This window comes from Sphaerodactylus townsendi, linkage group LG08, assembly GCF_021028975.2.
Source record: "Sphaerodactylus townsendi isolate TG3544 linkage group LG08, MPM_Stown_v2.3, whole genome shotgun sequence".
Classification (NCBI taxonomy): Eukaryota; Metazoa; Chordata; class Lepidosauria; order Squamata; family Sphaerodactylidae; genus Sphaerodactylus; species Sphaerodactylus townsendi.
Genome location: NC_059432.1, coordinates 79,838,397 through 79,979,023, shown reverse-complemented (window position 1 = coordinate 79,979,023; position 140,627 = coordinate 79,838,397). Strand labels below are relative to the sequence as shown.

Genomic DNA, 140,627 nt, shown 5'->3' with positions numbered 1-140,627 from the left:
TAACAACCTATTTAGTACTGTGGAGTGTTCAAGATGTGCTACATATATAAATTAAACAATCCTGGCATCTGAACAAGTGCTAGTGTGTATGGATAAGAGATGGTTGGTCATTTAAGGATGTCTAATGGACTGAATCTTGCCAGGTTCTTCTCTTGATCCCACCCAACCCCCCTCTTCATTGTAACCCATGTGGCTTTTGTCTACATGCCCCCAACAATCCCTGGCATATCCTGTTTCCTTCATAGTAACACTGAATGCCATAAGCTCACTGTGGGGGTGAGATCTGAATTAGATGCTTCTGGGTTTATTCTGATAAAGATTCTGCTTCCTCCTCCCATAACATGCATATCCAACTGCAGTCTTGACAAATACCAAAAAAGCCCTTTCTATCATTTCCAGTTACATGATCACTGACATAAACAAAGTTGCTGAGAAATTAAATGGCTATTCACATCTATCAATTTTTATTCCATTCTTCTTCCAAAAAGTTCACACAGACATACATGATCTTCACCTCCTCCACTTGATCCTCCCAGCCATCTTGTGAAGGAAACTAAACTGACAGGGAATAACTGGGGATTTGAACCCAGTTCCATCAGTTCAACACTCTAATCCCTACCACCTACTAGCTCTCAGTTATGTTTCCATTAGGCCAGAGTCCCAAACCATATTAAGCCAATAGACATTTTAGGAACCAAGAGAAAGGGTTGTTTGATATCGTCATAAAAATTGCCCCCATGGGAATGAGACTAACAATAAAATGGCTACTTGTGAGGGAGGGTGCTCTTGGTTTTGGGAATGAGAGGATTTCTGGTTTCAGTTTCCTAAGAAAAAGCAGGGTTTTCCCCCTATGCAGCCACTGAAAGTGTGTGCAAGGCCAGAGCCAAAAGAAAGTTAGTGTCTAAGGCCTAACCAAGGATGCACAGCCTGTCTGGGGTAAGATCAATGCTTTCCTAACCTGTCAATTGAGTATAACCTGAACTTTCCCCTTTTCTCCCTTGGCCTTCCCATCATTCCAAAACACCTGGGACTTAGATCAGGGGTGTCAAAACTCCATTCTTGTTACAAGGGCTCTTGGATTATTTAAGGGGACATAAATGTGTGCTACTTACTGGTCCCAGGATCTGATCCAGTGTGGGGTGGCTGCCATGGCTTGCGAGCCCCCAGATCAGCACTTTTGGGGGGAAGAGGTTTTGTGTGGCTGCCTCAGCTAGCAACCTCAAAGCAGGCTCACCAGCCCAGATCAGAACTCCTTGAGAGGATTTATCAGGCTTTCAAGCCAACTGAAGCAAACCCCTGCAGGCTCACTAGGCCAGTTCAGGAGGGGTGTGTCTGCCTCAGCTAGCCTGGAGGCCTGATAAGCCTGCCCAAGGGACTGGATCAGTTCCCCAGGTTGCATGTTTGACACTCCAGCTGTAGATTTTACCATCATGACTCAAAAAGCAAGTGGGACCCAGGAAATAACTTGATAGGTGTCATGGAGTCGCATCTTTCAATCCACATCTTTAGCACTGATGTCTGCCAGTTATCAAGCATCAGGTTTTTACTTAAAAGGTTAGTCATCAAGGATGTAACAATAAGATGGCAGTAGGAACAAATTCCCGTTCATGCCTGGAGTGAAATAGAATCTTCCCACACAAAGCACCATTTGATGTTTATCCCTGTATGCCTATCTTCAGGTATTAAAATAATACAGGGTTTTGGACCAGCCATGGCAATGAGCTAAACAACTGTTGATAGGAACCAGGTTTCAAAGCTAGAGATAGTTTTATCTAGATACCTTAAAAGTTAGCCCAGACTCTGGGCAAGGGAAGGAACAGTGTGCGAGGGTCTGGCTATGGTCGAAAATATTTAAACAATATTGAACTGGGTTAGGGCTTGATAGATCTTGGTACTTGGGCCTGTTTGTATGAGGATTTCTACAGACCTTTTTGTATATAGTCTTCCAATTGTATTAAATTGCACTAATTTTCTGTGATGGCAAGCACTGATTTTAGTAACTAAAAATGCATAATATTATATTTGTATAAGCAGAAGAATGTCAGTTATCCTTGTGATTAGAAATCATTGCTCAAATTAGCATGCAAATTAACCAGCAACCTGGGCTTCAGGTTTCTGAGAATTCATATTTTACTGGTGTTTGGTCTTTCACCTTCTTTTTTACAGTTAATATATACAATGTGTCACGCTAAAAAAGAAAGAAAAGAAAAGCCCAAATCAGACAGCTGCAAAACCAACATCCCACTGGGATATGTGTTTCTTTTTATTTCAGTAACAATCTGGCAGAGAAGATTATTGTCCTTAAAAAATGCAAGATTCTTATAAGCTTGATTTTTTAAAAAAACCCTAATTTGTCTACAGATATTCCCTTTTCATTCAAAATATATATTTGTCCCATATCCTCATATTTACAGTTCAAGGTTAAAAATATTTAAGAGATGAATCTCATATTTCATATATTCTTATAATCATTCTTTGCAGAATTCATTAGGCATCAAAGTTATTTTTGCCGGAAATGATCTATTTACTTTCTGTTGCTTAATTATTTCATGCTCAAATACATGATTATTTATTTCATGCTCAAATACATAAACATGAGGCAGGAGTAAGAACTGGCTAATTATGATTAAAGCTAGAGTATCTGTCTTAATCATGAACAGAATTTGCAGTAGGAAAAATGACATCTCACAGCATATACAGTGTGGCAGTTGAAATTAAAGTAACACTTTGCACCTGTTAGGTTTGAAAAGAATTTCCCAAATTGTGGATGCACCCTGTAATCTTTAGGTCTCTGGACAGAGAGAAAGTGCATTTACACACAATTTTTAATGATTGCATCATGTAAAGAAACTAAAGCAGTTAATTATGTTTAGGGACAACAAAAGAAGACAAATTTGAAAAACAGGTGACATTTCAAGCCTCATGCACCTGCTATGGACATCCGTTCATTGTAATGGTTCAGAATCCCTTTATTTTACTTGCATTATATCAAACCATTGATACATTTCCCCATGTTTTTATGGAGCTTTATGGGTATGATTGCCAATCCATAAATCAACTGTACATTGAGTAGGCATTTATGCGCAACTAGCTTTGGATCTACATGCCTTACAAAGGAGTTGCTATTCAGATGCATGCCAACCAAAACACTCAATGTGCATTGTAAATACACACAATTATGGGCATGACTGCAGTACCTATACCTGGATTGTCAGAAATATCAGTCCCAGGACCCCCTGTATGGCACCATTCATGATTGAAGAAGGCACAGGCTGTGAAAACCCAGGGAAACGTTCTGAGACTCTCTACAAACTCTCTCTGCATACAAGTACTATTTGTGAAATATTTGGTCTCCAATAGGATAGTTCTACTGTTATTTGCATTATCAAGTGATCAAAACTTACACCACCAGTATTTTTAAAAAATGTTTAGCCTACTTGTCTTGGGTAGAACCATATTAATTAATAAGGTACATTAATGTAATAACTGCTGTTTGAAGATTATTAATTTCTGCAGTTTTACCACTAGAGGGCATTCCTTTCAAATGTTAGATGCAGCATGTTTACAGAAAATCCAAGATTTTTTTAAAGTTACAGTTACAATGGAAGATATCATTTTCCTGATGTAATTTTAAATTCTGTTTATCAGATCATAGGAGAATCTTAATTTTCTCATGCACCATGTTTTCTGGTCTCAAATTCCAAAAAGATTGGACTTTGATACTTTTAATTGGTAGACCGTCTAACTTTAATACTTAGGTAAAGATTTTGATTTTAAACTTCTGAAGGATTTAAGATGCTGTTGCAATAATCTAAAACCATACTTATTTGCAAATTTCTGTTGAATGCCCTAAATTTCAGTTAATATTCTAGAATTCATTAGGATCTTTGGTGCTGATTGGTTAGCAGTGCAATCCAACACAGACTTATGGCCTTCTCAGACCATTGATTTCAGTCGAGTTAGGAGAGACCAACTCTGGTTAGAAATGCATTGTAAACCATAGACAAAAGATCAATTAACTTAAAAGACATGCCTCTCATTTGGAGGTCACTAGCTCTCATTAGCTTAGTTTAGATTCCCAACTCCACACCATGAAAAAGGGAGACAAATCCTTTTTCCCACTATTCTTTAACTACTTTTGTGGTAGGTGTAAGTTAAAATGCATTGAAAGGAAACTGCTCCTTATTGAATCACTGGGCATCCTGCTCACAATAGCTCTCATTTTATGTGATACTAAACAGACAATATTTCAATGTCATTTAGTAAATAAAAAGAAGGTTGACACTGAGAAGGCAGCCATGAAGGAGCTAGAAAAGATGCTTAAGGCTGTGTCACAAGTGAATTTTAATAATTTGATATACTAATACAAAATGGTCATTGATATATGATTACTAGTATTAGTTTCTGACCATCATTCTTACAAGCTGTATATTATAATATCAAATTTTAACCCATAATATTCTAGTTCTGCAGCATGCACTTATATTTTTTAAATCTCTTCAACCTTTCTTACTTGTTGATCTTGTTTTTAAGAATAATATGAAAAGTGCATTTTCCATTTCTCTTGGAATTCCTAATTTGGTCTGCTATTTTCAAAGTCTGTTAACTTAGCAATTGTTCCATATTCTTTTGTTTTTCCAGATCTCGAGGTTAAGACATCCCTCTGCCTTCCTCTTTGTTGTGAACACCAGTTTCACCACTGTCATCCAATGTCTGAACAGTTCTTTCAAAGTTCTTAAAATGTTCTTTGGTAATATGTCTAACAGCATTGTCTTGGTGTCCATTACAAATTTAACTTTTATGATATTTTGTTTTTCTGCATGTGTGTCTTACCATTTTTTTAACTTTTCTGCACTACCATCCATACTAAAAACGATCCATTCACTACTTTACGTTTCTACCATTTCCCTTTGTAACTCTTATTAATCTTTTCAGTGCCCCTTGGAGCAGTGGCATAACTAGGCAAACTGTAGCCCTGGGCAAAACCTGAGTTTGATGCCCCCCCAGGCGCGTGCCCAATGCAACGCGCACCCTCCCTTGTAGCTACGCCCAGTGGCATATCTAGGCAAACTGGAGTTTGGCGCCCCCCATGGGCAGCCACCCTCCCCCACTGTGACCAAGCAATGATTTTTTACACCAGGTTGTTTCAAAGTCACCATCACATTATAGAACATGCCCCAATTCACAAATCTGAGCACAGCAATAAGCCATGTCACACAACAGAAATAATTTTTTGAAAACATTTTCAAAATGCTTTCAAAATGTTTTATTACTGCTGTGAAAACATTTTATGGTGTTGTATCCAGTACCCCCAATTGGGGGAAACAGCATCACTTTCAATGTTTCAAAGGAGAATCTGGGCTCCCTAGTTTAAACAAGTGATGCTGGAATCCAACTCCAAACAGCATCATTTTCAATGGTGTTTAAACTAGGGAGCTCAGATTCTCCTTTTAAATCCACCTTAAAGGGAGAATCTGGAGTTCCCAGTTTAAACAACATTGGAAGTTTTGGGGTTGATTCTCCCCCACCCTGAAACAGCATCACTTGCAATGTTTAAACTGGGAACCTCAGAGGGCCTTTCCCCACTTTCGTCCTTCCCCTCTATGCCGCGCGCTGCTCTCAGCGGCTAGGCATCTCAGGCGCGCGCTTCCCCTGTCCTCATCATCTCAGCTCTTCCAAGTGCCAAGTTACTCAAAAGGCGCCATTGAGAAGAGCGCCTGGGATGCTGCGCGCTGAGGGGCGCGACATCAGCAGCTGAGGGGCGGCTGCGCTGTCGCCGCCACTCTCAGTGGGGAGTGCCGAGGAACCCCGCGCTACTCTCCTCGAGTAGTGCGGGGCTTAAGGGAAGTGGGGAAAGGCCCAGATTCTCCCTTTTAAATCCATGTCAAAGGCGGGGGGATTTAAAAGGAAAACCTGGGGAAATTTGGGAGGTGCCTGTTGGAAGGGGTGCAATTGTTAAGCTAGCAGCATCAAACTTTCAGGGTATCTTTAGGAGACTCCCCTAATGATACCACCCAGGTTTGGTGAAGTTTGGTTCAGGGGGTCCAAAGTTATGGACCCTCAAAGGTGTAGCCCCCAGCTTCTGTTAGCTCCCATTGGAAACAATGGATGATGGGGCAACCCCTTTGGGAGTCCATAGCTTTGGACCCCCTGGACCAAACTTCATAAAACCTGGGTGGTATCAGTAAAAGATTCTCCTGATGATACCTCCCAGGTTTGGTGAAGTTTGGTCCAGGGGGTCCAAAGTTATCGACCCTCAAAGGTGTAGCCTCATCTCCTATTAGCTCCCATTGGAAATAATGGGGGATGGGGCACCCCTGTTGGGAGTCCATAACTTTGGACTCCCTGAACCAAACCTCACCAAACCTGGGTGATAGCATCAGGAGAGTCTCCCAAAACATCCCTGAAATTCTGGTGCTGCTAGCCTAAAAACTGCGCCCTCTGCAGGCCAAAAATGGATAAACACTAAAAATACAAAAAATCTCACAAACAAACCTGTGCCCCCCACAGGGCTGCACCCAGGGCAACTGCCCACTTTGCCCAATGGGAGGAACGCCTCTGCCTTGGAGAAATGTAGTAATGACAAAAAACTTATACCACTTTTCTGTCAATGTTTGGCAGGCCAAGAATTTTATACTTTTCATCCATAAAGATTTCCATTGTGGAAGGATATTGTCTCTTCAAAATTTTGCATCCACTTGACCATGCATGTTTTCACTTGTTCAGTTTCAGTGTCAATTGCCAGCACCATGTTGGGTTTTGTTCTCTCTCACTCTACTTTCCCAGTGAATTTTTGAAAAACCCTTTTCTCCCTGGCACATAGACTTCTATGTGTGTGACTCCATCTCCTATGGCAGACATTTTAAGGTTTCGCCCACCACCCTGTGTTAGAATCCCACAGTAGCCCACATGCTCAAAAAGGCTGGAGATCTCTGCAGTAGAGTATCACAACATGGAGGAACAAAACAGCAACCCTCCCCCCCCACCCCAATATAGAGACTGTGAGGCTTTTGCCACATGTATTACTTGCCCTGTGTTTGGTACTGTTTAGAAGCAAGTATTTTCCACACAGCATTGTGATGGTACATGGGCAGCCCAATCCACAGAGGTATGGCAGCTGGGGGTATGCTGCTTCTGTGCCATTGCTCTGCCTCCAGAGGACTTGTGGTAGTTACTCACTCTCTCACACACTCACCCTTCTCCCCCAATGCTCAATAATTATAGTCACAGTACTGTCAGCAGCTGCCTGAGGAGGAGCAGGCACAGGCTTCGGCCACTCCCCATGGGAGGGTCATGACCGCTGGTGGCAGCAACTGTGCCGTTAACTGTTGCGTGACAATACAGGTGTCTGGGAACAGGAGAAGGAGGAGGGAGCTGGTGATGTGGGGCCAAGAGAGGATGTAAGGTAGGAGGGGATGTCTTCTCTCCACAAGTTTCTTGTGGGTTAATATATCTCATTCTCATCATAGCCAAATCTATGGATATTTGAATCCATAGAGGGGAGCCATGGACAGCCCAGACATCTTTCTGCAAAGCTGAACAAAACCCCAAATTTGCTGACAAACCTGAAATTTGAAAAAAATATACCGGGGGGGGGGGGGCGCGTTACCCCTAAAGTAACAGAAGCAGTGCTTGTAGCTTTAAGAAACTCAGTGGTTATTGTGGCCATTATTAGGCAACCACAACAAACTTTTCAGACTTCAAGCCTTGGTTTCTGTAGCAAAACACAGAAGTAGGAGAACAGTCCTTTTCTTGCTTTGAAAACCCCACTTGGGTTGCCATAAGTCAGATGTGACTTGGTGACAAAAAATGTCACTTTGTTACAGAAGACATTAATCTTCGTGTTGGATGTCAGAGCCCAGGTCTCCTGAAAAAGAATTAAATCAAATTGATTAAGATCACAACAAAAACCCATAATTCTTGACCTTGTTCCTCCACCCTGCTATATTCCATGGAATTATTTTAAAATCAGAGAGTGTTAGAGGGAAGTCCGAGTCATTCAGATTGATTTATACGTTTGATTTCTTACTGATCTACTTACTAAAGATATATTGTGGTAGGACATTTCTGTGAACTATCGCCCACTTCCTCGAATATAAGAAGTGTGTCCTATATTGGTACACATATGAATGTACATGCAAATATAAAATTACAAAATTAGATATGCAGTTTAAATCAGGGTCATGTGGGTGGCAGGTAGAATTTTTGTCTGGGGGTCCATGGTGGCTTTCAGCTGTCCTGCCCAGGCTGTTGTTTGGCAGCAGCCAACCCATGAAAGGCATTTGGGTATACCAGGTAGAGTGTCAGACTAGGATCTGGGATGCCCAAGTTTAATAATTACTCTGCTATGGAAGATCACAGAGTGACTTTGGCAAACCACATATCCTCAGCCGAAGTTACTTTCCAGGGCTGCTGTGAAGATAAAATGGAGAAGCTAAAGATGTGAGATGCTTCGGGTCCTCATTGCGGAGAAAGGTGGGGTTATAAATAAAATAAATAAATAACACAGCTGGAGATTGTGGACGGGGGCTGATAAACGGTAGGTTTGAATTTCCCAACCTGGAGTTGTCAACCGTAGTGCTGACCTACCTCCAGAAATGTTATCATACCTCTGAATTACCCTGGCATATCTTGTATAGGGCTTGACTGGTATCCTCAGTCCTTCAAATACAGGGTTTAGGATTGCTCTATTAATTATTCAAAGTGATTAGCACTTCATATAGCCCTATTACATGGAATTTTCTACAAATAGCCTCCCTGCTCACCCACTTCTGATTAACCATATATTCTAGTGACATACATGACTAGACCATAGCTCTAATACATTTTCTTGTATGGGTGTGTCCTACATAAACAGCCTTTAACTGAAACATTGCAGTGGGAATCAAGTGGCAAGTAAGTCCTTCAGCGGGACATTATTCTGTGGCACATTACGATAGTCTAGTTGTTTATATGCAGCTATCCTATCTTGGCAAACTGACCTCGTCATTATGAGCAAAAGAAAAAGTGGTGCCATAGACATACCTACCATTAGAAGCTTTGCAATGTGCTGGCAAATGCCATTGTGAATTCTGCAATGAGGAGTGGTCCAACCTGTTCTGGGTTGCCTATATTGCCCAAGAATTTATAGGTGTGTTAGAGAAATATCCACTCACTGTTTTCATATTTATACAGGACTCGTGCTTACAAACGAAGTTCTTGACTGCCCCCTCCTGCTTCAAGCCAGGAAATCTCCTTTTGGCCTTTGCTGTTTTGTTCATCCTTGGTATTTCACCATACCATATGCCCATATATGAGTCTGTTCCTCAGTTCCAATAGAGTATTCATTTCCCCCAGAACATGGCCCCTGATGACAGAACAGGCTGGTGGCTGTGCTCTAATTTGGCCCAAGAATGGCATGAGGCTGCTGCTGTAGTTGAGCTGAATGCTTATGCAGTGAGAGAGACTGTCATGAAACAGAAACATCTGTGAAGGGAAATCATGGCGGTTACTATGCTAATACCCAGCTCCACCCCTGTGTTTCAATGTTACATGGTTTCTCTGGCTAGACTTGTTTCAAAAATGTGTCACAGTATAATGCAATAATTACAGCCACCTTGTAATCTCGTGTTTCCTTACAAGGTATACCAAATGGCAGCAAGCCACCAGGAATTGTTTGCAATGTGTTGGACACCTGGTAGAACAAGATCTAGTAGAACATGATGGAAGCTGTTTTTCTCCACCCTGGCTTGGTTCATCCTGAGTCAATGAAACCAGGACAAGATGTACCAATAGAAATGATGGACTCAGTCCAGGACATAAAGAGAAAGTGTGCCATCATCCTGTAAATTCAGAACTGAGCCCCACTGAATTCAATAACTCAGGTACCCATAGCTTTAAACATTCTGAAACTTTTTTTATAGACAGGATTGTACCTTCATCCACACATGAGAACTCCACATTGTATCTTTTTTTTTTTAACCATTAGGATATATCAAGACAATGAACAATATATAGTTTCTTCTCTAGGACATGTTGAGATGCTGAATACCTATGTATGCAGTAACGCATTTAGTATTTTCTCCAGGATAACTGATTTCTGTAATCTAGAGAGAAGTTGTAATTTTGGGTGATGCCCAGCCCCCACCTAGTTCCCTTGGAGGAAATGGCTGATCAGAAGAGTGGAGTTTATGGCATTATGCCCAGTGGTGGGATTCAAATAATTTAACAACTGATTGTTTACAAGCACCATTTTAACAATCGGTTCTGCCAAAGTGGTGTGAACCCGCTGAATCCCACTACTGATTATACCTCTCTGAGGTCTGTCCTCTCCTCAAACCCCATCCCTAGGCTCCCCCCCACACACACACCCAATCTCAAGGCATTTCCTAACCACATCTCCTTCCCGCCCAACCTACCTCTTTATCTGCTCCTTTGTCATCAGTTTTCCTTTTCAACCCCATTCCACCCCCATCCTCAGCAGCCTGTAGCTAAGAAAACTGTGGTCCACTTGCATTGAAAGAACCCTCAATAACTAATGGGATGGCACCTCACTTTCCCCTGCACCCCCCCCCCCAACTCTATTTCCTCTTTCCACCCTTCTGGCAACTGCCATCTTCTCTCCCTTTTCCCTGTCTCTTTCTGTCCCTGACAGCCATCTGCATCCCATATTCAGCTATATTTATTATTTATTTACTTCAATTATACCCCAGCTTTCTCCACAGTGAAGGCCAAGGTGTCTTACATTATTCTCCTCTCCTCCTTTTCTTTATTTATGTGTTGCTTTACTATGTATGCTGCCTTGAGCTTGTGAAAATGCAGGATGAAATACTTCAAACAAATAAAGGATGAAGAAATATGTGTGACTGAACATTATGCAGACAAGGCCGGAGCTGAACCGGTACCTGTCTACTTGGCCAATGGGTAATGCCTCCCACACTCATTTTATGTGTCTCATGCTGACTTGTTTACTTGGCAACAGAGAGAAAGGGAAGAAAATGGGTCTTCTCCCTATGCTGAGCTTCTTAAACTCTGTTGAGAGTATTTAGTTGGGGGATAGAGGACAATCACTCAACCAATTTTGGGCTGCTCTCCATGATCATTCTATAAGGTTTTCAGCTCCAGATTGGGAAATTCCTGGAGATTTGGAGATGAAGCCTGGGAAGGGGAAGGACCTCAGTAGGGTATAATGCCATAGAGTCCTCCTTCCGAAGCAGCCATTTTCTCCTGGCTGGTGTCTTTGGTCTGGAGATCAGCTTTAATCCAGGCACATATCCAGATCTCACCTGGAAGTTGGCAGTAGTACCATTCCTTGGGTTTTGGGCTCACTATCTTCTTCTCTGCTGTATACCTGCTCTGCAGACAATATAGACATTCCTTTCATTCCCTCACGTCCCATATTGTTTATATTTACAGCAAATATTGCATTGTAGGCTGCCTCATCTGTGAATTACAACCTCCAGTTTCCATTCAACTCTCCAGCCCTGTTTGAGGTGATTTTGCATGTTTTTTTAGAAATGAAAGAAGAGTATTGCGACTTCTTAAAGCCTCACCTATGTGTTATAGCATAAGCTTTTCTGGGTTTAAGTTCCCTTTGTTAGACACAGTGAAGACAACATTGGCCATATTGGGAAAATCCTGATGATTTTAGAGTAGAGTCTGGGAAGGAGAGAGTTTGGAGAAGGAAGGGAATGATAGGGATGTAATGTCATAGACTTCCCCATCCAAAGCTGTCATTTTCTCCACAGAATTTATCTCTGTCACCCAGTGAAGCTGAAATTCCTGGAGACCTCCAGGCCCTACCAGAGGTTGCTAGCCCAGTGAAGATAACAGATTTGAGGGTGAAGCTACATGGAAACTGTAATTCACCCTAGACACTGTAATGCTCATTGCCTGACCTCTTGAGTCCAGGCTAAGGAAAACGGAGCAAAGGATGCTTGAGAAATGCTCTAAATAAGTACATGGATACATTAAGAGTGTTTAATACAAGTAGTTCATGTGCATCCTTGGACTCAAACAATTAGCAGGAACATATGCTTGGAATCATTTATGTGTAATGGTCAGACTTCGTTTGCAAACAATTAAGTAGTCATGTCAGCCTAATGAATGTTATTATTGGTCAGTCACTGATATATACACATCTAGTATTGCAAGTTTGAAGTCCTCTTTTTCATGCAAAACCGTACACAGTTGTGGTTAGAGTACTGGGCTAGGATCCAGGAGTTCCACATTTGAATCCTCACTTTGCCTCAGAAGGCTGTTAGGTAACCTTGGCCCAGTCAGTTCCTTTCAACCTCACCTACTGCACTGAGTCAATATGAGGATATAATGGAAGACAGGAGATATAATGGAAGACAGGTTGTAAGCCATTTTGGGGGGGTGAGATAACAGATTCCTGGCATTTTAAATCTGCATGAATTCATCAAATAAATCATTATATTTAAATGTTATTTGTTCTTGTTGACGTCTCTTACTAGTCAAAGTTATTTGTTCTTGTTGACTTCTCTTACTAGTCAGCTTCATAAGCAATTAGCTACGCTGGCTTTGACCGTAGGGAATAAAAATGTGCTGCCCAGAAATTACTATTAGAAAAATATATTCCTTTTTTGATGTAATGTGTTGTTCTTTCAAATGTTTTGGTATTCCAAAGCTTTTTATATGTTTCGTTCTCCATTAACAACATGAAAAAAACCTTGTATATTTGACTCACTACAATAAATACCTTTATTATAAGACTCACTATTGAATTTTTTTAATAAGAAAAATTGCAGTATAACAAATTGAAAACAAAAGCTTACAATAGTCAACAGGATTTTCAGTTGCCTAGAGAAAAACTGTCCTATTCCTTTAATAGGGTCTTCATAGGATTTTATTCACCAGATGATGTTATTTATATCCCCACCATGAAAAGTTTCAGCATCCCATTAAAGGAACAGGATTCCCACCCTCCAGGCAGCAGACAACCCCTTAGCTATTGAACCCTTTTTACAGTCTCATATCCTTTTAATTGACAAAACTGCATTTTTAAAACATGGATTCTTAGTATCTATGGCTATATTCAGATGTTGTGATAAATCATTAAGCAGAGGCGTAATGCCCATTGGGCAAGGTGGGCACCTGCCCAGGGCACGACCTTGTGGGGGGCATCAAAATGCAGGGTTGGTTTTTGGGTATTTTAGTGGTTTTCCATTTTTGGCCTGCAGGGGGTGCAGTTTTTAGGCTAGCAGCACCAAAATTTCAGAGTATCATCAGGAGACTGTCCTTATGCTACCCCCCAAGTTTGGTGAGGTTTGGTTTAGGGAGTCCAAAGTTATGGACTCCCAAAGGGGGTGCCCCCATCCCCCCATTGTTTCCAATGGGAGCTAATAGGAGATGTGGGCTACAGTTTTGAGGGTCTATAACTTTGGCCCCCCTGAACCAAACTGCACCAAACCTGGGGGGCATCATGGGGGGCATCCAACTCAGGTTTTGCCCAGGGCTACAGTTTGCCTCATTACGCCCCTGTCATTAAGGTCTGACCAATAAGCATAAGTAACAAATCCTGGCTTGCTCGTAGACTAGATTTGAGCATGGGAGTTTGTTCCATTTTTTTGTTACTACTTTCAAAAGGGACTGTTTCCTAATTAGGTTGTTTCATAGGGTTCTGTTTCATTTTCATAATTCTACTTTATTATTTTGCATTGAGTTAAATGAAAACAGCTTCCCCTTTCCTTGTGTCTCTACTTTCACAATTTCCCATCCAAATTGGAGAAAATTCAGGAGGTTTGTAGTATTTTCTAAGAACACAAAGTTCAGAGAAATAGAATAAAGGGTTCCCTTTTTTTGAAATAATGAAAACCAGTGTTTAATACTAAAGTATGTGGGACAAGTGATAGGAACAGCAGCCTGAGGAAGAGGCAGACTGATAAAGGACAGGCATTTGGTGGCCCAACGGGAGTAAGAGCAACAGGAGGATCTTAGTTCATTTTCATATTAATTACTATGATGATCAAACACTTCATTTTTGAAACTATTACAATTAACAGTAAAAAAAAGTCTGCCTCCCAGTTTGTTTGTTTCTCTCCTCTTTTCTGCCTCTAGAGTTGCCAACTGAAGGGAAAAAATGTCCTGTACCTAAGATTCTTTAAAGGCACAGGACATTTTCCCTCTATATTGCCGAGAACCCTACCCGCCTCCCAAGATAGAGGCCATCCTGCAGTATCTGTGATCAAGCAACTGTGAGGGTGGCCCTTCTCAATAACCTGTGGTTAAACGGGCTGAAAACCTAGTTTGAACACCTAGTTTATAGCCATCCAACAAATCCCAGTTTATCTGTCTCCTCATCTGTCTTCAGACATCACAATTAATTAAGGTTTCATCAAGCCATGGTTTATTGTTACATGTGCTTATGTTTCAACCTTCATACTGACCCAAAGAATATGATATTCTGCTAGGTGATATATACAACGCCAGGCAGTTCCGCAGCTGTTTCTCAATATCACACTCCCACACACAAAGTACCCAACTCCCTACTGACAGAATGCCAACAGCTACATCATATAGGCTGCAATCCTGGGAGCTGGCCCCATCAAATAAAATGGAACTTGCTTCTGAGTAGTCTAGCTTTGCCTTGTTCCCTTTGAAAACATTTTTTCAGAGCCTTCTCTCACCATTTCTAAGCCCTCTAATCCCATTCTCCAGTATTTGAAGAAATAATGCTATTGACTTTAATACATTTTCACATTACAAAACCCATTCACAATTTGAAGTCTCTACGGAGATTTCAGTAAGAATATTATAGCTCCCCGAGAACTACTGTCACCTATTTAAACCTGACAATTTATGAACACTTCATGTGCTTTCCACCAATACCACCTTCCCGTAGACTAGCACACAGAAACCAATTATTGCCTTATCCTTACAATCTCAGTATAAAAATATTCTGCAGAGTAAGAAAATAGAAGTTCATATATTTTGTTAGTACCTATATGTGGTATCTGTTTATATTGCTGAAATTTAGTGTTATATGATATATATAATACATAAGCTGGACCTCTATAAGAAAGTAGTTATTCTGTGGGTGTTACAAGTCAGAAAACACAGAAATCTTCAAGAGAATTTTTTTCATCAAGGATGTTTAATTTTTTCTTTATTATTTTTGCAGTTTCTTTCCTAACTCTTCCTCCAATAATGCCAGGAAAGGATAGTGCTTCTTCCCGATTCCCATTTTATCCTCAGAACCATCTTGTGAGTGGAGTTGCCAACAAACTGAAGGAAAAATGTCCTGTCCGTTTAAGTGTAGAAATCAGCAGTTGAAACTTTTCATGGCCCCAAACAATGATACCGGACAAATAACAACCCATTGCTACTCCATTGCCCTGAGCTTGGATGGCCCAGCCTAGCCTTGGTGCCTTGGAACTAGAAGCTGGGTCTATCCTATTACTAGTTTTCAGTAGTAGAAAAAATCACAATAGTCCAAACTAGATTTGATGATAAGGGTCTGTAATCCGTACAACCCAGAGAATAAGTGTTAACTCCTACTTCCCAAGTCCTGAAGCCCTGACCCTCGCAGCTGCTTTTTTTGCAACTAAATTGCAATCAGAGAAGCTAATCGTGGATCCCCAACATCTCATATTGTTCGTTCCATAGACAGAAGGTCTAACTAAAAACAGGGCCCAAATAAGGGCACGGCTACAACACTGTGTCCTTCATGTTTCCCTTTGGTGACATCTCATCCAAGAAATATAAAATATTTAATCCTCACAACAACTCTGGAAGGCATGTCAGGATGAGTACATAGTTAGCCCAATACCACCCAGTGAACTTCCATGCAAAAATGGGGATGAAAACCTGGGTTTCTCAAATCCAACTCAGAAACTTTACTAGAACACACTGGCTTCTGTGGGTTGCCTGCTGTCCCCATCTGAGCTTTTTATTCACAAAGAATATCACTCTTGGGCACCACCATGGTCTTCCTTTAGGGAGAGAATTTCGTGTCCCCCTTGAAAAAGGGTGGGTGGGTCTATTGTGCTTTGCTCTGAGAGCCAAGAAGAAATTGGGTTTTCAGGCAAAACTGCCCCCCCCCCCCCGCGGGGAAATTCCTTGGCATTCTTTCTTGGCAAGCAAACCAGTTTAGGGTCAAGGTGTAAAATAGGATTTGGGGTACCTAAAAGTGCAATCAAAGCATGTGCAGGGGGCTCTCACTGTGGGAGAACAAAGTGGGCAGAGGCGGGGAAAGCAGCTGCAGCCAGCCTTGTGTGCAGGAAGGGGGACTACTTTTTACAAAGTGGAAGCATGCTACTTCCTGCCACATCCCTACCACCACACTGTCATCTTTATATAGATGACCCTGAGCAGGTTCTTTGGAGAGGTGAGACATTTTTCAATAAATAAACATGTAAGCAAGCCAAACTAAAAACCTGCATTATCAGTTTGCTGTATTCATTTTGAAAATAAAGAAAACAGCCATGGGATGGAAGGAAACATGTTTAATTTAAAAAAAATCTTTAAAAAGTTTCATCCTTTGCAGTTGCAAATACAATCTTGAAAGTCTACCCCTGACATTCTAAGCACAGTTACACCCTTTAAGCTCATTGACTACAATGGATGTAGAAGAGTGTAACTCTTAGACAGTTCCATAACTAATCAAACAACAATCCCACACACATTTCATCTTCAATTTTTTGACTTTTGTATTTCTATTCAATTGTGTTATGGAGATATTTTATATACAGGGAATCTATTATCATGGACACATGGCATTCACAGTATTTGGAGCTTAGTCATGTAGATGGGCTGGAAGACTAAACTTGTTTGCCACCATAAAAGTTGCCCTCCTGTAGTGCATGTGTAGAACAAGTTATTCAGGCTTGTAAATATGATCACATATTATAGATAAGATCACTTAATTATAGATGAGATCATAAATACTGATCAATATAAATCCCCTTTAGTTAAACAGGCCTTGCTTCCTATATCTAATTCTGAAGTAGGTCATGCATGATACAATCACTAACCCTGCAGAATGGAGCTAAGGATAGGTGGAATTTCTCTACAAACTTAAATGAAGCGTTAGATTTGCAGAAAAATCTGAAATCTAACACACATGAAAATCCTTCTCTTAAATAATAAAAACAAAACTTGGAACTTGAAGAAAACAATGCCTACTGAGCTTTCAGTGGAAGGCTGTTCGGCAACCACAACAACATTGCCAAACCTTCAAAGTCTTGGTTTCCATAAAACAAAGCAGCCGGGGGGGGGGGCGGCTGCAGAACTGGACTGGGAGGTCAAAATGATCCTGTTTCTCTCTCCTATTCTGTCCTTTGATACCTATGGTACAATTTTTGCAACTTGGTCAGACTACTCCTCGAGTGAGAGCCTGCCAGAAAGACACAGGAAAGGAAACTTGAAAGGGGGAGGACAGGTAAAGGTAGGTTGGCTGGTGGTGGGGGAAAATGGAAGCAGAAAAAGGGAATAGACTGTGGGACTGGTGGGGAAGGGAAAGAAGACATGGTAGAAGAAGGAATTCAAAGGAAAATGAGATGCTTTTTGTGCATCCCCCACAGGTCTTATGTATTTTATTTCATTTATACCCCATCTTTCTTTGCGGTGGAGGCCCAAAAGAGCTACTGTGTTTCTCCGAAAATAAGAAAGTATCTTATATTAATTTTTGCTCCCAAATATGCGCTATGTCTTATTTTCAGGGGATGTCTTATTTTTCCGCTCCACAGCTGCATGGTCTGGTGTTCTGTTCAATGGGCATGCTTCCAAACAAAAACTTTGCTACGTCTTACTTTCGGGGGATGTTATATATTTAGCACTTCAGCAAAACCTCTACTATGTCTTATTCTCAGGGGATGTCTTATTTTCGGAGAAACAGGGTACATAGTTGACCTGTCCTCAATTTTATCTACACAACAACCTTATGAGGTATGATAGACTGACATTATGAGGCGAACCTAATGTCACCCAGGAAACTTTTATGGCACACACTGGCTATTGGATGTCCCAGCTGCTACTATCTTAACTGAGTGTCTAGATAGGGAGAAGGCAGTCCTTCCGAGTATCCTTGCCCCAAGCCATTTAATGATAAGAACCCTATCTGATCACTAGTCTGCATCATGCCACTGATGATGTATTAATTAATCTTTAAGTTCTGAGTAGGTTGCACAAAAACACCTTTCTTGATCGCCTCTTTTAAAATCTTGATGGCCTTGATCAGATCATGGCTATAAATTCCAGAACATTTCTTATAGAACAGCAGTTCTAACTTTTTGTTATTTAAAAACTCTCATTTCCTCCTTTTAATTTCCTAATAACTGTTTGGGGAATCCACTTTCAATTATGGAGAGACTGTATTTCCAATCTGATGTGGAGCTACTTGTGTGTGTGGCTTACTTTTTGCCGATGGCCAAAGATCTGTGATCTTCATTGTATCTGTTTTGACTTACAAGTATCATTACTCAGGACAGAATGTTGTGCCTCTAATGGTTAATGCGGAATAGGAGGGGTCAAACAGAATTGTTGAGGTGATAGGGCTCTGCACTGGTATATTTGCCCTCCCAGGGGCACTTACCCCGGCAGAGGATAAATCCGCCAGCAGAAGGCTGCCATGGCCCTCCATAACGACACCTCTGCCAGCTCTGCTAGCGTACCGGGGTGTTCCAAAGGTGCAGCTGGGGTGGAGTCAGTTAGTTGGTTTCCACTTTGGCTTTGCCTCCTGAAACTCCAGTGCTCAGACTTACACCACCCATTGAGCCCAATGGAGGGCTTTTCAGTGACGGCGGGGTGTGTGTGTTATTTTGCTACCCTGCACCACCGAAAAACCCTCTGGAGGCCGTAGGCTGGTGCTGTAGTGGTGCTGTCCCTGGCCGCCCCAGGTCTCTATATTGGGCAGTCTGTTTAAAATTACACACATATTTTTTAAAGAACTGGTTCTCATTCTAGAGTGAATTGAATTTTAAAAATAAGGGAGAGTCCAAATGGGCTCCAAACACCATCGAAGTTAGAGAAAGAGTTTCTGCTCCATCCCCCCCCCCCGACATTTCTAGTGCTGAAAATAACTCTGAGAGAAATTATTTCCTTATTTATACTGTTCCACTGCACAGAATAATCCACATGAAGCAGCAAAAATGGGAAAATAGCTTTGCCCAACACTGTTTTGACATGGGAAAATATATTGGGAGTGGGTCGTAAGAGACCTTTCTCCACTAAGATGGTATTTCCAGCCCATTTGGTCTTTTTGCTGTGTGGTGCCCAGGCCCCACGCTCTCAAAAACTTGAATGTGTAGTTTTGTCCTAAAAACGTTACTCCTACGCATAGAGATTATGCTGTGAAAGCACAAAGTAGTGGCTCTTCTTTGACAGACTGGAAAACATCCTGGCTCCTGTATGTTTACATTCTTGCCAGGAGTCCAGAACTTCTGGAAAGCCATGGTCACAATAGGATAGCAAATTTTGTTATTTACAAAGTGTCCTTCCTTATTAGTTATACTCCCATTTGAGTGACTGTATGTAGCCTCTTACAACAAAGGGATTGCCTTGAGCTGTATCCTCATTTCTCAAGCATGCATCACCAGCAGCACTTTGAAAACAAGTTTCAAAACTTATCAATCCTTGGAATGATTCTCTCAAAATGCACAATCAATTGATATATGATTTACAGTACAATCTTGTGCGTTTACTCAGCTCTAAACCTATTAATTTCAATGGAGTTAAATTGGAGTAATTGTGCATAAGATTAAGCTATTAATGTGCCAGAAATGGTCCCTCGGAAATTACAGGTTCTTTAATATAAAGAAATCTCTATTCCTGATGACGTTGGGTTCTCTCCCATTGTTTTGTGTATGTGATTGCATTCTCGCAATGATGCTTAATAGTAGCTATACTTCCAATCCTTTTTTACCCAAGGATCAATCACTTTCAGCTTGATTTAGCTCACAGGGTGGTTGTGAGGATTAATTAATGGAAATAATAGAATTGTATATCCAGTCCTTTGAAGAAGGAACAGGGTATAAAATTGAACTACAAATGTATTGTCGAAGGCTTTCATGGCTGGAATCAACTGACTGTTGTGGGTTTTCCAGGCTGCACGGCCATAATCTGGTAGTTTTTGCTCCTAATGTTTCGCCAGCATTCATGACTGGCATGTTTAGAGGTATGTCATAGCAAGATGTGTTTCTAGACATGGCATCTTCCCACCCCTGAAGACACCTGACATATGTTAGAAGCAAAAGCAACCACAGCCACAAAACCCACAACAGTTAGTGAAGTAAAGATGTTTACCCTGTAAACTTTCAGAGATACCGTATCAGTCTGTAGTAACCCTGGCCGCTCTGGTTGTTAAATCCATGTTCTTAACTTCTGTTTACACCCAAAGAACATTTTCAGTCCAGGTCAATATCTCGAAAATTTGCCTTTGGTAGAAAAGTATTAATCTATTTCACAAATACCTACCCAGCGAGGACCCAAAGTACCTCCACATCATTTTCTTTCCTCCCTTTTATCCTCACAACCTGTGAGATAGGTTAATCTGGGTTCTAAGTGGCTCAAGTTCATCAAGCAAACTTCCGGGTCTCCATTCTGGTCCTAGCCTCGGAGAAAACACTAACACGCCTCTTCCAATTATCTGAACACACCCCGAAAGGCGACTCAAAAAACCTCATTTAAGCAGCGCCTTTTATGCTGCCTCTTTAGTTTAGTTTGTGTGTTTCTAAACTTCTGGCCCAATGGATATCTAAACATGTGAACATCCCGACAAGTGTCAACCCAACGCGAGTTCTACTGAAAACGAACTCCGCGCGACCAGCCAACGAACGACTAAGTCGCTCCGCCTACTTGTGTCACGTGTCCACAAATCCCTCTCGCGGCTCTGAAGCCAGTTCCCCGCCCTCGCACCCTCTCCTGGGAGGGTCAACTGAAAGAAAGAAAACACTCCGCCCGCCCCTCCTCGTCTCGGAAAAGTTCTCGCGAGATTTTCTGGGGCGCCCCCTCCCCTCCCGCGTTTTCACTCCCCCTCACCCCTCCTCCCTGCCGGCGGCGCTCCTCCCCTTTCCTCTTCCCTCCCCCTCTCTGTTTCTCGTCGCCGCCCCCGCCGGATCCGTCTGTGAGGGGAGGGGGGGGCTGCTCGGCCCTGCGCACTGAGCGATGTTTGGCCGCCATCGCGGCGGCGGAGGAGGAGGAGGAGGCGAAGGAGGCTGAGGGAACCGCCGCCGAGACTGAGACGCGAGACCGCCGCCTCCTGGGCCTGCCTCGCCTCTTCCGAGTGAAGGTCGCCGTCGTCGTCGCCGCCGCCTCGAGGGGGGCTTCTCCCCGACCCCGTTCCCTTCCCCCTCCCCCGCCCCTCAGGAAGGGGCTCCTCTCTCGCCGGGCCCGAAGATGTCGAACCTGAGCAAGGGGACGGGCAGCCGGAAGGACACCAAGATGCGGATCCGCGCTTTCCCGGTGAGTGCGAGGGAGGAGAGCGGGCGTCGCGGTGCTTGGCCCGGCCTGCAGGAGACGAGGCCCCGCGCCCGCCTCGGCCTGGCCTATCCTGGCAGACTGCTTTCCTGTCTCCTCGACCTGGCCTGTCAGGAGGCGGCTGGCACACCGACGTTGGGCCGCCATCGTCCAGAGGGAGACTGTCACCGCTGCCGACGAGGAGGGAGAGCTCAGGCTCCGGTCCCAGGAAGGGGAGAGGGGGGCTGGAGGGGCCGCCATCTGCCCCCCTTCCCGCAGGGCGGCTCTGGGGAGAACTGGGCTTCTCCCAGGCCCTTGACAATGAATGGCCCGGCTGCTGTTGCTGCTGCTTCCCTGTTTGTTTTCGTGCTGGAAAGTCTTCAGCTGCGTTTGGAAACCCTCTAAGTGGGGGGGGGGGGTGTCCCAAGGCCTTGTATATGTTGCCTTTCAGTCAGCCTACTGAGCAAAGCTGGCTTACCTTTTGGAACTTTTATGTTTCGTTTGGGATCCCTAGTGTCAAAAAATGTAAAGTGAATATTGCATGGGGTTTTCAACCCCCCTACGCTACAGCAACAACAGATACTGTTTTTTCCCATCAGCCCTTGGGTTTAATGCTCACTATCTCGTTAAGAGTCATTGAGAGGAATTTTCCTAATTATTTATATTTTAATTTGCTTTGTATCTCTCCTGAACTGTAACAGTTGATTCAGCTGGAGTTTAAAAGCAAATGGACAGAAAGACAATCCTCAGCAGGTTAACTTGCAATATGTAAAGTTTTTTTCCCTAGGTATTTGAATCTGTCATTGATAACCAAAATACTTGACTATATATATGTCTCAGTGTTTATGTCTGAGAGGAGATACTTAGTTGCACTCCTGGTTTAGGCCTCAGTCGAAGTATTTTGTTATGTTTGATCAAGGAAACTAGTGGCAAGTAATTACTGCCTTCACAAAGAAACTTGCTATACCTGTTTACGTGAATGAACTGTCGCTGTCAGCGTTTGATCAACCTACAGTTCTACCTTTCAAAGAAAAAATTCATTTTAAACTGAAAAGTGTTAGATTTTGGTCAATAATTGTTTAATCAGAATTAGCCCCATGTAATGTTTATTTCCAAGCAAACATCGCTGAGATTCAGCTGGAGGATTTCCACAATGTCAGTTCGTGAGACTCGGCTTCCAAAGCACAGTTGCACTAAAGTAGTTGAATGTTTACTTTCAAGACAAGTATTATTAATAATTGCAGATCCTGAGTATTTAAATATACTAGTTTGGTTCATTTTGAATGATGACAATCAGCAATGACCAAATTAGTCACTGTATCTGAAATGATTTCATTGCAAGAAAAACTGACGCTGAAAGCATTTTTTTAAACGTTTGGCAAGTGAGGCATATGTACCAGACTCTTCAGTATTCATGAGAATTATACTTTATGAGATAAATAAACTTAATAGGTGGGATAAACATTTTTCATTCTGCATTTTTTCTGGCACTTGGGCATATAAAATGTTAGTGGGTGAAGAATGTTCAAACATCCTTCACAGAACAGAGCATTATTGTTTGTCTCTATGAAACTGGTTCTTGTTGGCAGTTGTCATAATGATTTTCCTTTTTATATTGTTTAAGAAATAAATACTTGATTAAAATTCTTCATGTATACGTCCTTAGAGGTGAGAATAATACAGAGTTAAGGTGAGGATCACCAAAATAGCCATTATAACCTAGGGCTGTTGTCTGTGGAAAGCGGTTACTCTTTTCTCCACTGAAGAATTTGGCTACAGTTTTACACACATGTTGTCAAAAAATTATTTCACCATCTGTCAAAGTTGGTTACTCTCAGGCCACATGTGACCATGGTACGGTTCACTCACTAGTTCCAAGCAAACAGTGTTTGGAAACATGGCTGCTAGGCTAAAAACTGCATGCAGATATGATTGCTGACCTAGCAAGTGATACTGTTTGAGCACTGTTTTGTTTTGTTTGAGGTGCCTTCATTCTTGGGTTGTGACTCAGCTTCTGAGAGAATATCCTGGTAGTACACTTTAGCTCTCAAGCACTTCAGTTGCAGAAGTTCTGTATCCTGGGTTAAAATTTCCAGTAGTGGGTCTACATGTCAAATCAGTGGTCAGCGTGCATGTAGTTGGTTGAACTGTGTATATCAAGAATAACTTGAACACTAGGGCAACACTAAAAAAAAAACCAAAGGTTGTATTGACATGTAGCTGCTATAGATATTCACAGTTCAGAAGTGACCTACAAGTATAAGTAATCAGTGATCCACACTTCATCACAAAAACTTATATGCAATGTAGAAGACTATAAACAAGTGCAAAGCCCATGCTGAAGTTTGACTTTTTAAACTTATTGACTTCCCAGTGTTTTCTATCTGGCTTCATCATCAAGGCCCACAGTTCATTGGTTGAAAATGCATTTTTACCCATGAGCCCCCAGGATTAACCATCAGCTCTTTAATATATTAATGACATCAGGCAGAGACAATTTGAAAGCAGTTTTTGACATTATATGAGGTCACTGTACTTATAAATCTATTTAAATTCTAGATTGTACAATTTGAGTACACAGTTACTATGTTGAATGTAAATATCTGCAAAATAAATGGCCAGATCCTTTGCAGAGTTAGGTGAGCATACTTTGCATTGGGGTAATCTGTAAGACATTACATTGATACAGGTAGAACTAAGCCAGTGTCTGCTTACAAATTTAGTGCCTATTATAATATCTTAATGCCTGTTATTGGAAAAAAGTTGTTAGTATTATCTACTATTGTGGCATTTTGCAGCTCTGACAAGACCTGGACAGAGACCAGTTGTTTTGCATGCTTCCAATCTGTTCAATGCAGTACGGCTTTATGGTGAAAGTGACTTGAGCTTTTGCACAGTTAGCATTAGTTGGGAAGAAAGTAAAAAAATCAAGTTTTGTTCCCATGAAGAATAATTCTGTATTCCATGGAAGCTCCTACCCGTTTCCACCAAAAGATCTAAGCTCAGTTGTGAATTAATCCACCTCTATTTCCTGGAGCTTCTTTGTAGTGGAATGCTCCACGGTGGTCCTGGTGCCTATCTTGTTTTAGTTCACTCTCCCCCTTTTGAATGTTTATGACCATTCACAAATTGTTTTTAAAGACAGCCTTTGTCAAAACCATCATTCTGTGCACTGTTGAACATTTTACTTTGATAAGAGAGCATTTATATTGCCCTGAATGACTATTGGCAAAACTTGCTTTGTCCTGTAGTAGTGCCTGCCATTTTCTACCAGGTTCAGGTACCTCTGTTCTGTGAGTTTCTTCTGCATGCAACTTGTCTGAGGGCCATTTCATTCTAAAAGGTTGATTAATAAAGTTTGTTTATCCTGATAATCCCATGCACGTGTGGTTTTTTTCTCTTTGTTTTGCGGGAGATGTCTTCATAGCTTCACAGAGTGTTTATTAGAATAGGGCTACTTGCTAGTGAAAATAATGGGTAGACCTGGCCTCTATGGAGACCGGATCTACCCAGCACTTCATAATGGGAGGTAGACCAGTTCTCCAAGCATGCTATTCTAATATATAAATATTATGTGAAGCTACAAAGACATATCCCTTAAAACAAAAAGAAAAAACCACACGTGTGCAGGATCACCAGGATAAACAAACATTATTAATCAATTTTCTAGAGTGAAATGGCCACCAGATGAGCTACATGCAGAGGAAAGTCCTGGGGACAGTCTTAAAATGGCCGCGGCAGCATAGAGACTCCTGAACCTGGCAGCAAATGGCGGGCACTCCTACAGACCAAGTCAAGTTTCTCCAGGAGTCATTCAGGGAATGTAAATGCTCCCTTGTAGGGAATTAATGTCTGTTTTTGCAGTTCTGTTAATAAATAGATATTCTTTCTCCCCTCTCATGAATAGCCATTTAAGTTTGTTTAATTAATCGGTTTTGTGTGCTGCCCTTACCTTGCTGGGCTCAGGGGGCTTCTTATTTAACAGCAGTGGCGTAGGTGGTTAAGAGCTTGTGTATCTAATCTGGAGGAACTGGGTTTGATTCCCAGCTCTGCCGCCTGAGCTGTGGAGGCTTATTTGGGGAATTCAGATTAGCCTGTACACTCCCACACATGCCAGCTGGGTGACCTTGGGCTAGTCACAGCTTCTCGGAGCTCTCTCAGCCCCACCCACCTCACAGGGTGTTTGTTGTGAGTGGGGAAGGGCAAGGAGATTGTAAGCCCCTTTGAGTCTCCTGCAGGAGAGAAAGGGGGGATATAAATCCAAACTCTTCTCCCTGGTGGTAGCAGGCCATCTGGTTGGGTTGTTCGCTGCCCTGCGGCGAGTAGGCTGGAAAAGGCTCTTTGGTGACTTCCTGTCAGGTGTCCGTGGTGGTGCCTCCCCAGTATCTTCCTGCCTCGGTCAGAGTAGGCAGCACTATCCACAGGCTCCTAGGCTGGATTTCACAAAGCTACCTTTTCTTCCTTGTGTTGTTGTTTTTTGTGATTCCCTTGTGTGCAGTGTACGTTTGATCGTTTTTCCACTCCTTCTGTCTGCGTGCTGACTGAGCTCTCCCCTTCCCTTGTGTTCCCGCCTTTTTCTTGGCTTGAGGAAGGAAGAGCTATGGCGTCGGCGCCATTTTCTCCACCAAGGGAGTCCTTCTACCAATCGCGGTAGAAACCACTAGGTCCAGGTCATCTTGGACCCGACAATCTCCCACACACAGCCGCTGGGCTGATAGTGAGGAGACTCTTCAGGAGCTGCGCAACAGCCGTGGGGCTGGGCGGTGGGCTCGCTCGCGCTTCCCAGGCCCGCGCGCGGGAAGACGCGCGCACTCCGAGGACCCTTCACAAGGACGGGGAAGCGCGGGCCGGATCGACCGCGACCGCGGACAGGAGACGGATCGTCGCGGCGACCGTTCAGGCGGCGCCCAGGGCATCGCCCTGCCTCCGCCGCCTTTGATGTCTGCTGCTTCACGAGCCTTTTCCCCACCCCCGCTCTTGTTAGAGCGTCTGAGGGAACTTCGCTGCAGGTCAGTCATGCGGGTGCCATGACGGGGGAGGCGGCCTTGGGAGTATCTCTGCCTTCAGACTGGAGCGCCTTCTCCTCGCAGCAACTGGTCTCCTTACTACAGGGCTCCATAGACCAGTCGGCTAGTAGACATTTAAATGCTCGTGCCTCCCCTCAGACAAGCAGACACAGATCTCCTTCCAGGTCCTGCAGGAGAATCAGATTGCTTGATTATGATGCAAGTACTTGAGTGAAGGGGAGGTAGACCTGGACTCAGACGCCTTTCTGAGGGAGAGTCTTCACTACCAGTTCAGGCAGACCAGAGCCACAGATTAATTAAGGTGGAACAATTATCCACTCTTTTAGCCAAAACAATGTCGGCTTTGGAACTGAGGGTCTCTGAGGAGGCGGGCGATCCCAATGCTCCTGCCACGTCCAAGCCCACTAAGGGCTGCCCTAAAGGGATCTCCTACATCTTTCCTTAGAGGATCAGGCTTCTCATTTTTTTCCCACTCCCAGAGTCTTTTGCCCACAGTTCAGAAAAGAATGGGTCACCCCCGCTTCAAACAGAGGGTTTCCTCCAGTCTACAAGTAGCTTTACCTAGCTCCGGACTAATTTTTGAGAATGATTAGAACCCCTCTAGTTGACGGTCCCATCTCCTCACTGCATTCAGGGGGTCTGGTATCCCGGGACGGAGAGGGTGATGTTAAAGACCCCATTGATCGTAAGGCGGAACATGGTCTCCGCAGAGTTCATGATGGTGCGACCATGGCAGCAAAAAAAAAAACAAAAAAAACCAAACAAAAAAATCCTGGTTCCAGCAGCCACCGTCCCCACAGCTCCCATTCTTTGGCTCCAACGCCTTCAGAGCATCATTCCACCCGAGTGCCAAGGCATTAGAGAGGGGGTGGAGAGGGTAGTCATGGCCACCTCCTTCCCAGCTGATGCCACCCTAGATGTACTCCTAGTCTCCTCTAGACCCATGTCTTCGGCATCAGTCTCACGTAGATTGCTCTGGCTTAAGCCCTGGCAGGCTGACACCCTATCTAAGACAGCGGTGGCTAGGTTTGATTTTGAGGGAGGGACCCTATTTGGGTCAGAGTTAAATAAGACCCTGGTGGAGACCAAGGACCATAAATAAGCTATGCCACGGTCTGTCAGAGACAGGCCCAGGTTTTCTGCAAAACCTGCCCTCAAATCATTTCGTGGCCCCTTCCACCAATCATGGGAATAAAAGCAGACTAGCTGGCAGCCTCAGTCGTCCTTCTGTAAGACACACGATTTTCGCAGCTCCAACTAGAGCGGCAACCCATTTCGAACCGACGCCTCTGACAATAACAACAAGGCGGGACTACGCCAGGGTTCCAGTCGGCGCTCGGCTCCTTTCCTTCATCCCCGATTGGCAAGGAAGACGAAGCCAACAGACTAAAGCTGGCTGTCAAACAGCTACTTACCATCAGAGCCATAGAACCGGTACCAAAATATCAACAAGGGATGGGAGTGTGCTCCCACTTTTTCACTGTCCCCAAAAAGAATGGGGACGTCAGGGCGATCCTCAGCTAAGACATGTCAATCGTCATCTGCGCAAATTCAGGTTTCACATGGAAACCATCAGATCCACGGTTGCGGCCATCAGGAGAGGGGACATGATCACCTCCTTGGTTCTGATGGAGGCATACCTCCATGTACCCATACACCTGGCTCATCATCGCTTCTCGGTCCGCGATAGCAGACCTCCATTTTCAGTACATAGCTCTGCCGGTCGATTGGCGACATCTCCCTGAGTTTTCACGAAAGTCTTGATTGCACCCATTTCCCTGCTCCGCAGTCAAGGGATGCATATCTATTCGTATCTCGACAACCTTCTCATCAGATCTTGATCGGAAATACAGGCTGTCAGAGACGTGGAAAGGGTCCAACTGGTCTTATCGGATTTGTCATCACGTGAGCAAGAGTTCCTTGGCCCCTTCCCAACAGATGGAACACACTTAGGGGCATTGATAGACACGTCCATTTGTACTCCCTTTGTACCTTCGGGTAAAAGTCCCGAAAATCCAAGAGACCAGTCTTCGCACCTTGCGGGCAAAATCTTCCAACTTACTACAACTTGCCAGCTTGCTGGGCCCTTTGCTGTCCACAATGGACCTCATACAGTGGGGTCAAGCCCACGCCAGGCCTCTACAGGCCCTTCTACGGCCTTATGCAAAGCAAATCATTCTGAAGACAGATCGATCATTGAGCCTCCCCACAGCAGTCCGTCTCAGTCTAAAATGGTGGACCATCCACCACAACCTCCTACAAGGTAAGTTTTTCGCCCCTTCGCAACAGATCCATATCCTTGTGGATGCCAGTCTGTCCGGCTGGGGTGCCAAACTGAGCCACCACCTGGCTCAGGGCTTTTGATCCGAAGCGCAGGCTCAGCTTCCGATCAACATTCTAGTAGGTCAGAGCAATATGATGGGCCCTGTAATCATTCAAGCAACTTATTCTGCAGAAGCACGTAGTGCTTCACGCCGACAACATCTCGGCGAAGTGCCATGTCAATCATCAGGGAGGCTCCAGGTCGCCTGCCCTACACAGAGAAGCATTGCGTGTGATCTCATGGGCGGAACAGAATCTTGCATCCCTGCGAGCCGAACACATTCGAGGCTCACTAAACACGGAAGCCGACTGGCTCAGCCGGACCACGTTCTCCAGCTCCAAGTGGAAGCTGAACCCAGCAGTTTTCCAGACCATCCAGGAACGACCCGGGATGGCGACGATCGACCTCTTTGCATCACTCCTCAATGCTCAGATCAGCATATTTTTCACCAGATACCACCATTCACAGGCGACAGCAACCGATGCGCTCTCAGCTCCCTGGCCGCAGGGGCTCCTCTATGTTTTCCCCCCGATCCAAGTTTTTCACAGACTACTCCACCGTGTGCAGTCGTAACGGAGGGAAATCATACTGGGGGCTCTGAACTGGCCCAGGAGGTCCTGGTACTCAGTACTAAAACAGCTATCTGTCACACCACCGTTGGTTCTACCACAACTGCCAGACCTGCTCTCTCAGGGCCCCCTACTACATCCCGGCCCAGGCTGGCTCAGACTAGCCGCCTGGCGCTTGAGCGGAGACTGTTAAGAAAACGGGGTTATCCTAAAAGGGTCATAAAGGCTATTTTAGCTGCTAGAAGAAAGTCCAATCAGAATTTATGACTCCTCCTGGAAGGCTTATGTGCGGTGGTGCCGTAGAAAAAGAAGGGTCCCTGAGTTAGCTTCCCTGCCGTACATATTGGAATTTCTGCAGAACGGGTTTGAGTCAGGGTTGAGAAGTTCCACCCTAAGGCGTCAGGTAGCTGCCATTGCAACGGTTCTACCTGGGACGAAGGGGATGCCTATCACCAGGCACCCAGACACCTTAAAATTCTCAAAGGGGTTTCTCAGTCCCAACCGCCAGTACAGCATCGCTTCCCTACCTAGCGTCTCCATGGGGTGCTAGACGCACCTACCAAACCCTCCTTTGAACCTGTTCGACACATACATTTAAAATGGCTTAGGATGAAGCTTTTGTTCCTGGTAGCCATAACCTCCGCTGGAAGGGTATTAGAGATTAGAGCCATGTCAACTAATCCAAATTTATGCTTTTTTCCCTGCTTTAGACCTAAAGTGGCATCTAAATTCCATTTGCAGCAGGAGGTGGTTCTGACAAAAAAAAAAAAAATTTGTCCGAATCCCATACACTTCAGAGAGCGCCGTTGGCATCACCTGGATGTGAGGCGTTCTCTCAAGACCTTTCTGATACGTACTAAACAAACTCCGCAAATCGGAGGCTCTGCTTGCTAACATCAGCCCGCCCAGATTGGGCGAACCTATGGCGGCTGCTTCTATCAGCTCTACTATTAAGGCCTGCATCCTTGAGGCCCATAAGGCCAGGGGATTCCCCATGCCGACCGGAGTTACAGCCCACTCCAATTCAGAGCATCGGCCGCCAATGCGCTCTCCTTAAACGTGCATTCCCCTTGAACAGATTTTGTAGGGCAGCCACTTAGGGCCATTCCGCACCCTCTTCATCTTGCTAAACATTATAGACTGGCATCCATCCAAATGATGCCGTGCAGGCTTTCTTTGGAAGGCTCCATTCTGGAGCACATACTATCGGGAGTAACCTAACCTCCCTTTTTTTCTCAGGGCACTGCTTGGGAAAGCCTTTCAACCAGATGGCCTTGCTACCACCAGGGAGAACGGCCCATTGGATACCTTACACCGCGAAGGGGTCTTCCTCGCATCTTGGTGGTCGTGAGGCCATCTGGGCCCAATCCCGGTTTTTTGCTGACCGATAATGTGTTCTCTAAATATCCAGCTTTTACAGTTTTTTTTATCAGCTTACAGTTCGTAGCCTGTTCTTTGCTTGGGCTCTTTGGTCCCTTTCTTTAAATAGGATTATTCGCTTCCTTCATGGTATGTTGGGCCGCGGGGTTGTATATTGTACTTTTGTTACGTTTGCCGTGTACTGTTACTCTCGGCTAGTCAGATACTGGGGCGGCACCACCACGGACACCTGACAGGAAGTCACCAAAGAGCCTTTTCCTGCCTACTCGCCGCAGGGCAGCGAACAACCCAACCAGATGGCCTGCAACCACCAAGGAGAAGACCCCTTCACGGTGAGTATCCAATGGGTCGTTCTTCTCTTATCAAAGTAAAATGTTCAGTAGTGCACAGAATGATGGTTTTGATGAAGGCTGTGCTTTAAAACAATTCTTTAATGCTAATAGCAAATTGGAACTATTTTCAACAGTGAAAAGACACTCCTGTCACTTCTGCCACACCATGCATGATCGCACACCGATCTTTTGGTGGAAAAGGGTATGCCAGCAGTGATTCCTAGCTGTGCTGCCTTCTACTTTCCATTATTGTCTGCACTGGATTAGGTGCCGATAGGAATGGAGTTCATTAATGGCTGTGGTGTGTAGTAAACAATGGTCCATTCTCTTGTCCTTCTAACCTCAAGGATCACATTCTTTTGGATTGCCCTCTCACAATGAGAAGAGACCAAACCCATCATAAGAGGAGTCATAATAACCCACGTTATTGCACATCCGGGTAGTTTAAGGTAGCCAAAATGTGGCGGGGACATGTTGCTTATATAAGATCAAGGAACATTCCTGGATGAGGCAGATGGTTTCCATCCATTCCATTCTGCCGCTAGGCCTGGTTATGTGAGTGAAACAGCCTTCATCGCCCTGGTGGATGACTTGTGCCAGGAGATGAGCAGAGGGAATGTGACTGTTGATTCTTCTAGTCCTTTTATTGATAATATTGAAAACCAATTATGGTATTCTTTTCGACTACCTACCTGTTCTGGGATTGGGAGGCACAGTTTTGTGATGGTTCTGGTACTACCAAAGGGAATGAGAAAGTTACTTGGCCAGCTCAGACTAACCTCAGTTGCTAGACCCCGACAAAGCTTCTCTTCATCCACTTGAAAAAGACAACCCTAATAATAGTACGACCCTAACAAGGTTTGACCAAGCTACATTACAGAAGAATTCTAACTGCAAGCACAGTCAAGGTTTCAGGATTACTGTGCTGTTTAGATGTGTAAGAAACCATCAATTTTAAAAGTTCCACTGTGGTGCTATGGAAATCAGGTAGTGTTTAACAAGTGAGTTCCTCTCAACATCTTCATTCCCTGCTATTTGTTAACGTTGAATATACAAGTCACATTTATCAGAATATGGAGTATTTCATGGGTGACAAAACTAGACATGATAGGGGCAGCCACAGTTTTTGTTGTATGTTGGATTCACATTGGAGTAGAGAATACATGTGCTGCTTTTTTCTGCACGCAGATTCCTCTGTGCTCTGAGATTTCATGCAGTCCAGCTCATTTTTGGTAGTAGAGCCAGGTTTGGAGAAAAGAGTGGGGGGGGGGGGTGAAGTACAAGAGGGAGGAAGTTTTGCCCTTACTTGCATTCTACTCTTGGTGTAGGAAGCATTATGATTGGTATTTGGGACAGGGGTACATTTTAACCTGGGAAAATAAATTCAAGGGTTGGCTCTAAGTTTGTCTTTAACAGCTTGCTTTAAGTTCTTTTGCTTCTCTTGATTTTTTTCATTTATTAGGATTATAGAAAAGGCCTGAATAACTTGTCGGCTTTGTATTTGCTCTCTGTGGGTTTAATCGTTCTAGGGATTTTGTTTTCCTACTATGGAGTGTGGTGAGGGGGAGAGGTGTGGCTGTGTAAATGGGAAAATCTTGAGAAAAGTTGAGCAAAGATTAGTGAAAAGAACATATTCTGCATCAGATTCTAAAAGTTGGAAGGACATTGTGAGCCGGTCAGCTTTAACTTTTTGGAGATTCTGACTTAGAAGGCAGTCTCAGCTCTTTAAGTGTTCTAGAGGTAGGGTAGATACACATTTTTTCTCCCCAAAACAAGTGTCTCCTCACTGTAGTGAAAGTGTGCTCAGACCATTTCTACCACTTTTATAATACTCTAAGCCCATTGAAACTGCACTATTAAAATGTTACATTGATTTGCATCCAGAAAAACAATGACATATATTCAGTTTTTTTAAAGTATAGGAATACAGATGGTTGAATTCAAAATACACTCTTGTACAAGTGGAAGGCAGTTGTATTCACCCAAGTAAGAGGGTCTGTGGTATCCAGGATTTTCCACTTGAACTGATGCCCTTCTCAACAGCTCCCCATGCTTTTTCAAGGATTCTGTAACCCTCAGGAATACCTTTTGGGATTATGAGGAAGGTTGCAGAAAACAAAGGCAGGAAAAATCAGTTCCTTTCCATTCTTTGGCTCCAGCCCCCTTGAGTTATTGAAAATATTAGTATGTCTTTTGGAAAGAAAGCCTCCTTGTTTTTAAAAAAACCCCAGTTTTGAGCAAAAATACAACAAAGCTATTAGAAAAGAAATCAGTAAAGTAAAAGCAAAGAGCAAAAACAGCAGCCAGATTAAAAAGCAACAGACATTTTTAATGAGCCCAGCTGTTCCTTCGAGAGGACTATTTTGACCTGATATTAATAAGCCATCACAGAAAACACAGATTTTTCTGTGGAAAGTATTCTACATGTATTAAAAAGTCCCTGTCCCCATGTGGTCCCCCGACAGGCTTCCACTTTTCCTTTACAAACTGCATCAATGTAAGAAGAATGGGAAATAATACAGAAACAAAGTGACTTGTTAGTATTATTTTGATCACCTACTATCTTAATTGTAGGTTGCTTAAAGCAAGTCTCTGAAGAGACAGTGTGGGAAAATGAACAAATATTTAATAACATAAAATGAAAAATATGATTTTTAACCCATCAGTTGATAAGTCTAAATTGATCGATTCAGCACAAATATGTTGAGACAAATAGAAAAACAAAAGTACAAGACCACAGTCTACACATCACGTGGCATACCTTTTCTGGCCCGTCCGTTTGTTTGTTTGTTTGTTTGTTTGTTTGTTTGTTTGTTTGTTTGTTTGTTTGTTTATGAGATTAATAAGCCGCCTCACCCCCGAAGGGCTCGAGGCGGCTCACAAAATGGCTGTACTTTTAAAACAGCAAATCAACAATCATTTCAAAATTACAAGAATGCAACTTAATTCGTTAAAAACTTAAAAGCTTAAACAGCGACTACAAAGTTACATACAGTTTAAAACAACAGAGCGCCCAATCTAAAGGCCAGCGGAGGGAGGGGGTAGGTGGACCCAAGATGGAGATCAGGGCCCAACCAGGTGGAAAGCAGGCAGCCTCAGTGGGGGGCGGTAGAACTGCAGCCAGCCCCCCCAAAGGTCCAGTGGAATAGCTCAGTCTTACAGGCCCTGCGGAACTCACCAAGGTCCCGCAGGGCCCAGACAGCTGGAGGTAGAGCATTCCACCAGACTGGAGCCAGGGCTGTAAAGGCCCTGGCCCGGGTCGAGACCAGCCGCATAGTCGCAGGGCCAGGGGTCTCCAGCAGCTCTGCCACCGCCGAACGCAGCGGCCTATGTGGGACATAAGGGGTGATGCGGTCTTGTAGGTATGAGGGCCCCATGTCGCGTAAGGCCTTAAAAGTCAGTACCAACACCTTGAAAACAATCCGGAACTCCACTGGGAGCCAGTGGTTTTTAGGGGTGGTTATCATACAGTTCTTTCCCATTTGATGAAGGGTTTCCATGCTAGCTCCAGTTGTTCCTTACTGTGGTAGGTTCTGCTACTGTCAACTACTTAACTGTTGGATCAGTCATACTGCATGCTGCAAAAGTGGCATAGAAAAACTGCCATGTTGAGGGAATTGCCAACCTGCTTTTTATGAAAAAAGAAAAAGCTACACCAGCTCCAGGAAGTAACTAAAGAGTCAAAAACCTGAATTTGATTTTAACACTAACAATAACTTGGAGTAGATTGAGTCTCAAGAAGAAGGAAAACAAAAGTTGTAAACCTGGGTATAAAAGGAGCTCTTCTAAGAGTTCTTGGACATTCAAAAGAGGCAATAGTGTGGTGTAGTAGACTCTAGTCTGGAGAACTTAGTTTGATCCTCCAGCATGAGTGGTGGACTCCAATGTGGTGAATCTTCTAAGTCTGTTACCTTGAGCCAGTCACAGTTCTCTCTGATCTCTCCCAGCCCCACCTGCCTCACAAGTTGCCTGTGGTAGGAGTGGGGAGAAGGCAATTGTAAGCCACTTTGAGACTTCTTTCAGGAGAGAAAAGCTGGGTATAAACACCAGCTCTTCTCCTCCTTGAGTCCAGGTGTCATCTCTTCATTGGTTTCCATTCTTTTCTGTATCATTCACAATCTCCTTGTCATTACCTTGGAAAGTCTCTAAGAGGTATTATTTTGATCTTTGCATCCTTTGACATCCCTTCTCTACCTTTACTCCTCCAGTTCTACTACTCACTGCTGTGTGATGTTATCTTGTTCTCAAATGTGACCCTTCCCACTCTTTCTTGCTGCCATCTCTGCATGGAACTCCTTCCTTAAACATACAACAGATTCTCCAGTGTTTCATAATTGAAAATAGGGATTTGGTTGCAAGCCATCCACCAGTTACATGTTGCTTCACTTGTTGAAGACTCTACCTGTTTAATTCTGTGTTCGTTGCCTCTGCAGTGGTCTGCTTAAAAAGCCTTTTGGCTACGATAAAGGAACACACACACTGGATAGGGGAAACGCTGTTGAGTAACTGTGTGTGTGAACCAGATCTTGAGGTACGGGTGGATAGTAAGTTAAATATGAGCAGCCACTGTGATGCAGAAAGGCTAATGCGATCTTGGAGTGTATCTATAATGGCATAACATCCAAATTACAAGATATCACAGTCCTGCTGTACCCTGTATTGGTCAGGTTTCTCTTGGACTATACAGTTCTGGAGGCCTCACTTCAAAAATAATGTGGACAGAATGAAGCAGGTGCAGAGGAGAGTGATGAGGATGATCAAGAGTCTGGAGACCAAACCCTGCAAGAAAAGACTGAGGGCCTTGGAAATGCTTAGCCTGAAGAAGAGGAGATGGGGGGGGGGGGGCATAGTTGCTCTCTTTTAAGTATTTGAAGAGCTGTCACTAGAGGAGGGCAGAGAGCTATTCCTGTTGACAGCAGAGGGTAAGACTTGCAATATTGGATCTAAATTACAGGTAGAAAGGTTTTGACTGGATATTAGGGGGAAAATTGCAGCAAGTGTTCTGCAACAGTGGAATCAGCTGCCTAGGTGTGATGAGCTGCCCCTTCCTGGTAGTCTTTAAGCAGCAGCCGGACAAGCACTTGTCTGGGATGGTCTGGGCTGATCCTTAATTGATCAGGGAATTGGACTAGATGTCCGGTATGACCCCTTTCAGCTGTGTGATTCTAAGATCAGGTGTAGTATCTGAACTCTCACAAGGTGTCTTGTGTGGAAGGGAAGGAGTTTGTAAGCCCCGTTCCTCTACCCTTGTGGTGGAGAAAAATGGGGTATAAAACCAACTCTTATTCTAAGAGTGCAATCCTATACATGGTTATTCAGTGAGCCACTTTGTACTTCTCAGTAAGTAAGCATATAATTGTAGCTGGAAGAGTACATTGTGCCTTTTTAAAAGGCTAGAGAGAGGCTTAAAAATTCTAAAGTTATTTCAGTTTTTTTAGAAAATACATTAGGGCAGATAACAACAACTCAGGAAAATTGTTTATCTTAACCTAGTTTTAATTGGTAAGAGATGGGAGAAATCCAGTTGATATCTTGACTCCCTCAAGGTTTTGGTTCTATATGCCATATTCATAGTAGAGCAAATACCCAATTTATTCATAAGACACCTTTAAAGTGCTAATTAATTGGAAAGGGCAGGAGCTGGTTATTCTGCCATCTGTAGTTCAAAATTTTGATTAATGTTCTACATGTAGCAGTAAACACAATAATACCCAGCACCTGGTTTACCAGCATGCTGAACTGTAGCCTGCTGTGTCCTCTCGAGTGAGAGTGGGCAGTGAAAAAGTGGGCTCAAGATCCCATCAATGGGCAACATAGACTTGGGCTGCTGCCAAGTCCTTGGCCTGGAGCCAGATGAGCAGTACTCCCTGGTGCTCAACTGCTTTCCCTTGCTTGAGAGCTGGTGGAGGTTCAGCAGGGAGTGTTTCTCAGCCATGGGCACTGTCTGCTCGACAGCTGCATGAATGAGTGGCACCCGTGGTTGAAAGCTAGCTGAGAAGTACTCCCTGCTGCTTACCGTCACATGAAAACAGATGGAGGAGGAGTAGGGAGTGCTTGGTGTGTCTGTGGGTGCTGCTTGCCTGTGCTTCTGCAAATCCAGTGTCGCCTACTCTTCCATGGACCACACATGTGAGAAATGGCAGTAGAGGAATAGGCAGCGTGTTCCTGCCTGATCCAAGCCATGACTGCTTCAGTGGCGCTGTGTGTCCTGACTGGGTCCATCCATGGCTACTGCCTACTTAGTGCTGCTGAGTTGTAAAAACTTTGTTAACTGGCAGTGCCAGTTCTGCCTGAATGCTGGTTAAGAAAGCCTTTACTTCAATACCAAATATGGATGATACTAGACTGTAAGCATAACATGGATACTCCAGACTATAGATCTTTTTTTTAAAAGTCAGACTAGAGATGGAAACAAAGTTTATTAAGGAAAAATGTGGAGTAATTTTCTGATGGATGCAAAGCTAAGAGCTTATCTGAGATTGGTTAACATGGCTGAGAGTATTTTAAGAGAAATTAAGCCTAAAGGTCGTTAATAAAACCTCATCATAAATAGTGATTGTTGTGGTGCTTTATGCAGATCAATAATTCTTTGAGTACTTAAAGCTTAACGCTGACAAGAATTCTTATAGACCACTGTAACATCTGTGAGCTTCACCTTTCATGGCCATTATGATGGGGTTTCTGGCAGGTAGCAGGCTGGAGAAGTTTTGATTTAGATTAGTAAAATTTTGTAACAGCAGTGGAATCTGTAGAAGGGAATGCACGTACAGCCCTCTCACAGTTGGCCAAGTTTGCCAAGACAAGTAACATTTATGTCTGATCAAATTATTGGTATATTTTAAGGCCATCCTGTAACATACACTGTTAATTTTTTGTATGTAGATGCAAGGCCCCGCAAAAGAAACAAAAACTGCCACAACATTATTTGGTAGAAACCTATATACATTTAAACAAATTAGAAAATGACTTGGAAACCATGCATTCTCTGTTTCATTCATTGTTGAGGCACAAGTTCTCCAGCTATATGGTAGAGTGTTACATTGTATTAATTCATTTTATTCAATTCTCTATTAGCCTCAAAGCATTAAAATTTATGATGAAACTATATCCTCTTTGGATATACTTGCACTGAGAAGTTGGAGAAATCTTTGTGTGTGGATATAAGTGTAAAATGCTGTCAAGATTCAACTGATTTATGTTTTCCCAGTAGGGCTTTCAAGACAAGAGACTAACAGAGGTGGTTTGCCATTACCTTCTCCTGCACAGCGACCCTCTGATTCTACAGACTGTTAATTGAAATTCTTTTGGATCATTCCAAGTGCAGCAATTTGTAAATATTAATTCTAATAATGACCAAATGAGGATTAGCTACTTAGCCAGTCAAATATTGCTCAGTGGTCAAGTGTTTAAATTGTTAATTTGAGTAAACTAACTAAAGTTAGCTATTGCTAAAAAGTAAAGTTGAGAAATAATGATTGGAATACATTGTTATATATAGCAAACTAATGTTTTCCAAGTAAATGTATGTAGAAGCCAAGAGTGAACAGTTCTAGGCATTTTTCCCAAAAGCCAAAGCAATTAGGAAATTGAAAAAAAAAAGTTAAAAAGCAGCTATAAGTTGAAACAGCTTTCTAACTCTGAGAGCTCCATTCAAAGTGGACCCAAAAGGCTTGTGGGAGTGGTGCACCCTAGGGCACTTACCGCTGGCAGCCACTGGCCTCCCCTGGCTCTGGGACACTGTGCCAGTGTCCCAGGGCCCCTGCCACCGGTGCAGCAGGAATGGTCCGGGGTGAAGCCAACATTACTCGGCTTCCGCTCAACCATTTGCCGGGTTATGGGAAACCTTTTGGGTTGCATAAGTCTATTCAGTCCCCTAGAGGCTTCTTGGCGTTAAAAAAACTGTTTTGTTTTCAAGCCTCTGCACACCCCTGAGAAGCCTTTCTGGGAGTGACAGGGCAGCACAGTTGGGGTGCTGTGGCTACCCACCTCGCCGCTTGAATGGGGCTGCCCGTCTTTATGGCTTTGTCATAGCACAAAAGCTTATTCTATTACATATTAAGTCTTTTGAGTTGATACAAGTTATCTTGTTTTTGCTGCACTAGGCCAGTGTTGTTACTCTTCAGAAATAAAAAATAGTTCAAGTTTAATATTAAGTTTGGTCATAATGCACAGCTCGGGTACCTACTCATAAACGAGGTGTGTATCTGGAGAGCAGTGTACTCACTGATAGCAGTGGTCTCATAATACAATTAAAGAGGCTGGCTATTAACAGCAGAAGATCATTCTTTCTACCAGAATGTGGGTTCTATCTTGAGCATCCAGCAGATCCCAGGGAGTGCTGCAGAAATTTTAAATGAGGGCCTGGGGGCAGTTTTGAGATGTATGAGATCTAACAAGCTGAAACATAATTCTAACAAAATGGAGTTGCTCCTCGTGGCACAGGAACTGTGATGTCTCCTGTTCTGGATGTGGCTGCACTCCCTGCAACAGCTTGAGGTTTTCTTCTGAAAAGAAAAAAGTTGGCAACAATGCCAGGGATGCCTTTCACGAGCACCAGCTCTTTGTGGGCATTAAAGCCCTAGTAACAACTAGAATAAATTACTGTGAGGGGTTGCCTTTGAAGACTGTCCAAAGCTTCACTTGGTACAGAATTCTACAGCCAGAATGTTGACTGGAGTGGGATGCAGGCCCATATTGCTCAAGTCTTGTCCCATCTACACTGGCTGCTAATTGACTTCTGAGCCCAGGTTAAGGTGCTGATATTGACCTTTAGAGCTCTGTATGACCTGGGGTCAGCGTATCTTCAGGACCATTTACTTCCATGTGAACCTTCCCAAACACTCTTGTCATCTCCAAAGGCTTTGCTATGACTACTCCCATCATATGAGAGCAGAATGGTAAATAAGTTTAGCTTAATATCCAGACATGTTGCGATCTGACCTGATGTGGCTCACAGAGACTGTCTGTTCAAATCATACATTTTCTTTTGTATGTTCTCTCTCTGCGGTGGAGGGCATCTTCACAGATGGGTTAGTCCTGCCAATTCCTCTGGGAGGCAGAACTAATTCTAAACTTCCTGTGGTTGGCCCACTATTAGCCCCAGAAACTCAGTTTAGTTGTTGCCTCGCATGGAAGAGCAGCTTAGAGAGACTGTCTTCTATTTTGGATCCTTCCATGTGAACGCCAACAAGAACTGAACCTTCCTTCCTTCTCCCCCAGCCATTCTCACCCATGTGGAAAGAGGTGGCACACTCTAGATCTTCAGTGGGTTCTGTTGATTTATCTGAGGCATGCACAGGCTATTTGGAGAACAGACTCTCCATCTCCATTACTCTTCCCAACAGGGGGAAGATGTCTAATGCTGCCATCAGCAATACCCTCAAATAGTCCTAAACAACTTATGCCTCCCGACGGGATAACCACACACCCATCCCTATCTCAATGACCTCTTCATCAGGTCACCCACTCACAGCCAAGCACTTCGAGCCGTGGAGGAGGTTCAACGTGTGTTGGCCGAACGTGTGTTGACCCACGGCTTTATGATCATCTTCGAGAAAAGCAAGCTGGTTCCCTCCCAAAGGATAGAACATTTGGAAGCCATCATCGTCTCTTCCCAAGACGCTCTCTTCATCCCACAGGACAAAATCCTTAGGATACAACGTCTCATCTGCACAGTCATCACAGCCAAAAGAGCAACTCTTCTCCAACTGTCCAGCCTTCATATCGGTGATAGATCAGATTCAATAGGGAAGATTGCACGCGCGCCCACTGCAACAGTTCCTATGCAACAGACATCACTCTAAAATGGAACAGGAACCTCTCGATTCCAACCCGACTGCAGAACAGTCTCCAGTGGTGGACTTTCCGGAACCACCTGGAACAGGGCAAGATTTACATGCACTTCTCTTGACCTCAACTATTTACAGACACGAGTCTTCAGGGATGGGGGGCGGGGGTCACTCTGGGCAATTGGTGCATCCAGGGCCTGTGGTCCTATGAGAAGTCCAAACTTCAGATCAATCTTCTGGAAACACAGACTGAGTTGCTGGTACTTCAACACTTCCAACACACTCTGCACCAGCAACATGTCATCCTCCAGACAGACAGTATATCCACAAAAACGTACATAAACAACCAGGGAGGATCCTGATCCTCCAGACTCCATCGGGAGGCATCTTGCATTCTCCATTGGGCAGAAGACCACCTCCACTCCCTAGAAGCTGTCCACATTCAGGGAGTGCTGAACCTCCAGGCAGACTGGGAATGGAAGCTCAACCCAACCATCTTTCAGCTGATCTGTCAGAGTTTTGGAACACTGTCCCTGGACCTGGCGCCTCGCCAGAAAACTCCCACTTTTCATGTCCAGACACCATCATTGTCAGCGTATGGGACAAACGCCTTGACAGTGGAGTGGCCGAATCAACTGTTGTACGCCTTTGCCCCCTTCCCAGTCATTCCCCACCTTCTGTGAAGAATTTGTGGGGAGGGAGCCACGGTAATTCTGGTGGCCCTATGCTGGCCGAGGTGCCCCTGGTACTACACCATCCAGGAGATCCCAACCTCCCCAGGGCTCCTATCCCAGGGACCCATTTGGCACCCGAACCCTAGCTGGCTCAACCTGAATGCATGATGCTTGAAAGGCAGCAGCTAAGACATAAGGGCTACTCAGAGAAGGTCAATCTACCATGCTGGCATCCAGGAAAAAGTCCATAGTCAACATCTATAACTCCTCATGGAAGACATTTGTGACATGGAGTAGAAAAAATAACATAAATCCAACTATCTGAGACATTCTGGAATTCCTTCAGCAGGGATTCAAAAAGGGCTTCCATAGCTCCACTTTATGACATCAGGTCGTAGGCCTTTCCACCATATGGTCCTCGATCCGAGGGGTACCAATCTCGAGACATCCTGACATCATGCAATTCCTAAGGTGGGGTACTGATCTCTCAGCACTCGGTCATACACAGATTCCCTTCTTGGTGACTCCATTTGGTCCTAACATATCTAACTAAATCCCCTTTCGAACCCATGCAGACGATCCCTCTGAAATGGCTCAAGATGAAGGTCCTGTTCCTGGTAGCCGTCACGTCAGCAAGAAGGGTTTCAGAACTACAAGCATTGTCTGTCAATGCTAATGGCTGTGGATAGGATCGTCCTAAGAACCAATCCAACCTTTCTTCCTAAAATCACCACAAACTTCCATCTCAGACAGGAAATCGTTGTTCCAAATTTTTTCACAAATCCAGTTCATCCCAAAGAAAAACTTTGGCACAATTTGGATGTCAGAAGATCCCTCAAGGCTTTCATCATTAGGTCCGAGTCCATCTGAAAAACTGAGAGCTTGTTCATTAACATTTCTCCCCCCAACTTAGGAAGACAAATGTCCAAAGTGGCAATAAGCTGTACACTAAAGTCCTGCATCGTCGAGGCTCATAAAACCATTGGCCTCACCATTCCTCAGCATCACTGCCCACTCCATTAGGTGTACAGCAACCAATGCAGCATTTAAAAGACACACTTCAGTTGACGACATCTGTAGGGCAGCCACATGATCTTCACCATCTTCCTTTGTCCGACACTACAAGATCCAATCTTTCTCCTCTGCTGAAACAGTCTTCAGCAGAAGGTTAGAACACATATTCGGGGACTAGTGTGAACCAACCCGTATTTGCGGAACAATGCTTGTGGAGGTCTCATGCAAGATGTCCTCCGCCTCCAGGAGAACTGTTCATTGGTTACTCACCGTGAAGGGCCATTCTCCTACCAGGCTAGGAGGACATCTTGGCCCTCGTTTAACACTAGTTTCCCTTCTGATATACGTTTAGCTTCACACATAAGCTTTCACAGCTATGGGGTATACTCGTTCTGTTACATGTTTTTCTTGTTCTACCTAGCCTAGTTCCTGTGGTTACTTCCTGTTTTTGACATATATATTTGATGTTAATACTGCTTTGTCGGGGTTTACTGGCAAGAAGATGGCCAACAGGCTCCTAGAGAAAGTGACTTGAAATCTTTTCCTGCCTCTCTCACTGAAGGACGGAGAAACATCCCATCCAAGATGTCTTCCTAGCCTGCCAGGAGAAGGGCCCTTCACGGTGAGTAACCAATGGACCGTTCAGCGCTCAATAAATTCCATGGTGTTTAGAAATCTCAATGATGCCTTTTTTCTAACTAGTGATTTCTAACTAGCATTTTTTCCATGATGTGTAAAGAGTTGGATTCCTAAGCAGTTTTTTCACCAGTGAGAGAGGGAGCTCCACCAAAGTATTTTGGATTATGGGACCTGCAGGAATAAAGTCCACATGAAAAGGGAGCTGTAGTAAGGTGGAGAATTGCCTGAAGCTGAGCAAAAAACCTCCCCAAACCTTGCATATTTTGCACCAACAGGTTTTGTTGTATGATATAAAAAATATAAGTTCATGAAGACCTTGTCATTGCTTTGTTTGCATGTCAACTTGACACCTTCGAATGGTGATGGAAGAATTAATCCTTCACTATTTGGTTTCTATATTGATTCCAATATTCAATTGAATGAAACTTTTTAAATCAGTGATGAAATTGTGAAATCAGGGAGAAGCTAGGTGAAGGCTAGGGGTTAAGTTTTTGTTATGGTGACAGCAAAGATTGCCACATATTTATTATATACTATGACACTTTAGTCATAGCTTTAATACATTTATGAACATTGTAATGAGTTTAATTTTAGGTTTTGTGATAGCAATAACTAGAAAATACAGCTCAAAATATGAAACCCTGAAAGTGGAAAAATGTCCTGAATTTTGAACTGTCTCTTAAACCAGGCCTTGATACATTTTGTGGGGGTCTGATAGGTAAGCATACTTTATTGGTGCATTGGGCTGCAGCCCATCTCTGCATTTGATCTTCGAATTTACTCAGGGACTGTTATGGGTTTCAAAGGAAAATATAGAATGGGATATTTTCACTTCTCATATCAGTTTAAGCCTTTTAAAATAAATAAGTGTGACTGTAGATGTTAGTGGAATAAAACTGGGCTTCTAAAGTATAGAGCTTCTAAAGTATAGAGCTTGCCTAGTCAGCATCTAATAATTACTTCTTGTGTTATGACCCCACCTGACTCTTCTCACAGCTTATAAATCTTAGATCCTTCTGGCAGGGCTCTGTTACAAACGAAAACTTTCCTATCTGTTCTGCCGAAAGTTCGTGCAATTGGGGCAGATTATTTGGCTTGTAAAATAGAATGTGTTGAACTTTCATGAGCTTATAGTCCAGTTAAGCAATATGGTTTAGTTCATATTTTGAACAGTGTAAATTAATGTAGTGGATGAGAAACTCACAAGAGCTAATGTAATAAGGAGAGTATAGTGGGGAGAACAATGTACACTGACCAAGCTCCTTCGAAGGAGGAAGGATAAAACCTTCCCAGCTGCCTTGGTAAAAGGCAGGACAAAATGTTATGTTAAAAGTAGTAGCATTTGGAACATAATTACCTTTCAGAGTGTGAAGGCTTGTATCACAGCTGTATAGATGCATTATTAAACAGAACCTGAAGATCTGGGCGTGGATCCTTGCAGTAGTACATCCTGCAAATATGCATTTGTATGTGTGTGCATGCTTGACTGAGAGCCAGGCTGGCTATAGATGTTTGTTTTTTTAACTTTCAGCTTAACAAGGTTATGTTCTGTGTGAGACATCCATTAGATTGCATGAACATGATGGCACAAGTGCTAGAAGAAGACTCCCTAACCTTTTTTAGCCTGTGAGCTCATTTGAAATTCTGACACAACTTGGTGGGCATAGCAGCAAAATGGCTGGCTGCAAAATGACTGTCACAGGAGTTGGAGCAAGCCACAAAATGATTGGCATAGCTTAGTTTCATAACATAGTGTAGCTCTTTGTTCTGTAGCCAATCAGAAGTGTTTCTGGGCAAAAGCCCTATCCAATCCCACACACTTCCTAGAAACATTTGGTGGGTGCCAGAAAAGGTGTTGGTGGGTACCATGGTGCCCATGGGCAACACATTGGTGACCCCTTTTCTAGCTCCTTTGTTAGTCACATTGTTTCATATAGTATCAGATTCTTAAAGTACATTCTTTTTAGTCTTCTGGAAATATAGCCATGAAGTGCTTTAGTATTTATGAACACTTTGAAAGATGACTGAAATTGATCTTTTTGATCTGGAATACAGCTGATTTGTAATCACTTCAATCATAAGAGGAACCCTACTGAATCAGACCAGTGGACCATCCCGTTCAGCCTTCAGTTTCACACAGTGGCCAACAAACAGGGCACTTGAGGATACAGCCTTTCCTTGATGCTGCAATCCCAGCTGTCTCCCTTACTAAGCAGGTTCAAATTCAACCCAAACCTGTCAACACATAAGTAATATGGTCTGTCCAAGAATACAAAGTCCAAAATGTTGTCCAAGGTCAGGCTGAAAGTTCTACTCACAAGCAGTAGAATCATATTTCTTTTGTTCCTGCTGTCTGTCAATAAAATCCTTGAAAACTATCAAGTAGTTTGTTGTCTGATCCGGGGAGTTGACATTAAGACGATTCTGCATTATTTTATGTTTCCCACTTCATGCCTTGGCCATCTGAGGTCATGAACACTTCTCAGGCGACCATGCAGGTATCTGGAGGTGTGCCAGCAAGTACCTTGTCTGGGGAAGGGGCAATTCCCACCCTAGAGGATTATATAACGAAATATGTTGCAGTCCGTCCTGACATGGAGGCCACTGCGGCGGAATTGGAACGGCTCCACTTCAGTGAAGTAGTGGGGTAGGTTGATAGCAAGGAGAGCCGTGGGTCAGAGGCTGATTCCGCCGCTACTACTACTACAAACCTCCTTTTACTGGATTGGAGACGCAAGAACCTTGCACATAGAAATGCTCAGGGCCTTGCTTTACATGGGAAATGCTGTAGAGAGGAGCAAGCTTTGGTTTAGCAGGTGCTGTGCTATCTAACAGTCTGGCCTTGGGAGTCTACTGCTGGGATGGACGTCAAGTCTGGGCCTTTCTGTGTTTTCTCTGTTCTCTCATTGAGATGCATTAGGGGTTGACTGTATATGTATGTCTTTCATCTAGCTGCTTCTTGTTTCTGCATAATGTAAAAATTACTGAAATGCTGATGCCATGAGGGAAATTGGGGGGGGGGGGGGGGGGTAAAAACCAACATTTTGGAAAAATCCAAAAAAAATAGGCAGTATTTCACTTTCCTATCAAACCTAAAAAGTTTGTCTACTTTAATAACATAAATGCATCATTTATAAATTAACATTTACAACATTTTTATTTGGCATATCTATTGAATTTAAATCTATTAACACCAATATTAAAGTGTGAGAGCTGCTAACTGCTGTACTTTATACTATCTTAGCAAATTTCACGCATTCCAGGAGAAAAATATTTTTTCAGTGCTCCCCAAATTTCTGAGTTTATCCAATGGAAAAATGAGGGGGAGCCCTTTATATATATATTCCTTCAAATCTCCCCATGCCACATTTTGTTCAGCAGGATCTCGCTGCTCTCAGTGTTGGCTTTTCCAGCATATGGGGAACAGTGGTGAAATGTGAATGTGTGGAAGACCTTTTTACAGAAGCTTTTGCCTTTTGCAGAAGTTAAGAATCATCTCAAAGTCTGTAGAGTGTGAGCATGCTGTTTTGGTTTGCTATTAGATATCTACTTTGACTACCTCTATATAGAAGATTCTGTGTAGAAGATGTTCTTCACTTATGCTGGTTCTTTAATATGCAAAAATGCAAAAGGATACATTTTAGTCACATGGCAGAAGTTATATTAACTGCTGTGCTTTACAATTTACCTAAGCAAACATGAATCAGCTATCCTATTAAAAGTAATAGAACATATATAATTAAACATTAGAACAGTCAGTGGCATATCAGAGAATTGTAGGTGACATCAACAATTTGAAGTATGATAATATTTGAGTACTTTTACTTTAACAAGTCTATATTCTAGCAGGGAGAAAACATTTATTATGGAAAATGCTTTCACACACTCAGAAATTACAACCTAAACACCAAATACAGTACTTTTTAATGCATTCTTTTAAAATCCCTTAATTTACTAAAGTTAGTTGCCAGTCTAAATTTAAACAAAAACAATTTGCTGTTAACTGAAACATGATTCTTGCAATACAAAACATATATACAAGTTCTGATGATATTGTCTAGATGTAAAGGTTATAATCTTGTTTAGGGGGGGACTATGTATTTGTATTGTTCTTCATATAAAAATTGGAAGTACAATTTTGAATGGGAAATAAGAATTGCTTTCTGGTGACTATGCTGTCATTTGAAATTTAAAGGATAGCCTTTGACATAACAACTTGGAATAATTTGGAAGAAAAGAAACCCACATTGTGTTAATGTGAGCAGGTTTTGAAATAGACAGTTGCTTCGATTCAAATGAAATTGGTGATTTCCACCAATTCCTCCTTCCCCCTGCATACTCTCTCGTCATTCTTTTGGGTCTCTTCTCTGAAGGAGAAGCATTGTGTGGAGATCAACAGTCTATGGTGGGAGGGCTAGGAATGAAAGCTCTATTGTGCTATTGGAAAATTTAGTTTGGATCCAACCTGTAGACTCCTTGAATAATTACTTGGACATTCCATGTTACTATCCAGAGATATCAAACTTTGCTATCCTGCTATTACAAACAGTTGTAGATTGTGCTCTTTGGAACCCTTAATAATTCTAATTTCTTCTTTATGGGATTATACAAATATAATGACAAAAGTGGGGCAAGGGGTCAGCATGGTTTGAAAGGTAGGACGCTGAGCTGGCAGTATAGTCTACACATTGACAGCTGATATCCCGATTGGTGTTTGCATTGAATACAAGCTGTTTGAGAATAGGAGTAGCTTTTAAAGCTGAAATTACTTTACAAGCTAAAAATACTTTAAAGCTTTCACAGTTTAGATGGGAGGCAGATGCAAAGTTGAAGATCATTATGTTCTTTTCATTTTTAATACAATCCAAGTCTATTTTCTGTCTATTTTATATTCCAGTTTAGCCTCCGTGTCATTACATTCATATTGTGTATTCATAATGTGAAAATTATGTGTTGATTTTGGCAAAGTTGCTAGGAAAGAATGCTTGTAAAATAGAAGTAGGTACAGATTTGCTAAGCAAAATTTTCAGTATTATGATCAAACTCGAAAAAAGTCTCAAAGGTTATCAAAATAGTGCCTTAGTGGGCATCATTTTAAGAGAAACCATTGGTCCATCTTTCACTGGAAAAGCCAGGAATGGAAAAAGGGTCATTTCCTTCACAAAAGCCAAATATTCTGCCAGTAAAGTGTGGCACAGCATAGTTGTGGGAAATAGCAGCAGTGTTTGGTTGTCTTTACACTTTTTAATTTACTTGATACTCCTTATTGAGTAGCTGCTTTGTTTTTTTAATTTTTGTTTATTCATTTATAACATATTGTCCAAAGAACCTGCACAAGGCATTTGAAATGCATTAGAAACGTCACATACTATTAAAGCTGGTAGCAGTTAAAAGCACTTTAAAAATGTAACCACAGTATATAACATTGAGCAGCTTAATATGAGTCTTAAAACTGTTCAGACTATACCTTATTCAGGAATAAAGATAGGAAATTTTTGAATTAATCTGCCATTCCTGGACCATCTTTGTTCTAGAATTCTCCGCTTGGGTACTAGTACCTACCTAGTTCTGTCCCCAAGGCACTGGGACCCAAACGAAGCATTCTAGAACAAAGATGGTCCAGGAAATGGCGAATGATTTCACAAATCTCCCGTCATCTTTATCCTAAACAAAAGTATAGGAGCAGACTGTAAAACAGGTAAAAGATCAACCCCTTAACTATAAGACATGATAAAGGAGCTCTTCTACAAGAAGCATTTTGGTTTCCTCTGGTATTGTATACTAATTGGGAACTTTCCCATGGGTCCTAAAAATTAGGTTTGTGTTAGTCGCATGAAGGATGTTACAGAAAATAAGTTTTACTTCCTTAGACTTCCTACAGTCAGGTAATGTAGCCTGGACTGAGAAGCCAAAGCTTTTTCATAGGCCAGATCGCTTGACGAGCTTCATGACTGAGTGGCGTGGTAAGCTGGAATGTCCACATCTAAAACCTGAAACGATACCCACTGTGGTCCACTGACACACTGGGGATGAGAGGAAGCCTTGTGATGGAAGCTGGTACAGCAGGCAGCCATGAGAAAAGTTTTAATGTGAGAGATATCAACATTCTGATGACATCACAGACTATTCTTGGGGCCCCTTTGTTACCATATTAGAACTTTGAAATTGTATATAAGTGAAGAACACATGTTGAATGAAGCAGTTTTGGTAAAATGATTCACAATACTTCAAATAATTCCTCTCTAAGGATTTAAAGAAATCGTTGTAAAGAAAGCAATTAGATCTTATACTATGTATAAGAACTTATATGATTTCATTCAACTGTAAAGATTATACTGATTAATTTTATGTGATAGTTTTGTACTTCAATAAAATTTATAGAGGATTTTTTTAAAAAAGGAGGCAAATAGAGATAACAGGATGGGGAGAGGGGTTGCACATCATTTACTTCAAAAGGAAGGACTGTGTTGAATGCAAAACAATAAACAACCCAAGTCACCAGTAATGTGTTCAATGGAATGATGCATTTTACAACCTGAGCTTTCTGTTGCTCATAGTGTAAGGTTGCCAACCTGCAGGTGGAACCTGGAGATCCCCCATAATTACAATTGAATTATAGACTACAGAGATCTATCCCTCTGTAGAAAATGATTGCTTTGGTGGGTGGACTGTATTGCATTAAACCTTCTGAGGTTGCTTCCCTCCCCAAGCCTCACCCTACCAAGGCCCCATCCCCATATCTCCAGAAATTTCCCAACCTAAAGCTGGCAACCCTAAAGGGAACTCATCTCTGTTGTTGGGAGATCTGTTGCCCTTCTGGGAGAGCCTTCTGCCATGCTGCTTCTATGGGAAGGGGAGAGGAAGCAGATGGGAAGCCGGGAGGATGATGGAGGTTGACAGAGAGTGATGGGGTGGAGGGGCAGAAAGTGGCAGGCATGGGGAAGAGAGAGAGAATAAGAGAAGGGGTGGTAGGAAGGAGAAAGAGTGGGTTACTAAGAGAAGCAGAGGGAGAGGGAAGGAAGCAGAGGTTGGGGGAAATGGAATAGCTATTCTTGCAAGTGCCTTGCAGTATCAATTACTGAATTAGGTATTGTTTTGCCTTTCCAGATGACCATGGATGAAAAATATGTTAACAGCATTTGGGATCTCCTGAAAAATGCTATCCAAGAGATTCAACGTAAGAACAACAGTGGTCTCAGTTTTGAGGAACTGTATAGGAATGCATATACCATGGTATTACACAAACATGGAGAGAAACTCTACACTGGACTACGAGAAGTGGTTACAGAGCATCTCATAAACAAGGTATTTGAAGCAAAATTGAAAGCACAGCACTAATTACTTTAGAAGAAATAGAGGCCTACTTTTGGCATGTGTTTGCCCATGAATATTTATATGGCTAGTCTTGGTTAGTGTGAATTCCAGTGCTTTTGATGTTGTAAATCGGTACTCCCATTATGATGTGGCGTAGGAGGTTAAGAGCTTGTGTATCTAATCTGGAGGAACCGGGTTTGATTCCCAGCTCTGCCACCTGAGCTGTGGAGGCTTATCTGGGGAATTCAGATTAGCCTGTGCACTCCCACACACGCCAGCTGGGTGACCTTGGGCTAGTCACAGCTTCTCGGAGCTCTCTCAGCCCCACCTACCTCACAGGGTGTTTGTTGTGAGGGGGGAAGGGCAAGGAGATTGTAAGCCCCTTTGAGTCTCCTGCAGGAGAGAAAGGGGGGATATAAATCCAAACTCTTCTTCTTCTTCTTTATATATGGCAAAACTGCATTTTACAGCTCTTTATAAGGTGTTTAGACAGACAGACAGACAGTCAGTCACTCAGTCAGTAAATCAGTCTTTGTGGTATTAAAAGTTATTAACAGTGACAACAAAGAAAGCTGATAATTTTTAGGCAAATTAATATATAGAAATTAATCTATAAGCTTCACATTCAGACTATATTCTAAACTTACTTACCCTTGTGATGCTAATTTTATTATTAGTAAGCACAGAATGAATGAGCAACACTATAAGTCTTATAGCTGGATCATAGACCCTCACAAGCTTTTGTTCATGCTAGGAACATGACCCAGGATGTTATATTGATTCATATATTTGAGAGTGTAATGAAGAATGAGAGTTCAGATGACACTCCACTGCTGCTGTCTCCAAGCTATGGCCCTTTCCGCACAGCACAGGGAGAGCGGGTTGCAGGTGGGATGAAGGAACCCGCTCTCCCTCTTGCCCTGTTTGCATGCCTCTGGGCAGGCAGCGACCGGAGCCTGTGGAGGCAATGTGGGCTGCCTTCGCACAGAGGCACGCCTTTTTTTTAAAGAGACTCACCTTTTTAAGAAGCCCAAATACTGAAGGTGATGTGATGAGTCAACAATATCTCTCAAATTAACTGGCATATGATAATTATGGAAAGGTGAGTCTCTAGACCTTTAAAAACCCAGAAGCGTGGTCAAAGTAAAGCGCTTCCCGGGGCAGTCGTTCACTCATGAGTAGCTGCAAAACACAGTAAAACAAAAGAATTGTGAATAGCGCGATTCTCAAATAACCCATGGGGGGGGGGGATGCAGGGCAGCGTCGCTTTGGGGGCGGGAACCATGCAAAAGTGCCCCGCAGAAATGGGTTTGTTACCAGTATTATCCCGGGTTAATTGGCCCATGCAGAAAGGGCCAGACATGGTCAATTTGTAACTGAATATAATGCTTGCCTGCTTTGCCACCATCTTGTTTTTGAAAAGAAATACAGTGTCTATCTATGTGTTCCAGTTTTCTGAAGGATTTTGCTGTCTGCTGCTGAAAGGCTCATACTCAAGGAGTTTATGGCTGACTGTGGCTATTTTAGGGAGCAGCGTAGTGGATTAAAACTGTGAACAGGCATAAAGTGTCAAACTAAGTATTTGCCCCATTGAGATGGGAGAGGTCAGCCATGTATTTAACAATACCAGAGATAAATTTCATATAGTGCAAAAGGTAAAAAGTCAATGGAAGCCAAGTTGCACAGAATTTGCAATAGTATTGATAGTTAATTTATTGTATGCAATTTGAGAGCGCTTAAGCCTTTTTATTGGAATGGTGATGCTGAATGGTTCTTTTCTATCAACTAGTCATTTAAACATATTATCTCCATGGGATCATAAAGATGTATAAAGTTGGCTTTTACTTTTCACATATTCTAAAGGGCACTAACAATATACACAGTCTGGCACAGGCTTAAACATAAGAATCAATCTTTAAGAAAGGATCTAGGGGGGACCCGGGAAATTACAGGCCAGTCAGTTTGACATCTGTTCCTGGTAAATTAGTAGAATCTGTCATTAAAGATAAAATTATAAAATGATGGGATAAAAGCAAAACCTGGGTTGAGAAAGAGTCAGTAATGTATTTTGCAGAGGCAAATCCTGTCTCTACAAACTTACTAGAGTTCTTTGAGGGGATGTAAATAGGGTACGCGGATAAGGGGAACCAGAGGGACATTGTCTACTTGGATTTCCAAAAGGCTTTTGACAAAGTTCCTCACCAGAGACTATTGAGAAAACTCAGCAATGAAGGAATAAGAGGGGAAGTCCTCCTATGGATTAAAAACTGGTTGAGAAACAGGAAGCAAAGAGCGGGTGTAAATGGGAAATTCTCACAATGGAGAGATGTGGGGAGTGGTGTCCCCCAAGGATCCGTATTGGGACCAGTGCTCTTTAACCTATTCATAAATGACCTGGAAGTAGGGTAGCTATGGTGCTAAGCTCAGTAGGATGATACCAAATTATAGTGGTGAGGAACCACAAGGATTGCGAGGAGGTCCAAGCTGAACCTTGATAAATTAGGGTGGGAAGTGGCCTAGAAATATAAAATGCAGATCAATGTAGCAGTCTCAAAAGTGATGCACATAGGGCAAAAAATCCAAACTTCACATACATCAGCTGCAGGGGGGTCAGTGCTATCAGTCACAGACCAGGAAAGGGATTTAAGGCCTTTAACATAGTTCCATGGGAATGTCAACCTAACAGGTGGTAGCTGTAAACCCATGTTGTGATAATCAGGAAAGGAATTGATAATAAAACTGCAAAGATTGTCATGCCTCTATATAAAGCTGTGGTGCTAACTACACTTGGAGTACTGTGGTTCAGTTCTGGTCACCACATCTCAAAAGGATATATTGAAGAGATAGAAAAAGTGCAGAGAAGGGAACCTGAGGATGGTTGAGGGACTGGAGCACCTTCCCATGAGGAAAGGCCGCAGCGCTTGGGGACTCCTTTTTTTTAGTTTGGAGAGAGGACGCCTGAGGGGGGATATGATTGAAGTCTACAAATTATGCATAGAAAATGTTGACAGAGAGAAATTTTTTTCTCTCACAATACTCAGAACTAGGCATCTACTGAAAATGCTGGGGAAGAATTAGAACAAAGTTTAAAGGAAACACTTCTTCACGAACGCAGGATTGGTTTGAATATGGCTGCCACAGGAGGTGGTGATGGCCACCAACCTGGATAGCTTTGTAAAAAGGCAATGGACAGATTTCTATGGAGGGAGAAGTCAATTCTATGGCTACCAATCTTGATCCCTCTTTGGATCTGAGATTGTAAATAGCCTTAACAGTCCAGGGTGCCTCGGGAGCAACAGCCAGAGAAGGCCATTGCTTCTACATCCCATATGTGAACTCCCAAAGGCACCTTGGTGGGCTACCTCTAAGTAGGTAGCAGAGAGCTGGACTAGATGGACTCCAGTCTGATCCAGCTGGTTTGTTCTTATGTTCTTATGTTCTTAATCTGGCAAGGGTATTAAACAGTTACACACTAATTTTTGTGTAGAATTTTAGATCATGGCATTAATCTTTAGAATATGAAGCTGATATTGCTTTGGGTTTTTATACTGTGGCAAAAGTAAGAAATATTGCTATTCAGTAATGCTTCAGAGTTTGTTGAATATCTTAACAAACTTTAAGAAGATATTTATGCAATACAATAAAAAAGCAGACTTGCCAACAAGCTGTTCTTCTTCAAGCTGATTAGTTGTAATTACATTCATTCATAATTTTGCTTGTCAATTAGTCAGTGTCAATTGTAAGCAGTGGATTAAAAAATACAAGGACTAAATTGAAGTGTATGCATGTTCTGCAGAGGTAAAGTGCTGAAGTGCATTTTATTATCATTTGTAGTCTACTTTAGACTGAACAGCTGACTGACTGATGTGTAGAGTACCTTCTGCTGTTTGTTTCTGAAAATTGACCTTGCCTTGAGAAGAGTAGGTGGAAATGTGGTATATCATATACATGGAAGAGCTTTGTGTAAAGTACCATGTTGCATACATTGTACTTCCTTGCATAGGACAAGTAAAACCTTCATCTTTCTATGGCAGGGGTCTACAGCCTGCGGCTCTCCAGATGTTCATGGACTACAATTCCCATCAGCCCCTGCCACCATGGCCTGTTCTATGGCAAGAGGCTGACATTGGGGGTCAAACACAGTCAGCAGTAGCTACATCAGTTGCCATTTTTTCTTGTGTATAATTACTGCATATATAAAAGTAAAGAAACAGAGGCTGTGTGTGTGGCTGACTTTGTCTATTAACTTTTTGTTCCAAAAGTACTCTTGGTGTGAGGCTCTGTGCATTTAGGAGCTAAAAAACACACACTCTTGACTGATCTTTTTGATCAGCCCATTCACCCAAGAGGAGTAATATTGTGAAGTCTTGGTTTCACGCATAACCACTGGAGAGATAACTCATATTTCTTCCTTAAGAAAATTCCTATTTTTACCATAGTGACTATGGCTACCAGCACATTGGGAAATAGAAGTACTCTTGGATATCACCATTTGATGCCTACTGGAAATATTGCAGAAGTGTTCATTTGTTCAAAGCAGTGAAAGTGCCTGAATTTTGAAGTTGGTGGAGATTGAGGGGTGGGAGGGGTGGTTGCCTTCCCTTCCCTTCTCTTTATGTAAATATTCATGAATAAGCCTGACACCTGGTTGGAACCACTGTGCAACTAGTGTGTTGATTCAGAGCTTCAGCAGTGAGATAGGAAGTTTGAATCTGGTTTTGAGAGGGAGAAACACATTACTGCTTTTTGGTCCTTAGTGTGTTTTATATTCAGGATATTACTCTTGAACACATATAGATATGTATGCATTTAGTGACTAACTGTGGGATCTGGGATGTTCCAGCTTCTAGAAGTACTTCAGTCATCCACTGGATGATCTTCATGATCTTAGTGTTTCTTGGTCTGATTTCTTCTGTGTGCCGGCTTCTTTTCTTTTAGTGCTGGGTAATCCTGAAGAGCCTTTGTGTTTTGGTGATCTGGGAATAGAGTTCACACATGAGCGAGAGAATAGCAGATGCTTCCTCTTTGCAAATTAAAACAAACAAAACAGCAGTCTATCCAAACTACAATATTCTGTATTACTTTCCAGTTTCATGTTGCAACCAAATATCCATTTCCCAATGGGGAGGGTTTGTTTCTAGTGCAAATACAGGCAGGTTCTATCCAACAAGAGAGAAGGCACAGTCCTAAGTGGGGCAGAGATATCTTACCCAATATAGAATTTAAAAAATAAAAGGATAGGCACAAAAAATGAAAAACAGGCAGATTTCAAGAAACAGCTAAGAAAATATACTGTTTAGCAATCTGCCTCTGCTTGTGGGCAAGGGCTGTAGAGAACTGGCCCCTGTAGATAGAGTTTACGCCTCAACCTTTTGTTTTTTTGAAATCACAACGCCAATGCATTGAGGGGCAAGTTAGTAGGATTGTTTCAGGCGTATGGCAATATGAACTTGTGCAAAAGGTTCAAAGCAATTCACCGAATTTGAGGAGCCCCAGCACTGAAAACATATTTCAGCTTCACCAGTGAAACTGCATCCATAGAAATAAGTTGTCCAGTTTGTTTATTTAGCTTGTTTGTAGCCCGTCTTTCCCACTGAGACTCAAAACAGCTTACAGAGGGAAAGAATATAGTTTGAGACATTGAATGAATAATGTAATAGGGAAAAAAAACCAAATTGAACCGAGAGTGAGCAGCCATTTGACCATACAGTATAAGAAACATAGTAAACAATTAAATTGTTTTTAATACTGGAAATACAAAATGAAATGAGAATGAGAACAGCAAACTACCCAGGCCAGATGAGCAGGGCATAAAAGGCAATTCTTGCAGATATGTGGGTCTTAGGCCATGAAGGACCTTGTTTGTGAACTCGCTTATTTCTTCCTCTCCTTCACCGCTTAAGTATGAGAGAAGTTAGAAGAAGATCTAGTTTAGTGACAGCTTCTTTGATTTCATTTTGTTGGTGTCAGATGAGCAGAACCATTCAGTTCATAGTGGAGCCGCTGCCCCACCATCAGCAGGGGCTTCTTATGGGTCACTTTCCCCTTTCACGTTAATTGTGTTTTAGCTGTCCAAGTCATGGATTCAAGGCAGGGAGAATCTTTGCAGTGCCTCTTATGTGGGTATGTGCATATGTCTGGGTTTCCTGAAAGGCTGCTCTGACATCTTCCTGTGGGATAGGATAGAGGTTGTCTGAGCTCAAACATAATTCCATGGGGCCTGATAGGATAGAGGTTGTCTGAGCTCAAACATAACATTCCATGGGGCTTGAGATACTCCAGAGCTTTTCTAGTAAATGCCATACTTGTTAAAATGAATTTCACTAAAGCTATACATAGTTTTAACCAATACATCTTGTTTCACTACTAGGAGCAGATATGTGCAGGGTGCAGCCTGGTAGAGCGCTTTCACAGATTAGAGAAGTACTTACCTATTCTTTTATTAAGCATCTCCACACTAGAGCTGATCCAAAACTGCAGTCACTACCTCCCCTTTCCAATGGAAAGAAAACATCTCCACAGCCAATGTTGGCAAAAAGTTTATTTTTTAAAATTTATATCCTGCCCATTCTCAACCAAAATCAAGCTCAAGGTGGCTTGCAACATTTTAAAGCGTTAAATAATACAATAATGCTTTGCAATAAAACTAATAATTCCAAAACCTAGACTTATGTCTACAGATGGTGAGCAATAAAGTAACAGCACCCAAGCCTACAATATATATCTCCCTGTCTTGACATTCTTCTTTTACAAGACTTTGTCAGAGAATGGGGGAGAATGAAAAAGGAAAATTGCAAAAGAGAAGGGGGGAAAGGGGGGGAGTGCACAGTCAGGCGTGTGTGTTGGTAATTGGGAGGCCAGCAAGATGGAACAAGTGGACAGGGAGTGCCCTCAACCGAAAGCCCGGTGGAACATCTCCATCTTGAAGGCTTTGAGGAAGTGATTAAGAACCCACAGGGCCCTGGTGTCAACTGACAGAGAGTTCCACCAGGCTGAAGCCAGGGCCAAAAAAGTCCAGCTCTGGTTGAAGCTAATCTAGCTTCCTTGGGGCAAGGAACCACCAGAAGATTACTGATAGAGAACTGAAGTGTCATCCATGGGCAACATGGGGAGATGCAAGGCCCCAGACTGCTCAAGACCTTAAAGGTCAGAACTAAAATCTTGAAAATGATTCAACTGGTAACCAGTGCAGCTGGCATAGCAAAGGTCTTACAAAAATGTGCCCTCACCATAGTTTCTAGGCATTTTGTCATGCCATACTGCATCTTTTGGAATTCTAGTTTCTTAACTTCTGATCAGTCTCAAGGGGCAGGCTCTGTGCGGCCAGGGTTAGGAGGAATCCAACCAAAAAGTGATAGTTGCGTGGACCACTGTGTCTAGGTTCAAGTGGGATAGGTAGGGGGCCAACTGGGCCTTTCAGTGATGGAAAAAGGTCACCCTCTCCATGTGTGTTACCTGGGCCTCCATAGATACAAGAGAGAAAGCATTCCTGGGCATACACACCAGGCTTTTGATGGATGAGGAGCAGTGCTATGTGCTTCATGCCATCAAATTCATGGCAGTTGAAAAACCCTCCACTGCTCTCCTGCAAGACCTCTCCCAGACTTCTGACTCAGCCAGAGGACTTCCATCTTTGATGGATTCAACCTCAGTCTACTCTTTCTCAATCATCCAGCCATGGCCTCCAGATATTGTGCCAAAGCATTTGGGGTGGCAGCCAGCTGGCCCTCCCATCAACAGAAAAACTGGGTGTCATCTGCATATTGATGACAACCCAGTCCATAGCTCTGGACACTCTGAGCCAGGGGCCTCCCAAAGATATTAAAGAACTTTGGATAAAGGTTACCCCACTGTGGCACTCTATGAACCAGTGGATGTCCTTGAGATGTAACCCCCTCCCCCCCGGGTGTCACTCACTTGTCCCTATCCCAAGGAAACGAGGTCAGCTCCATTCTTGGCTGTACCTCACAAATCCCAGCATCAGCTAGGGTGTGGTGGCTCAAGAGGTCATGATTAACCATGTCAAAAACTGCAGTGAAGTCTAACATTAACAGTGCTTGGTGCAGCTGTAAATGGAGTTTGTCCATAATGGTGACCAGGATGTTCTTCATCCCGATGGCCAGGACTAAAGCTAAACTGGAAGGGATCCAGAACCAATGAGTCCTCCAGAAATGCCTGCAGCTGTTCCACAGCTGTTCTCTCAACTACCTTTCCCAGAAATGACAAATTTGAAACTGGGCATTTATTGGCCAGATCCATAGGATCTAAAATGGCCTTCTTCCCAGAGGCAAGTGCACCTAACTGGGTTTCTACTCCTCTACCCTGGGAAAATTCCCTGTTCAAGGGAATGGTTAACAGTATCCAGCAGCATCTTCAGCAACCGTGAGGGGCAAAGATCAAGAGGACAAGTGGTAGGTCTTATTACTTACAAGTATTCTGTCAACATCAGACTGGGAGAGCAGAGTAAAATGGTCCAAAAAAGGACCACAAGACAGTCAAGTTGTCTCCAGTTCCCTTACTATCTCAGCTGTTGCTGGGAGGTTATGACAGAGCAAGAAGACTTTATACGCAAAGAAATTCACAAAAGCCTCACAGCTAATGGCCAAATCACTACTTTCATATCCCATAGGTAGAAGTCTGTTTTTTCCCCTTTATATTACACTTTTCCCCCATTGGACATCCAGAGTGGTCATTTGACATTCTCACCTCCTCCATTTTATCCTTAGAACAACTCTTTGAAGTATATTAGACTGTGTCTGACCCAAAGTCACCCAGCAAGTGTCCATATTGTGTGTGTGGTGGGGGGGGGGGGATGAGGATCCAAACCTGGTCCTCCCATAACCTGGTCCTACATTCTAAGTACTACGCCACACTGGCAAATAGTTTGGCCCTCCCTTCCCAGAGAATACTTCCTCCGTGGAAAAAAGCAAATTTGAGCAAATTCAGTGTGACACACCTCATACCCATGGCAGGATGTGAGATCCAGGGAATGCATCCTGATAGCTAATTTATGTGGCTATGTTAATGTGGATATCAATAAACTCTGCAAACAGTCTCTTTAACCATAGTTAAAACTGTAGCATAGAAATATGTATGAAGAAGAAACTGAAAAGTGCACTAGTCTCTTTTAATAATCTATAATGTATGGGGGTGAGTGGAGTGCTGATCGGGGATTGTATTACTTACAGCCATCTGAATCTATTTATTGGTATTGTTTTAATATTTGTATATTTATATTGTATTGTATTTTTAATGATTGTATCAATTGTTTATTTTATGTTGTAACCCGCCCTGAGCCCTACAGGGATAGGGCAGGATGTAAATTTAACAAAAATAAATTAAAAATATATATTGAGAAGTTAACTTGAAGCCTTTTTGTTCTGTTGCAGGTGCGAGAAGATGTGTTAAACTCATTAAATAACAACTTTCTCCAAACATTAAACCAAGCATGGAATGATCATCAGACAGCTATGGTGATGATTAGAGACATTCTGATGTATATGGTAGGTAATATCTGGTATTGTAAATTATTCCAAAGCTAGAACTATTCCATCTCACCGAAGAGCTCAGACTCCTTCATGTTGACAGAATATTAAATGTGAGATGTTGAATTTTCTTAATTTTGTACACCGTGTTCCATATTGGTATTTCTGCCTTCATCTTCCTTTGTCCATTCCACTGGTTAAAGAAGTGCCATTGAAAAGTTAACGTGGAAGATAAATTAATAACTTAAGGGAAACAATCATGCATATCAGATACTTCATGGCACCCCAGCATACTATATTACATTAGGCATGTAAGAGCTCCCTTTTCCTGTGTTATTTTCACAATGTAATACTAGGTTGTGTGACTGGGTAACAGTCAACCCAGTAACATTCATTGAAGAGTGAGGATATGCCCACAGAATCTGCTGTCCATAAGTTTAGGTGGGTTTGTGTGTAATCCTGTCAGTTGGGTAAGGAACATTACAAGTGAGATCCCATCTGTTGGTGAGTCATTCAGTAGTTAAGAGCACTGGAGACTCACATTTGTCCATCTGCCCTTCTGATTAAAGGTACACATATTCCACCCAGATTAATTATTCAGCTCTTTTGAAAATTTGCTAGATTATGCAAAGTATTTTGATTCATCATCTAATAAACTGGATTACTAAATATAGGGAAACAAAGTTAACATCTAGTTTCTTTCTGCTTAGTACAGATGGTACCCAATATTTATTTTACATTTTTACCTGTCTACCAAGGAGCTCAGGGTGCTACCATTCTTTTTTGGTCATTCACAACAGCTCTGTGAGGTAGGCATGACTATGGTTAACTGATTTGAACTCCAGATGTTCCAGAACTAACCCTTTCCTATCAGTTTTTCTGTCAGCATGGCCAATTGGCCATGCTGGTAGGGGCTGATGGGAATTGTAGTTCCTGAACATCTGGAGAGCCGCAGGTTCCCTACCCCTGGGCTAAACCAAATGAGACATTGGGAGTTCCCAATTGTGTGTTTTGTTTTTCTGAATAACAGTGCATGGAACTCAAGTTCAGAGTGGGAATGTACGAGAAAGAGGTGTTCGATCCTTTACCTCATACGCTGTTTTTGCGACCTGAAATGGTCCTTTGAATCTACCTGTATCAGGTCATATATGTTTACCCAGTCAGAGCAAATGCCAGTTTTGCATGACCATTCCACATCAGGAAAACAGCATGGAAGGAAAGAAACCTCTTTTCTTAATGCCACAGTCCCAACTCAAATTAGTGTTCATCCTCCATGTCAGTTATTTAAAAGAAAACATATTTGGGATTCTCAGCATGGCATGCGGAGGTTCCCTCATCGATTGCTGCCCTCGGTGCCCAACCCTGAAGAAATGAGCGCAGCCACTGTAGGCTCACCCACCAATTCTGGCATCAGAAAGGCGATTGGTCAAGAGGTCATGATCGATCAAGATGAATGCTGCTGTCAGATTCAGTAATAGCAGCAGCGCTGACCTGCCTTGGTCCAGGTGTCTCTGGAGATGATCTGCAAGGGTTAGCAGAGTTGTCTCCATCCCTAGCCAGCATGAAAAATGGATGAGATTTCCTCCAGAAAAGCTTGAGGCTGCTCTGCCACTGCTCTCTCAAATACCGTACCCTGAATAGAAAGATGTGATACTGGGCAGTAGTTGGAAAGATCCAACAGATCCAAAAATGTTTTTTAAAGACCGACCTCACCATTAACCAGAAGATCCACATGACTAGTATATGTCCTGGATCCCACATCACCAAATACACACCTGCAGTAATATAAAATATAATTATTAATATTCGATATATAAATATACCCTTCTTAATTAATTATTTCTGAGTATGTATGATCCCCCCCCCCCAATTGAACTTTAGCCAGCCCTTGAGTATCTGGAGTGAGAGGAAAGGCTTTCCCACCTACTTTCTTCCTCTTTTCAGAATGGGGGACAAGATGGCTGGAGCCCAACAAGCTGGCGATGGAGGAGTGGGAGTAAAACTATTGCTTTTTTCCTGGGTGGTTGCTATAGTAGTGGTTGTATGATCTCTTCCTGGGTCCCATGTTTAGAGTTTGCAGAGAAAGGTCAGGGCTGTTGGAGAGGATGGTCCCTTTACCTCCATCCTCTGTGTGAGACCCACAGCTTGTCTGTCTTCAGTTCTCTGTGGTAGCAACTGTTTTAAGGCAGGAAGTACCTGCCAGGCACAACCACTACTGGATAATGGCCTTGCTAACTTTCTGAAAACATGGACTGTATGCCACAATGGAGGGAATAGTGCTCTGAAGAGCCGTAGACAGCACATCAGAGCGCCATAGTCCAAGCCTCTGAGCACCACCGTTTCAGACAATCTTAGAAACTGTGCGGTTGTATGAAATGTAAATTTGTTTGTATTTTCTCTTTAATGTTAGGACCGTGTATATGTACAACAAAATAATGTGGAAAATGTCTACAATTTGGGATTAATTATATTTCGAGATCAAGTTGTACGTTATGGGTGTATTAGGGATCATCTACGACAGACATTGTTGGATATGATTGCACGGGAGCGGAAAGGTGAAGTTGTAGACAGGTAGGACAACAAAGTGATTCTTGAATTTCTGCTGTTGCTTTGTGTTTATTGATCTTGTACTGCTTCATCTACATCCTGAGCCATTACAAATTTTTAAATTTTGAGATTTCCTTGTTGTTGACTATTTTCAGACCAAATTAAAGCTTTATTTTCTTTGGCTACAGTTTGCCCGTTTTTAAAATTTTGAAGCTAAGATTGTATGCCATTCTCTCCATCCAGGGGCACTAGACTTTCCCCCAGTCCACAATTCATCCATACTGCAAATTTGCAGGGAATTGCTATTTAATTTTTTAAAATGTGTATTTTCTATTTTGTGCAAAGTGGCTTCTGACAGTAACAACATTCAAAATAAATCTGAACAGTAAAGCATAATGAAAAGTACACTACTTCAAGAATAGCAACCACTTAAACAGCCAAATACATTAAAACTCCCTGGCAAAACTAGTGAACAAAAGTGTTATTGTGCAAGGTCAGTAAGTGGTAGTAATTGTTAATATTTTGTCACATATTAAAAATTGTTTTTAAAACGTTGCATTCTCAGTCATCTTAGAATTTCTCTGATTCCTTCTATAATGAGCGATACTTTTTAAAAAATTTATCTAGATGTTAGATGAGAAAAATCTTATAAAGCACTTGGCAGTGCTAACAAACTAGCGGTTGTCCAAAACAAAAACTTTAAAAGTAGGTCTTAGGTTAAGACACAGCACTGGCCATTCTTTTTGCTCTTAGTGAGCCTGTGTAAATCGTACCCCTTGTTGACCGTCTTTGCAAATTCTGTTTCTGCTAAAAGAAATGTAACCTTTAAATCTTTTTTTTTAATGTTTTGACAGAGGAGCAATAAGAAATGCTTGCCAGATGTTAATGATTTTAGGTCTTGAAGGACGATCAGTCTATGAAGAAGATTTTGAAGCTCCTTTCTTAGAGATGTCTGCCGAATTCTTTCAGGTACATTACATTTTGCAAGGATTTCTATATGTTTCAAACATCTTTGCAATTAATGATTGCTTGGTCAGGATAGTTTATTGAAGTTCATTTGTCTGAAATAATTGCATCCAATCTTACCCCCCAAATGGTTCAGTAAGAATTCAGATTGTACTGGTACATCCAGACGTTAAATATCTTATTGCTTAACGCTTCATGGGTCTCAGGCCAGGGTTTGTAAAAGGAGATGTGGTACCTAAAATACAACAATATGAATCATATGACATTAATAGGATAAAAGTGTAATAAATGGAGAAAAACTACCTTATATGTGTATATTTCATTACAGATGGAAAGCCAGAAATTTTTAGCAGAAAATAGTGCTTCAGTTTATATAAAGAAAGTAGAAGCTAGAATTAATGAAGAAATAGAACGTGTGATGCACTGCCTTGATAAATCAACTGAAGAGCCAATTGTAAAAGTTGTTGAGAGGGAGCTTATTTCCAAGCATATGAAAACAATAGTAGAAATGGAGAACTCTGGGCTGGTTCACATGCTGAAAAATGGAAAAACTGAAGGTAAGTTTGGATGATGCCTCTGCAGTGTTAATGATGCATCATTGAGCAGCTTGGTTCTGAAGGAAGGGCAGAGATAGAAAGCGTGTGGCACTTGGCATTTTCTCTTCCCTCACCCTCTACATTCTCTCCAAAGCTGTCAAGAAAGTCTAATTATTTGTGACTAATTGGGTTTCAGATATCTCCTGCAAGTTCAGTACAGTGTGAGGAATGCCAGTTGACTGAACAAAGCGATTGTTTCCTCTCACTGGCTCATTCCGCACATGCAGAATAATGCACTTTCAAACTGCTTTCAGTGCTCTTTGAAGCTGTGCGGAATAGCAAAATCCACTTGCAAACAGTTGTGAAAGTGGTTTGAAAACGCATTATTTTGCGTGTGCGGAATGGGCCACTGTTTTGTTCACCAATATCAACTTTTGTGGAACTTTTCACCAGTTGCTGTAGATCAGCAGAAATTCTGTCTAATTTCGACATGTAAAATGCATCACCCCTCCAAAAATATGAAAATTAATGCTGTATCCTGCTTCTTTAAGATGTCATACTGTAGATAGTATATGTATTTCATCAAAGCCATGTTCTTCAGAACAATCCCATGAGCCATTTGGCCTCAAGGAGTTGGACTCAGTCAGTTCATATGCAGATGCAAACCACCTTACAGACTGGTATAAAAATTGTGAAGACAGTGTGTATGAAGCCCTTTGAGAGTTTTACATGCAGCATGGAAATGCTAAGTGGTGGTGTAATGAAGAGTTCATCTGTCTGATAGTTCAGTTGAACTGAAAGCTCAGTTTCATCTTACTCCATCCATTCCATAAAAAAAAATGTACATCTCCCAAACTTAAACAATAAATGTTTGCCTGGACCCTGACTAAAATTTCCACAGATGAAAGGGATTTTATCCTCAGAACATGAATTACTTGCATCTGCCCTCCCCCTGGTGCCAAAAATGCCCCTGAAATACTACTGCTTGGGGTCAGGGTACCTCCAGGAGCAGCTGGGAGGATGATCAAAAAGTCTGCTGTGAGGAGCAGAATTGGAAAAAAAATGTCTTCCCTTCTTTCTGGGGAAATTTTAGCCAGGGGCTAGCCTGTTAGCTTCATGTTTAGCCAGATTTTACTTAAAGATTCAAATTATACCAATGTTGATTTATAAAATTCATCACTTAGTATTGGTGATAATTGGAGATGTTATTCTCAGTTTAGCTGTTAATAAATTTATGGCATTTGATCTTTGATAAGACAGTTCAGCATATACTCTAGCCTTTTCTCAATGTAAGCCACAAAGCTGTACATATTAATAGAACTAGATTCTAATATCTTAAAATATCATATGCCCTTGTTTAAAAACTAGTAAAGGAAAAAATTACAGAAGTTTATGGTCAAAAATAGAAGGATGTACAATCTGTGTGAGAAAAAGATGTTAGTCGGGTGTTATATTCCTCCACCACAGAACTCAGCATGCCAGACCTTCTTTGTTGTAGTATGCTCCTCCTAGTCCCTAGTGCCTTTCTAGCCCTTCTCCCTCTCATCCATTTGAAAGTAAAAATACAATTAACTATAAATGCTCTTGTATCAAAGTTGCATGTTCAATAATACACAAAATAATGGTCTTGCCAAAAGCAGTGCATAAACATGAATGATAATTCTCATATTCGTTCGGGACTATATTCTAATGTGGAAGCATACAATTGCCTCAACTGCTGCACCTCATCTGACGGTATTAACATCTTTTTCTGAGACAGAGTGTAGAATCTCACATTGTGTTCCACATTGTGGTGGGAATCAGGAGTCTGACAAATCTGGTATTCTTATGACAGTGCATGTTAATAGTAGATTTCTTTTTCTGTTACAGATCTTGCTTGTATGTATAAGTTGTTCAGCCGAGTGCCGAATGGTTTAAAGACAATGTGCGAGTGTATGAGCTCTTACCTGAGGGAACAAGGTAAAGCGCTTGTATCTGAAGAGGGTGAAGGAAAGAACCCAGTTGACTACATCCAGGTAGCTAAAAGTTTCTTAGTTTCCCCCATTATGCCAAAAACTTAATTGTCTAAGGGAGCTTCCAGTGCTGTAGTAGTAGCTTTTCATATCAGAAGCAAACAAGAACAACATTTTGGGTATCTTGTGTTCCTGCAGTGTTTAAAAATAGTCAGGTTTTCAAAAAGTTTGATCACTCATGTACCAGTTTATCATTTTAATGGACACATTCAGAACAACCTGAATTTTCAGTAAAATAATTACTTGTTCATTGTTTAACAGTTAGTAGAAACTTATCTAATGACAAATGAAAGCTTATAACGCATTAGTTTTTAATTTGGGATCCCATATCAAAGGTGAGTTGATATTACAATCTCTGTACAAACTATTGGGTTGTTTAATTGTTTGTTTGCTTGCTTGCTCAAGGGTTTACTGGATTTGAAGAGTCGGTTTGACCGTTTCCTTCAAGAATCTTTCAACAATGATAGACTTTTCAAACAAACTATTGCAGGAGACTTTGAGTATTTCCTGAACCTTAACTCTAGGTCTCCGGAATATCTCTCACTATTTATAGATGACAAGTTGAAAAAAGGTGTCAAAGGAGTAAGTATAATTTCAGTTCAAACTGTTAATTGGGGGAGGGGAGATTCTTTAAACTTTCTAATCTATATTGTCTAACTTGCAAATATACTTTCTCTTACTATCCTAAATTTTCTGCCCATAAACTATTAGAAGAAAAGTTTTCTGTTTTAAGTTTCTGTATACTGTGCATAATTGTTAGTGTGGAAAAAAACAGATAGAACATTTTCTCCCACACAAGTAATGTTAGAATTTGGGAGCCTCCAATAAAATTGATGGGTGGTGGATTTCTCAGAGCACAAGTTGGTGTTGCATGAAGTATGGAGCTGCTCTCTGTTCTTAGTGTGGCACTGGTAATTGGGCTTTACATCACTAATTTGGAATACAGTTGCTTCCTTTGTTTTTGTTTACAGTTAACAGAACAAGAGGTAGAGACTATATTGGATAAGGCAATGGTTCTGTTTCGGTTCATGCAAGAAAAAGATGTATTTGAACGATACTACAAGCAGCATTTGGCAAGGAGGCTTCTAACGAACAAAAGTGTTTCAGATGATTCTGAGAAAAATATGATATCTAAATTGAAGGTAATGCCAGCTCCTCATTTTTGTCTGTTCCATAGTTCTTGGCTTATTTTTTTCCCTTCATACCAACATCCAGCCAGCACTGTTGTGACTGCAATATGATGTAGCAGTTTAATTTGTTACATATCATTAATTCTTCTGAAATTCTGAGCTAACCATTTTTCTAAACCCTCCGGGACGGGTACTCAATATTTTGTTCTTTGCAACTGAGAATTGTTTGACGACAATCTTCCCAAACCATTTTGAAACCTTCATGTTACAGTGCTTTGGAGTAGCAGTTTGATTTCCCACCATTCGTGTGAGCTGTTCTAGGAAAAGGGGTGGAAGGCAGTGATGTAGGCAGTCGTCCTACTTCACCACTCAAAGGATTCTCTGTAAATTCCTCTATTGGTGGAGAGGAAAAGCTACCTCCTTCACCTTTCCTCCAGATGCACTTCTTCTCTTCCCCCTCTCAGTAAAGTAAATTAAATACCTTTTCACTGCTGGAGAGTATTTTGCAAGAAGTGGATGAGATGTGCATGTCCATAACCCAGTTGGCCCTCAAAAGGTAACCTTGTGGAGAGAGAGGCACCTTGTCTCCAAAGCTCTTCTCTTTCTCCTCTCCAGACTTCATAGTATATGATTGTTCAGATAGCAGCTGAATACGAAATGGGATTTCAAGGATGCTGAATGCTCTAAATAAAACTGTCTGAGGATACACGGGGGAAAGATCGTCAGGGATAATATTTCCAGTATTTCTCTTTTATCGAGCCAGTGTGGTAGAGGATAGAATGGTGGACTGGGACTGAGACCAAGGTGCAAATCACCACCAAACTATGAATCTCATCACTTGATCTGGGGCCAGTGGCACACCCTCGGCCTCACCTCTCTCATGGGTGTCTAGAGTAAAAAAAGGGTGGGGGGGACAACCTTGGGTGCTGTCTTTTTTGTCTGTGAAGGAAAGTCAGGATAAAAATGTACTCATTTCTCTATTAAAATGTGGAATGGGAATTAATAAGATTGAGAGAAAAGAATGTGGTACTCACTTTCAATACAGTAGTTGATGCAGTTAATTGGTATGTTACAATCATGGCATATCTGCATTATTAACTAGGGATTTTGAGATTATTACTGATCTCTAAAACTAAGAATTCTGTTTGTGCAATCTGTGCTTATCCTTTCTTTGTAACCTGGACCATTTGAAGGAAAAAATTGAAAGACTTTTGCAGTTCTTAATGCTTTGATTCTTAGATACCTGGCTGGAATAATTTGTATGTAATAATGGAGCAATATAAATGTCTTTTTGCAGACTGAATGTGGATGTCAATTCACATCTAAACTGGAAGGAATGTTTAGAGATATGAGCATCTCAAATACAACAATGGATGAATTTAGGCAACATCTACAGGCTACAGGGGTAAGAAAGGAATAGATGGTTTTCTTTTGATTTGAAAGGTGTATCTTCCACGGAAGACAGAATCGTATGACACTTTAATTGTAGCTTTTACTCAGCTATTCTAATGTTTATTTCAAATATTAAACTTCTATTGTAGTAATAAGCTCAATCTTCTAAGCAATCACATTATCATATACAAAAAGTATTTAACACATAGGCAATACCCAGAGGCGGAGCTACCAGGAGCAGGTGGGGGGGTGTACATTGCACCAGGCATTCACCTGGGGGTGAAAACTTGCCCCTCCCGCCCGCCCCCGCGGCACCTCCCCCCCACACTTACCTTAATGAAACAGTTCAGGCTGGAGAAGCGGCCTGTTCCCTTCAGGCTGAAAATGGCCTGGTGGGAACTACACTTCCCAGGAGACTTTGCAAGCCCCAGGGTCTCATGGGAAATGTAGTTCCCACCAGGCCGTTTTCAGCCTGAAGGGAACAGGCCGCTTTTCTAGGCTGAACTAAGATAAGGGGGGCGGGGTGCACCAGGCGCACTCTGTCCCAACTACACCTCTGGCAGTACCAAAACGAGCAATGAATTATGTTTGCTATCTGTCTAGGATGAGTTGACGATGTGGTGTTAGAAGAGAGACAGTGGCTGGGGAGATGTTAACCAAAGTCTAGTGGGGATGTATTCAGGAGACATGTTTTTAGGCATGGACAATATTGAAGAGGGAGTGGGAAAGCTCTCAGGAGATGGCAGGTATGACTTTGGACATCAAATATATGAAGGGACACTGAGGATTCCTAGAGTTGCCACAGATCATGGCAGATGAAAAGGAATGGAAAACAAAAGTGTAAGGACAAAATCATCCAGTTGTTTTGTCCTACTTCAGATGTACAGAATTGCAAGTTAGGATGGTGTACTGGAGGGAAAAATGACTACACTGGGAGTGTGAGTTGAAGGTGAAAGTTGCCGGGTCTATATAAAAACTAACAACAAAACACTATACTAAAGGCTTCTCCTTAAAGCAAAAGGAAGCTTAATCACTCTGCTATTTTTCGTAATCAAAGAACCATTCAGAGGTCCTTCTCTTTCCCTCTAACTCAGATCTTGAAACCTCCGACTCTGGAGGGGAAAAGGAGTCCTAAAACTCATTGTGTAGTGCTGATAACAGCTATATCTCAAGACTCACTTGTTTGTTTCTGGGCTCCAGGACAGAGGGCATGGGGAAGACTTGAATTCTGCTTTAGGAATTAGTTGAGAGTAGACCTTAACAAGTAGAGCAAAAAGTGGTTAAGTGACCCAGATGGATTACATGCAGTTACTTCAGTATTTTATGGGGGAAATCCTTTAAAATATAGCATTCAAGATGGAGTAGATTGGTGGCCATTGGGTCTCATTGTAGATTTTGTAGTATCATTGGTTTGGGTAAGATTTGAAGGCGTCTAAACTAAATATACTAGCTGAACTATTTCACCACCAGATGGCACACACCTGCTTTTTGTGAGGCAGTCTAAATAATTGACTATTTGGCAGCATCTCAGGTGATCTGATGTTCCATTTAAAAGAGATGTTTTTCCTCTGTTGTAGGCTCTTAGCTTGTAGTTTGTGCATTTAAAAGACCCCTTCCAAGATCAACCGAGTTGCTCATGCATCACAGACTTATACAAAAGCATTATGGATTGAGAAACTCATAAAATATCTGCTGTCACTGCCATAAGCTCACCTGGCTATGGAGGATGGCCAAATTCTCTTGTCCTGGTTATCAGTAAAATTGTGCAGAGAGCAGTTAACATTGGCTAGCTTAAAGAGATGCACTCTAGGCAGATTAGGGTGGTTAAAATAATGTATTTATTGTTAAGCAGGGGGTGGAAAGAGAGAATATTAGAATATTAAAAAAATGTTTCTAAAGAAGGCTAAAACACCATATTAGTTCCTGCTTGTTGAAAATATGCGGTGCTGTTGCATACCTAGCGTTCTAGGAATCAAAGGCCATTTTCCAAAACTTGTCATAGGCCAGGAGGTAGGCTCACCTCAGTGTTTGCTTGGAATCCATGTCCATCCTGTATGTTAGGTACAGAAAAACGAACTCTAGTCAATTACAAGACAACACAATGCCTGTTTCCTTTGTTCCTGTAGGTCTCATTAGGTGGTGTTGATCTGACAGTGCGGGTTCTCACAACAGGCTACTGGCCTACTCAGTCAGCCACACCAAAGTGCAACATCCCCCCAGCCCCCAGACATGCTTTTGAAATATTTAGAAGGTAAGGAATGGTTTCTATGTATGGTTAGTGGCTTTAAAACATGCCACATGTGCTCCATGTCCAAAGATTCTCATCAAACACTACTCATGCAGACTCTCAGAATAATAGTTTGTCCTTTCTTTGGGGTGCCCCTGGGAGGACTTCTGAAATCCGAATGCAGAAACTCCTCCCAACCAGTGTTCCTACATTTTGCACTTAGCATGGAATTTTTTAAGATATTGAGAACTGAAATGCTCTCAACACTGGTGGAAAAATCGGTGGACCCCAAAACTGTCTGTGATCATTAACAGGGCATTCCTTAAGGTGGTGTGTACACAAGCCCAACCTTTGCTGCTTAGATAAACTAACAGTTCTGCTTTGTTTGTAATGTTAGCTTTATCACAAACTGATTATACTTTTTATGTGGATGTGTAAAAAGCTATTCTATGCACGTTTTAAAATATGAAGGATCAAATGGCCTTTCAATATCTTGGAATTGTTTTAGATTTTATTTAGCCAAACACAGTGGACGACAGCTGACACTCCAGCATCATATGGGATCAGCAGACCTCAATGCCACCTTCTATGGTCCTGTTAAAAAGGTAAATGATGTGTTCTTCGGCCGTTATGCAGAAGCAACTCGATTGCAAATATGTTTCCGTTCTGTGTGTACAAGTTAGTTGCATTTGTCATTTGTTCACTAAATTATTGAAGGGGTTGTATTTTAGGAGAGTTTTTATCATTATACAATGTCAGCCTGACCTACCTCACAGCGCTGTTAGGATATAAAGTATGGAAGAACGTTGTAAGCCGCTTTGGATTCCTTCCTCCCCGAGGGAGAACATTGGAGTATAAATAACATGAATAGAAATGGGCAGTATTGTAAAGTAAACCTTGTATCAAGCTGTAGGAGCCTCCGTTTGAACATTTACCTTTTGGAGTTCAGGCCCACGTGCATTTTTCAAAGCCCCCACCCCCAGTACCATTGTAGTGGCATAGGAGGTTAAGAGCAGCAGTGGCGTAGGAGGTTAAGAGCTCGTGTATCTAATCTGGAGGAACCGGGTTTGATTCCCCACTCAGCCGCCTGAGCTGTGGAGGCTTATCTGGGGAATTCAAATTAGCCTGTGCACTCCCACACACGCCAGCTGGGTGACCTTGGGCTAGTCACAGCTTCTCGGAGCTCTCTCAGCCCCACCTACCTCACAGGGTGTTTGTTGTGAGTGGGGAAGGGCAAGGAGATTGTAAGCCCCTTTGAGTCTCCTGCAGGAGAGAAAGGGGGGATATAAATCCAAACTCTTCTTCTTCTTCTAGTGTACTGTCTACAAAAACTGGGATCTCTGTAGGGCATTTGCTTCCTGCATCTATGTTCTGCTATGTTCTGCAGCTTTCACATTTGTACCATTAGTGGTAGTTCGAAATATGCCTCTTGGCTAATGTTGAAAGGGTAAATACTTGTGCCTCCTGTCTTTATCAGGATCTTTGTATCCTTGGGTCTTAGCAGAAACCTGCTTCATCTTGGGTACCCTCTGTTATAACAGAAGATTTTGTTATCACATGCTTATGGTTTGACTTTTTTTTTTCTGTGTTGAGACCAATTTATTTGATGCAGTCTTACTCGAAATTCTGTCATTTGTATCTTCATAGAATAATTTTTCAGATGGGTCATTAAAACAAGTAGGAACATGCTTGCCTTTAAAGCCAAAGGTAAATATAAAACTTTGGGAGAAGAAAATTGAGATTTCATAATTTAAAACAGATATAATTGTGTGCAGCCCCACCACAGCAGATTAGTCAGGCAACAATTTATGTTTTATGATAAGTACATAGGCAGTCTTAATCGGAGAGCAAAATATAATGTTCCCTGAATCATATTTGACTTTTTTCAAATTGAAACAGGAAGATGGCTCAGAGGTTGGTGTAGGAGGTGCCCAAGTAACTGGCTCCAACACACGGAAGCACATATTGCAAGTCTCCACTTTCCAGATGACAATACTAATGCTCTTTAACAACAGAGAAAAATATACTTTTGAGGTATGAATTGTAGCTTTCTGAGGTAACTGTGAAAATGCATCTTATATCTTGAATCTCTTCCCCATCTAATGGGGAATAATCAAACAGGACATTTCTTAACTTGGCAAACAGATTGATAATGCTTTGAGCATCCATGAATGTTATGGCCCCTCATTCAGGTCTATCAGTCCTTGCCAGTGAAAGTCTTGAGTGTCCAGAATTCACTGAATACTTAAAAGTATCTTGGGTTTTTTTGTCTGAGAATATTTTGCGTGTTGCAGATCTTTTTTTAAGGCAACAGATTTTTAGCCCTTTTTGTTTAACATGCTGAGAGCTCTGTTTTTCTTTTTAATACTTTGTAATATCTTCTGTGTGTTGTGTATTCATTTTTCCCTATAATTCTGCATTTGCTATGTAAATGAATGGAATGGAAAATAGATGCTTAGTTGTCAGAATAATTTGTGGGATGCTGTACTATTAAAGAGTAGCTTACATATGAGAAGTTACCTTATACCGAGACAGACCATTCATCTAGCAAGGCTGATGTTGTCTACTCTGACTGGCAGCAGTTGTCAGTAGTAGAGGTCGCTCACATCACCTACTGCCTGGTTCTTCTAACTGGAGATCTTGGGGAATAAGTCTTTTGCATTCCAAGCAGATGCCCTGACACTGACCCTTTATGGATATTTAATCCATTTGCTATTTCCAGTTACCATACTTGATTACTGTTGCATGTATCTGTTAATAAGGCATGTTGGCCGCAATTGCTTAAACAGTTGAAGAAACTTCACATTATGTTAACTAATCATGAAGAACATAGAGTCCTGCTGGATAAGGCTAATGGGACTCTTCTTGTGTTGGCTGGAGGGCCAACAAACAGGGCATCTAGGCCACTGCCTTCTCCCTCTGAGCATTGCTATTCAGAGGGTTGCCACTCTGTATATGAAGGCTCCCTTGGCAAGTAGCAATTGATGGATGTACTTTCCATTAAATCTGCCTTATCCTCTTTTAAAGGCATCTCTGTTCATGGACATCACTGTGTCCATTGGCAGTGAATTCCACTATTTATGTGCATAGGTATTTTCATTTGTATGATCTGGGTGTCCTTGAGTACTAGTGTTATGGAAGAGCGAGAAAAAGCTCCCTCTATCTCATTCTTTCACCCTGTATATAATGTTATCAATCTCTATCATGTCCCCTTCCCAGTTGGCCTACTCCCAGATTTCCCTACCTTTCCTCATGCAACCTCTTAATCACCTCGGTTGCCCTCGTCTGTGTTTCTTCTGGTTTTTCAATAACTTTTTTGTGATATGGTGACCAGAGCTGCACCCAGTATTCCAAACGAGGCTGCACCGCATACAAGGGCATTGCAATATTGATTGTTTTATTTTAAGTACATTAAACAATGAAACGTACCGCACTCAATGCCTGCAGTGAAGCATCTTTGTTTTTAATCTGATCATACAGTGCATTTCATAATTGCTTCAGGGTTATTTTATGAGTGAAATTATTTATCTATTAGGGCATGTATGGAATGAAGCATTCTGAAATATAAGGGATACCAAACTGACTATTTTCTTTTTATAACCAGTTTTCCACATTTTAAAAAAATAGATGATTTTCAGGTTTGAGAAGAAGAGAATTTCACTGCCCCCTTCTAATGTGAGAAGTATTTTCAAAACAAGCTTAGGAGATTCTCATCAAAGGGACATCAGTAACATATAAAGACTTCTTAACATCCTTTGGGTGTTTTTTCACTGTTTATCATTTGAAGATTCTGCTTTCAAAACTCTAGAAAGGTTACCATGTTTACTTACCTTTTCCTTGTTCTGTATCTAACCTTGCAACCATGTTGATTTGAAATAAAACACCTTTGTACATGTTTCCAAGCATCTGTCATAAGTTTACATCTTCTTCCAAGAGTTTTCTGAACTTCTGAAATGTCAAAAAATAAACTGGTTTGAGTGGAGAGGAAATAAACTGTTCAGATTTTGGTGAACCTTTTTTTCGGCCACATAAACAAGTGTCCTGTCTTTAATGTAGGAAATACAACAGGAGACAGATATCCCCGAAAGAGAGCTTGTACGAGCGTTACAGTCCCTTGCATGTGGAAAACCAACACAGCGGGTTCTCACAAAAGAACCCAAATCAAAAGAAATAGAAAACGGACATATATTTACAGTGAATGACCAATTCACGTCCAAACTGCACAGAGTCAAGATTCAGACAGGTATGTTTTCATCCGAAGTCATTGTTCCCAGGTTATGCATTTAACCTTCTAAAATGCTGAGTTTGCACCATAGCTGATGTCTCATCTGGCCACCACCCATTCTTAGGGTTGTCTGCATGGAATATGACTTTCCAGATGACTTTGCCTCCTTTTTAGCTAGCTGACATCCGGAAGTTTCACCTTCCTTTTGTAATCGTGAGAAGGAGAATGGGTATAGCGACCTATGGAAATATGGTGCATTCGCTTTTAACCCCTGTCCATGCAACTGTTTTATCTTAATCCCTACAGCCTTGATTAAATTCAGCTTTGAAAAATAAACAGCTAAATCAATTATCAATGATATATAAGTTTTCACAAAATAAAAAGTTTCAGTGGATTAAATGGATTAAGAGTGAGCTGTGTAGATAAATGGTAATTAAGCAAAAGAGGCAGTTACGGAACAGATACATGCAACTACAAAAAACAGTTGGTGGCCAAAAATGCTATGATTTTAGGCTTCTGTGGACCTGGTTTTTGTGAGTTGCCTGTTTAAGCGTGTGAAACCCTTGTTTTAATTCTTCCAGTTCTACTTTATCATACCATAATGAATGAGTGAATATGAACAGCCCTATATTAAACAAATCTGGAGTTTTGTACGGAAGCAGCCTCTAAATCTTCTTTACTCCATTCCAAAGCAATAAGCCCTACAAGAAACAGAAGCCTATTAAAAATCCTAAATTAAAATTACTATATTACTAAATGTTCCAAATCTTTATTTATTTTATCTGTGCTTCTTGCTGTAGCCACTTCTAAGAAAAAAAGTTTCTAACTTATTTTCAGGTAACGAAAAGATAAATAAAAAGATTTTTCTGATTTCAGTTGCTGCCAAACAAGGAGAATCAGATCCAGAAAGAAAAGAAACAAGACAGAAAGTAGATGACGACAGAAAACATGAGATAGAGGCTGCTATAGTGCGGATAATGAAATCTAGGAAGAAGATGCAGCATAATGTGCTAGTAGCAGAGGTAAATATGCTAACTGGATAGCAGGAGAGAGCAGAGTATCTGTTTGCATGGGATTTCTTTGAATTTTTTGTTTTACACTCTTAATTGGGATTTCTGGGAGCATAATGCTGTGAGGGAAGAGTCTTGAACAGAATTCTTTACACATTTAGCAGAATGTGGTTCTTAGGATTCTTTGTGGGACTTAAGGAGAATTTAGCTGAAATAAAGTCAGTATATGGTTTTTGTCATGTGTTTATAACAAAAAAAAAGGACCACCTCAGTGTCACTAGAACCTTAAAGAAAGGGGAGTTTGGAGAGAGGCTAAATGTATTAACTATTCTATATCAGGAGCCTAACATGAACCTAAGCTATGCTTCTAAAAATGCAGTGAAAACAAACCGATGATTTATTTTTTGTGTGATTCTTTCTTACCCAATATAAAGTTTTTTAAGAAGTAAAAAAAATACCGCAGCATTAATTCACACTATGCAATATAACAACTAACATAAAGTCATATACATTCCAACTAATATAGGGTCTTAGCACATAATTTCATATTGTACCGTATATACTCGTGTATAAGTCGACCCGCATATAAGTTGAGGCACCTAATTTTACCACAAAAAAACTGGGAAAACTTATTGACTCGTGTATAAGTCGAGGGTGGGAAATGCATCAGCTACTGGTAAATTTCAAAAATAAAAATAGATACCAATAAAATTACATTAATTGAGGCATCAGTAGGTTAAATATTTTTGAATATTTATTTCAAAGAAAAACAGTAAACTAGCTCTGTAAGTGAAAAAGAGGGTCAACAAGAACAATATGGTATCAACAATAACTTAAAAAGTACAAAAACCTTAGCTTTTTTGTAAGGGAGGGTTTTAAGCAATGGATCTTACAATAAAAAGAAGAAGAAGAGGAAGAGTTTGGATTTACATCCCCCCCTTTCTCTCCTGTAGGAGACTCAAAGGGGCTTACAATCTCCTTGCCCTTCCCCCCTCACAACAAACACCCTGTGAGGTGGGTGGGGCTGAGAGAGCTCCGAAAAGCTGTGACTAGCCCAAGGTCACCCAGCTGGCGTGTGTGGGAGTGCTCAGGCTAATCTGAATTCTCCAGATAAGCCTCCACAGCTCAAGCGGCAGAGCTGGGAATCAAACCCGGTTCCTCCAGATCAGAGTGCACCTGGAATGAACATGCCTGTTCACTGTGACTCAAAACTATCCTGCTTTTTAAAAGAATAGTTCCTTATTTTTAGTGTACATATTTTTAAAATTGCACATGGCAGGTGTCATTTTAGAAGGGACATTCACACAACCTGTCAGAGGAGGAATGTTTATGTTAGCAGTACCAACATTTCAGAGTATTTTTAGGAGACCCTCCTGATGATACCACCCAAGTTTGGTGAAATTTGGTTCAAGTGGTCCAAAGTTATGGACCCTCAAAATCAGTAATGGCGAACCTTTGGCACTCCAGATGTTATGGACTACAATTCCCATCAGTCCCTGCCAGCATGGACCAAACCAAACTTTACCAAACTTTACCAAACTTGGCTGGTATCATCAGGAGTGTCACCTGATGATATGCTGAAATTTTGGTGCCGCTACACTAAAAACTGCGCCCCTTGGCGGCCGACAAAGTAAAAACCCTAAAATATTTTTTTAAATACAGCTGACTCGTGTATTAGTCGAGGGTGGCTTTTTCAGCACAAAAAATGTGCTGAAAAACTCGACTTATACACGAATGTATACGGTATATTTCATACATAACCATAACAAATTATAATCAATGGAACTCCTTTTTGTATAGATTGTCTCTTGAATTATACCAGCATAAATGTCATAGTAGAGAGTCCTTGTAGATTCAAGTAGAATATCCTTATTAAATTCACCATAGATGAAATCAGCTCAGAAAAATGCCATGAATTATGAGGGTGCTTTCTTCTTAAGGATGTGTAAGTTATGAGATAAGGCTTCTGGGCTTTCAAGGCTATTAATGAAAGCTTGCTTCCATTTAATGAGGTAAAATGCTGAAAAAGCCACAGAGCTCATTCTGACAGTCTTACGCTGAAGTAACTCTGTAGCCGTGTGCAAGCCGAAAGATTTCATCTTTTAGACTAGCGAACAAGGAAGTGGGTTTGCAAGAAACAAGATTCTGGAAAATCCAGTTTCATTCAACTCTTCATCAGTCTTGATATCTACAAAATAATTACAATGAATATAACGATATATAAATCTTGCTCAAAATTAGGCTTGTCAGAAAAGGAAGCAAAAATTTACCATAGTAAAAAGTAGTATATAAAGAGTTCAAGATGTCTGCTAAAATAGTACATAGAACACTCTCAATCACAATAGCATAACTCAGGCGAATTAGTTCTTATGCTGCATAGCATGAATTAATACTTCTGTATTTTTGTTCATTCTTTAAAAACTTTATATTATATTGAGTAAGAATCATATATAAAAGAAATTGTTGGTTTATTTTCATTGCATTTTTAGAAGCAGCTTAGACTTACTTTAGGCTCCCAATATAGAACAGCTAACGTGTTTTAACCAACATTTCTCAGAACTTCCTTAATGGTACATCAAAATCTCTGCAAAATAGAAGTTACGTTTTTATTTTAAAAATGTGTATTTTACTTGTCTCCTCAAAAGGGACCCAAATTATATTCTAATTTTAGGCTAGTCCTGGCGACAGTGGCTGGCTCATGTGAAGGCAAAGGCTGCAAGCCATGGAATAAGAGTTCATGCCCTTGGCCATGCCCAGCACTTACACCCACTGACGAGGAGAGAAAAAAAAATACAGCTGAGATGGTATACAGCTGGCAAGATGGTTCCCAATAACTGTTCTCCCTGCCCTGCCTCCAGAAGCCTCTTTATATAGAGAGAAGAATTTGATAAAGCCACTCTGTCTCCCAGTGTTCATAATTTCTGTAATTCTTCAGAGGACACAGCTCTACAAACTACAGTTCTTTGTCACTTCAATTTATCATTCATACAAGATATAAGCTGCAGTTCTTTTGTATGTGAAGCTTTCAAATCTCAGCAGTAACCACATGTCTCATTCAGCAGTAACCTCATGCTGCTCACGGAATGTGATTAATCTGTCAGTCCCATAACACTTGTTGAAGTGTTAATTCACCACATAACCATTTTGCCGAACAGAGATGATGGCTTGCCAAATCCAACCTGAGCACGCTTTGGTGGTTTTGAGTCTTCTTTGTGTGCTCTTGAAAAGTAGATCACATCCTGTCAGAACATGAAAACCCTAGTTCTTATATTAATAACAATTTGTCACAGTTGAGGACTCTGTCTGAAACAAGAGTGAAGGGACCAGACATTTGTGAGCTAGACTTGCCATCAGGGAGTATTTGCTCCATGTTCATGTCAGTTAATCACCTGAATCATCTCAAAGAACCAGAGAACCAAGTTAACAGGATTGTTTTTAAAACAGTTTCAGTTATGTCATGGAAGTTAATTGACTGCTGCTAAACTTGGAGGACAGGGGAGGGAAGGCTGCATGGTATAGCCTGATCTCATCAGAGCTTGAAAACTAACCATGGTCAGTACTTGGAAGGGAGACCACCAAGGAAGACTCGGCAGAGGGAGGCAATGGCAAACCACCCCTGCTTGCCACTTGCCTTGAAAGCTTCTTGCTGGGGTTGCCAAAAGTTGGCTGTGACTTCATGCACACATGCAAACTTGGAGGGTGCCATTTGTACATCATGTTTTTGATGCATCTATGGCTTGGAAGGCATACTAGTACTGTTCACTTTCATTTTGCTTGAATAGAAAAACTTCAAAGTTTAGTCAGCTGTGTATTTTGCTACTGACTTTACCATTTTTCTTATGTTCCAGGTAACTCAGCAACTGAAGGCACGATTCCTACCAAGTCCAGTTGTTATTAAAAAACGTATTGAAGGACTTATTGAGCGAGAATATTTGGCACGAACACCTGAGGACCGCAAAGTATACACTTACGTAGCATAAAATGTGTTCCACAGATATGATTTATTCTTGGACTATATTCTTCGCATGAACTGGGAAGTTCTTTTAAATCATTAAATATTAAGACGACCATCTCTTCTATTAAATTACAATACATGTTCTAGACCATTCAGATCAAGCTTTTGCTCCTTTGGAGAGTTTTCAACATCAGATTGATTGAGCTTCAAGCTTCTCAGCGTTTATCCTTATAGAGATCATCCTTACAGTTCCTCGGGAAAATGTGAATGTGCCGCGTTTTTGTTTTCAATACTGTATGAAAACAGGGAAAAAAAATAAAAACAAATTTAGAAAATACAGCTCATTAAAAATAAAATTGTTGGAATTTCATTTCCCCAGATCTTCAGTGTTGATGTAAATGTGTTTTCTGTAGTGTTGCTTAGCACTTTGTGCATTGTATACGTTGGGTTACAAAAGAAACACAGCTGGTAAGACCGAATTCCCAGTACTACTGCTCTGCTTTGGACATTTCTTTAGAGACATGTTTAGTTTAAACATTTGACAAATTTATCAAGACCTGAGAACATGGTTTTAGCATGCTTTACTTCTTCACCTGCACTCTCACCCATATTCCAGCGAATACTATGATCAGGAATCTTTTTTGGGCACAGTTATGGGCTGTAACATTTGGCCTTCCCTCTTGTAAGTTTAAGTTTTCCAAATTAAGTTATACATGGATTAGGTTTGCTCTGGTTCCTTCATAGAAGAAATGGAAAAAAAATCAGTTGTGTATAAACTGTATGATACTTTTTGCTGTTGTACTCACTGCTCATAGTGGATTGTACAGAGCGATGTTTTTATTTCACTCAATGTAGACAACAAATTTAAAATAAATGGATTTAGTGAACACAGAGCATTAATTCCAATGTGTTCGAGCACAGGGATGGCAGTTGGTTAAATTAAAGACTGTCCCTTGGAGAAGTGCATCAGCCTACTACACTCTATTCCTGAGGTACAGGGGGTTTGTGGCTTTTTTGATTTCCCACTTTTGAGAAGGTTCAAGTGAAGCCATTGTGCACTATTAATTTACTGTTTTAAAATGAAATCTTAAAAATGCAATAAATATTGTTAACTTTGATCTTAATGACATCTCCAGTTCTTACAGCAAATGTGTTTTTCCCTCTCAGGGTGGTTCATCAGGAAGCTGCAAAATCTGATTGCTCAAATGCTTTCCAGACAAGAATTATTCCATAGTGAAGAATATGCATTGTACTAGCTTTATTATACTGTATATACCAAAATAAAACAGCATTTATGTAGTCCGTGAGCTACAAAACTAATTACTTTTTTTTTCCACCAGGGAATTCAGGTTAGATTTTGTTTTTCATCGGACTCCTCCAATAATAATTGTGATTTGACTACAGATATTGTAAATAGTGGTGGTGCCGCTGGCAGAATAACTTCAACATAACTTGAGAAAGGATCACCTTAGAATTTTCTTATGCAGCAGGGTATATCTAACTGTTTCTTTTGTGGCACTTATAACTTATTTAAAGCCCTTATATAAAGCAGTGGTGCGACCGCACTTGGAGTACTGTGTTCAGTTCTGGTCGCCACATCTCAAAAAGGATATCGAAGAGATAGAAAAAGTGCAGAGAAGGGCAACGAGGATGATTGAGGGACTGGAGCACCTTCCTTATGAGGAGAGGCTGCAGCGTTTGGGACTCTTTAGTTTGGAGAGGAGACGTCTGAGGGGGGATATGATTGAAGTCTATAAAATTATGTATGGGGTAGAAAATGTTGACAGAAATTTTTCTCTCTTTCTCACAATACTAGAACCAGGGGGCATCCATTGAAAATGCTGGGGGGAAGAATTAGGACTAATAAAAGGAAACACTTCTTCACGCAACGTGTGATTGGTGTTTGGAATATGCTGCCACAGGAGGTGGTGATGGCCACTAACCTGGATAGCTTTAAAAGGGGCTTGGACAGATTTATGGAGAAGTCAATTTATGGCTACCAATCTTGATCCTCTTTGATCTGAGATTGCAAATGCCTTAACAGTCCAGGTGCTCGGGAGCAACAGCCGCAGAAGGCCATTGCTTTCACATCCTGCATGTGATCTCCCAATGGCACCTGGTGGGCCACTGCGAGTAGCAGAGAGCTGGACTAGATGGACTCTGGTCTGATCCAGCTGGCTTGTTCTTATGTTCTTATTTATAACTATATTTAAATTTGTCATTTCCAGTTGGTTTGAAGCATAAAGGATTTCTGATTTTGTAGGGAATCGAGATTTAAATCCTCCTGTGCCTAATATTTGTTTGACTGCTGTAAAAAGTCTGCTACTTTGAAACATTCTTGAGCATATCTAGCAGTGCACATCACTGTTTGAATGTTCTGTTCAGTTCCGGTACAGGAGAAACAAGGTAAATAACATGTCCATTCAGGAACATGTCACAGGTAGTTGCTGCAATATATTTGTATGTATGCATTCATGAATATGTAAAAATGTCTGGTTAGTACAACAATATTATTGGGGGGGGGGGCGTGTTCTTCTCTAACCGAAATCAGTACTGTTGTGTCTGAAGGATTTATTGTGGCTTAAGTTTTCATGAGATCTTGTAACCCACACTCAAGCAAGTAAGTTATCAAACTGCAAAAAAGAATACCAACATTGCAATGATCATAAAACAGTACACATTCTAAACATGAACTCTCAGCAGTAAAAAAAGTAGTAACTAAAATCTAAGTATGAATAATATATAAAACAACATTATTTAAAAATTACAGTATAAAATCTATAATAACCACAACTTTGTGCTGTCACACACTTGGGTCGAAACACTGCATATTCTGCATGGGGAGAATAACTGGGGGGGGGGGTCCAATATCAAGGGACCATAATAAAGGCAACTCCATTCTTTGGGGTCATTTCCCTCACTTCATAAGATAGGGGTGGTACAGAACAAAGATTCTGATTGCATATGCTCACATGGCAATCCATTAGGTACTATGTTCTTACGATGTTCAGTGCTTTAAAGGTAATAGCCAGCACTTTGACTTAAGCACAGAAAATCAGTGGCAAGCGCGGCTCAAGTATGGAGGCCCAAGTCACAAATGAGTTCAGGCTGGCATTTTTCCATCTACGCCAGGTCAGGCAATTGGCACCCTATCTGTCTCACCCTGACCTAGCCACAGTGACCCTGCAATGGTCACCTCTAGGTTGGATTACTGTAACTCGCTCTACACAGGGCTACCCTTGGGCCTGATCCGAAAACTCCAGCTGGTGCAAAATGTGGCAGAATGGGTCCAGTGCTGTACTAGCTGCATTGGCTCCAGGTGAAGTACCAGGTCAGGTTCGAGGTTGTAGTACTGACATTTAAAGCTCTAAATGGTCTAAGATTGCCTTTAGATATTCCCCTTCCCCCAAAGAGTACTACACTCTATGAATGACAACTTACTTGATCATACTTACTTGTGATTTCCTACTCCAAAAAGCATGCAGCTGTTCTCAACTAGGGCCATAGCCTTCTTGGTTCTGGCCCCAGCCTGGTGGAACACTTTGTCCAATGAGACCGGGGCTGTGCAGGACCTATTTCAATTCTGCAGGGCCTGTAAGAGAGGGCTGTTTTGCCAGACTTATAGTTGTGGGCAACAGTGGGGTCTCTTCCATTTTGGCTGGCCTCCTTTCCCCTCTGTTTTGTAGTGTGGATTAGGGTAGCCGAGAGGGATGATTTTACTTTACTTCATTTTAATTACCCCACTCTGTTTGGATCTTTTAAGGCATCATTATATTGTAAATGTTTATATTGTATATGTTTTTACTGAAATGAATGGAAGTAGCATTTTCTCCTGACGTTTCACCTGCCTCTGTGGCTGGCATCTTCAGAAGAAGAGTTAGGTTGTGCGTGTCTGACTTAATTAATGGCCTCCAAAATGTTCTGACCTATTATTAACAGCCTTGCTCAGGTCTTGTAAACTGTGGGCCGTGGCTTCCTTTATTAAGTCATCTAATAGATTAGTATCTCTTTAGTCTTTGAAAAGAAAGATGAGCATAAAAGACCAAATCTAGTAAGGGGGATGGTGGAAGAAACTAGAGTACTTCGTAAATTGATTATTCTAGGTTACAGTTATTGGTTAAAATATCTCTTCATTCTAAAACTACTGCCTACAGAAAGCTTGAACTGATCAGATTCCAACAGGGAAAAAAAGTAAAACTTAAGCTTTAAGATTTACTCATAGACTGCCTGAAGTCTTTTTGACAAAACTGGATGAAAAATTCAGTCAAGAAAGGCTGCATAATTCTAAACACTCTTAACTTGGAACTAAGTGGCATTGAATTTGGCAGGGTTTACATTCAGATAAATATATAAAGATCAGCTTGCATGATTTACAGTTGTTTACATTTGAGGTAGAAACGGAATTTATTTTTTTAATTAAATGTTTGTCTTAAAGGGCTTCATGTCTGGTCTACAGAAGCAAACACCATACTTGCTGGTGAATAAAAACTCTGAGATAGCCACATCTTCCAAATTGTAGAGGAAGTGGTAATCCTATCACTGGGCTGGACCACTCCAGACACCACTCCATGGAGGAAGGAGAAACATTTCTAAAGCAAAAACAAAGATGTTGAGGACAAGACTAAGTGAAGCCTTTCTGATGACAAGTTTTTGTGTACCGAGAGCTTTTTTTGTGGAGAAGCATTCAGTCATGAGAACCAACCTGTGTGGTGAGAAGGTGCTACTTGCTTCACAACCTAAGAAGTTGGGTACAGTTGATACTGCTATTAATGTAGCTATTTTAAATCAGGTTGTTTGGTCATTAGCTTTGCCAATTAACATACATTGTATTTGCTAGCATACTATGGTTTCATTTTTTCTGGCAGGAGACAGGGACCTACTTTAGAGGGCTGAATTTCTACTGTATGGTAGGGAATCAAGAAGAAGAGTTTGGATTTATACCCCACCTTTCTCACCTGTAAAGAGACTCAAGGTGGCTTTCAAACTCTTTTCCCTTCCTCTCCACACAACAGACACCTTGTGAGGTAGGTGGGGCTGAGAGACAGTGACTAGCCCAAGGTCACCCTGCAGGAATGCAGAAACATCTGGTTCACCAGATAAGCTTCTGCCATTCGGTTGGAGGAGTGGGGAATCAAACCCAGTTCTCCAAATTAAAATCCACCTGCTCTTAATCACTACACCACGCTCTGAAGTGGAGGACATCTTGATTGGGTGATTCCCACCATCCATTCGGGGAGACAGGAACAATTTTTTCTTCTTCCTACGTCCAGTGGGAGTCACCCTTTTCCTCAGTCCTTTTCCTGCCCCCAAGGGGAGAGCTGCTTAGGCATACTCTGCACTACACTAAGTATCAAAATTCTATTTAAACTCTATTTAAATTCTTAAATCATTCCTAAACCTAACCTACCTATACTAAACTCCATACTTACCGAATCTATTCTCCAATTCACGCTCTCCCCCATACTCACTGCTGCCCTGTTCTCATTGGAGATCACCACATTGGAGTGAAGGGACACTAACTAGCCAGGTGAGCCTGTATTGGCCATACACGCTATAGAAAGAGAACATGCTGATGGATTCCTGTCTTAATTGAAGATTGCTTCTCCAGTTGCAACAGGAGCAGGTGAATTGCAAATCCCCGGTGGCAAGTGCTTTACTAGGGCTGACCAGCTGAAAAAACAGCGCCACCAATGAAGGCCTCTGAAAAGCGCACCAAAAACAAGGCATGGCACCGACAGCAAACTTCTGAGGAGCAGCACAAGTGAGCTACCCTGATGAAGCGGTGCGCAGAGAAACATGTGGCTCTGTCCAAGCAAAGCATGTCCAAGCGATAGCCAATGTGGAAGCAGACTGGGTCAGCAGACAAGTCCTACATCCAGGGGACTGGTCCCTCAAGAGGAAGCTCTTCAACATGATCACATATCTCTTTGGAACTCCTCTTGTGGACATCAACCATCAGATGGCCATGATGAGGTACCGACATCCCAAAGCAGAGGGGACATATGCACTGACATCACATCAGTTCAACAACCTCCTTTATGCCTTTCCTCCAATCCCTATCTTACCCAAAGTGATAAGGAAGAGTTCAGAATCACAGATCTGTGTATGAATGCAGCATTTCAAGGATATCAGTATCAAGTGGACTCTTGCAGTTAAGAAAGGTAAGACTGGGTGCTAATTTTTGTGTTTCTAGTTTTGATACAGTTATATATATGGTTCTGGAGAGTTGGCTACTGAATCAGTATCCCCAGTTATAAAACTGAAAATGAGAGTGTTGAGAGCCAGCATGGTGTAGTGGTAAAAGTGGTAAACTCTAGTCTGGAGAACCAGGTTTGATTCCCCATTCCTCCACATGAGCAGCAGACTTGTATGTGGTGAACTCGATATATTTCCCCCTGCTATGCATGAAACCTGCTGGATGGCCTTGGACTAGTCACAGTTCTTTGGAACTCTCTCAGCCCCACCTACCTCACAAGGTGTCTGTTGTGGGGAGAGGAAAGGAAAGGAGTTTGTAAGCCTCTTTGAGATTCCTCACAGGAGAGAAAGGCAGAGTATAAATCCAAACTCCTCCTCTTTTGGGGGGACGGGGGGAGCACGATTACTGTGTTTGGAGCCAACATCAGATTAGAAATTATGCTACTACAGAAAAGCGGCTTTGTATATGGACGTATCCAGATATAAATCCCTGAAAACTTTGGCTGAATTAGATATCTTTAGTACAATAATTAGAATAAGAGCTGTGCAAAATGCAGATACATACTTATTTCCTTTGCATTATTATATATTTCTTCAGCTTTGCTGCTGGCAGCACATTCAAAGCCTTGTAGCATTGTCAGAAGGAGGACTATTGAAGGTTAAATGCAATGGCTGTGTGGGGAATGTCATTGCCCTAAAGCCACATGTGACCCTAGACAAAACTAATATTTAGAATATTCCCCTTGTCTGGGTTTGTGTGATTTAACATATGTAGTTGTCTGTTTTGTTTCCAGACAGACTTAGATGACTGCTAATTTAGCTGAGCCCAGGATTCCATAATCAATATATTTTGTTCAAATGGTAGCTGCAAAGTGAAAGCACCCTTATTTGGCCTTTTCCACTTGTTCACATTCCTAGTGAGGTTAACAGTAACTGTTCTTCCTCCTGCTGCTTGGCAATATTTCTCCATCCAGAGCAAGGGCAGGAATCAATGCAAGACATGGCTTCATGGTGAGGTCATTTCTTTCTCACTCTGACACTTTACAGCAGGAAAGAGTGCCATTGCTGCCGCTGCCTTTTGAAATGGGTGAACACACTGCCCCTGTTTGTATCCCTCCCAAATCTTTTCAATCCCATAAACAAGGTGATGAAGCTGGGTGCAATGCTTGTGTTCTGTCCCTAGGTGTCACTTACACAACAGAAGCAGAACGTTACAGTTTTCTTGTTAGCTCTCAAAGAGCACAGTTTGTCATCATGGATGAAGGATTGCCTAAAACTGATAATCTGATAATCTGTAGGGTTGTGAGTCCAAACTTCTTCAGGTCCATGAGCAGAGGTGGGATCCAGCAGATTCTCACAGGTTCCCGAGAGTAGGTTACTAATTATTTGTGTGTGCCGAGAGGGGGTTACTAATTGGTGATTTTGCCACGTGATTTTTGCCTTAGTTACGCCCCTCCTCTCAGCAGTAGCGCGCAGAACTTGAAGCAGTCTAGCAGGAGGTGCGCCGGCGTGCATGGCAGCCTGCGCCTGCATGCATTCATTTCCCACCCAAGGACCGGCGCAGCAGCTGCGTCCTTGCCACAGCCCCGCCCAGGAATGCCCCGCCCCCAGAATGCCCGGCCACGCCCCCGTCGTGCCCCGCCCATCCCCATTGGCACTACGCCACAGTTTGAATCCCACCACCATGGGAACCTGTTACTAAAATTTTTGGATCCCACCACTGTCCATGAGGCTATACTTGCTCCATACATTAGCTAGAGAAAAGTGAAAACATTCAGCTAGAGGGCATTAGTTCATAGAAAAACTGTAAATCACATGAGTTTCAATACAGCATATACTAATGTGGGCTACAGGTAATGTTAGCTCTACAAGAAGACAGAATTGTTACAGTAAGTAGCACCTTATTAATTCCTCTTTGTTTTCTCTATGTGTTTTTAATTAGCAGCATATTTTATCATTCTTACAAACTGCTAATCCTTTACAAGACTACTCAATTTTGTCTTGGAATTGTTGCGCTATTTCCCCTTGATGGCATCTGTGTGCAGCGGCAACTGTAAGAGAGTGATTGACAGGTTCTCCTTGAAACAGGAACGGTTTAGATAAAAGTAAGGCACCTCTCCACAGAATTCACATTCCTATAAAGTTACCTGAGGTGATACTTGAGGCAGTGAAATGACAGAACCACCTTTTCACATCATAATATTATGACAAGAACATGCTAACCTATTATGACAGAGGCAGATTTATTGGAGAAGTAATCTATCAAGACACCTAGAATTATACTGTAGAACTATCAGCCAAGTCAGCTGTGCGATTATGTAGCAAAATATCTGGTGAGAGATTCCACTGAGGAGGAAATGAAGTGTTTCTTCAAATGTATATTAAATCCCATTTTTCATACAACTAACTTCAGACCTTTGTCAAGATACTCTTTCTGTGTTAAGATTAATTGGTCAAATGTTACAGATGAGTTGAACAAGCGAACAGGGATGGCAGAGAAAGGAATTGTGGTCTCGTGACATGATCCTAAGCATGTTTGCTCTAAAGTTGGAGGTGTTGCCTAGTTCAAGAAATCTCAGTCAATTAAGAAGTGGGCTAATTGAATTACAATTGCATATTTTTGGAGGAGGAAAAAAGGCAAAGGAAAACTGTACTCTTTTATTAAGAAGAAGAGAAGAATTGGATTTTATACCCTGTTTTTCTCTCCTGTCAGGAGTCTCAAAGCAGCTTCCTTGCCTTCCCCTTCCACAACAGGCATCTTGTAAGGTAGGTGGGCTGAGAGAGTTCAAAGAGAACTTTGACTAGCCCAAGGTTACCCAGCAGGCTTCTTGTGAAAGAGTGGGGGAAACAAACCCAGGTCATCAGATAAGAATCTGCTGTTCATGCAGAGGAGTGGGGAATCAACCCAGGTATTTGTTGGACCACCTCTCCCCATATGCCACTAACCTGGATAGCTTTAAATGGGGCTTGGACAGATTTATGGAGGAGAAGTCGATTTATGGCTACCAATCTTATCCTCTTTGATCTGAGATTGCGAATGCCTTAACAGACCAGGTGCTCAGGAGCAACAGCCGCAGAAGACCATTGCTTTCACGTCCTGCATGTGAGGTCCCAAAGGCACCTGGTGGGCCACTGCGAGTAGCAGAGAGCTGGACTAGATGGACTCTGGTCTGATCCAGCTGGCTTGTTCTTATGTTCTTATGTTCCCCAAAGAGCCCTTCATCTGACAAGTGATGGATCCTGTCGCAAAAGCTGACCAGTTGTCCTCAACCAGGGCCAGAGCTTTTCCGATTCTGGCCCCAATCTAGTGGAACATTATCTCGTGACACTTTGGCCCTGCGGGATTTATTACAGTTTCACAGGGCCCGTAAGATAGAGCTGTTCCATCAGGCTTATGGTAGAGGGGTGGAATGGTTCCAACTAGTTGGCCTCGCTTTCCCTTGCCTTCCTTTGTTCCCCTTCCCTTTATCTTTTGCTCTCCTCTTTCCCTCCCCTTCCGTTTGAATGATATGTGAGTGTTTGGCTTGGTGGGGAGGGGGGTTGAAAACGGTTCTATTCCCTTCAAGTTGACTTGAATAGCACCAAGATGTTGATAGTATTTATTGTTGCTGGTTTTAATGCTTCATAGTCTCTGATTGGACACCTGCCTTGTGGAACAGCCTGCCTGAGAATGCTTTCCACAACCTATGCAAAACAGAATTATTCAATTATTTCTCCGCAACCAATAGACTTGCACTGTACCAAATGATTCACAAAATTACTTAGGAAAATTATTAGAGGCTTTGACCTATACTACAGAATATAGTTTGTTGAAACTAGGATCCTACTATAGAATTTTGCATCATTTAATGTGCCGTATTAATACTTCTGCTTTGTTTCAGTTCTGTTTTGGAGTTCTGGTTTGTAGTAGTGCACTGCCGACCCAGCAGTGCCGTAGTAGAACGTTGGGACGCCAACGGACCTGCGGCCTTGCCGGTCGCATCGCACCCCCACTCCTCATCCCCCCCCCATGAGTCACGGGTCGTGAACTGTCTGGCTCAATCACGGTAGGCTTAGGGACAATGGTCTTGCCCCCCAGGTGGAGATTAAACTCGGAAGCGGCTCAGATCGCCAGACTCTTCTCCTCCGCAAGACGTGAGCCAGATGAGATCATGCATCACCTGATGATCTCCCGACCTCCCGGCTCTCCGGAACTCCCCTAGTCCTCCCTCCTACACGCTCGATGGGAAGTAACAAATAAAAGGTGCCAGGAACCGGCCAGGCTGGGAGACTTCGCTAGGAACACGGACCCCTCGGTCTCCGCTGCTGGCGATCTCCACCGAAATGTTATCTCCGGCCGCTGTCTCCGTCTACCGTTCTTACAGCTGACCCGGCGTGGAATTAGGCTACAAGCTGGTGCGGTAAGATCGGGGAATCGGAGCCTCCACGCACTGCGATCACGCCGTGCATGCAAGGGAAGGGCAGCGATGATACCGAAAGTCAGCTGGATCAAGGCATCCAGGGGACCACAGGCGTTTGATGCATCGCCTGTCCTCTCTGGATCGGCAAGCATCCAGAACCGCCAGCCGTCGAGACACTCTTCTCTAGATCTCGGGACGGAACACCGGTGAGTATGGGAGCTTGCAAAAGCAGGGCTTATATGACAAGCAGTTGGCGAAGCTGAAAGCGTTAACGAAATCGCGGCAGGGTCCACCTCAGTAGAGAAGGGAGCTGCGCTAGGGTGGTTGAGGAGGATTTGAAGCTCAGTGTCCATGGTAGTACCCAGAGGGGGGGGACATTGAGATCTTAAGGACTGGGAAAACATCGGAGCGACTCTTCGCGACAGAGCCTCGCTAGCGCCCGATGCGTAAGCTGCTACTGACGATGGGAGACAATGTTTTGTCGCCATCAGCCTGCAGAGACCCTCACGGCTCCCCTTGCTGTAGGCCGCCCTCCTTCCGATCTTTTCACCTTCAATTTCCAAGCGGAATTTTTCTCTATCCACTAAATCGAGGACGCCCACCTGTCAACTCTCCTTCTGCCCCTGGCTCCTTCAACCCATCATTCTCAAACTCTCTCCAGCGGCTCAGCCGCCCCTCCCCACTGCTCCGCCTTCCCTTTTTCCGAAGCCACTGCACCTCCGTCAGCTGCCCGCGTAATGGCGCTTGGGTTTCAAAACTCGCCAGAGCGTGATAGCCAATACGATCTGCAGAAGAAGAAACCCTGGCGGAAGGCGATACCGACGAATATTCTTTAGCATTGTGCCCCATCCCACTTCACAGATACTGAGGAGAGATGGCATAGTTCGGCCGAGTTGTTGGTCAATTACGCCCCTAAGCCATAATATCCTTACCGAGTCTCCATGCCAAAGCAATGCGGGATGTAGGAGTCACTAGCCCCTACGTGAGAGGCATGCTGCGGAAGCCATGCGCCAAGGAACCACCTTAATGGTTCCAGATGACTGGAAAACCACCTTCGCGTGCTCCTGAGCCCTGCGCGAATTTGTGGTCTGGAAGGGCGAGTTCCGGCCAGCAATGCTTCAACAGAGCAACCACCTCTGTGGTAGCCTACACCGCCCGGCTCAGCTTCTGACTTCGATGCTTTGCCAACCCCTAGCGTATCCAGATTTGTACCCTTGCCTGGAAGTGCCACCTCTACGATGCGCCTCTGGAGTGCATACATATAAGGCATTTATCAAAGTCCCCAATGCCCGACCCAGCCAACCCAGAGTTTCTCCTCCATCCGGCAAAAGCCCACAGAGCCCTATGCTGAATTTGTGAACAGGCTCCAGGAGGCGCTCAAGAGTAGCAGGTGGTAGATAGCGTAGGAGGAGGCCCAAAGCGAGGCTCCTCATCGCCCTCGCAAAGCGAGAAGCAGCTTCCATGGAGTGCCGCTGCGGGGCAATCACGGGCCTCAGGCAAGAAGGAAATCACCTGAATCTTGTGGCCGACATGCTTAAGGCTTGCCAGGACATTGGGTCCTCCGGCCACTCGCTAGCCTCACCAAGCTAGCGCCTTTTGCCTCTCCACGGCGGGGAGACAGTGCGCTAGACCGGCTGCTTTAACTGCGGCAGACCCGGACACTTCGAAGGGAGTGTAGGCAGCCCGGTGGGGGGCCTACAACCCCGATGGAGGAGGGGCACTCCCCAGGAGGAAGCGGCCACCTAAAGCCGGTGCCGCGTTGCCAGAAGGGCTTCCCATTGGAAAGCGACTGCCCGATCGGCCGGAAGCTCCCGCCCGGAAGCGTCCCAGCTCCAGGACCAAGGGAGGAGAGTACTACAGAGCAGACCCAAGCGCCCAAGGTCCCCCCTGCCGAAACCATCACCCCCCTCTCGTGGGCATCTCGCTCGCATGCACGCAGCCCCATCTCCCTTTAAAGTTCCCCACGAGGGTTCTTATGGCCTCCAGCCCGGTATGGCCGAGCCCATCCCTACGCGGGACAATTAAGGGCTAGTGCTGCCAAAGGCACTTCTGCCGGCTGAACGAGGGACTTCGTTCATCGCGTCCCGGAGTGTCGACTCCACGCACTAAGTGACCCATCCACCTCCGGAAGGACAAACGCATCCCTTACAGGAGCTGCCACGCCCGGGCCAGCTGCAGCTCAGCTGAATTCTTCTTGCCCCATGCGCTGCCAGCTGCTTCGACTCCAATAAAGGCTCTGAGCCCCAGCAGCCAACATGGCGCGAGCCTACACCACCGATGCGGCCGGTGGGGGGCACCTTATCAGGAGCTCCCCGTCCATATCTGGAGAGCTGCAGCCATAGAAGGATGTAAGTTCAAATGGGCCTGGTGGACACCCGGCGCTGATGTTACCGGGCTCATCAGAGCAGCCCGAAGTGGGCCCGACCAGTGGCTGCCGACCCGGCGCTTGCCCGCGACATCTGGGGTGGGGGGGGGAGACAAATCCCAGATTGAGGCGGGCAGCATCCGCCAGCTCCGCGGTCAGCAACCCGGACTTGAGCTGACGGCTCTGGCGATCCGTCCCATCGTTTCTAGACACATCCATGTGGCCAATCTCTGGGGAAGAGACCTCATGAGTCAGGTTAAAAGCGACTCCTGGTTTGGGACCAGATGCAGAGCCGCCACAGGTCCATTGATCCCAATCTTGCCCTCGAAATTATTTTCCCCTGCTAACCCACAGGAAACTGTTTCCCTCTCCCTCCTCACTTCTCCTTCTGTTTTTTACCGACCAGTAGAAGCGGGAGGCCGAATTGGCTGACCTGGCCTCCTGGATTAAAATCTGGGCCGTCCTGATACCGCAGCACTGTCAGGACAGGCCTAAACTAGGGGTGCTGCGCAAAATTCACCCGCCGTACGGCAGGCGCAGCAGGTTGCTCTCCGGTTTTCTGACTTATTCCGGCCCTTGGCGAGCCTTAAGGGCGTTCACCGTGACGGCATTTCCCAGATAATTCGATCACAAAATTTAGCACCATCCAGCTTCCTGCATTAGCCACCAAGGTCGCGGTAAGTGCAACTCCCTTGCAAAGAAACCCCCCTTCCTTTCTCCTTTGTGTGATAGAATTTGCCTCTAATTGCCTGATTGCTTCATTCCCGGATGCACCCATCCCCAGAAGGTGCTTCCAAAGCCCCTTTGTGTTGCTGATTAAGCATGCATACCCACAATCCCAGGACTAGCCTGTTCCTCCCCGTCGAGGCTCGGACCCTCGCCTTGGCACCTGATATGGCTCTGAAGCCAATTCCCGCCAGAATTCGCCTACCTCCTGCCCTCCCTGTCAAACAACTAAAGAAAGAGGAGTGGCAGAAGCGGCCCCAGGAAAAGGAGATTGCATTAAAAGCAACCTTCACAGGCTGCAAAACAAGCCTTGCTTCCTTCCCATATTAAATCTAAACACTAACTTCGATCCCAATCTCCGCCATCAAACAGGGCAGAGCCTGGCGGGACCAACCCGTAACCTGGGAAAGGGGTGTGTGTTTCTCAGTCCCTCTTCCTACAGGTTCCATTAGTTCGGTCGCCATGACAGGCCAACCCATGGAGAATGGCCAGGAGAAACCAACCCATCGGAGATGGGCAGCATCTCCCTAGAGGATTAGCCAGCGATCCCAGCAGGGCGCCGTCATAGCGGCCAAAGACCGAATGACCTGGGGAGGCGTCAAGGCGACCACCAGCCAAACCCTAAGCGGCTGCCTGTAATGAACCACCCGGGAGCGCCGAGAACCTCTGTACGCTCTCTGCGATCATCACCACCAACTCAGCGACCACCATCCTTTGCCTGCTCTGCTGCCTCCTGCCGATGGCGATCGGCCACCCTGTAAGCTTTCACCAGACCAACATCTGGGGAGCAGTTTGCTGCGGCTGCCAACGTCTCATCCTTCTGCCTGGGCCAGTACCTGGAGTCGGGGAGCTGCTGAGCTCCTGCCTGCTCCCGTCTGCAAAGCACCCGGAGACTTCCTAAAGCGGAGTCTGGAATACAGGCCCTTCATGAATGCCTCATCCATCAGATATTCTATGGCCGACTGGGGACCCGTCGTCCAAACCCTCGGCTGGCTCTTTCCTTGTCACCAAGGCGGTGCGTAACCCGCGGAGTCAACACCTGCGCCAGCATCGCGGCGCAGCCGAGCGGAGGAACCGACCCGGGCCCATTAGTATTTCCGACCCAGTTGGAACTGCACACGCATGGAGGACATTCCCCGTGTTGAACATCCTGCTCCCCAGGGGCTGGTTCTGGACCTGGAAGGGCGTTTAACTACATCCTTGACTCCCCTGCGGGAACTCTTTTGCTGCCTCAGCCGCCTCACCATTGTCCTACCCCAGGCTCCACCCGGGAGCCGGGCGCGCCGCCGCCCGGCTCCGCCCTGCCTTCGACCCCTCCCTTAGCCGAGACGGCCGGTCGCCCTCTCCAGCCGGAGGTTAGTCTCCTCGCAACTTCCGGAGTGGAGTCCGGACTGTTCTACAATGCTAAGACTGTTGGCCAAGCCTGGCCTGTGCCCTTCGCGAAGTCCATTAAACTCTTCCCCACCTCCACCAGCATCTGGATGCCCTGGCGCTCCGAGCAGCAGGAACTTTCGATCAAGCGGACTCCTAGAACTGTCGTGTCAGCTTCAATTGATTATTCCGTTGTTGTTACATCACCAAGGGTTGTGGTAGAATGTACGCATAATATGTGTTGTTTTAATCTTTCGTGATAATTCCCAGTTGATCCATATGAAAGTCGTAGGCTGCAAGAAGTTGTATCTAATCTGAGGAGAGTATGATGTTTTGCTGCCCCATTGGTGGTCAGCCACTCTGGAGCGTGGCTGCGGGAGGATGGCTTGAGTGCTATTGTACAGCTCTGCATTGGTTCTAATTGTGTGCCTTTGTTGCTTCGGATCTTGTTTTAGTTCAATCGTGTCTAATATTTGCCTGTAACGCGTGTGATAGCAGAAAGCCCTCGCGATTCCACTTTCCCGCCCTTGCGAACCAAGTTCTAATGTTGCACAAGCAGCAGCCAACTTATTGACCAAGCTTGGCCCGGAGGGAGACAAAGCGTCGCCTTTAGAAGCCAGCCTCTTAGCGTTTTAACCCCGTTTTTCGTGCTTAAAATGTAAAAGGAGGAGAGTGTAGTAGTGCACTGCCGCACTCCAGCAGTGCCGTGAAGTAAAATTTTATTGGGCATATTAGCGGACCTGCGGCCTTAAATTAGCCGGGTGCGACGCGCCCACTTCCTGTCCCCATGGAGTCACGAATTGCATTGAACTGTCTGGCTCTCAATCACGAGCGGTATAGGGACAATGGTCTTTTGCTTACCCAGGTGAGGATTAGGAAATCAGACGCGGCGTGCGCTCTTCTCCGCCCAGACGTAGCCAGATGAGATCGCCGCATCACCTGATGATCTCCCCGACTTCCTCCAACTCCCCGAACTCCCTGATCCAGCCTCCCTCCCTACATTTTGATAGAGTAACAATAAAAGGTGCCAGGAACCGGCAGACGGGAGACTCGCTAGGAACACGGACCTCCGGTCTCCCGCTGCTGGCGATCTCCACCAGATGTTATCTCCGCGTCTCGTCTCGTTCTTACGCTGACCGCGTGGGTCGACTACATGGTTGGTTCTATAACCCTGATCAAATTGCTCTGTGTAATCCACCGTGGGTCTCAGTGAGCAATGTAGATTATATATAACACAAATAATAAATAAAGACAATACCGTTTTGCATTTGGTGAATTTCCAGCAATTTTTCAACATTTTTGAAGTTGGATCCCATCTTTTCGATGTACTGTTCTTATTTCAATATGACTTTCCCTGAAAGTTGGTTTAGTATTCAGTATGTATGGACATAATGGTAGGTATATACATCATACCCCAAAGGCATTAATCTCCGTCATTACATCAGATCAATAAGCCATTTAGTAATGTGCAGCTCCAAATGGCTTGATACACAGCTCAATATGCAGCAGCTAGAACACCAGGGCACATCAATTCATCATGCAGTGCAGTCTTCACAGCATGCACTGAGCATACAGTTCCATCAAAGATTTCTCAGCTGTTGTTAAATGTGACCATGATTTAATATAGTGGTGTTGCCTTAAAAATAAGCCAAAGCAACCACTTTCAGTGGAGACCACTTTAGATCTTTTTACAAGCCTCCTTCTTCTCACCAGGTTAAATAAAGTGCTCAAAGCTCTATAAACACAATCTTGGGATTACTGTTCATTTGATAGCTACAGAATCAGAGAAGAGCTTTCATTGGAACTACTTAGCCACAGCTGGGTGGATGCAGTTGACATTGTCATCTGCAGATAACAGAAATCAGATTGTGAGAGATGTGTTTTGGGGTGACATCCATGCTGGAATAAGCCCACAAAGTCTTAACACAACAAAGCAGATATGATACAATAGGCATCACTAAAATCTGGAATGAGTCTTTAGATTGGAATGTAATAATTGAGGGGTATACTTTTCATTACTGTTTTCATGACAAAGGTGAACCATCACACACTGAAAAGGAAGTCTACCAATGGCCAATCAGAAATCTTCTGGGCAAAAGCCATTCCTGGCCCCACCCATTTTCTAATACTTGGTGGTACCAGGACAGGTGTTGGTGGGTACCATGGCGATCCCCAAGTTAAAAGTGTCAGGCCGGGGAGCACCAGAGTACCATATATCCACTTCTGATCTCCATAGAAGAGGAGCAGGATAAAACTATCTATGTGAAGTTCCTTGTCTTCATCTTCACTACTGCCTGTGTTTTCAGATGGAACTAGTCTTCATCCTTAAGAAGAAGAAGAAGAGGAGTAGTTTTGGACTTATATCCCCCCCTTTCTCTCATGTAGGAGACTCAAAGGGGCTTACAATCTCCTTGCCTTTCCCCCCTCACAACAAACACCCTGTGAGGTAGGTGGGGCTGAGAGAGCTCCAAAAAGCTGTGACTAGCCCAAGGTCACCCAGCTGGCGTGTGTGGGAGTGCACAGGCTAATCTGAACTCCCCAGATAATCCTCCACAGCTCAGGCGGCCGAGTGGGGAATCAAACCCGGTTCCTCCAGATTAGAATGCACCTGCTCTTAACCTCTATGCCACTGCTGCTTTGGCACAAGTACATGCCTTAAGATTTTTTTCTCATACAAGTAGTCCCCCATTAACGTTGCAAACCACCAGGAGGGGCCTGGAGTTCTTCTGGAATTACAACTGACCCCCAGTCTACAGAGATCAATTCCCCCGAAGGAAACAGCAATTTCAGAATCAAATCCCTGCTCAGCTCTGAAAACTCTCCTCTGCAACCTTCACTCTCAAATCTCCAGGAATTCCCCAGGCTGGAGTCTGCAACCGTACCAGTGCTTAAGGTAATAATTTGCAACCTATAATTAGGGGCATGTTAAAGAAGCACCCACTTTTCCAACAAGATTTTCTGCTTGACCAGCAACAACTGCAGCTGATGCTAACTTTCCACAGGTCACTTACAGAAAACTCTCTGCAAGCCCACTGTAATCAATATGCTTAGGGGAGAAGGAATAGGCATGCATCGATTGCCCTGCGTACAAACAGGCTGGTGCAGCTGCGCTTGCCGGGTGTGCCCTAGCCGTAGCTCGAGCATTTCCAGCCCCTGGCTTGCTTATCCTTGCTGTTTACCTAGGGCTAGAGTGCACTCTGCTTACAAGACCCGAGACAAGACGTTCAACTGGGCATTGAATCATAGAGTCACCATGAGGCCGAAGCGACTTGACCACACTTCTGTCACTGAATCGCTCAGTTTTGAGCGGCGGAGGCGCTGCCACATTCCCACGTGGCCTGCACACACACACCCCCCGACTAAGGCCCAGGCTGGGAGTGACGTCTCCGAGGGGGCGGACTGTCTGCAAGAGGAGGGGCGGTGGGCGTGGCGAGATGGGACCACTTGTTGCCCGCGGGCGCTCGTGCTGGAGGCAGGTGCTGCGACCAAAGGATGCTCCGGCGCTGCCTCCGGCTGCAGGCATCATGAAGGCAGAGACCGGGTAGGCGAGGGGCTCCGGGGGTGGAGGGGTGGGAAGGGGGTTGCTAACGGGTTTGTTGTGCGGTCTCCAGGCGGCGGAGCTCAGCTGGACCTCTGTCTGTCCCGTAGTTCCCTTTCCTTTGCATGAATGAGGCTGGTCGAGGGGGGGCTGCTGCTGATTTGGCCCTGAGATCCGTTTTGCAGCCTGAAAAGCTTCTCTCGTGTGGTTCTGGGCTGTTGGACGGACAAGGCGGCTGCCTGAAGTCTTTTGGAAGTGGCAAGAAGTCATCCGATGCGATGGGGGGCTGACCTTTTTCTTTTGCAGATTAAATTCTGGCAACAGCCTGGCGGAAAAAATAGTCTGCTTCATTAATAGAAACTTATTTATTAGGTGTTGCTATTTACCTCCACGTTTTTTAAAAGCTTTGGCTGTCTGTTCTGTTTGTTCAGCCTTTGTTAAAGGGCCGGGATATTTTTCCTCTCTAGGTTTTTGTCAGCACTAAGCTGTTTATATGTAGGACGTTTGTCATTTTAAGAGTGAGACGGCTTCAGTTAGCAACTTGGTGTATTCTGGACTCTTCCCAAATAATTCTTTTTTTAAAGGTTGCAAAGTTTGCAAATATTTTTAGCAGCATCGCTGTTCATACCAAGTGCAAAACAGCAGGTCTGTGCCCTGAGGAGTTTACAGACTGAAATATGCTGGGAATAGCGTGTCTGTTTAAAAAGCCAGCCGTTTAGAAACATCTCATCTCTGAGTGAGAAATATCTAGATTTGTCGTGTATTTCTTACAGGAAAAAAGCCAGTATTTCATGCCCTGCTTTTGTGTATATTTTATGTCCTTCCCATTCTGTTCCAGTGTAGATTGAGAAGCAATGAAAGAGTCGGGGGATGAACTCTTTACAATGATCTAACCTGCCTGGCAAAAGAGGGAGAAAAAAAGAAAGGTTGCTATGGCAGCTTGTATGTGTTCATGGGCTTCTCCCCAGAGATCTGAGCAATGTGACCTTTTGACTTAAGTCTAACTTGGTCTAATGCTTCCTTGTTCGCAGCTCACTCAGAGCAGCCATGTGAACAGTTTGCAGGAAAATGAGGTGTGGGGGGAGGGGAGATCAGGGAGTTGACCAGGAACTTAATACATCACTATGGCATTGTGCTTGTTCAGGAATCAAAGGATGGTTTGTGGGATCTTGAAGAGGGGAGCCTTCACTTTTGGGGCAAAAGAAAAACTGTTCTGTAGCACTCTGTTTATGCGGCACTTTAATGTAATATAAGCGACAGACAGGTCCCTGTCCCAGGGAGCTTACAGTCTAAATTTAGACAGGAAAATAATGCTAACAAGTACTATTATACAGTTCAATTCCAAGTAATCTATGTAAGGGTGTACCTTTTGGTTGGGAGATTAGAGATGCACCTGGTTCAGGCTGTTTGAAAGAATGCCAGCAATCGGGAAGGGTAGCTCGCTCATCTGTTTCTGCACACCTCTTGCAGCACAGTCATTCAGGGGCTTTGGGGGAGGGGGGAAGAGTTATTTTGATCAAATATAAGTGTTGTCCCATAGCCTTATGCCCTCTTCTGTGCTTAACAGTTATGTATGTAGTCTTGGAACAGTAAAACGGAATGAATAAGACAGCTACCAATAAGTTTGAACAACTCTTTAATCCTTTCTTTTTAATATGAAGATACTGATTCTTGGAACATCCTCAGATGGTGGGCTCAGGGGTGGGGCAGGAATAGATATATCCTTGTGAGAAATCATGATGAATGCTCTCCAATACAGTGGGTACAAAGAGGCTACCATCACAGGTTCTTATAATGGAAGGAGAGGCACAGAGCTCTTTGCGAAGTTTGTTTCTCATCTGTAGGTCTAGATTTAGTAATACCTGTCTTGCTGAGTCCTCCAGGTTTGCAGAGTGATGTTGAGTTGAACTTTTCTGAGGCCCTTATGAGTGCTGCTTGTTCATTTCAGTGCTGGGATGGCTTGACTCTCTCTTGACAACAGAATACAAGGGGAGTCCTATGGAATGGATAAACTGTACTACAGCATTAGTTTTTGTGACTCCCAGCTACCTTCATCAGGTGCATCGGAGTATAAATCCATCAGGCCAGTTTATATATACAGCAGAAAGGTGGAGAGGGGATTTAACAATAGAGAGGCTGGTTGACTGTGAAGCAGTCACTCACGGTGGGTGTGAGAGAAGCAAAATGTAAAGCTTAATGCAGGGTAAAATGAGAGAATCAGATACAGTAGGAAATTTCAGAGATATAGTTGAACTAATTAACATCTGTAAGAAGATGAGATATGTAAGATATCAGCCCAAACAGTGAATTAATAATTCCAGACTCCTGTAAATTCTTGAAGGGTATGGTGTCTTGATTTTTAAAGGAATTTTAAAGGGAATTATATTCAGCAATTTCACATTGAATTCTCCTTTTGAAGTTCTTTTGTAAGAGAATGGTATTTTTTAGATAAGTAAAAGAATGCCTTGGAAGATTAAAATGTTCTTCCTCTAGTTTTTAAATATTGAGGGTTTTGATGTCAGAGTATGTCCATTTACTCCTTTACATAGGGACTGACTTGTTTGTATACTATAAAGAGAAGGAAAATGCTGATGTATTAGGGTATATATTACATTGGAGGATAAGTAACAATGAAATCCAGATGGGGGTGAGTGCTGTAGTGTCTGGGGATGGCACAGCAAAAGTGTCACTAAGGGACCCCCAAAGGGAATACAGGTGGCATGGAAAGGAGGAAAATAATTTTAAAAACCCTCTTGGGCTGATTTTGCACTTTCTAAATGCTCCGTGGCTGAGCCGGGGAGCGTACCTGCTGTGGGGCTTCTCATCCTGTTTGTAGTTCCCCACTGCTGCCTGGCTCTTTCCTTTGCTCAAGTCGGGGCCAGGGTGGGAAGCCCCGAATGTTTCCCCACAAGCCTGGGCTTTCCCATAAGCACCAATTAAGCACCACAAGCTCTTCCATAGTCTCTTTCACACGGGTCGCCTCCATTTCCTGCATTCGGATTGGCTGAATCTTGCCCCATTTCCCCCATTCACTGTCACCATTTTAGTTTTACATGACTCTGAACACAAAACAGGTGCTGAGAATCAACACTCTCGCCCCCACCCCCCGTCTAAAATCCTTGCGTATGTGATGGGATCCCCGTCCTCCACCCCCCTCCATCTGAGATGTAAATCCAAAATCCTTGTATGTTCGACGGGATTGCCGCCCTCCACCCTCTCTCCATTTAAAATGTAAAGCTAAAATCCTTGCGTGTTCAAGCGACTCGCCGCCCTCCCATCCGCGGCACCTTTTCTGTCCAAGGTTTCTCTCTCCTTTTTTTTCACTGCAAGGCGGGGAGGGCACCGCTTCTCAGCACCTGCCCATTGGTGGGGCAGGTTAGAGCAGCAAGGTAGGAAAACTCACCCCGTTTATGCTACAGAGGAGTTTTGCAAACCGGTGGAAGTCTCCGGAGGAAGTCTCCGGAGCAACAAAGGGGCATTTCAAAAGGACCTCAACCTTTGCGGTTGAGGAAATTTGTGGAACAAAGCCATTGCTGCGGGGTGGCTCCAGGGTAGAAATGGGGCAACCATGCTGCAACCATGCTGCAGCACCGGGGGCTGTGCAAAATTTCCGATTGCATCAGAGCATTCCCCGTGCAAAATCAGCCTTGCTGTCCAAATTGCCCCACTGGGAAAACAGACTTGGTAATTCTGCAGGCTTGGAGGACGGCGATCCCAGGCTGGAACATCTGTGGAAGCCAACCAAAGTCCCCCCCCCCCCCATTACGTTGTATTGGACTAAGAGTACTTGTCACAAGTAATTCCCCCCCTTAAACTATATATGTTCCTTTTTAAGACTACTACTGTATATACTGGCGTATAAGACTACTTTTGAACCCTGGGAAATCATCTGTAAAGTGTGGGGTTGTCTTATACGCCGGGTACTCTTATATGGCGAGTATATCCCAAACTCTATATTTTAACTGGAAAAGGGGGGGGGGGTTGTCTTATACGCCCAGTCGTCTTATACGCCGGTATATATGGTAAAGGCTTGATGTCAAAAAATTTCTAAAAATTAGTTCAAAAACTGTAATTAGTAGGGTATTTTCCATTCTTTCTGTACTGTGTAAAGTACAATTCTTTTCTTGATACCACTGTCTTGTTACCAGCTGACTAAAGACCAGCATAGTTTTCTTTCCTAGTGGTACTGGTATTTCATATATTTCTGCAAGGGGATTTTTGTACCCCAAGTACTGGGAAGTTTCCATGTTTCAAATTTTCAGGAATGAGTATTACTAAGTGTGTGATTGTGGTTCTTTACTTTTCCATGGTTACTAAAGAAATCACTAAGGAAAGTGTCCCACAGTAGGCAAAGCTGAAGCTGGGATAGTTTTTGCAATAAATATTTTGTAAAGCATTAAAGTCTAGTTCATTATTGCACTGTTGCATACTGCTTCATTACAAAAGCAAGAGCAAAAGCCATACAACATTTTTCATTAGGATCAACTGGAATAATACAAAACAAAGGGCAAATTTTGAGCTCTCCAGAACTTTTCATAAGGAGGAATGTTATAAAAAGAAAGAAAAGAGCATAAGGTACCAAGAAGTCTTGGGACTGACAGATCTTGAGTTCATGACCTAAGACATCTGTCTCCCTGCCCGCTCCTTTATTTTTGTTACAACTAGCCTAGTGGAGAGTTTTGAAAAACCTGAAAGACAGCACGGTGTCATTTTGGTTGGTCCTCATAAAAAAGTAATTAATTGTTTCTTTTCTTGATTTTAGGTTTGCTTTGGACCAACATGGCTGCCATTTTTCTTCATTACAGCAATTTTTTAATGTTGCTGCTACGAAATAAATGCAGGTTTTTAGCAAAGTGTGTGATTAATGTTCTGGGCAGAAAAATAAACAAACTCTTGGCTTCTTGACAGTGAGAGGTGCGCAGGAGGCCATGAAACTACTATGTAATAGCATGGCTATTTGAAACTGAATTACTTGCTGACATTTTCCTGCAGCAGTCTCGTTATCATATGTAACTGAGGAGCACTACCGTATCAGATAGCAATGGGTCATCTGAACATCTTCCAATCTTTAACTCAATAGTCTCAAGCTATTTTAAAACCTATGCATATTTTTTTCATGGGTGCTGGTTTGAAAGAAAATAGCGCTGTCTTATTTTTGCAGCATTCTGCATGATGGTGATGCATTTCTCTATTTACTCTAGAGATATGTCCCAGAAGTTCTAAGTACTGTATACACAGATGTTGCCATGCTTCATTCTTTGAGTACCCTGTTCCCAGCTATTATGCTGGCCATTTCAGGGGAGTTTAGTTGTTGTTTCTAGCATCAGAAAGCAGGCCAAGTGTTTAAGGCTCCAGTGAACCACTAAAGCAGAGTGTAGAGAAACAGATGGAATCACACAGTGCCAGCGGCCATATAAATTACCATTTGGAAAAGCTGCCAAGGCCTGTTGTACATGGGGTGAAAATGGGGGCTGAAACAGAATCAAAGCACTGTCCTGAAATGAGGGTACTTGCTATTCACATAAGGCTATCTTGTGCTTTTTATTCTAAAGGGTGAAGTGTTGTTTTTAACTTTTTTTATTCTTGAACCCCAAGCAATAAACACAACTTCAAGTGATGCAAAAATATTGAAAAATACAGCCCAAGAAAAAAAGAAAATTATGCAGTGGCTACAACAAAGTAAAGTACAAACATCTTTTTGGAAACAAATACCAAAAAGCATCATATTTTGAAATCAAATGGCATTGCTCACAGGAACCCTTTTAATCATTTAATGTAACTTTAACTTTGTTTTGTGCTGTCATGTTGATTTGCACCTCTTAGAAAGTATTGGTATTTTATGTTTAATTCTGTGTTGCCAAGGTGATAATACACTGTACATTTTTTTAAGTAAGTAGCTGGAAAATCAGACAGGAAGAAACCAACATGGAGTACTAAATCAGTAACAAAACCCAAACACATTCCCCTTCTCAGAGAATGCTGATCAGTGTTTGTACAATGAGAAAAAAATACTTTGGATTGGGAATGTGTTAAAACTACAAGATGAATGTGGGAACTAAAATTGTGTAACAAGTAGGACCTGTAGGGTATATAATGAATGATGGCCAACAACACAACTAATCTAGTATTTTTAACTTGACAGGTGGTTCCCAGCCTTGCAGCCTTCAGTTTTCCAACTGGAGACTTCTGAAATTGAATTTGAGCCATAACACTGTCAAAACCATGTATTTCAATAACTGGGCTCTGATCCCTTGTGCCTCAACACATCTTTTCAGTTAGGCATTCCTCTGTGGTTATCCCATTGTGGATTGTTTTAACAAAATATTCGCAGACCAAACAATACTCTGTGTGGAGTTTATAAAAGAAGCAGAATGAAACCGTGTGTATGAAACTCTGCGATGTTGCTGCTGAAATCTATCTGACTAATTGCTGGGAAAAGAGGGCAAACTGCTGTACCAGGTTCACACTTAGGAAAATTAGAGTTTTCAATAAGATAGGCTGTTTGCATACTCCCACACGGAAAGCTTGTGCAGGGAAACGGGAAGCAGGTGGCAATTACTGATAATAGGATAATTGCTGTCTTTTTTCTTTGGAAGTTCCCCAGAGAGTTCGTTTTCAGCATATGCTTTCGAAGCAAAAATAAAAGCAGAATTATCTTTTGTTTCCTTTTTTTTTGTTGCTCTGAGCTTGGAATTTGCTGGAATCTGCAGCCTGTTTTACTTTCATCTCAGAAATTCAGATTTTTCCAAGTAATGGTCACGTCACTTTTACTGTTTCTTTTACACTGAAAGACTATGCCAGAGCTCCTTAAGGGATTACACTATTACTTATAATATAGCTCTCCTGATTTGTCCAGGAGTTTTGCAACTTTTACCTCTGTCTTTGCAACAAACCTGTCAAATCAAACCTGTCTTAATGATACCGAGCAGCTGTAGCAATAATGGGGTTTAATCTGTATTTCCCCAACTGAAGTGCAGTTTGTTCGTTGGGCCAGAATGATTCTGGCATGTTGAAGTGTCCCTTGGTAGTCAAGAACAGGGCTTCCAAAGCTCTGCAATGAAGTGAAGAAAAGTCTCTTGCCTGGTTTCATCTACTTTGTCATGATTGTCATTGATTAATTCTTGCTATTGGGGACGAGGGTGCCATGCTAAATGGTTTAAATATGTTCTAGTTAACCATAGCTCCAACACTGATGCTGATTTTTATTCTATTTAGTTCTGGTGGGTTTTCCGGGCTGTGTGGCCATGGTCTGGTGGATCTTGTTCCTAACGTTTCGCCATTATCTGTGGCTGGCATCTTCAGAGGTGTATCACAGAGTGTATCCCTCTGTGATACACCTCTGAAATGCCAGCCACAGATGCAGGCGAAACGTTAGGAACAAGATCTACCAGTCCACGGCCTCACAGCCCGTAAAACCCACCAGAACCAGTTGAATCCAGCCGTGAAAGCCTTCGACAATACATTTATTCTATTTGTTTAAAGCAGGGGCCAACTACGTTTTATAACTAAAGAGCCAGAGTTTGTCAAAATTCAGAGTGAGAGATCAACCCAGAACCAATGTGAGCACTCATTTGCAAAGCTGAAAATCTACAGTTCAATTGTGCTGATAATTGTTGTGTTGATTGACAGTCCATTAAAGTGTCTGCAGCCTAAACACAACCTAAAATCAAACATTTGGTACTCTCAATAAATAATAAATACTCACAGAAGCATTCTGGACAATTGTTTTAGTGCACTGACATAAATCTGTTTTATGCCTAATAAAGGATTTGGATTTGGACATAAATCTGTGCATGATATGCCCATGGGTTACTGGCATCTGTTCACCTCTGTCATTTCCTTGTCTTTAAAACATGTCCAAGTCGCCCTTTAGTCTCATTAAAATCATTGCCTGCCATTCTCTTCACATACTGATTAATTTATATATTAAAGATTTTTAAATTTCATTTTTAAAAATACAATAATATCTGGTTGTCTGCTGATCCAGGTTCTAGAGCCATAGGTTGAACATCCTCCTTTAAAGGGAGACCCAACCAGTGCAAACCAGCCAGGCTTGCAATGTTACTATTTGTATTGATCTTCTGTCTGTGTGATCCTCTTGCATGTAGCACAAATGTTTAAAAGCAGAATGAACAGTGGTTGTATAGCTCAGCTATAGTTGGCTGAATGGAAGAAAGCCAGGATGACAAACAATAAAAATGCGGAAACTTCTCAGTTGGAGGTTGGGGGGGGGGGTCCAGCTCTGAGTACGCTGCTTGTATATAAAAGGCCCCTGTAGATGATGACTGATGGAACTGACATAATACTTCTCAGGAGTGTTACCATAGCTGTGTGAGCACCACTCGGGGGCAGGGCTCAGACTGTTCCCCCCGCCTCTCTGCAGGTCGACTCCTGCTGTTCCCAGGGCCTGAGGAGGGCAAAAGCCGGACTGCACAGGGGTTGGGAGTGGGACTCGAGTGCAGGGGACTTGGACCCTGCCCTACCCCCCGGATCTTTGCAGGGCAGCTCCTTGGGAGGGCAAATGCCGGCCTGCATGGAGGCTGGGGGGGAAGGTCAGTGGTGGTGGGCGGCCCAGGCAGGCCCCGCGGCTGCCCTTTGCTGAGTCCCGCCCCTACCTCCCTGCAGGGAGCGGGGCTCGGTGGTGTGCGGCTGGGGCGCACGCTGTTTTGTCATGTGGGGTGTGCCCGGAGCCCCCCATGTGACCAAAAGTCGTGTGCCCAGGGAGATGGGTGATCCCATGTAGGCCATACACCTCTGCTTGAAGGACAGTAGCACAAGGAATAGGTATATGGACAAGAAAAGGACATTTGATGGCCAAAAGAAGGCAAGACATTTAGACAGGCAAGAGGAGCAAGAGCTTGAGGTAGATTTGCTTGGAAGAGGGAGAAGATTTAGAGCATCAGACAAGCAGGGGAGTGCAGACTGCAAGGAGAAATCTGGCATAGCTAGGCAGGCATTGAGAGTAGAGTAGAAGGCAAAGTACTACCACATATCCTTCACTGGCACTGAAAGAGCTCACACATGTGGGGCTTCAATCAAAAAAACCCAGAATGTCTCTCAGGTTGTGTTGTCATTAGGAAAACACTGGCTGTCTTGTAGCATTGAAACCAGTAGAGTCAGAGAGATACTGCAATAATGAAACAAAGAGAACAGAAAAAAATATTTGTTAAATTATGGGCTGTTTAGAAGGTGAATTTGTCTCATTTCATACTAATTATGATAATTACAAAACCATTTCTGTAATTATTGTAATCGCTTGCTAGAGAAATGTGCAAGCCTGTAAAGAGTGTGTTTCAGTGCTTCTCAGAGTTTTGCATTTATGTAAAAGCTGTTTTCCACATCAGGATTGATCCCAAATGTATGAAATAGGTAGCTGGACACCAACTAGCAAGCATTTCTAGAGATTAGCCCACTTGAATGCAAATATTGCCTTGTGATTGAAATACGGAAATTAAGCCACTGATACAATTGGCACAGAACCAGACCTTCCTTCCGTATTAAATGTGTGATGTGTAAACCTGGCATTCAAACACCATTTCCTCTGAAGTCACGGCTTTTCTGAGATTGCTTCTTAGAGATAGATATCTGCTATCTGCAGTGTTCACATTGGCTTCTTTTCAATTGTCCTGTTTCCTTTCGGCCTTTAAACGAATGGTTTATCTGCGGAACCCAGAAGGGTGTTGTCTGAAAAAAATTGCAAGCTTTGTAAAGCAGAAATACTTGGTGTGCAGACTGAAGGGAAAAAAAACAATGCTGAGGCTTTAAATAAAACACAAGCATCACAATGCTTTTTTCACAGAGATGGTGTTGGAGTCCAGCAGGTTGTGCAGTTACCTGGGATCTGCTGGTTTTCAGCTGGTGATTTTCTATCTTATTTGAAGGTATAGATGCTTATAACATCAAATCTCTGCAATGATTGCTTTCTTCCTTATCCTTAATTTTGCAATATATTGCGTCGGAAGGAAAATTTATAGGGAGCTGTTGGGATTTGGAAATGTGAGATGGCCTTTAATATAACTGAAGCTCAACCTAGGGAATCAGGAGATGAAGAAACTTCCCCTCCTTTCCTTACCCCTGAGTTTTCATGTGCAACTATAAACCCGATTTGCAGGCAATAAAAAGAAGATTAATCTTTGTGTTAGTATTGTATTGAGGTTTGTAGAGTTCACAGAAGTGCTTAAATGGGAATTGGCTGGGAATTGCAAGTTCTAATTTCCCTCTTTAATTGGCTTTGTGTGGGATCACCAGTCATACCGTATGAGCACTGAAGCAGCAATGTTGTCATTACTTTGTGTTTTGAAGGTCAGTGTACAATGGATGGAAGAGCAGAGCCTTTGGTGATGTCTGTGCACCTGCTTGCCAAATCTGGATATGCATTACTCTTGCAGCAAACCCTCAGTCAGCTTCAAGAACGGATCTGCCTGGATGTACGCCTTTTCCTTGTATCAGAAGTCACTTCTCCAGTTAAGTATTATGAGACGTACCGCCAGAAGAGCTCCAGATTCCCTGGGACCTCGGTTCTGCTTTTCTTGCATGAAGACTTGGGGGAGGAACGGATTTTCCAAATCCATGATTTTTTCCAGCACCCACCATGGCACCGTGTCAACCTGGAATGTGCTAACAGGAAGCTGTCTTGGCAGGCCCTTGGTAATCAGGAGTTCTACGGGCTGGATGAGCATATGCCAGTGTGGGGAGTGCGACAAGTTCATTACGGCACTGAAATTCTGCGCATCACACTCTATTGTAGCTTTGACAACTACGATGATGCAGTGAGGCTTTATGAGATGATCCTGCAGAAAGAGGCGACGGTGCAAAAAAACAGCTTCTGTGCCTTTGTGTTGTATACAACAAAGAGCATCGCAGTTCAGCTTTGCTTGAAACAGCTGCCTCTTGGGCTGCTGGTCGACTTGAAGGAATCTTCGGTGTTGCAGTTCAAAGTGCATGAAATTGGGCAGCTGGTTCCGCTTCTGCCTAATCCCTGTGTTCCTCTAAGCAGCACTAGGTGGCAAACGGAAGACTATGAAGGAAACAAGATCCTGCTTCAGGTATTATTCTGTTGATCAGTTGTGGCCAAAATCAGTAAGTCTGATCCTTCTAACCCATATTTAGAATATTATTTGTGAATCTCTGCTGGCGTCTATTTCTTAAATATTTCTTTTACATTTATGTAACTAATTAGAAGTTTGGAATATCTGGGATGCATGCCCTTTCATCTAGAGAGAGAAAGGGTTTAATAACAAGAAGTAATGGAAAAGAAGGCAATTTGAGTAAAGTGCCTGGGACTGGCCATCAATTTGATGGAGACACGTTATTGATCGTTCCCGTCTAAGGTTTGTCTGGTAGGAAATAGGACTTCTCCAGAAAACACTTCCACAAACAGCATGCCATGTAAACTGGAAAGGACTTCAAGGGTTGTTTTTTTTCTGAGAATGTCCAAGGGAACTTCATTCACATATTTATGTTTCTGACAAGGGGGAGGTTGGAAGGCCTTTTGTCAAAATGGAAGTGCATCATGTTAAGCAGTTTAAGATGACATCCAGTAAATTCCTTCCGCTGCACGTATCCTGTTTCTGGCCAACCAGATGTCTTGAACATCATGTAGCCAGTGCATTTCCCAAGTTGTTATCCCCTATTCCCTAATCAACTGACCCTCTGAGGCTCACTTATTTACTTCAGTCATAATCTGCTGTGCATGGGCAGTTCATTTTGTTGTCATTTAATAGCCATTGATGGATAGATCTAGATCAGCTTTGGTTCTATCTACCTTCCAAATATTCATTTACTTAAGTATAACTATTAAAATGGATTTTAGCTACTTCATAGATGCTCAAAACTATTAGAAGCCGAACAAACTCTTTAAAACAGTAGTTCCTAACCTGGGATACATGTATCCCCAGGGATATGTGCCAGAGTGTTTTGGGGTACGTGAAAAAAATTACATAATGGATTAGCTAAAGTAGGGGTACAATTTTTGGGAAATTGGTTGCCAAGGGGTGCACAAGTGGAAAAAAAGGTTGGGAACTACTGCTTTTAAGGATTCTAGAAGTGGCTATGTGGCTACCTGTGGCAAGCAGTGTCCAAGAGGATGCTTTACAGAATGATGTAGGTAAATGTGTTATCGAAGGCTTTCGCGGCTAGAATCACTGGGGTGCTGTGTGGTTTCCGGGCTGTATGGCCGTGTTCTAGCAGCATTCTGACGTTTCGCCTGCATCTGTGGCTGGCATCTTCAGATCCTCTGAAGATGCCAGCCACAGATGCAGGTGAAATGTCAGGAGAGAATGCTGCTAGATTACAACCATACAGCCCGGAAACCACACAGCACCCCGATGTAGGTAAATGTAAACCAGCAGGCTAGTAACCACTACAGCCTTTCAGTCTACTGAATCTCGAGAGCCAAGAAAGGTCCATGATGGTGAGAAAGTCAACTTCACAGCTTGTTTGATCTTGCTCATGAATGGTATAACTGCAGTTGTATTTTTCTTGCCTACATTCCCTAGTCGTATATGATTGGTTAATGCTTTCATACCTAAAGCAGTCTGGTCTACAGCCATGGCTAGTATTGATAGAAAATGTTGCTGATTGCTTGTCATATCTACAGCTCAGCCAAATGATGGTTGAACAAAGTATGAATGACTTCAACTTCATGAAACGATACAGGTCTCTTTGAGTGTGGGCAAGATATGTCTATCAGAAATATTCATTAGTAGAATAACTGATTCCCAAAGATATTAAAATAACAGATCAATGAAATAAATGGCTCACGGGTTTTTCTATATTTCCTGTTAGTGTTATCATGTTAAATCCATAGACTGTGAAACTGCCATGTTGTATTAAATATGGACCTATGTTCAAAGCTCAATTTGGAGCAGATCACTATGTCACTCCCCTTTTTTCATATTTCCATTCATATGATAATATATTATTCCTTGGTGTGGAGGTCAGTACATCATAATTCATTATTGATTAAAACTAATAAGGCAGGAAACACTTTCACTGAAATGTTTCAAGACACTGGAGCAAAATAGCTAAGAATCCTCTGAATTCAAGTTATAAATGTTGAGGTCATAATGTGATAATATTCTCTTTTGTTAATGTTTGCTTGAATAACCTATACAATTGATTTGCAGAATTCAAATAATGCATGAGCTTTCGTGACTTGAAGTTCTCAGTACATCTTTGCATCATTCATTTGTGGATGATGATCTTAGATCACATTACTGATGTGCAATGCTCTGTTAACTTCCTTGCTTTTTCTTTCTCAGGTTCAAAACAGCTCAAAACACAGTGGACAGCAGAATTCAAATCCCAGTTGCCTCAATAATGCAAGTGAAGAAAGACTTCCCCACTATTCTAACCCCACTCCGTTAGCTGTGAGGCAAATACCTGCGCAGCAAAAAAATCGAACTCTCCGAGCTGTGAAGAATAAAAACAAATCTACACGGAGTGGGATGTACACTCCAGGAAGTATTTGCAATCCCTCACAAAATCAGTCTAGCTCTTTATCCCAGTCACATTGTCCCACAGACTCTTCTCTGCAGGACCTAATGCCACCTTATATGAACTTGAGCACTCAGTTAAGATTTTCCAGTTGTGAACTCTGGCATTGCACGAAGGAGGAAGAGACTAATGTCGATACAGGCTATAGAGCAGAATCTTCTAACTGTGATGGCTCTCCGTTAAACAGGTTCTCAAAGGACTTGCAAGATGGTCTTCCACCCCTGCAGCAGCTATGTTGTTCATTCCCTGGTGCTGGCTCTAGAATCAGCTTGCTCTCTGCAGACAGAAACGATCCCTCATTACGTATTACCAAAATAAAGAATAAAGGATCAGGAGAGATGCAGTCAGGTTCTCATCTAGGTAGATCAAGAGCAACCCATAGGAATGAAACGGAAGAGGATGAAGAATTTTTCATATGACTTTAAATACAAACTGATTTCCAAGTGCCTTATTTTTGAAATAATGGAGAGAGCAATCTGTATCTTGCACAAAGACCTTGTCTTTGTGCAGATACCCCAGCTGCCTATACTACCTTATTCTGTTAGTGCAAAAAGAAAGCTTAAGAGTAGTTTGCATATTATTGCACTTTTAATCTATTTAGCATTAGTTATTCTTCATGAACATTATTCCCTTCTGCAGTCCAGTCTAAGCTCCTTGAAATCAATGGGAGAAACTTTGCACAGGATTGCACTGTAGAGTTATATATATATATATTTTAAGTGAGTTAGAAAACTCACTTAACTTAAGTGAGTAAGAGAAAACTCATATGCCGGACAAGTATATTCTGAAATATTGAACAACTGTTATTGTATGAGAAACCATTCACTTAATGCTCCCCCATCCCAAATTTACTAAAGTTCATCGGAAGCATAGTAGTCACAAACCTGTTAGCCTCTGTGTGCTGCTGCTAATGGCCCAGTAATTTTAGGCACCTTACTGCATGGGAGAACCATACATCGATGTGACCAGAGCTCCGAACTGACAAAGCAGCACAATGGCATACATGCTCAAAGAGCCCATGTTTCACTGAGTTCTTGCTGTCTCAGCCACAGAGTTGTTCCTAACTATTCTGGCTGACCTGATGATACTGGATACTCAGAACTCTGAAGAAATTGTACACCAGAGCTTTTGTCAGTGACATGCTCCTATCACTTTACTAGCACAAGGAGGTCAAGTTTTGGGTAGCTGGAATTATTAAGCTGTTCAGTTCTATGGGAATGTGGTGAATGGCTGCAAATGTGGAAATGGAAGTGTTCCATTAATTTGAATTGGTGAGTGGAAGTGAAGCTGTGGTTTGGATCTGCACACACATCTCTTAGAGTAGGTACAAATGCTGGCTATATAAGTGGAGAGGGTCTATATCTGCTTTATAGTATCTCTGGTAACAGGCCTTGGAAAGATATCAGCCAGAGTCAACAGTATAGTTCCTGTGGCACCATAGCACCTGTCAACACCTTCCTGGCACCTGCCAAGTATTCTTACAAAGCGAGCAGGGCCAGGTAGGGTTTTCTGAGTATCTGACATTTACGGTATAATGCTCACAGTGGCTCTATGTAAAGTACTGAGGCAAATAACAGTGATATCCTAAGAATGCTGTGGGGTTTGCTTCTGAATAAACAGTCAGGCTTTACAGCTAAAATGCTTAATGCACCTAATGTAAACTTCTACTGAAGTCATCAAATCTACATTAATGTGTTGTTATAATTTGGGTGGAAGTTGATAATATTACTACATTGAATTTTGGTTACTTTTCGAAACATCTTTTATATTCCTATCAAAATTTTATCAGAATCTCTCTCTGCCCACATAAGCAAGAACCTCTCACCAACCTCACCAACCCTTCAGCTCTGGCTGTTGCTACAAGTGATAGTGTAGTTAGAAAATGGCTGGGCTCCTGAGAGAAGCGCCCATATGAATGCAGTAGCTGGGAGAAGAATCATTTTCTCCCTTCTTTTTCCTAAGAGAGCCAGCATAGCATAGTGGTTAAGACCAGGTGGATTCTAATTTGGAGAACCTGGTTTGATTTCCCACTCCACATGAACGGCGGACTCTTACCTTGTGAACTGGATTTGTTTTCCCACTCCTACACATGAGGGCTGCTGGGTGAAGGCTGCTGAGAGAATTCTCCGGAACACTCTCAGCCCCACCTATCTAACAAGGTGTCTGTAGTGAGGAGAGGAAGAGAAGGAGTTTGTAAGCCACCCTGAGAAAGGTGGGGTATGAACCCAAACTCTTCTTCTAAGTGTGTTAGATGCTTGCAAAATGAAGATAGGTATTGCCAAATGAGGAATTAGCTAGCTCAATATGTGTTTTGTGTGTATGCAAGAACTTATTTTAAAGAATATGTTAATTTTAAAAGGCATCCCATTTATCAGAGCTTTTGCCTGAAATGTTAAAGAGTTAGTATCAGAGTTATGCTCAACCTCACTCCCTGACATTTTGTGGTTGGCTCTGCCTCGTGTAGCAGATATGTCTGGCTGCACACGTTATTTTCTGTACAGTTCCAGAAGTGCCCACAGACTCAAAATGGTTGGGGATGCTATTTGTTGGTTAGAGAAGCCAGTGTTGAACTAGATGAGGAAAGTGTCACTCTGTATAAGCCAGTTGATTTACAGTAGAGATATGACCATCAAGAGAATGAGGTTATCTGCTTAGTTACAATGTTATTACTAGTATTGTTTTTACACTCTTCTCTGGCTGTTCCGTGTTACACAGAAAACATAGAATGCTGTTTGTTCAAATAAAATGTATACTTCTGCATGCAGTTTTCTTAACGCCTGATGAAAGAAGGTTCATCCTATTTGTTTATTTGCAAATTGAGGCCTCACCAATTATTATCTATTGTTGTCGTTTCCCTTTTTGATAGAATGCCATTCAGACCAGAATTCTATAGAAGTGTCTGTGCTATGGAGGTTAAATCAACACAATATATTCTGTAGTCCTAGCCTGGAAACTTTGCTTGATGTGTTCCTAAGTCTTGCCCTGTGCAGTTGAAGGAAACTGGAAAATTCTTTAGGTGGGGAGCCAAGAGAAAAAGATTGGAAGTGAAATTTCCAATTTCAGCCCTGCATTATGAGAGCTCCTAACCTTGGCACCCAGTGGGTTTGCTTTCATAGGTGCCAGGGAGAGGTGGGTTTTGCTTCTCCTCTTTTAGACCACATGTAGCAATGCTTCAGGAGCTCTTACATCTCAGCTTAGTATAATATATAAACACTGTATAATACATGTTGTTGTTTTTTTCCAGTTTTATGTACACAACCAGACCATTCAAATCTTTGTGTAACTCTTGCTCTTCCCTTCTGCCAGAATTTGAAATGGTGCCCTTCCTTGTCAATCTTCAAACAACCATCTTGAAGAAGAGTTTGGCCAGTGTGAGGAAAGGTCCCGTGTATCTCTTTCTACCATTAAATCAGGACTCCCTTCCTTTAAGGAGGTTTTGGAGAGGGTCATCTCATAGTTTGCCCAATTAGTCCCTAGTCAATTTTGCATGAGATGTCACTGCTGGTAGTAAGTGAATGTAATGGTGATTCCTGGTGAGCCTCCAACAGAATGTTCCATTCAATGTTTGCCACTGTAGATGCAAGGGGTGAATAGCTAAAGCTTACTAAGTAAAGGGTTGGTTTACTAAGCTGTATCGCCCTGAAAATGGGACTTACAAATGGTGGGTTCCACTTGATGAACTTCTCAGAGTTGCTATGCAACTGGTAGGAGAATGATGACTGTAAGCAGGGGCTAGTTGTAAAAGATCGATGTGTTTGTTTCCCTTCCTGCTTCAAGTATTAAAGTGCTTTGGGTGTGGCCAGAAACCTGCACCGAAGGATGCTTGGTCATGACTTTAAGTGCATCTGCCTGGTAGAATCTGGACAAGCCCTGGAATTAACTGAAATCTTTTTCTGGTGGTTTGTTTGTATTTTTTTATGTAAGATGCCTTGGGTCCCTTGTAGGAAAAATATATCTAGATATTTAAATTAAAAATATTGCATGAGTTCACTATAAGCTATATAGTGAAGCTCATCTTAGGTCTTAAATCTCAGTGAGGCCATAAACTCGTCTCTGGGCTGTATATTTGAAACTGTTTTGGGGCTCCCATGACAGAAAAGTCCTCCATGGAGAAGAACAGTAGCATAGCCTTCTTCCTGGTTCCTAGTTTCTGATGTTTGAGGGAATTTTTGAACAGCCAAGCATTTGGTCTAGCACCCCCACCTGCAACTGGAAGTGACAGAGGCGAAGGGAGGCAAAATGGTGCCCGGGGCAAAATGACGCCTGGACCTGCTCCCCCCCCACACACACACACCCCACAGGGCTCCGCCCCCCACAAGCACTGGGGCAATATTTCTCCTGGCACAGCTTCAAATAAAGTGTGTTGTGGCACTTTAAAGGTTAACCAGTTTACTTTCTGGGCGTGGTGGTCAAGCAGCACCTTAAAGATTAATAAAATGCTAACACAGTTGCCTCTTTGAAGCAACATATTGTCTATTAAAAATGGCTTGCTATTACCCGAGCTCTGGCCAACTGGCCCTTAGTTCAGATTACAGGAAGTGCTCCTTCTCATCGCAGCAAGTATTCTATCTTATCCTTCCAATGCAGACCTTCGAGGCAACTTAACAAAACCTAAAACTATGCAACAGTTAGCAGTAAAAGAAAATGACAAAAACTCTGCACAAAGCCGAACAGCAACTGCAAAACGGTAAACAATAGCCCATAGGAGCAAGCGACATTACAGCAACTCAACCAAGTACTCAAAAGAATAAAAATAATTTTCCGCTTGGCACCTGAAAGCCAGTATAGAAGATGCTAATTTCTCTATTGAGGGAGCTTTATAAGAAAGGTGCCATTATCTTTCCCCCTTCCCCATCCAAGAAGATAAGAAGAGGGATCTCTCTTCTTGTCACTCCTCTGCAAGAGGCTGAAGAAACAGGGGAGCCTGTTACAGATTGGAGTAAGTATCCAAACCAGCTCACATCTGCATCCTGTCCCTTTCTGCCATGGTTATCTGCTATCTGTTATCTGGCTGAGGCTCCTGTGATGTTAATGGCTGTGTATGTTTCACTCATTTGGGTCTCTGCCCAAAGCCTCCCCAAATGAAAGGGGGCACAACCAGGCTTTTTTTTTTGGGGGGGGGGAATGTTCTAGCTATGAGGTTGCAATCTTGTGTGCTGTCTACCTTGGGGAGATGGGATCCCCTTAGGATCCTCCAAATCTTAATTTCCTCTCCCCCCCCCCCCCATTCCTATCTTTTCCAGTAGGGCCAGAGTTGGTCCATTACACTGCAGACTTCAAGGGACCTTGAGAAGACCCGGTTTTAAGAGGTGCAAAATTGATAAACTCACCATGCCTACCTGACAGTGCAGGCTTATAGCTGGTTGCCTGAATTGGAGCCGTGAATGAATTTTTCCCTGTGTGCCCAGATTGGCCCCAATGGACACAGGTTTTTTTGCCTTCTCTGCACTGCCTTTATTGGAAGCAACTCAGGACTTGCCTACACAGGACACCCTTTCTGGGTTTGCCCTGGGTCCTCAGGACCTAGAGCAGACCTGGAAACCACTTCCAGTGTAGTCAAGCCCAAATGAGAACATGTGGGTGTTTTAGGGCTGCCTCCGTAATTATAATTCAATAAAGTTAAATAGTTTACCATTTCTCTCTCTGAGTCTTTCTTTCATGCCTGGGAAGTCAGGTTATTTGGTAGCAGTGTGAGGACAGAGCTGCAATACTGAGGAATGAGTGTGTTCCAGCAGTTCCATTTCATTCAAGCTTTGATCCTCCTCCATTTTTGAGGACTGCATCCCAAGATAAGATCTTCCAGTGAAGATCACCAACTGGACCAAAAGAGAAACCAAGTCCCTTTCTCCCCAGTGCCCATGGGACGTAACAAGATAAAAAGACTTGGAAATAAGTGGTTTCAACCGCGGCATGAACTCCCATTGGGGCACCTGGGGCGCTTGTCCCCGGATGTCCCCATCATGGCATCTACACCACTGGGAAGTGGTATAGTCCAGACAGTTTTAATACTTCAGGGAGGATGGAACTGCATCTTATGAACTGCTGTGGTGTAGTAATTGGAGCTTGCCCTTGAGCTAGTCATACAGTCTCAGCCTAACCTACCTCACAGGATTTTTCTGAAGATCAAATGAGGAAAGTTGTAAGCAACTTTGGGTCCCCATTGAGCAGAAAGGTGGGTTATAACTACAGTAAGAAAATAAATGTGTTCATTTTTCTGTCGGTTTTTTTGAAGCCCAGAATGCAGTTATAGGGCTGTGACTTAAATGGAGAAACCAGCAGTGAAATAAGAGCACCTTGGGAATTGTGTTCTTTCAGAAGGCAAACGGCCTCCCTCTATTTGCTAGACTTTCCTCTATATTCTTTCAGGACAAAAAATAATCATGGACTTCACACCTGACAAACTGAAACAGCCCTATTGAGGTTTGCCGCTATCTTTACTAGTGTTATAGCTGCTGGCAGACGGTCTTTTATAAAGCTGATGGCTTGTTAATAGACTGAGATGATTGGCTGAAATTCTTGCAATGAAAGCTAGTGGTACCCTGAATAGGCAATTTACCTGCAGATATAAGGCAAATACTTTGCAGATGTTTGTGGTTGGCTATATTCTACTCTTTCTTCACTGTACAAATAGAGCTGCCAACTGTCCAGAGAAAACAAAATGCTGGCTGTTGTTTACCAGATGATATTAGCCTTCCATATCACAAAATGCTTTAGCTGCCCATTTCTGAACATTAAGACAGGACATTTTTCTCCAGGCTAAGTGGCCACCCTAATTTCATTTGGAGTTTACTTGCTGCTTTTGTTCCTCTTTGGTCAACATTTTTTAGAAGCAGCTAAGACTCATTGCTTTTTTTAGTAGTGCAAGTTCATTTGATTTCCTTTAATCTTGTATGCATGACCCAGTTGACCTTCAAACTCGGCAACAATGTGTCTTGGGGAAAGAATAACTCTATGTTCTTCTAAGGGTGACTTGGTACTATTTGAGCACTAGGTTTATGTTTGTAGCCTTATTTCATTCCCTGGAAATCAGCTGCCTAAATGACGTCATGCAAGCTGGTATTCTAATATGGTCTATTTTCATTTTATTCCTAGTACTGCTCAGTATGTTATATGAGGTTGCTGAATGAAATTTTGGGTTCTTATCCAGCTGATGGCTAGCTGTGCACTTCTAAGCCTCCAGATGCATCCGTCCTGACTTTGAACCAGTGTTTTGAGATTGTGGTTAAGACTACTGTGTTTGGACTACTGTAATGTCTGCAATAGGGATGCAGTTCAAACTCCTCTTCTTCCTCTTCCTCTTTTTCTTCTTTCTTCCTCTTCCTCCTGTTAACCAGTGGTAATGGATTGTTTGCTACCTGTTTGAGTATATTCACAGGGACAGGATACTTGCCTTCATCAGAAGCCACCTCCCTTCTGATGAGGATCAGCTAGGGGCTGGCTTCTGAACTCCTGGTGGGAAAACTTTGCTGTTTACTTGGCAAAGTGGTAGGGGGATTAGGAGTCTCCACTGATCACCTGGACATCAGGACATCATCCTAGAAGTGTTGCTGCCTCCCAGATTTGCAGAGATGCATCCACTTTAGATGTTGGGGTTATCAACAACCAAGCTGTTTTCTCTTCTTCCCCATCCCAAACTATCATCTTATGTTACAGAGAAAGGGTAAGGAACCAACTCTTTCTCCTCTATCCTTTACAGCGTTTTTTTTTAAAAAAACTGTCCCTGATCAGCTTTTTTTTGGGGGGGGGGGGATAAGCTCTTTGTAACCTCCCTTTTGCAGTGTCACTATATTAAAAGCATTGTACCTGTCCCCAACCAGCTGAGGAGAGAATCAAATGAGCTCTGTTATCTTTTGCAGTGCAGAGATCAAAACTGTTGCTTTGTGCCAGGCAGCCTGAAAGGGAGGGAAGATGTCCCTTTTGTAGCTTCTCTGTGTATCTATTTTACTGAATGGGTCAGGTAGATAAGTATCTGACTCCCAGTTGATCCCCCCATTAGCAGTATGTCACCTTCTGACCAACAGGCATCTCCAAACTTAGTCGTTCAGCAGCTGCTTGAGTTGCTTGTGACAATCCAAAAACATAGCTGATCGGCTCACAGTCTGATTGTGAGTTTCAAACAAGGTAAATTCATCTGTCGCACAGGTTCATTGAGAAATTTGCAGCAGCTGTATCCCGCCTTTCTCACTCAGATTCAAAGCAGATTATACAATATATATAAAAAAACAATTTTGTCTGGCAGCATGCAACATCCATAAACAGTGGAATAGGATTAGGAGTGCAGAACTGCAAAACAATGTAAACCCTATCTAAGGCATGCCATGCCGTAACATGGAAAATGTGTACAGAGGTAGAAGACAATGCACTAAAACCAAGATGAAGCCCTGCAGTTGTTGCTCATTATGACCTTTAAAGCCCTCAGTGGCTTGGGATCACTTATCTATAAGTCTGCCTCTCCCCAAATGATCTTGTGTGCCAACTTCAGATTACCACATGCTGGATGCTCCCTCACTAAAGGCAGTCCACCTGATATCGACAGAGGCCTGTTCTTTCTCTAAGGTTACTCCCACTTTGCAAATCTGACTCTTAAGAACATGATGGGATACCATCCTCCCTTGGAAACTGTAAGGTGCTGTAAGGCTTTTTAATTTGCCAGTGCTTTTAGTCAAGTTTAGGCTGTAAGGACTTTATTAGGTTGTGTGGAATTAACATTTTATTGTCGTCTGATGGTTTAGATTATATAGTAAGCTGCCTTGAGCCACAGGGAAATGTGGGATATAATTTATTTTCATGCATATAAATACACAACAAGGAAATGGAGCTGAACTGTAGAGAATATTTCACAATCTCAGGTTTTTGAATATACATATACTTCTAGACTCTTGGCAAGTCGGAATGAAGTGTCACTTGCTAGGTAGCAGAAACTCTACCAGGCAACTACATAGCTATGTTAACAAGATAAATGGGTATTTCAAGGGCCAAACTGGAGGTGCTGGTTTTCAAAGAGTTGGCTCCTCCAAACAACAGTTTTGGGAAATTACTGTAAAAAATTAAATAAAGGTGAACCCAAACAAGCTCAGAGTACCACCACAATGGGAAGAAGAGTTGCTGCCTTCTCTCCCTCCTACCATTTTCCCATGCTGAAGCTAAGAGGAGTTAATTTTTCAGAGAAGCAGAGATATAATTCCCCTCCCCCATGCTGTTTTAGCATGGGGAAATGACAGAGGAGGGAGGCAGCAGCCCTTCCTCCCATTGTGGTGGTATTCCAGGTCAAAATGAGAGTTATTTTAAAACAGCCAACTCTTTGAGAACCATCATATCTAATTTGGCCCTAAAATCATTTGACCCAAAGGCAACATCTATCTCCAAGATCTGAATACTACCTCTGGGAGATAGTCTTGCATTCAGAATTGGTCTACAGCTGATTTTACTACTCCCGGAGACAATAGCGGGATAGAAAGGATAATTTTCAGGGTAATTTCACAAATGAGCCTGTGCTTTTGTTTCTACAGAGCTAATTAGTATTCAGAGCATTCCTCACATCTCTGCTACCTATTGAGAAAACAACTCATGGAACATCTTTAACAACACTGTTTAAATTTTTATCTCTTTTTGTGAGTTCCAGCACTGCGGTGCTGTTTTATCTTTTTTTTTCCTGGACTTGGTTAGAAAGAGCACTGCAGAGGAATAATGAGCTGCAGGAACCACCAAGAATGCAAAAATGCTGGTGTGATTTTAAGGAAGCAGGAGACTTCATGGCAGACCTGTGGAGAGCATGTCCTTTGGTTAAGCTAGAAGGATAGAGTAGGCGAGGGTGGGGGGAAACCTTACAGTGGCCAGCACTGCTGTGTGTTTTAAATTAGGTCTGAGGATACAATAACATCTTTTGTCTAGCCTGAAAGTAGCAACACAGCATTTACAGAGAGGAGGGAGGGGTCTTTGGGCAACTAGTTACCAAGGAGCAAGAGCAGTATTCCATAGTATCCAGGAGACAAAGCAGAAAAACACTTTGGGATTTCTGCCTAGTGTGCCTTGGCTCCCAGCCAAAGAATAAGATTGTGGTCTGAGTCAGTTCCTCAAGAGTTCTATTAAAGTTAGGGATATCTCAGATAGAATTGAGCTGTTGCACTGGAGAAGCATTGACGCAAATACTTGGAGGTATACAGGAACACAGTTCCGTATCTTCCTATGAAATGCCTTGGGCATCCCATCAATGCTCAGTAGCTCATTCAGTGGTTTACCATGAATACAAATTATTCCAGATGCCTACTAAAATTCATTTAGATTTACACAGGTTGATCTTCAACCTGGAACCCAGCTTTAATCCCAGATGGTAGCATAGGACCAGTGGTGGGATTCAAATAATTTGACAACTAGTTCTGGTGATTCAAATAATTTTACAACTGGTTGTTTACAAGCACTATTTTAACAACCGGTTCTGCCAAAGTGGTGCAAACCTGCTGAATCCCACCACTGCATAGGACTCACTGAGTTACAAGTACGTAAGAGGAAGATGAGGACTCAGAATGCCTATGTTAAAAAGAAGACCTTTCTCTACTGCAGAGTGATTATCCTTTTCCATCCTGCAGCTTGGGAGAGAAGATAGTATCAGCTCTCAGGAGCTACAAAGCATGGTCACTACTTGGAAACGAGACTGCTGCTGCAGAGGAAGCCAATGGCAAACCACCTCTCAATTGCCTCAAAAACCCTTTGCCGGGGTTGCCTTAAATTGCTGCGACTTGATAGCATTTTATACACACAAATACACCTTGCAGCTCCATTCAGCATACATGTAAAGAGAGGGAGGAAGAGGAGGATGCTTTTTCTCTCTATGCATCCATACTGGCAAAGGAAAATAATGCCAACTCAAAGGGGAGACCATTGGCAACTGAACAGATGTTAATGGACCATTTCAAATGGTCTGTTATGCAAACAGGACATGGAATGTGCCTGAAGGATGGACAATACACGTCAAATCCCAGAGCAGATGCAAAGTGGGTCATGCTTGTCTGTGCCAAGCAATGTTTATAGAAACTGGATCCCCCCCCCCCCATTGACTTGTAAAAAGAGTACAACTTGGTCAGAAATTTGTGATGCATGAGGCCTGTGGATTATGAGAAAACCCAAATAAGGAGATTAATAAACAGGCAGAGAGAATCCTGACATTCTGATAGAATCCAAAGTAGGTGCATTATGTCAATCTTAGCTTTGCAATTTAGTGGCTGTTTCCAACATGATTGCTTTTGATTCAGCAGGGTTCACTATAAGTTACATAAAAAGGAATTACTAATTTTTAATGCACATAATTAGATTATAACTATATCAAATGGATCGTGCTATATGATTATAAAGTGTATGGTTAATGAATTAATATAATCACATATCAGTTCTCTTGAATAAATCATATAATTGTATTGCACAATTTTGTAAAGTCTGCTGAAGTACTCCAAATTGCTAGTGAAAATACAAACTTGAGTACTTGATCAGAAAATTTCATCACCTGGTTCTATATGAAAAGCAGAAATGTTTGTCTGAAGATGTTACTTAAAGCATGAAGATACCAAAAGGTTCAGAAATAAGGCTTCAGTTTTGTGCATTCTTATTTGGAAGTAAATCCAGAACTGAGCACAGCGTGGCTGACTTCTGGTCAGACATGCACAAGACTGTTGTCTCCTTCTGACTCTGTTTTCAAGTTAGACATTTTTTCAACACTTTATGGTTTTACAGAACATACACAAGTAGGCAACGTCTCCTGGTGGCTCAGGGCCATTTCTGCCATGATGCTGAGAGCTTGTGGGAACACTTTTAAAATTAGCCTGGGAAGCACCTCCATGTGAAACCATTATGCAGTCATTACAAAATCCATGCAGTGTTTCTGCAGTTTTATCTATGAACAAGATCTGACAGAAAGCTTAAAGCCTATTTCCAGCTATCCTTGAAAATTATTGTTGGCTCCGCATAACAATGCAGGTAGTTCTGGAACGGGCATTTTGAAGCAGTCAGTGAGTTCTCTTAAATCAGAAGTGGCTCTTAAAATCTAAGAGGACCCTAAGCATGCAGGCCTTCTGCTAGTCCCCATTTCCTTGATTTTGATTCTGCTAGTCCCCATTTCCTTGATTTTGCTCTCTCCAGCACCAGCGGGCTGTGAACGAAGGTCTTGCCAAAGTGTTCTGAATCTTGGAAAATCCTAAATATCGCAGTCCAGGGCTTATGGATCACTATCAGTTATTGATGGGTTAGCAAAATAGGATGAAATCGAATAGTATAACTGTGTGCTAACTCTCCCCAATATAGTTGGCAACCACCAGGTGGGACCTGAAAATCTCCCAGAAGTGAAACACATTCCTAGACTACAGAGATCCGTTCTGCGGGAGGATGGATGGATACTATGGCATTATGCTTTGCTGAGCTATAATGGAAGGGTGAAATGTCCTGCCCCCTTTTAGGAGCTTAATTATAACAATAATAAAGTGCCGTCAACTTGCAACCAATGCATGGCAACCCTTTATGGTTTTAAAGACAAGAAACAAATAGAGGTGTTTTACCATTGCCTCCCTCTGAAACAATCCTGGATTTTCTTGGACTGATTTTGCACAATAAAAATGCCCCGTTGTTGGCACCGGGAATGCCCCGGTGCAATGGGGAGTTCTCCACAGCACCCGGCACTGCAGCATGTCTGCCTCGCTGTTGCCCCTCCGCCACCCTGCAACAATGGCTTTGCTCCACAGCTTTCCAGAACATCAAAAATTGAGGTTCTTTTTGAATGTCCCCCTGTTGCTCCGGAGGCTTCCCTGCTGTGCAGAACTCCATAGCAACAGCATCAGGGCCATTTTTCCTGCCTCACTGCTCTCGCCCACCCCACCAAACATGAAAGTCCCCCCCCCCCAGTGCACGATGAGTTTGTAGGGGGAGAAACTGCTGATTCTCTTGCACACACGAGGAGTTCGCTATCACTAGCAGTTTGCTAGCAGGGAAGCCAGTGATTCTCTTGCACACAAACTCCTCCTGTATGTGAGAGAATCACCAGGTTTTGAAAATAAAAATATTTTTAATAAAATAAAATAAAATACTGACTGTGTGTGTGTATGGGGGGGGGGGATGGAATGAGATTTGGCCAATCAGAACACAGGAAACGGAGTGAGATTTGGTCAGTCAGAATGCAGGAAATGGAGGCTGCCTACACATGCATGGAAGAGATCCAGGAAGAGCTCATGGGGCTCCAGTGGTGCTTATGGGAAGAGCTGGGGAGTTGTGGGGAACTACAATCAGGGTGAAAAGCCCCACAGCAGGTACGTTCCTGGATATACCACGGGGCATGTCCAAAGTGCAAAGTCAGCCTTGGTCTCCTTTCCAATTACTAACCAGGGTCAACCTTGCTTAACTTTAGAGAGCTGACTACATCAGGCAACTTTTCTTTTTGAAATACTCTCCTTTTAAGCAGAGTAGTTCACTTGTACATAGAATTTACATTGTAAGTATCTCCACCTCGTGGTCAGAAGTGGCATTTTTCCCTGAAAAGGTTTGCAGATTTGAGACGGGATGGGGAAGGATCTGTTCATGATCAGAAAAGAGACATTAAACGATTCAGCCTTTAAAACAATATACCCGGTTTCCCCGAATATGTGACATCCCCTGCAAATAAGACGTCGTAGAGGTTTTGCTGAAGTGCGAAATATAAGGCACCCCCTGAAAGTAAGATGTAGCAAAGTTTTTGTTTGGAAGCATGCCCAACGAACAGAACACAGAAAAATAAGACATCCCCTGAAAATAAGACATAGTGCATCTTTGGGAGCAAAAATTAATATAAGACACTGTCTTATTTTCGGGGAAACATGGTAGGTGTTCACATTGGCTCCATTTTTTTAGAACAGAATGCATGATCATGCCATTGGAATAGAATGGATTGTTGCATAGTTTCCCTGAACAGAAGGTTGCACTCAGTTAAAGCAGAACAGTCCTTGTTTTGTCGAGAGTGATGCCACTGTGTAACACGTGCACACCCTCCAATGGTTCACTGGGTAGCATGTGCAGCCAAGGGTGTGCAGATGCTCGTAAACAAGCAGACAGAGTAAGGCAAGGGGCGGTGGTAGTAGTAGGATGTTTGTATGTGGCAGGGGTGGCAGCAGTAGAACCTGCAGAAACCCTGGACCCCAGCAGCTGTCCCACCACAGGGCATGCAGTTGCCAGTCCTGATAAAGAAACATCTGTGTAAATAAAAATAGGTATTTGAAATGTGGAGTAGATTGTAAACTGGCAGGCAGAGATTGTTATGAATTTTTATTTGTTTTAAATTGTCATGCATACATTAGGCATTCTAGATGATGGCGACTCCTGCAAGTATTTTGCTTTGGCTGCATGGCTGCCCCACCCCACCTTCTTGGAGGTCATAAGAAACTGTGGCAGGCAGCTGAGCCCACTCAGGCATGGAAAAACATTCTGTTAAGAGAACAAGGTTTTCACACAAATGAAGAAAGATCTTCTGTAAAATTATAAAATGTGTTTCATTCAGATCCCAACATAAAAGATTAAAAATAACTATCCAAGTGCCTGTATTGTCTACATGTGGGTACAGGTTTGACCAGCAGAGAGAGCTATGACCTAAACTTCTGCTTCACAGTAGGCAAAGCAGCCCAGCACACCAGATATTCTGAATCCTTATCTCGGTCAACGTGTGCGTCCTCCCTGTGGCATGTGATAGTCCTGACAGCCCTCTGATGACTCTACCTCGTGCGCTGCTGACATGCAGGCACATAGCTTTCTATAGGAAAAAAAAGGAATAGCCTTTTTAAATTCCAGAACAATAATTCAGAATGGGAATGATTTCATCCTGTGGCACATAGAATCATTGGAGAGAAAATGTTTTGCCCTTTTAAGGCATCATACAGAATTCAGTGCCAAAGTGAGCACCCTTAACAAGCAGTAACTTACAGTAATGTAGGGAAAGATGCCATGGGACTTGTGGTCAGAGAACATGCAAAATGGATCTGAATAGGCCCAAACTAATTTTAGCACATTGATATTAATTTAATCAACTAATATTCTTATCCCACTCTCTCTCGCTCTACACACACACACACACACACACACACACACACACACACACACTGCATGACACAATTGCAATTCAATGTGATATGCTCTACTCATATGCCCCTTTCCCTTAAATCCCCCACAAGGGCCTGGCTGCCCCTGCTCCTACTTTGGGGTACTGAATACTCCAGGTCTGCCTATGGCTTCTACCTCTGCTTGTGATCTCTTTTCAGCTTCAGCTTCAGTTGCCTCTTTGCTTTCGTCCCACGAGGCCAATCCAGGCAGTAAAGGGCAAAGTCTGCTAGCTGTGGTTACAGGCAGCTCTGAATCAGCGTCTTGCATCATGTAATTTCATAATGTGAAACTTCTCTTGCCAGAACGAGAGACCAATCCAGTGCAGTCCATGGGCATCGTCAGTCGCTGAAGTGCATCACGTTGGCCCGGCAGAGGATGGCGTTCAGCCTAATAGAAGCACTGGGAACATTTTATCTTCTTTACAATGTGTCAGAGAAATTAAAACAACTTGTTTCTTGTTCTAGCATTTGTTCCCTCCCCTCCCACCTCTCCTTTCCTTGGCACTCTTCTTCCTCCTCCCTGTTTCCAGGAACTGTGCACTATTTTTTTTCTTTCTGAGGGGATTTTGTTTTTCATCCTGATACATGAGAGAAAGATCAAAATGTTTAACCCAGAAAAAGTGCAGATAACTGCCTACCTTTTTGCCAAAATTCCTTTTCACTGAAAGCTCCATCATTGCTTAAATGTAAAACGTCAGCCTTCGCTTTTTATCTCACGAGAGTGTTTTACAAACACATCACCCAACTCTGGGAAGCTGCAAATGCCACATGGGTAGATTTGTGAAAATAGTATTTGGTGACAACTTGTATCTTGTCAGCGGTGCAAAGATCTGGTTTTTGGTTGGTTGTCTGTCTAGGAACAACTGCAGATTTTCTCGTTAATGCGTTCTGCTGTTTAATGATATATTTAATTGCTGCATCGATACCCTGCTTTTCTCCCGAAGTGTCTCCCATCGTTCTCTTCATTTTATCTTCACAACCACCCAGAGGGGTAGCTCAGGCTGAGAGCATGTGACAGGCTCAAGGTGATCCAGCCAGCTAAAATGGCAGAGTGCGGATTTGAACCTGGGTTTTCCAGGATCTTAGTTTGACACTTTAACCTGTACGCCACACTGGCATTCAGCCAGTTACCAATCATACTTTTCATGGGGCATGTAATCCAATTTTACTCATGGGCCATTGCTCTTCAGTGAAGTCAATGGAAACTCCTGCTCATGGAGTTCTGAATATGGATGAGAGCCATGCACAACATTAAAACAGGGCAAATACATTTTTAATTTTTGTTTTCTTTCCCTCTGTAATAAGAGTTTTTCCACAACACATTATCAAGGTCAGTATTGTCCATGTCCACTTTGACTGGCAGTGACTGTCCAGGCTCCCAGTAGAGATCTTTCACATCACCTGCTACCTCACCCTTTGAACTGGTGATGCCAAAGGTTGAACTTGAGGCCTTTGTAATGCAAAGCAGATGCTCTACCACTGAGTCACAGCTGCGCTCCAATACTAGAGCTGGATGAATATGGCCATTTTATGAAAGATTGTTTCAGGAAGGAAGCCAAGCTTCAGTCCAGCAGCACCTTAAGAGACCAACAAGATTTCTGGGGTATATGCTTTTGATAGTCAAAGCTCTTAGAGACATAGAAGACACTGTCGGCTTAACCATCCTGAAAAATCTGCAGTTGCAGAACACGTCTTAAACAAAACTGGACATAACATTTTATTTGAAAATACTGAAATTCTGGACAATTCAGAAGGTTACTTTGTCAGACTGCACAGGGAGGCCATTGAAATTCACAAACACCAAGACAATTTCAACAGGAAATAAGAGACTCTGAAAATTAACAAAGCTTGGCTACCAGTACTTAAAAACACCAAAAGCAAACCCCAAGGCCATGCTGAGTTCATGAACAACGGACTCCACCCAAACACAGGATTTGCATTCACCAATACTACTTCTGCTGCAGGGCATGAAAAGGTGAATCGCTCCCTGGACTGATAAGCCCCACCTGCAATACAATACTATCAACCACATCTTTGCATAACAAGTTCCACCCAAACACTTACTGATTGGTTCCCCACCCTGGGACATGGACAATACATATCCCAAACATTCCCTTTTCTCTGGACACAGTGTGTAACAGACTTCCCTCTGTGATACACCTCTGAAGAAATCTTGTCCCAATGTGCTTCCTCTTGCCCGCACATGTGCCTCGCTTTCTGTGGGGAAGGTGAGAGCTCTTCTGGTGTGACTTTTTGCACCAGGGCAGGGCGAGGGCAGGGAATACCCTGCAGTGGGTAATTGGCCCCACTTTGTAAACCCCAGCAAGGCATCATTTACCACCAGTTATCACTCCTTGGGAATTCTGGTCTATATACTGTTGCTTCTGGAGGATAGGTCAGAGTTAGGGGGAAAGCAGCAGTGTTCTTCTCAGAATCAAACATGCTCATTGGGCTTCCCTGACCTGCCTTGCTCTAAATACTGTCGGGCCAGGCCTTGCTTTGGTTTTTTCCAACTTGTTCTTTATTCTATCTTTGCCTGATCCTCTGAAGATGCCAGCCACAGATGCAGGCGAAACTTCAGGAGAGAATGCTGCTAGAACACGGCCATACAGCCCGGAAACCACACAGCACCCATTTGCCTGTCTACCTTTCTTCCGACTGCACGTATCTCACTTCAAGCTTCCTTCAGCTTTATTCAGCTAAAATGTTTGGTAACATTCATACTAAGTGTCCGTTCATTGTGCTGGCATCCTGCTCTAGAGTGCATGGACTCCCCCCTACCCCATCTTTACCTGTGCTTAGTCCAAATGTACTTAGTTGTCTATGGCCCATTGTTGAAAACGAGATGGAATTTGAGGAGGCACCATTAGTCTGGTGATGAAAACTTCCAGGAAGGCAACAAAATCTCAAAATGTTTATTTCTGTTCAGGGGTATGTAAGTTACCATTAAAAGGCATCTTTCCCTTTTCCCTGTCACCAGTGAACTTAGTACAGCTGTTAGATTTGATTCCGGATGTGGGAATTAAATATAAACCAAGTAAGTCAAAGTGAACTTTCATACCATGAGACAACATATGGTAGCTATGAACAATTAACAACTCTAAGAGTTCATATTTCAGGGTGGGGACAGTTTAGTTCTCTTCCAGGACCTCACTGACTCAGATAAGCACAGAGAAATTCCAGTGGAGTTGTATCACTACAAAAGCCACAGATTTGGAAAGACTGTCTAGACAAGGATAATACTGGGATATCAAAAACTATCTGTCTATATATTTTTCTTTTTCAGATTGTGTAGATGCTCTCATACACATGAATAGTGGTACATCCTTCCATTGCCGTAAATAGCAGACCTCTTGTTATTATAGAGCATTATAAACCATGGAGCCTTTTTGCTGCTATAGTAACCAGCTTCTTTCATTCTTCCTTTCCCAGACATATTCTTTTCTGGACTTCAAGTACAGCAACAAGTTTTAGATCTAAAGTTGAAACTGGCCATTATTTTTTTATTCTTGTTAGGTCTTCTAAGATTTTGTTAGGTCTTCTGAAATCCTTTCTTGTAACCAGGGAAAAAAATACAATTCCAGAGATCAGATGGGCCAGGTCACTTGTAGGGGTAGCCCTTTTAGTGACAATGTAAAACAAACAAACAAACAAGCACACACAGAGAGAGAGAGAGTTATTGATTATGTCTAGCAAGATGAGTGATGTGTAAACTTGGAGGGGGGGGCAATTTCTTCCTCAAGTTTTTCTCATGAAAATTATAGACATTTTGGGAAGTACTGGTTAAAATGTTTTTGCTTTTGAAATGAATAAAATGCTTTTAAAGAAAAGGTTCACTACCTCAGGGGGATGGATCCAGCACAGTGTTTCCATGGGTACAATAACTTGCAACTGTGGAATGCATCTTTGTTGCCTCCATCCAAGCAGCATCCAGAAGTGCCCCCACTGAAATCCTAGTTCTGGGGTCCCTTTTGCAGGGCACTTTGAGCTGCCTGAGCAGGGAGCTAAGAAAGTCAAGTTCTGTGAGCATGGGTCCTAGCCTGTGTGGGAACACTGCGTGGATCCAGCCTTGGACTGTTGCACAAAGACAAAGGCATTTCTACTTTTACATTTCATAAACATGCCAAATAGTACTATTTTATATGCAAACTGAATTATAAATCATGCATTTTACATTGTTAAAGCAGTAAAATAACTTCAGGCTTGATAAGAAAATAAGGCTTGCATACATTTCAGCATGTTTATTATTATGGTAATAAATACAGAAACAAGTATAACCTCTACACAAATATTAAAAATGTAGGTAAATATCCCCTAAATTATATCACAATCTACATACTTTGAATAAACAGATTCAAGATAACAATCCAAACTACAGTATGTTATATTTACATTGGTTTTTTAGCTTATACATTTACACATACCCCAGGGCCTCCTGTTTAACATTCCAGTGAACAATAAATGATATCCATCTTGGGATGAACGCAGTTTTGTATAAGTGTCCTTCTCCCCTTCATTGTTTATACATCATAATTTTATCCATCAGCATATTACACCATACATTTTGCTTTTCAGTTTTTTAAAAAAATCTTCCCCACTCCCCCCACAACTTCAACATATCTGGATATTTTGTGTCTCTAAGCAAGATGGCTAACTGAGGCTTATGAATTGTATCTGGCACTTTTGGGTTGACTCCCATCCTTCCTTGTGCCATGGAATAAGCTTTGAAAAAGGAATTTGTCCTAGAGGGAAGTTTGTTCACTGCTTTTGAATCAGCCATCTTGTTTCCTGGGCAACAATGAAGGAAAAGTGCTGTGACTGACCTAGGGTAGGCACCAGAAAGCAGAAGGTTATCCAAAGAGTTCCACAGTGAAGAAAAGGGCCCTGAAGTGGTCTCCTGTTTTCCAAATGGTGAGATACCCAACCACCAAGTGCAAAGCAACTGCCAAGTTACTATGGCTTTGTTACTTAGAGGGATTACATTACTGTAGGATACTTGTGCACCTGAGTAGTTTGGCTGAGGAGAATCAGCACCTCAGGTTGAAGAAATTAGCCTTCCTTCATGTTCTCTGTGCTGTAAACTCAACTGATGCTGGAATTTGGTCTCAGCAGATCCTGGGAATTCCTTGGCTACTGCAGCTACTAAAATCCCCTTTGAGGTTTTATTTATGCTGCTGATCTTTCTATGGCAGTTAACTCCCAACAGTTTCTAGCGTGTGGATTTTACCCTTGTTGTTCAGATCTTACCAATTCAATTAGATCCAATAATCATATGTACTCTACTTAGAACTGATACCAGCAAGGGTCATAATACACTACATCATGCTGCCTCTTTTATTTTCAGATGTGGTGTATCTACCACATTTCAGAAATTCAGACATTCTGAGGTAAAAGCCTTCAACACTACATTCTGAGGCACACCTTTTCTATCATTTGCAACAAAGCCAGGTTAGGTTCTTAGTACTTCAGCACAGCTTTGAAATTAAACTAGAAGGGTGCTATTGTTATTCTATGAGGCAATAATAGTTAGGTGAAGGAAGTAAACACTATTTCCAGTCAACATTCTACTATCTACTGAAAGAAAGTGATTTTATCAGGTAAGATTCACACTGCCCATGTATTACAATCTGGGTAATAACAATTGCTAGGAAAGAAGTACTCATGAGTCTCAGCAAGATGGCTTGCATTCAGTCTGGATAAGACAGCAGAGAAATGAAAATATATAGTTCCAGAACAGCTGCCTTCCTTATATATGTTTATTCTGTAGCAAACAGTACAGGAGATAGCTTTCAGTTGACAGTAGACATTGTCACTCTTTGTGTCAACATGACTGTGCATCAGAGTGCAGACAGTATCTGCACTGCTTTCACTCGAATGTGCACTTGGAAGTACAATGAAGTTCAGATAGGCTGTCTTCTTGCTGCCTGGCATCCTCTTGATTTTTGCCAGTGAGGCTTCAAATTTAATGGATCCTGGTTCAATGACAGGGCCGTACCTTTGGGGTGCTTGGCGGACTGCACCACCTTAGAGATGTTCATCACTTTCCCAGAATGGGTCTCAAAGGACTGAACAGGGAGCCTCTCTGTCACTCATTACTTGAATGATCTCCTTTTTGTTGGCAGCTGGCAGCACTGCCTGTGTGGACTGCAGACTTTCAGTCTTTAGTGACTGAATTGGTTGTCCCTTTAGCATAGGAAAATCCCAGGGAGTCCACCACAAAGTTCATTTGGGCTCTGTGCACCTGCTTGTGCGCTTTTGAAAACATCTGATTGGCCATTGTGGGAAACAGACTGCTGGACTAGGTGGACTTGGGTTATGACTAGGGTTGCCAACCTCCAGATAATGGCTGGAGATCTCCTTGAATTACAACTGATCTCCGGGTGAAAGAGATCTGGTCACCTGGCTGCATTGGAAGGTGGAATCTATGGCATTATACCGCATTGAAGCCCCTCCCCTTTCCAAATCCCTCACTCCTCAAGCTCTACCCCAAAATCTCCAGGTTGTTTCCCAACCTGGAGTTGGCAACTCTATTTATGACCCACACATCAGTTTTCAGGGAGGGCCGGGTAAGGAGGAAGAAATGAGATGCCCACCTTGAACACAGAGACTTCAGAAGAAAAATTGGTTTGCATGTTCAGCACACTAAATTGCATATCAAGCGTGAAACCTAACCCAGCTACTGCATCCATTACCAAAGAAGAACGAGGTCTTTCAAATGCTGTGAGGGTTGCCATCCTCCAGGTGGGCCCTGGCAGCCTCCCAGAATTACAACTGATCTCCAGACTGATCAGTTCCCCTGAAGAAAACAGTAGGTCTAAAGAGTGGACTATATGAAATTATACTCTGATGAGGTCTCTCTGTCTCCAAGCCCTTTTCTCACAAGGCTTCAACCACCAAATCTCCAGGAATTTCCCAATCAGAGTTAGCAACCCTAAACACTGGATTTTACTAATTGTGGGTGCATGAAAAAAAACAAAACCCTAACTCCTTTATATTAAAAGAATAATGGGAAGCTCATCTGTTTTCCCTCAAGAACATCTGTATTTCTAGTTACTACACTTTTAGTTACTAAGGGAGATCAACAATAAACAAACAGAAGCTCTGAAAGTACACCATTTGTTTGCCTGCTTTATTGCAATTTAATCTAAGTATACGCAAGAGTAGGCTGTTGAGCCTTGCTGTTCTTGCCCTACACTGAATTCACTTTGCCTCTCCCTTAATACAGGGGCAGTCCTGAAGTGCAGTAGTAGGGATGGAAATGCCACTGAGGCTGTTGCTGAGCAGGGAAAGTGGCTGGGGTAGGTTTCTATCAACTGGCCAGCTGATATTTTATGAAATGGGTGTTACAGGTAGGAATGCTGGCTGTGTCTGCTTCATAGGTACAAACTTGCATCTTGTATTTGTGTCCTGAAAATTGAGCTGGCCGTTCAGTACTGGTGAAACATTGTTCAATTCTATGCTCCGCATCATCTTCAGTCTCCTAGTATAACTCTGTGATTCCAGCAGGTATCACCATATGCCAATCAATGGCACTTTCATAAATCTCACAGCAGGCAACTGGACTCAGCTCCCCTGGGTTCCTCCATGAGAAATGTTTGGCAGTCTGGCGGAAAGGAGCAGGCATCCAGTCTCCTGAGAGAATCAGACTTCTTTAAGCCACCAGTTGTTTGCTTTCTGCCTTAAACTGACAAACAGGCAATGAAATAACAACCATTCTGGGATCCTGTCATTTGATAACAACCCTCTCCATCTGTATGATGTCAAAAATATTACTCTCCGACCAATTATTTCTTTTGGAAGGGTGGACTCATAAATTTGTCTTTTTGTAGCAGGGCTTCCTCAGAGAACAATTCCCTGTCTAATAATGTTAGCAACTAAGGGCAATGTTAGGCCACAGAGTAAACATGGATCCCATCCTATCCCAGTGTATAGTAATATATGTACCCCTCTTCATACTCCCAGAAGGCCCTCACCTTTAATCTTTGTGATATTTCTTCTCACTCTCATTTTTTCCCCTCTCTGGTCTGCCTCAAACTATTTTACATCCACTTGCATTTGGAGACAGGAAATGACCCTAGCTTATTGAAAAGATAAATATATGGTTCATATGGCCCAGGAAGTATAAGAACCAATGATCCCTTCAGATTTCTCAGTGAGGAATAAATCTACCAAACAGTTGCCTCCTCGTTTGATGGTTCATTGTAACGCTGAGGAAAAAGGTCAGCTATACTCAATCAAAGAACTATGGTGTTCTGACTTCTTCTGCCAACAAAAGCAGACTTTTCTTTCTGCCTCCCCACCATGTTTGTTTTGAAGAGCTTCTCTCACCTTCAAAAGGGGTAAATAGGATAGGAGGCATGATGGGACTAATACCACTCTGGTGTGAGAAACTGAAACCCTTCCCTAGCTTTCTGGGGCATAACAAAACTAGTTGTACTGTTAGATTCCAGCCTGTATGAATATTCTACATTGAACATTCTTCTATTATATTACCATTCAAAATTTTGCTAAACTTAAATTTCACTTGCCCATGTTCAGATTCTGACTTTGAAATATGATTAATGTCATGATTAAAAATGTCATGATTAAAAATTGATGCCAAGATATGTGCAACTGGGCACTGATATTTCTGCTCTTGCCTCCTCTTCTTGTCACTTTACCTACTGCTGAAGCCAATTGTTCACTGCAGACAGAGGAGGTAATCCTTCTGAAAGTGCCACCCTGCAAATGGGTGAGGTTGGGAATTGCTCATTAATGCACATTCTCTGTGTTGGTACTTGTGGATCCAGTACTCAATGAGCAAATAAACTGTGAATTTCATTGCCATGGAAAGTAGTGGTGGTCATGAGCATCTGAAGAAAGTCAGACAGATTCATGGAGGAGAAGTCCATCAATGGCTTCTAGCCATGGTGACTGAAGGTGGCCTCTAAATCCAGAGGCAACAAACATCTGAATTCCTCGGCTCAGCGGCAGCAGCAGGGGAGGGTCTCAGTCTTTATGCCCAGTGACAGACTGATTTGCCACTGTGCAAAACAGGATACTGTTCTGGATGGGCTATTGGTCTTCTTATATTTTTAAGGGTCTGCTTGAGAAGATCTGAAAGCCCCCACCTCACCCTACTGTCATTTTACAGAATATGAAAAACAGAAATGTTCAAGAGGGCATTTTTATAAGGAGATTGGTACTTTAATATAATAGAACAGCTCAGGGAGGGTCAGTTTCATAAGGGAACAGGATCATCATTTGTGGCAATGGTTATTGCATGTATAGCCTGAACAGTTTTTTCATTGTTGTTTTTGTTTGTTCATATTGTTTTTCCAGTTATGTGATTCTACTCCCAACACATTGTTTATTGGTGTCTTATTGAACTACTCATAAATCTTGTAATCTCCCTTGAGTCTCAGGAAGAAAGGGGACCAATAAGTGAAGTAAACAAACAAATAATGAAGGTCTACATTTCACTTCATTTTTTTGCCCAATGTTCTCATTTGCCACTGTTTGTCAATTGGCTGAATTCCCACTGAAAATTTAATCTAGATACAACCAGGTTTCAAAAGAATTGGCACCTTTTCATCCAGGTTCCAACATCCTTACTTCGGCATGTTTCTAGTAAAGACATCTAGGCCTGCCCCTTTGGGGAGGTGCCTGCTGTCAGGGGTGCAATTGTGAAGCTAGCAGCACCAAAATTTCAGAGTATCTTTAGGAGACCCTCCTGATGGTACCACCCAGGTTTGGTGAAGTTTGGTTCATGGGGGCCAAAGTTATGGATCCTCAAATGTGAAGCCCCCATCTCCTATTAGCTCCCATTGGAGTGTTTTTTCCAAAAGGTGCATATACAGCAGGTCCAGGAAAATCCTGTGATAAGGGGGAAGGGAGTGCCAGAAATGGGACTGATCTGTGTTCCACGGTTCAGCTGTGAGGAGATCTCGAGGGAACCTGGATATTTCGGGTGACTATCCCAGGATCAATCGCCAGTGAGGAAATCACCAAAGAGGAGGGTTTCAAACAACAAATAAGGTGGGGGAAAAGGTTATAGGTGTTAGATTTTGTTTAGAGTCATGGATGTGCCCAGTAGTGTGTGTGAATGCAGTTTGTAGAAACTTCTCCAGAGACATAAATGTAAAAGGTAAAACTTACATTTATTCAATCATCTTCAGTTCACAACTTTGTTCCAAGAAAAGGTAGATAGAAAGAACCCTAGACTAAAGAGATTACTTTCCCTACAACAAGTGGGCACAACTAACGCGCCATCACGTGTGTGGAAGCGAGTGGATGCTGCAGTGGGAAAGGCCCCACTGAGCAGGCTGCCATTGGACTACATGCGCTCCGGGTTCAAAGGCTAGAGCAGAAAGTGAAGCTAGCATGAGGAAGAAAAGGGGAAGTTAAGGCTGGGCGGTCCCCTGGCCCAGACACAAAGGAGGGAGACAAACAAGAGAGGCAACATCACAGTTAGAATGATATACAGCACCCCCCAGTGTCCAGGGCATGCAGAAGTCAGCCTTATTCCAACACTCCTCCTCGACACTGCATGCTCTTCCCAGGTATACAATGTTCAGTTTGTCACGCAGGCTTTGGAACTTGTCTCTTGGCAGTGGTTTGGCCTCAAGATGTCTGCTGTCATCATATCAGTAGGTCAGTAGCGAAGTTTCACAGTTCCTTCCTGCCTGTAAGAGTCTTACTATATTGATCCTTAATTCCAATGTGTTTAGATAATGTGCACCTCGTTCTTTATCTGAGAAGAGAAAGAGCTAAGCACAACTCTGGTTATCTTCTAGCATTTGTACAGGTAAAGGTTCATCAATACCAAAAAAATCTTCATAACAACATTAAAAGCCATTGCTTAATTTCTACATGCCTCAGAAACTGATACTCAATTCCTGATTCCCAGTAGATGAGTGAGCGAAACAACACTTTGTTTACGGCTCGCCCAACTTACAAGCAGCACTTCCCTCCATAGAAAAACACATAACCACTGGTAGATTCTTAGGATCTGTTTCTTTTCTCCAGCCCAATCTGCATCAGCATATCCCAATAGTGTGGGATCTTTTAGTTGCTGGCAGTTTCCAGTTTAAAAGTCTAAAGTACCTCTTAAGTAACCTCTTACCACCTTTAAGCGTTTAACAGCAGTCCAGTCTCTTGTGGTTGGGTGTTGCTTCAACCCTTCTGGACAATATACTCACAGCTGTAGCAATGTCAGGGTCTGGTTGTCATTGCTAGGGAGTACAAAGCTTGCCTTATTGCAGTCCTGTAGTCATTGTTGTCAGGTAGCAAGTCATCAGGTAGTACTTGTCTGTAGAAATCAGAACTGGCGCTCATTTGGGGTAGGCATTGGATTGACACCTTCCAGGTTCAGACTCTGTAGCAGTTCCAATATTTTCTGCTTCTGGCTAAGAAGAAGATAGCTTTCCATCTGGTTCATCGTTCGATTTGGATCCCCAAGTAGAAGCTGGCATCTCCCAGGTGCTTGACTTCTACTTCCTTGTTGAGTTGGGATATAATCTCAGCACAGTCAGTTTCATTTTCATGGCAAATAATCAGGTCATCAACATATGTCAGGATAAATGTCCATCATCCTCCCATTTCTGTGCTCTGCTATAAAGAGACAGGGGTCTGCATTGGCTCCTTGTTTGGAAGTCCTGACTTAGTAGCATCTTTGGCTAGCTTATCTGACCAAGCTTTAGCTGTCTTGTTTCAATCCATAAACTCCTTTCTTGAAGTTTACAGACTAAATAAGTTTATTCTTCTTTTTATCTATAGCAGACCCTGGGTGGTTGCTTCATATAAAGCTCTTTGTTCAGCATTTCGCCATGCAAAAAATGCGGTTTTTAACGTCCAAATGCTCAGTTCTCATGTTTCTAGATGCAGCAATGCTTAAGAGCATTCTAATTGTAGAATACTTTACAACAGGTGCAAAAGTCTGATCATAATCTGTTCCATAGATCTGAGAGAATCCTTTAGCAACAAGTCTGGCTTTATATCTCTCAATCTGACCTTCCGCATCTTGTTTAGCTTTTAAAACCCATTTACAACCGGGATAACGCGTTCTTACCTCCGATTAGGTAGCGTTCTTGTGAGAGTCCATGTTTGGTTTTTTATGTAGTGCAGCCGCATTTCTTTTCTTGTGCTGCCTCTTTCCCACTTCTTTCTTTTGCTTCTGGTTCAGGTGCATTCGCTGCTTAACTCAGACCATTATGAAGCTGGTTCATGCAGTGACGGCCCTTGCAAGGTAAGGTAGAAGTTTCTCGGCTGGAACTCCCTTTGTTAGGGTCCGCTGGAGTGAGCGCCTGAGGGCCTGGGAAAGGTCTGTCTGCCTCCGCTGAGTAGTCTGTGGCTCTCCTCTGCCCTCACTCCTGTCAGGTCCTGGGATTTCCCACCGCTGCTCCCTCTTCCAGGTTGAGCATTTTGCTGGCATCTGCACGGTGCATGTCATCCACACTGGGACTCTACGCGATGTAGGATCAGGGCTGGTAGCTATCGCCATCTCCCTCCTGAATGGTCATCCATCACAGCAGGCTTGCCATCTCTGGAGTCAGCTTCGTCAAACTGCAACAACTCTTGCATATATGGTAATTTGGTTAGTTTCTGGATCAAAAATCCTGTATCCTTTTACTTTCTGGAGAATAGCCCAAAAATATACCTGCTTAAGTGGTAGGGTCTAGCTTGGATCTCTTTTTCTTTGGTATGTGAGGCATAAGCTTTACATCCAAAGACTCCTGATGATGTGTTCTCACATTTGGTTTCCTGCCATGCCGCATAACTCTCATATGGAGTTGCTTTCTGTGGCTTGGTTGGCAATCTATTTTGTAGGTAAACTGCAGTCATTGCTGCCTCTCCCCAGTGCTTGCGGGAAGGCCTGGAATCAATAGAGCATGCAATCAATCATGTCCATTATATAACGCATTTCTTCTTTCAGCAATTCCATTTTTGTTTTCCTCGGTGAATGCGCCACAGTAAGTCTGTGTTGGATCCCATGTTCCCTCAAGAAATTGTTTATAGATAAGTGGAATTGTATTCACCTCCCATGTCCGCTTTAGAAAACACTTGGGTTTCCTATTAAACTTATTAGGATACCATAGCAACATAGTCTCTCTAATTTTTTGTTCAGTCTGAGACTTTTTCTCTTAGCAAATAACACACAGTGTATCTCGAGTAGTCAAATAATAAAAGACAAAAGCGGATAGGTGTTATTACCAGTTGATGCTGGTTTGATTGGGTCCAACATAGGATCAGGAGTGAATTAAGTCAAGAGGCTGCTTAGAGCATCTTTGGCTTTGCTTTTGGGAATGAAGGCCCTAGTTCCCTTTCCTCTTAAACAACAATCACACAATTGGTTATCATTGGGACAGCTCTTTATACCTGGAAATACCTGTTACCAAGTCCTGCTTTTCAGGCTTCAGGATGGCCTCTTTTATCACGGGTGGGCAAACCTCCCTATGCCAGAGGAGCTCCAAAGACTGGGCTGGGTAGAAGTTGCCTTGGCTGTGCAGGCTTGTGGT

At 42.8% G+C, this 140,627-nt stretch overlaps 2 protein-coding genes across 3 annotated transcripts; both read left to right on the top strand.

The window, feature by feature from the left end:
* The first annotated feature begins 21,000 nt into the window (after positions 1 to 21,000).
* On the top strand, positions 21,001 to 81,062 carry CUL3 (cullin 3). The gene is made up of 16 exons (XM_048505623.1): positions 21,001 to 21,399; positions 50,247 to 50,444; positions 59,843 to 59,956; positions 62,349 to 62,509; positions 63,340 to 63,454; positions 63,780 to 64,008; positions 65,857 to 66,002; positions 66,405 to 66,581; positions 66,971 to 67,141; positions 68,427 to 68,534; positions 70,648 to 70,772; positions 71,257 to 71,353; positions 72,648 to 72,782; positions 74,805 to 74,991; positions 75,850 to 75,995; positions 79,832 to 81,062. The coding sequence occupies exons 1-16, from the start codon at positions 21,334 to 21,336 to the stop codon at positions 79,961 to 79,963; spliced, it is 2,307 nt and encodes a 768-aa protein (XP_048361580.1). The 5' UTR covers positions 21,001 to 21,333; the 3' UTR covers positions 79,964 to 81,062.
* A 17,356-nt stretch (positions 81,063 to 98,418) lies between these two features.
* On the top strand, positions 98,419 to 114,790 carry FAM124B (family with sequence similarity 124 member B). 2 transcript variants are annotated; one of them, XM_048506234.1, is made up of 3 exons: positions 98,419 to 98,536; positions 108,836 to 109,578; positions 111,796 to 114,790. In XM_048506234.1, the coding sequence occupies exons 2-3, from the start codon at positions 108,847 to 108,849 to the stop codon at positions 112,447 to 112,449; spliced, it is 1,386 nt and encodes a 461-aa protein (XP_048362191.1). In that variant the 5' UTR covers positions 98,419 to 98,536; positions 108,836 to 108,846; the 3' UTR covers positions 112,450 to 114,790. The 2 variants fall into 2 exon arrangements, with proteins under 2 accessions (XP_048362191.1, XP_048362192.1); XM_048506235.1 differs by lacking the exon at positions 98,419 to 98,536 and adding an exon at positions 108,351 to 108,414.
* The last annotated feature ends 25,837 nt before the right edge of the window (positions 114,791 to 140,627 follow it).

Coding starts and splice junctions, on each gene's coding strand:
- CUL3 (XM_048505623.1), top strand. CDS start 21,334: ATGTCGAACCTGAGCAAGGGGACGGGCAGCCGGAAGGACACCAAGATG. Junction 67,142..68,426: donor ATATGATATCTAAATTGAAG/GTAATGCCAGCT, acceptor GTCTTTTTGCAG/ACTGAATGTGGATGTCAATT. Junction 75,996..79,831: donor ATAATGTGCTAGTAGCAGAG/GTAAATATGCTA, acceptor CTTATGTTCCAG/GTAACTCAGCAACTGAAGGC.
- FAM124B (XM_048506234.1), top strand. CDS start 108,847: ATGGATGGAAGAGCAGAGCCTTTGGTGATGTCTGTGCACCTGCTTGCC. Junction 109,579..111,795: donor GAAACAAGATCCTGCTTCAG/GTATTATTCTGT, acceptor TTTCTTTCTCAG/GTTCAAAACAGCTCAAAACA.